General features: G+C 41.6%; 1 protein-coding gene and 1 pseudogene across 8 annotated transcripts; one reads left to right on the plus strand and one right to left on the minus strand.

The window, feature by feature from the left end:
• Nucleotides 1-40,377: 40,377 nt before the first annotated feature.
• On the minus strand, nucleotides 40,378-120,660 carry Cpamd8 (C3 and PZP-like, alpha-2-macroglobulin domain containing 8). 8 transcript variants are annotated; one of them, XM_039107442.2, is made up of 36 exons: nucleotides 120,439-120,643; nucleotides 119,103-119,286; nucleotides 118,204-118,363; nucleotides 118,044-118,096; nucleotides 111,658-111,678; nucleotides 111,223-111,391; nucleotides 110,754-110,838; nucleotides 109,675-109,783; nucleotides 99,946-100,066; nucleotides 99,696-99,805; nucleotides 98,840-99,001; nucleotides 90,412-90,639; nucleotides 90,143-90,206; nucleotides 87,792-87,940; nucleotides 85,282-85,431; nucleotides 77,210-77,371; nucleotides 76,500-76,575; nucleotides 75,001-75,184; nucleotides 74,182-74,410; nucleotides 73,338-73,464; nucleotides 72,955-73,076; nucleotides 52,734-52,785; nucleotides 50,931-51,014; nucleotides 50,490-50,666; nucleotides 50,188-50,275; nucleotides 48,997-49,153; nucleotides 48,702-48,776; nucleotides 47,419-47,602; nucleotides 46,497-46,720; nucleotides 44,927-45,145; nucleotides 44,647-44,774; nucleotides 43,677-43,767; nucleotides 42,973-43,041; nucleotides 42,007-42,109; nucleotides 40,832-40,873; nucleotides 40,378-40,522 (listed from the first exon to the last, which is right to left on the minus strand). In XM_039107442.2, exons 1-36 carry the CDS (start codon nucleotides 120,522-120,524, stop codon nucleotides 40,506-40,508), a joined length of 4,461 nt encoding a protein of 1,486 aa, XP_038963370.1. In that variant the 5' UTR covers nucleotides 120,525-120,643; the 3' UTR covers nucleotides 40,378-40,505. The 8 variants fall into 8 exon arrangements, with proteins under 8 accessions (XP_038963370.1, NP_001258305.1, XP_063141972.1 ...); NM_001271376.1 differs by having other exon boundaries at nucleotides 47,419-47,599; nucleotides 120,439-120,524; XM_039107440.2 differs by lacking the exon at nucleotides 40,378-40,522 and having other exon boundaries at nucleotides 40,779-40,873; nucleotides 120,439-120,644.
• LOC134486840 (thymosin beta-10-like) lies at nucleotides 101,423-101,666 on the plus strand (annotated as a pseudogene).
• Nucleotides 120,661-144,179: the final 23,519 nt, after the last annotated feature.

The raw sequence follows: 144,179 nt of genomic DNA on the forward strand, positions 1-144,179 counted from the left end.
GACAGCTGTGTCATATGATATAGTGCTTCAATTTGTTCTTGGATTAAATCTATTCGTTGATTAGCTAATAGAAAGCCAGATGCCAAGTGGGCATTAAATTCTTCTTGTATCTCTAAGGCCACTGCAGTTCTTTCCACAATCTGATTGATAGTCTCAGCCATCTGTACTTGATTAGTCATAGCAAACGCGGCTGTTGTTGCTGCAGCGGCTGATAGTACAATGGCTGAAATTATACCTGCCGTAATACCAAAATCCCTTTTGGTTCTTAGTAAATGAAGTATAGGAAAGCTATCTGGGTTGGCCTCTACTGGGATTGGCACAAAGGAGGGAATCTTGACCATCACTGCGGTATCATTGGTGCCATTCCAGCATTCAGCTAAATAGCAGACTACATCAGAGTTATTACAATTTAAAGCATCATCACTTACATTAGTGCCTATCAGAAAGAAGAAAGGTGGTCTAACACATACTGAAGCACCAACGGCAGTATCATTTGCTAAAAGGCCATTAATCTTTATATTTACTAAACTGGTTTTGTTATTTGTTCTAGTGGCTGAAATATTATACAATGTAAAGTCTTCACCTAATAATTGGGCAAAAGGAATTAGATGTGTATGCTCCCTGCTCATTTGATAATACCCATTGATACCAAGGCCAAAAATTATGCTTGCCAGTCTTACTATGAACTGGCATGGGTACTGGCCAGGATCTGGTAATACCCACAGAGTGAGTGAATCAACCTGGATTACCATTCCCAGCAATAATAGAGTAAGTAGTTCCATTGTCAGGAGTAGCAGGAGGCAGTTTGCGAGTCAAACGCTCAGGCACCCAAATTGGATTGTCTTGATTCTGTGGAAAAACACAAACAGCTCCCCTCGATCTCAAAATCACGGGATCTGGGCCACACCATTCAACAGTTAAGACTTCCTTCCACTTTACTTCTGCATTAGTTATAGGTGTAGTGGCAGCATGGCGATCCGCAGCAGAGCGGCCATGCGCATCCAAAATTAAGAAATTTAGAGTAAATAAAGCTAAAGAAAGTTGTTCTTTTGGCGTTCGGCCACTGGCAATTCCCTATTTTTGTTTTTGTATAAGCTCTTTTAAGGTATGAAGTGCTCTTTATACAATCCCTTGACCCTGGGAATTGTACGGTAATCCAGTAGTATGCTTGACCTGCATTGTCTGGCAAAATGCCTGAAAGGACTTTGCAGTGTAGGCAGGCCCATTGTCTGTCTTGAGACTATCAGGCTTTCCCCAGGCTTCCCACGCCTCTAAGCAATGACTAATGGAATTACAAGCCTTTTCCCCAGTCATCAGAGTGGCATGTATAATCCTGGAACAGGTATCAACAGAAACATGAGCATATTTTAAATTTCCAAATTGAGATATGTGTGTGACATCCATCTGCCAAATTTTCAGCGGAATCAGACCACGAGGGTTAATTCCCACCTGAGGAGGGTGGTGAAATTGAACACAATTCTGGCAACGTAATACCACATCATGAGCTGCAGCTCTAGAGATTTTAAATTTTTGTTGAAGAGTGAAGGCAGGAACATGAAACTTTTGATGAAATTCTCTAGCGAGATCAACCGGAGCTGCATGAAAAATAAACTCTCTATGAGTACTAGAATCCACCAGGGCGTTATTGCTGGTCATGGGACCAGGCAAATTAGTATGGGCTCGAATATGTTGTATGAAAAATTTATTTTTTCTGGACCAGATCAATTTTTGTAATTCTAAAAGAATTTGACATACAGTACTAGTCGACCTAATTGGTCCTGCAATTTCAAGTGAGCACACAGCATTAACTACATAAGCTTAATCAGAAATTAAATTAAACGAATCATGAAATCTTTTAAAAACTTAAGCTGAGAATCACCTTTCAGGATCTCAGTAGCAGCCCTTTATCAAACTGTCTCAGTGGGCTAAAGGCCCATGGAAAAGAAAACATTAATCTTGACCTTGGCCACAGCCTCCAGTTGGAGTAAGCTGAAAAGCCGGTGCCAAGACTTTCTCCTCTTATCATCCTAGAGTAAAGCCTGTTCTGTCTGGCAAAACAAAGTTACTCACAGTCTGTTGTAGACTTTTTCTGAAACTACTTCAGGGACTCCCCTGTCCCCAAACCTGGGGCATTTTAACCATAGGGGCAGGAACTGGCTGCTGAGGGGATAGGATCAAAGGCACTCTCCATGTTAATGATGACCAACGGGAAAGGTAACTTAATGTTGGAGATCAACTCCTCTCTTGGAATAAGGCCAGCAGATAAGGTAGGCTCCCTTAAAGAATTTCTCTTAATGAACACTCTCCTTCTGTGAGCAAATGTTGAAGGTCAGGCCACTAAAGGCAGCAACTGGAATTTTTTTTTCTGACCCTGTTCTTTGAGGGATGGATAAATTCCTTTCTTGTTCTTGTTTTCCTTAGAGTCCTCCCCCGCCTCGCTCTCAGCCTTTTCAGATCGTACCTCCTATAGCATTTCTAACACAGCCTGTCCCTTTTTTATAGCCTGCTGACAGCATTTCTGATCTTCTAGGCAGCTACGCACTAAGTGCCATACCAGCTGAACCCCCGCCTTCAAGGTTCTTTCCTCCCAGGCAAAATCTAAATTCCTTCTCCAGCTTATCTCAGCTGTCCACTGTGAGATTCCCAGAGACAGCAAACCAAGGTGCAATGGCATCGCACTCACTAAGAAATCTCTCTATAGTGCTTCTTTTCATCCTAAGCCTTTTTCTTTCAAACAGCTCCTGAAGAGCCAGAAAAATTGGGTGAGACTGAGAAGTCTCCATGCTCGCTACAGGGGCTCCGCGGCTAGTTTCGCTTTCCCCTACTGTGTGGGCTGTGAGCACAAGCACAGATAAAACACTATGTTTCAAAAAATTACATCGGCTATCAACCAACACACCGCCACTACAGCGGGGTTCATAAAATTAAATTTCCTATTCACTACACTTGCTCCATACCTGGAGGCCTTATCTGGGGAACTTTTATTTACGAGCGGTTTTATGAGCAAGGTGAGCTGGTGTGTTTGTTTACACACGATCTTGTAGCTCATCATTAGTGGGCTCTTCCCAGCAAATGCACTCATGCCCGGGACGGTGGCAATTCAAACAGTAACAATACCACCACACAAAAAGGGTAAAAGGCAAAAGTGCTAGTTCAACCCACAGAGGATCAATTGGGGAAAACAACATTGCTGTGTTCCACAAATCTTTTTGCCTCTAAACCAAGGCTTTCATCATCTCTGCTTACTCCAGAGAACTTTATTGTCCCTACTTGGGAACTTTATAGTCCCTTTACCTGGGAGCTTTATAGTCCCTCGTCCGGGAACTTTATAGTCCCTCACCCCGGGAGCTTTATTGTCCCATATCCAGGAGCTTTATTGTCCCATCTGGGAACTTACCAACGTCGCCGTCCTGAGTTGTAGAGTTCTGAATCCATGAGGATGTCCTCTGGTCCCCTATAGGCCACCAGTTGCAACGCCCACCTCGTCCAGCAAGGAAGATGGAACACCGTTGGATTCTTCTCAACAGCCTTTATTGCAGGAACACCTCATTGTTGATACGGGAACCCCGAGCAACAAAGGCACCAGCCTTATATACAAAACAGGCTATGGCTATATACTTGTCCTCTAGGGATTGGTGGAGCATGGAATACTTCATTAGCATGAATATCACTCCAGCCTGATAGCTGCCGGAGAAATGCCAGGACATGCGCTTTGTGGGTGTAACCACAATTGACCACCAGATGTCAGCACCATCTTTTATCTATATATGCCGCTCCCTACAAAAGATTTCTTCCAGTATCTTCTTGACAACTACCAAAGCCATCTCTTGCTTGGTGGGGAAAGCTTCTACCCATCCTGAGAAAGTATCTACAAACACTAGGAGGTACTTATAACCATATTTTCCTGGTTTGATTTCAGTAAAGTATACTTCCCAGTAGGCCTCGGGCCGGTCTCCATGAGGCCTCCTACCAGAGTCAACTTTATTCCTGAAAACATTTACCTTTTGTCATGATACACAGTTGTGGACAATTTCCTCCACCAGGTGTTTTAGCCCCATAACATAATATTTAGTCTTTAAGATGGTTTGAATCAATTTGCTCACCCCCATGTGAGTCCATTAATGCGTTTGCTTAATCATTGCTTTAGCTGATTCTCGGGGCAAAATTTTCTTTTCCTCAGGTGTCTACCAAATGCCTGTTTTTTGGCTAAACCAGTTGCCACGGCTTTTTGTTATAAACGCTAGGTCTTCAGCAGTATATTTGAACTTTAGATCTGTCATATAAGGCCCTTTTAATACCATCACAGGGGCTACACCTGAAGCTATAGCCTGAGCTTCTTGATCTGCCTGGTTATTTCCTCAGGCTACTAGAGAGTTTCCTTTCTGATGTCCCAGGCAGTGTATGATACTCATTTTTTCAGGTTTCATCAGGGCTTCAAGCAGTGCTAGGATCTCAGGTTTGTCTTTAATCTCTTTGCCTTCTGAAGTCAGGTAGCCTCGCTGCTGATAGATCGCACCATGTATATGTGCAGTGGCAAAGGCGTAACTGCTGTCAGTATGGATGTTGATCCTCTTGCCCTTGGCCAATTCTAATGCCTTTGTAAGGGTAATAAGTTCAGCTTTTTGTGCGGATGTCCCTTCAGGCAGGGCCTGGGCCCGTATCACATCATGTCCATCAACTACTGCTGCTCCTGCTTTTTTCTGCCCTTCCCTCACAAAGCTGCTGCCATCAGTGAACCAAGTAATTTCTGCATCTGGAAGACGCTGATCTGACAGATCTTGATGCCAACCATGTGCCTCAGCCAGCACCTGCTTATAATCATGGATGGGAGGCGCCAGGTCTGGATCTGGCAACATTGTGGCAGGGTTTAGACTGATAGGTTGGACGAATGTTATTCTATCAGAGTTGAGCAACAGAGTCTGGTAATGAGTCATGCGGCCATTAGTCAGCCATCGATCAGGAGACTGTCAGACCACACTCTCCAGTGCATGTGGTGCCAAAATCACCAAGTCCTGCCCCAGAGTCAGTTTATCTGCATCCTTGACCAATAATGCTACAGCAGCTACTATGCGTAAGCAGGCAGGCCATCCTGCAGCCATGGGGTCTAATTTTTTTGACAGGTATGCCACAGGTCTTTTCCAGGGCCCCAATTTCTGGGTGAGGACCCCCTTGCCAATACCTTTGTTTTCAGCTACAAATAGATGTAAGGGCTTCGTTACATCTGGGAGACCCAATGCTGGGGCTGACATTAAGGCAGTCTTAATGGCATCGAATGCCTGTTATTCTTTGTCTTCCCATAGAAAAGGTTGTTTATCTTTGGTGATGGAATACAGTGGGGATGCCAACTCAGCAAAACCTGGAAACCACAATCTGCAGAAGCCTGAAGAGCCCAGGAACTCTCTAACCTGTTTTAGACTTGTCAGTGGAGGAATATGAAACACAGTTTCTTTCCTAGCTTCAGAGAGCCACTGTTGTCTTCCCTTTATTAAATAGCCCAAGTAACTGAACTGTTGTTTCCAGATCTGTGCTTTCTTAGCCGACGCTCAATATCCCAGTTTCCCAAGTTCAGCAAGTAAATGTCAGGTTCCTTCTAGGCACGATTCTCTATCTCTGTCGCCACCAAGAGGTCATCTACATATTACAGAAGGGTTACCTGATGTTTGGGGTCTCTGAAAGCAACCAGATCTTGGTGTAAGGCTTCGTCAAAGATGGCAGGCAAGTTCTTAAACCCTTGGGGCACACGAGTCCATGTCATTTGTCCAGTTGTCCCTGACTCAGGATCTTTCCATTCGAAGGTGAAGTACTCTTGGCTTGAGTGAGTCAGGGTCAGGCAGAAGAAGGAATCTTTGAGATCTAATACCGTGTACCACACCTGTTATGGTGACAAGGTACTCAAGAGATTATAGGGGTTGGGCACCACTGGGTATAGGTCAGTTACCCATTTGTTCACCTCCCTTAGATCCTGAACTGGGTGATAATCCTTGGTTCCTCTTTTTGTACTGGAAGAAGAGGGGTATTCCAGGAAGAGTGGCAGTTTCTTAGAATACCAAATTTAAGAATGCACTGGATATGAGGTCTTAATCCATCTTGAGCCTCTTTAGACTTGGGGTACTGCTGGACTGCTATGGAAGAAGCATGAGCTTTAAGTTCAACATGGACTGGGGGCCAATATGTAGCCTTGCCCATGCCAGCTGTCTCTGCCCAAGCCTCTGAAAACTCACAGAGCCACCTGTTCATTTTCTTATCTCATGGTTGTGTCTGTTCGAAGAGTCTATATTCATCTTCTAGTTTAACAGTCAGGAGCTACAAGGGCTAGACCCTCTGCCCTTTAACCACAGGCCATTTCGGGGAGGAAATGGATTTGGGCCCCTAATTTGGTGAAAAGCTCCTGTCCCAGCAATGGATATGGGCATTCTGGTACAACAAGGAATGAGTGGGATATCCTGTCCATTCCAGGGTCCACCATTCTTCGTGTAGTCCATGAATATTGCTGACTCCCAATAGCCCCTTGTACCCACGATTTCTTGTGGTACAGAGGCCCATTAGTTTGCAGTAAAACCGAATGTTGTGCTCCCGTATCTACTAAAAAACAAGTGGGCTTCTCCTCCACCTCGAGATTTACCCTGGGTTCAGGGAGGGGCTCCAAACCCTTACCCCTCTATTCACTATCTTCTCCCTGCATAGTCAGTACTCTGGTGTTTGGGAAAATCCTCTTCTTACACTGGTTAGGGCATTCTTTTGTCCAGTGCCCTTTCTCTTTGCAGCACGCACACTGATCCCTAGCCAGGAGCTCTCTTCTGCTGCCAGGTACTGTCCTACTAGACCCCTGCAGTCCTCTAGCCTCTTCTAGCACAGTGGCCAGGATTCTGTGGAGATTTATTTCCTGCCTCTTATGTCTCCTTAACTCTCTACCCTCTTTTTCTTTTTGCCTTTTATCTTCCCTAGCTTCTTGCTCCTTTTTGCTTTCTTCTTTTTCTTCCTCCACTCTCTGATATAAAACACTTTCTCGGCTACTTGTACTAATTCTCTTAGTGTCTTATCCTGCAACCCCCCCTCTAACTTTTGTAGCTTCCTTTTAATGTCTCTGACTGACTGGTCTATAAAGGCACCGTGATTGTAGCCTTAAGTTCCTCTGCTTTGGGGTCATAGAACATGAACTGGTGGAATGCCTCCATCAAGTGTTCTAGGAACGCTGAGGGGGATTCAGTTGGCCCCTTGGCCATTTCCCTTACCTTGGCCAGATTAGTGGGGCATCATGCTGCCCCTCAGAGACACGCCATCAGAGTCTGGCAATAGACCTTCAAGTAATCCCTACTTTCAGGGGAGTTGTAGTTCTATGTAGGCCTAGTAAGGGGAAACCCGGCATCTATCTCATTGATCAGAAGAGGGGGTCTTTCGTCTGCTCCAGGCACATTTTTTCCTAGCCTCTATGAGGATCCGCCTCTATGAGGATCCGCTGCCTCTCCTCAGGTGTAAAGAGAGTTTGTAGTAATTGTTGGCAGTCATCCCAGGTTGGCTGGTAAGAAAACAAGATAGCATCTAGGAGATCAATTAGATCCTTAGGGCTCTTGGAAAAGGAGGGATTATAAGTTTTCCAGTTATACAAGTCAGCTGATGAAAATGGTCAATACTGGAGGGGCTGGTTTCCCTGTTCATCCGGGGGCCCATAGGGGAGGAGGGGCAAGACAGTGGAGTCAGGGGCAGGGGGCAAATCTGGAGTCCCTGCTCATCTACTTCGAGTTCCCACTGCTGGGCCTCCCTCCCTGATTGTGCCTGACACCTGCACCAGTGGAGCTATCAGTACTAAGGGAGCCATAGGTTCTGGGACAACTACCCCTGCCTGTGGGGCTACTTCTGAGGGGCAAAGTAGAGGGTAAAGAGGTGGGGGCTCTAAAAGAAGTAGATCCGCATCCTCAGATGGTTGGATAATCTTCTTTTCCTTTTCAGTTTTCACAGCACAAACTCTTGATAGACTCAAATCTGAAAGTGAAACAAAAGGGTGACCCTACGAAGGGGTAACTGGATCAAATCCTCCCAGACCATGATATAGGGAATCTGGTCAGGGTGCCCCCCCCCCGGGACCAGGAAGATCTTGTCTCTTACCTCCTCTATCTTATCTAAGCAGAAAGAGCCCTGGGGCGGTCATTGGTCTGAAAGGATGGCCTCTCCAAAGTGCATAAAGTCTGCAACTTTCCCTTTTTGACTTCAACAGACAAATTGTGTGCCCTAACTTTAACGTACGTCCAGTGGTCTAGGGTGATAGTCAAGGGGGTGGAAGTCGTCTGTCCCATTGTCTTATCCAAGTAGAGCGCTACTACAGCACCACAGAAAACAAATAAGAAAATAAGACCAAAACAAGTTGTCCTTTTCATGATTTCCACAGATGCCTGATACTTTCAGTACCTGGCTCAGACTGCAGCTGAACCATAGCTGCTTCCGGGTAGAGGTGAACTGTTGCTGATCCCACCTCCCAACCGTATTCTGGATGGTCCTCCAGATTCCCCCCTCCTGGAGCATCCTCCAGGGCCTGTAGCCTGTGACGACCTGGCATGGCTGCCTGGTACGGCCGTAAAACCCTCATGACACTTACAGTAGCCACCCACAAAGGGACACTAACCCCTCACTGAAGGTACTCTGACCCCTCAGAATGAAGCTGGTCTCTCCCGACTTGAGACCTCCCATGAAGGGACTATAACTCCCCTCGAACTCTGAACACAGACAGCAGATGCAGACAACACAAAACAGAAAGTAACATAGAACACAGAACACAGACTTGCTCGAGCTTACCTCCGATCTCTTCACCAATTGCTGGTCTTGGGGGGCATGATTCCCAGCCAGCGCTCCAAAATGTCGTAAGACCCTGTAGTGGCCTTACCTCAGGAGCACAACCCATGGAACACAAATTTGACAAAGGGAACGATGCAGTAGCAAGAGGTTTAATAATCCACATATGTGGGGTTACTCATCCATGCAGGGAGAGGCAACCCCAAAGCCAAAAAGCACACAACTTTCATTCTTTACAGAGGGCAAACTTCAGCAACAGGGTTAGCTGGCCCATTCTCATTGGTGGAACACAGGACAAAGGATCCGGTCAGGTATTGACTGGCCTGCTCAAGGAGCTGTTCTTGGCTCCGTTAGTTACTTTCCTCAACCAGCCCTACACCTGGCCTTGGAAAATTACTGGGAAAGGGCTAAGTTGGAAAGTTCTTCAGAAGCGGGGAGGAACTAGGTGGTCAGGCAAGGTCAGGATGACATCTTGTGGTTGATCTCATAATTTACCACAGGGAGAAGTAGGGAGAACTTTGTTTTTGTTTTGACTGGTTTCCATTAAGCTTGGTTACTCTGACCACCAAGACCTTGCTCCTGTATTCCCAGAACTTCGTTCTTACACCTTTGTTTCTTGTATCTATGAAACTTATTTCTTCACTACCATGCAGAGGGAGGCAGTGTAGTCCTGAGTTCCACACTAGCCCGGGCTTCATCAGGAAGACTGCCTCAACAAAATTCTAAAGGGGATATTGTAATCAAGAGGGTGCATAAGAAAATGTGGCGTGATGGATCCATCATGAGAGAAAGGTTTGCATTGTGAATAAGAGGGAGAATACCCAGAGGCATCTGGGAAAATCCAGTCAGACAGAAAGAAAAGCAGACTGGGCATGGCCACGGCTAGGAAAGCAACAGAGCAGGAGAGAGCATAGTGGGGAAGGGGAGTGGAGTTAGACAGATAGCAAGAAATAGAAAGTAGAGCATGGTGAGAAAGCAAAAGGGTACAAGACAGCGGCAAAGAGGCTTGAAGGAGAGTCAATAGTAAGAGTAGTTGGGTTGTAAAGAGGGCCAGTAACTGAAGGAGGGCAGCCTGGGAACTGGAGGGAGTTTAGGGTTAGGTTAGGATACTAGGATGCAGACTTTGAAATGTATAACTGGTCCTTGTGATACCAAGGGAGCCTGGAGGCCAGCATGGGCTTTGATATACTGAGAGGGGCAGTGGGTATATATCAATTGCAGAGCCATATGTCTGTTCTGCCAGAGTAAGGGAAATGAATGACTCCTCTTGGGGGACAGAAAAATGTTTCACAAGTTCCTAGAGAGTGCTGGCTTTGATCTATCCACGAAACATCCTTCTGTAGTCCACTTTGAGCTCGGTTCTGCTTCAATGAGCTGCCGAGACCTGACAAATAAGAAGTTTCACCATAAAAATGGAAGGTATGTGATTTCGGGCTCTGGTAATCGAAACTTTGCTCTGGGTCATCTGGGTTTTGTGCCTCCAAGGCAATGAGTCATTCATGACCTTTGCACACCAAGTTCTTCTGGCTGTGGAGCCCACCGGGTACTATAGAAGTGACCAGGCAGCATCTAAATGACGTTTTCTCCCGCCAGGGTTCTGACCTGAACAAGAGAGCAGAGAGTGGGCCAATCCAGGCACATAATCCTCCAGAGATTCTTACCAAAGCGGGTGGGACAGGGATCTTCTCAATGCCACTGAAAAAGCAGGTGAATCCCAAAGGTCTGTGCTGGCAGGAGGGCAGGATTCTCTTCAGTATTGCCCCATAAAACCACAGGCAAGTGTGCTAAATCCTATCTCCATGTCATGCCTTCCACCAGAGGGCAAGCTCACTGCCCACCAGTTTCCAGGATCATTATCCTCAGCTCCTGATGCCAACAGATTGGTTTCTCTCAAGATTTTTGTCAGTCACCCTGCAGTATAAGATTAACTCATGAAGCCGCAGTGGTTGTCCATAAATGCCCAAAGATGAACGTACCCTGAGATCTGACACTAGAGCTGTGAGGACCAAGAAGGAAATCTGTCTCTGAGGCTACCAGCCTCCTGTGGAGTCTATGTCCCTTTATTTAGGCTGGATGGCTGTAACATCCAGGCTTCCGTGCCAATCTGAGATGCTCTCTCTTTCATTTTTTCCGTTCGGTGAAGCAAATTCCCTCCTTTGATCATGGCCACAGACTCTCACTACTGAATATGCTACTCTCTGAAATTTGACCACATACCAGTCTCTCCGGGGGCTCACTCCCAGCGAATCGCATCCACATACATCAGCTCCATCCCTCAGAACAGCAGGCAAGCCTTCAGTGGCTGCCTTACTCCATCTTGCCCTCTCTGTGCATGCCTGTTTGGTGTTTTTAAACATGATGAACAGGTGATCAAGACTGTATGAAAAAAAACAGCTGCTCTACAATAAGTACTTTTGAATACCAGTACACTTTAACGTGATTTTAGTCATACACCAATAAGTCTTATTTTTCTTTTTTTGTTTTTTTTTTTTTACAAATTGGTAATTTTAATGTATACAAATAATAACATGATCACATCCTTCTGGACCCTGATAATTACAATATCTAATCACCATTTCTCTGCTGCACACTTTTTGATTTCATCTTAACCCTTAAGGTATTTAATTTTCTTTTTAATGGTTTATCATTATGCATTAATGTTAAGGAATAATGGGTTTCATTATGGCATTTTTTTCTTTTTTTTTCCATCTTTATTAAATTGGGTATTTCTTATTTACACCCCCCCCCCCACGGAGCTGAGTATCAAAGCCAGGGCATTGCTCTTGCTAGGCAAGCACACTACCACCTCACACAATAATAGTAGGAGACTTCAACACCCCACCTTAAATGCTCTAGAACAAAAAGAAGCAAATACACCCAGGAGGAGTAGAAGGCAGGAAATAATCAAACTCAGAGCTGAAATCAACCAAGTAGAAACGAAAAGGACCATAGAAAGAATCCACAGAACCAAAAGTTGGTTCTTTGAGAAAATCAACAAGATAGATAAACCCTTAGCCAGACTAATGAGAGGACACAGAGAGTGTGTCCAAATTAACAAAATCAGAAATGAAAAGGGAGACATAACTACAGATTCAGAGGAAATTCAAAAAATCATCAGATCTTACTATAAAAGCCTATATTCAACAAAACTTGAAAATCTGCAGAAAATGGACAATTTCATAGACAGATACCAGGTACTGAAGTTAAACCAGGAACAGATAAACCTGTTAAACAACCCCATAACTCCTAAGGAAATAGAAGCAATCACTAAAGGTCTCCCAACCAAAAAGAGCCCAGATCCAGACGGCTTTAGTGCAGAATTCTATCAGACCTTCATAGAAGGCCTCATACCAATATTGTCCAACCTATAACACAAATTGAAACAGATGAAGCACTACCGAATTCCTTCTATGAAGCCACAATTACTCTTATACCTAAACCACACAAAGACCCAACAAAGAAAGAGAACTTCAGACCAATTTCCCTTATGAATATCGACGCAAAAATACTCAATAAACTTCTGGCAAACCGAATCCAAGAGCACATCAAAACAATCATCCACCATGATCAAGCAGGCTTCATCCCAGGCATGCAGGGATGGTTTAATATACGGAAAACCATCCATATGATCCATTATATAAACAAACTGAAAGAACAAAACCAAATGATCATTTCATTAGATGCTGAGAAAGCATTTGACAAAATTCAACACCCCTTCATGATAAAAGTCCTGGAAAGAATAGGAATTCAAGGTCCATACCTAAACATAGTAAAAGCCATATACAGCAAACCAGTCGCTAACATAACACTAAATGGATAGAAACTTGAAGCAATCTCACTAAAATCAGGGACTACACAAGGCTGCCCACTCTCTCCCTACTTATTCAATACAGTTCTTGAAGTTCTAGCCAGAGCAATCAGACAACAAAAGGAAATCAAGGGGATTCAGATAGGTAAAGAAGTCAAAATATCACTATTTGCAGATGATGTGATAGTATATTTAAGTGATCCCAACAGTTCCACCAGAGAACTACTAAAGCTGATAAACAACTTCAGCAAAGTGGCTGGGTATAAAATTAACTCAAATAAATCTGCAGCTTTCCTCTACACAAAAGAGAAACAAGCCAAGAAAGAAAGTAGGGAAAGGACACCCTTCATAATAGACCCAAACAATATAAAGTACCTCGGTGTGACTTTAACCAAGCAAATAAGAGATCTGTACAATAAGAATTCCAAGCCTCTGAAGAAGGAAATTGAAGAAGACCTCAGAAGATGGAAAGATCTCCCATGCTCATGGATTGGCAGGATTAATATAGTAAAAATGGCCATTCTACCAAAAGCCATCTACAGATTCAATGCAATCCCCATCAAAATACCAATCCAATTCTTCAGAGACTTAGACAGAACAATTTGCAAATTCATCTGGAAAAACAAAAAACCCAGGATAGCTAAAACTATTCTCAACAATAAAAGGACTTCAGGGGGAATCACTATCCCTGAACTCAAGCAATATTACAGAGAAATAGTGATAAAAACTGCATGGTATTGGTACAGAGACAGACAGATAGACAAATGGAACAGAATTGAAGACCCAGAAATGAACCCACACACCTATGGTCACCTGATTTTTGACAAAGGAGCCAAAACCATTCAATGGAAAAAAGATAGCATTTTCAGCAAATGGTGCTGGTTCAACTAGAGGTCAACATGTAGAAGAATGCAAATCGATCCATGCTTATCACCCTGTACATAGCTTAAGTCCAAGTGGCTCAAGTACCTCCACATCAAACCAGACACACTCAAACTAATAGAAGAAAAACTAGGGAAGCATCTGGAACACATGGGCACTGGAGAAAATTTCCTGAACAAAACACCAATGGCTTATGCTCTAAGATCAAGAATCGACAAATGGGATCTCATAAAACTGCAAAGCTTCTGTAAGGCAAAGGACACTGTGTTTAGGACAAAACGGCAACCAACAGATTGGGAAAAGATCCTTACCAATCCTACAACAGATAGAGGCCTTATATCCAAAATATACAAAGAACTCAAGAAGTTAGACCGCAGGGAGACAAATAACCCTATTAAAAATGGGGTTCAGAACAAAAAAAAGAGTTCACAGCTGAGGAATGCTGAATGGCTGAGAAACACCTAAAGAAATGTTCAACATCTTTAGTCATAAGGGAAATGCAAATCAAAACAACCCTGAGATTTCACCTCACACCAGTGAGAATGGCTAAGATCAAAAACTCAGGTGACAACAAATGCTGGAGAGGATGTGGAGAAAGAGGAACACTCCTCCATTGTTGGTGGGATGGAAGACTGGTACAACCATTCTGGAAATCAGTCTGGAGGTTCCTCAGAAAATTGGACATTGAACTGCCTGAGGATCCAGCTATACCTCTCTTGGGCATATACCCACAAGATGCCCCAACATATAACAAAGACACATGCCCCACTATGTTCATAGCAGCCTTATTTATAATAGCCAGGAGCTGGAAAGAACCCAGATGCCCTTCAGCAGAGGAATGGATACAGAAAATGTGGTACATCTACACAGTGGAATATTATTCAGCTATCAAAAACAATGCCTTTATGAAATTCATAGACAAATGGTTGGAACTGGAAAATATCATCCTGAGTGAGGTAATCCAATCACAGAAAAACACACATGGTATGCACTCATTGATAAGTGGCTATTAGCCCAAATGCTTGAATTACCCTAGATGCAGAGAACACATGAAACTCGAGACGGATGATCAAAATATGAATGCTTCACTCCTTCTTTTAAACGGGAACAAGAATACCCTTAGCAGGGAATAGAGAGGCAAAGATTAAAACAGACACAGAAGGAACACCCATTCAGTGCCTGCCCCACATGTGGCCCATACATATACAGCCACCCAATTAGACTAGATGGATGAAGAAAATAAGTGCAGGCCGACAGGAGCCGGATATAGATCTCTCCTGAGAGACACAGCCAGAATACAGCAAATACAGAGGCGTATGCCAGCAGCAAACCACTGAACTGAGAATAGGACCCCCGTTGAAGGAATCAGAGAAAGGACCGGAAGAGCTTGAAGGGGCTCGAGACCCCTTATTAACAACAATGCCGAGCAACCAGAGCTTCCAGGGACTAAGCCACTACCTACACACTACACATGGACTGACCCTGGACTCTGACCTCATAGGTAGCAATGAATATCCTAGTAAGATCACCAGTGGAAGGGGAAGCCCTTGCTACTGCTAAGACTGAACCCCCAGTGAACGTGATTTTTGGGGGTAGGGCGGCAATGGGGGGAGGATGGGGAGGAGAACACCCATACAGAAGGGCAGGGGGAGGGATTAGGGGGATGTTTGCCCAGAAATCGGGAAAGGGAATAACATTCGAAATGTAAATAAGAAATACTCAAGTTAATAAAAAATAAAATAAAATAAAATAAAAGAAGTAACAAAAAAATCGATTTTATTTGCTATTAGAATTGTATTCAAGCTTGCTTCTTAAGACCATTTACTTGGAAAGTTGTTTTCCAGCCTTTTACTCTGAGGTAGTGTTTGTCTTTGTCTCTGAGCTGTGTTTCCTGTGGCAGCAGAATTCAGGGTCCTCATTGCGTATCCAGTTTGTTAATCTGTGTCTTTTTATTGGGGGAATTGAGTCCACTGATGTTGAGAGATATTAAGGAATAGTGATTATTGTTTCCTATTATCTTTGTATTTGGAGGTGATTTTATGTTTGTGTTCTTGTCTTTTCTTTGTTGCAAAACGATGAGTTTCTTGCTTTTTCTAGGGTGTAGCTTGCCTCCTTGTGTTGGGCTTTACCATTTATTATCCTTTGTAGTGCTGGATTTGTAGAAAGATATTGTGTAAGTATGGTTTTGTCATGGAATATCTTGGTTTCTCTATCTATGTTAATTGAATTTTGCAAGATACAGTAACCTGGGCTGGCATTTATGTTCTCTTAGGGTCTGTATGACATCTGTCCAGGATCTTCTGACTTTCATTGTCTCTGGTGAGAAATCTGGTGTAATTCTGATAGGTCTGGCTTTATATGTTACTTGACCTTTTTCCCTTACGGCTTTTAATATTTTTTCTTTGTTTTGTGCATTTGGTGTCTTGACTATTATGTAATGGGAGGAGTTTCTTTTCTGGTCCAGTCTATTTGGAGTTCTGTAGGCTTCCTGTATGTTTATGGGCATCACTTTCTTTAGGTTAGGGAAGTTTTCTTCTATGATTTTGTTGAAGATATTTACTGGACCTTTTAGTTGGGAGGCTTCACTCTCTTCTATACCTGTTACCCTTAGGTTTGATCTTCTCACTGTGTCCTGCATTTCCTGTATGTTTTGGGTCAGTAGCTTTTTCCATTTTACGTTATCTTTGACAGTTGTGTCAATGATTTCTATGGAATCTTCTTCTCCTGAGAGTGTCTCTTCTATCTCTTGTATTCTGTTGGTGATGCTTGTATCTACAGCTCCTTGTCTCTTCCTTTGGTTTCCTATATCCAGGGTTGTCTCCCTTTGTGCTTTCTTTATTGCTTCTATTTCCATTTTGAATTCCTTCACCTGTTTTATTCTGTTTTCCTGTAATTCTTTCAGGGATTTTTGTGTTTCCTCTCTAAGGGCTTCTACTTGTTTATTTGTATTTTCCTGCATTTCCCTAAGGGAGTTCTTTATGTCTTTCTTGAAGTCCTCCATCATCAAGATCAAATGTGATTTAAAATCTAGATCTTGCTTTTCTTGTGTGTTAGGATATTCAGTGTTTGCTTTGGTGGGAGAATTGGGCTCCAATGATGCCATGTAGTCTTGGTTTCTGTTGCTTGGGTGCCTGCACTTGCCTCTCACCATCTGGTTGTCTCTGGTGTTACCTTGTTCTGCTATTTCTGACAGTGGCTAGACCGTCCTATAGGCCTGTGTGTCAGGAATGCTGTAGACCTGTTTTCCTGTTTTCTTTCCGCCAGTTATGGAAACAGAGTGTTCTGCTTTCAGGCATGTAGTCATTCCTGTCTACTGGTTTTCAGCTTTTCTTGTGGGCCTGTGTCCTGAGTCTACCACACAGGTCACTTGGAGCAGAAATGTTGATCTTACCACTGGTCTAGAGCATGAAGTCGCTCGTCAGGGCTGGTTTCCAGCTCTCTGTGAGGGCAATAACCAGAAGGGCCTGCCCCTACTTCTCCGGGGTCCCTGTGCACAGGGGACCCAGATAGAGCTAGGCGTTTTCCTCTAGAGTCAGAAATGTGGGCAGAGATTAGTCTCCTCTGCCTTCCCAGGTGTGTCTCCCCCTCTGAAGGTCTAGCTCTCCCTTCCATGGGATTTGGGTGCAGGGAGCTGTTTGACTGGATCCCTTCAGATCCGGGCACAGTCTAGACCTTAGGGCTCCTGCAGCTTGAGTGCACTATCTTCCTGTTCCCAGAGGCCCTATACAATTAGTTTCCTCTTGGGCCAGGAATGTGGGCAAAGATGGGCAGTACTGGCGGTCTCTCCTGCCCTGCAGTCTCAGGAGTGCCCACACGTCTGGGCGATCAGATCACTCTCCCACGGGGTTTGGGAGCAGGGAGCTGTGGGCTGGGATCAGCGATATTCTGGCGCCAGCTCTCATTATGGCATTTTTCAAAGTGTATATAATGTATTTCAGCCATAGCCATACAGCCCTGTTACCCTTTCCTGTCCCCATCCCACTCCCATTAATTCCTTCTCCTTTTCTGTCAGTGTGTCCCCCCCACCCCATCCTGGTGTGTGTTTGTCTGTCTGTCTGTCTGTGTGTGTTTCTGTCTGTCTACCTGTGTTTGTGTTTGTGTGTGTGTGTGTCTATGTCTGTGTCTGTGTCTGTGTATACCTGTCTGTGTGTATGTGTGTTTGTCTCTGTGTGTCCGTGTCTTTGTGTCTGTCTGTGTATGTGTATGTGTGTTTGTCTGTCTGTCTGTGTCTCTATGTATGTGTCTATGTCTGTGTTTTTGTGTGTGTGTATCTCTCTGTGTGTGTGTGTGTGTGTGTGTGTGTGTGTGTGTGTATCAGTGAGTTTATTATGGCTCTTTAGAGGCACATGAGTGGAATGTCCCTTCATCCTTGGTGATGGGGTATGGTAGTTTCTGTAGGTCCTTTTAAGACTGAGCCATCACATATTCTCAACACTGTGACCACCTGTGGGTCTCTGCACTAACCACTGTACACTGCAGAAAAACATTTCTCTGGCTAAAGTTGATAGCAACAGAGATATAAACAAATACTTAGAGGGCAGTCTATAACCATGACCATTTAACAAAACAACAGCATGTAAAGAAATTGTAATTCAGACTATGGCAGCTCTACCAAGAGATCATATCCAAAGACCCTTCTAACTCTATGTGGTCTGTTTGGAATACAGACATGCCTTTAATCTCAGGAGATAGAAGCAAGCAAATCCCTGAGTTCAAAACCAGCCTGGTACAGAGCAAGTTTCAGGGAAAAAGAAAAAAGAAAAAAAAACCTTAAATCCAGTCCTTTAATCCTAGCACTCAGGAGAGAGATACCTGAGTATCTCTGAGTTCTAGTCAGTTCTGTTCTGTCAGTTCATGGAATTCAGAGGCAGTTTTACTGGGAGTGTTTTACAGAGAGAGGTTAAAGAGAGAACAAATAGATGCAGGTGAAGATAGAACGAGCCAGAGAATGCGAAGGAGCTAGAAGTTTAGAGCAAATTGCTAGAATTTGTTTGAAGCCAAGCAGAGCAATTCTGTGAGAAGTGGAAAGAAGTCAATTTGGATCAGTCAGCTTGGAGAGGAGTTTGAGACAGAACAGCTGAGTTGAGCCAGCCAGCCAGTTCTCAGAAAGAACTAGAAACGGTGAACTCATTCAGCAGTAAGTTTCAGAGGCTGAAAATATTCTAGACCCAGAGAAGATTGTACAGAGCTAGAAACTTCCAGGACAAGGCCTAGGTTAGCCGATACACACATACACAAATAAATAAATGTAATTTTTAAAATGCAAAGAAACGCATTTCAGATAAAACACATGTGATGATAGGGCTCGATTTGGGGGAAGAGAAAACCAGCTGGAAAGGGGCGGGGCACAGAGTCGAGGTGGAGGAGGAGACTGAATGCAAAAGGTGAATGACCTGTGTAGGTGGCGCTTGCCTAAAACTCCAGCAGAGGCAGGCAGAGTTCCAGGCTCACCTGTTCTACAGGATGAGTTCAGGACAGTCAGAGTTATGCAAAGAAACCATGTCTCACAAAAACAAACAACAAAAAAGCCATGCTGAAATCCATGACTTTATGTGTTAACCTTAAAATGTAATTTTAAAAGAATGAAAAGTAAAAGAACTATATGACAGAGAAATGATGGCACATGTGTAGAAAATGGTTTTACTTCATGTCCTACAGACAAATATTTTCCTGTCCTGCAGACCCCTCCCTCCCAGTCTCCTACTATTGGGGTTTCTTGTCCACTCCTGTCTCTTTCAAGTGCTTAGAATTCTTTTTTCCCCTTCTCTAAACCACCCTGTAAGCGCTGCACCTCCACACTCCACCATCACTACCATCAGACTTGTCCATTGCAACAACCAAGCTGATGGAGGCCACTGCCCAAGGTTGGCCTTTGTGCAGACAGAGACTCTGTCTGCTGCCTCTGCTGGCTGTGACCAGTGACACTGGCTGCAACCTCTGCTCACACCTCTCTGAGCAGATATCTATCTTGTCCTGATCTCGTGTTCCCCACCGCTCCCTCCCTTGTTCTCCATCAGTGGTTTTATCAGTGCTTCCGCTGCGAAGATAAATTCACTAGGCAAGAAGAGTGAGCATTCTCTCTCCAATCATTCAGTCTTCTTCAATGGGAAATTGGATGCTTCCTCTACACAGACCCTCTCCTGAGCTGTCTGTTGGGATTCACAAAGGAAACGTTCTTCCTCTGGCATGTGCTTTTAATCTCCTTTGGACTGAATTTTTCACCTCCAGTCCTAGTTCGTCTTGGTCTTAGACAAGTTTGACCTCACCTGTGACTGCTTAAATATTATCTCTGTCTTTCCTGCCTCGAGCTCTTTCATGAGTCCTCTCTGCTGCCTTACCCCCCTTTCATTTGCCAGGTCACCAAAACACACATCTGTCAGCATCAAACCAATAAAGAGTATTGAACAACCAACGGCTTCCCCAGTGTTACATCCATTGAGTTCTCCTCATCAATCTACTTTACAGCTCAGTAACATTTCATGGGAATGGTTTTCCCATGTGCTCTGAAAACTGCTCCTCCTATGACTTCCTAGGCTTGACTGAACACTCGCATTCAGCGCGAGAGCAAAAGCCTTCTCCATCCTCTTGACTTCTGTCTCCATGTCAGTACTAACATAGAAACACAAACTATCATCATCAAAGCTTTGCTTCAGAGAGATGATTGCCAGCACAAGACTCTCGTTTTAGTCAGGGTTCTCTGGAGTCACAGAACCTATGGAATGCGTGTGTAGGTGTGTATTTCCATTATATTCAATTACATGTCAGCCATTATGCTGTGTGTGTGTTGTGTGTGTGTGTGTGTGTATGCTGCAATCCAGAAGAAGCAGGCTTCAGTGTCAGTGAAGGAATGGATGTGTTAGCAAGGTGAGTGCAAGCAGGAAAAGAGCAAAATTTTCCTTCTTCCGTGTCCCTATATAACTTTTCATCAGAGAGTGTGGCCAAGATTAAAAGTGTCATCCACCTCAAGATCCAGATCACAGGTGTATCTTCCAACCTCAAAGGTCCAGACTAGAAGTGGATTTACTCACCTCAGACTAAGTAGAAAATCTCTCACAAGTGAGCCCTCCATCTCTGGGTCTTAGCTCATTCATTCCAGATACAGTCAAATTGACAATCAGATGAGCGTGAGGAGTCTGTGGCTTTCATTACCCTTGCCTTGTGAGGGTATAAATGGGTGGTTTGATTTACAGCCCTAGGAAGTTTACATTGATAGTAACATTGGAAGATTCTAACAAATCTTCAAGTACACAGTCTCTGATATATTTCTATGGAAAAATTAAAGGATATCTAGCTAAAATCTACAGGAAAGAGTATAGGGCCTAAAACAGCGAAGACATTTTTTTCTTTATTAACTTGAGTATTTCTTATTTACATTTCGATTGTTATTCCCTTTCCCGGTTTCCAGGCCAACATCCCCCTAATCCCTCCCCCTCTCCTTCTACTTGGGTGTTCCCCTCCCCATCCTCCACCCATTAATGCCATCCCCACAACAATCACATTCACTGGGGGTTCAGTCTAGGTAGGACCAAGGGCTTTCCCTTCAACTCCTGCTCTTACTAGGCTATTCATTGCTACCTATGAGGTTGGAGCCCAGAGTCAGTCCATGTATAGTCTTTGAGTAGTGGCTTAGACCCTGGAAGCTCTGGTTGTTGGCATTGTTGTTCATATGGGGTCTCAAGCCCCTTCAAGCTCTTCCAGTTCTTTCTCTGATTCCTTCAACGTGAGTCCTGTTCTCAGTTCAGTGGTTTGCTGCTGTCATTTGCCTCTGTATTTGCTGTATTCTGGGTGTGTCTCTCAGGAGAGATCTACATCTGGTTCCTGTCGGCCTGCACTTCTTTGCTTCATCCATCTTGTCTAATTAGGTGGCTGTATATATATGGGCCACATGTGGGGCAGGCTCTGAATGGGTGTTCCTTCTGCCTCTCTTTTAATCTTTGTCTCCCTATTCCCTGCCAAGGGTATTCTTGTTCCCCTTTTAAAGAAGGAGTAAACCATTGCCATTTTGATCATCTGTCTTGAGTTTCATGTGCTCTGTGCATCTAGGGCAATTCAAGCATTTGGGCTAATAGCCACTTATCAATGAGTGCATACCATGTGTGTTTTTCTGTGATTGGGTTAGCTCACTCAGGATGATATTTTCCAGTTCCATCCATTTGCCTATGAATTTCATAAAATCATTGTTTTTGATAGCTGAGTAGTATTCCATTGTGTAGATGTACAACATTTTCTGTATCCATTCCTCTCTTGAAGGGCATCTGGGTTCTTTCCAGCTCCTGGCTATTATAAATAAGGCTGCTATGAACATAGTGGGGCATGTGTCTTTGTTATATGTTGGGGCATCTTTTGCGTATATGTCCAAGAGAGGTATAGCTGGATCCTCAGGTAGGTCAATGTCCAATTTTCTGCGGAACCTCCAAACTGATTTCCAGAATGGTTGTACCAGTCTGCAATCCCACCAACAATGGAGGAGTGTTCCTCTTTCTCCACATCCTTGCCATGATCTGCTGTCACCTGAGTTTTTGAACTTAGCCATTCTCACTGGTGTGAGGTGGAATCTCATGGTTGTTTTGATTTGCATTTCCCTTATGACTAAAGATGTTGAACATTTCTTTAGGTGTTTCTCAGCCATTCGGCATTGCTCAGCTGTGAATTCTTTGCTTAACTCTGAACCCCATTTTTAATAGGGCTATTTGTCTCCTTGGAGTCTAACTTCATGAGTTCTTTGTATATTTTGGATATAAGCCCTCTATCTGTTGTAGGATTGGTAAAGATGTTTTCCCAATCTGTTGGTTGCCATTTTGTCCTAACCACAGTGTACTTTGCCTTACAGAAGCTTTGCACTTTTATGAGATCCCATGTGTCGATTCTTGATCTTAGAGCATAAGCCATTGGTGTTTTGTTCAGGAAATTTTTTCCAGTGCCCATGTATTCAAGATGCTTCCCTAGTTTTTCTTCTGTTAGTTTCAGTGTATCTGGTTTGATGTGAAGGTCCTTGATCCACTTGGACTTAAGCTCTGTACAGGGTGATAAACATGGATTGATCTGCATTCTTCTACATGTTGACCTCTAGTTGAACCAGCACCATTTGCTGAAAATGCATCTTTTTTCCATTGGATGGTTTTGGCTCCTTTGTCAAAAATCAAGTGACCATAGGTGTTTTGGTTAATTGCTGGGTCTTCAATTCTATTCCACTGGTCAATCTGTCTGTCTCTGTACCAATACCATGCAGTTTTTATCACTATTGCTCTGTAATACTGCTTGAGTTCAGAGATAGTGATTCCCCTAGAAGTCCTTTTATTGTTGAGGATAGATTTAGCAATCCTGAGATTTTTGTTATTCCAGATGAATTTGCAAATTGTTCTGTCTAAGTCTCTGAAGAATTGGATTGGTATTTTGATGGGGATTGCATTAAATCTGTAGATTGATTTTGGTAAAATGGGCATTTTTACTATATTAATCCTGCCAATCCATGAGCATGGGAGATCTTTCCATCTTCTGAAATCTTCTTCAATTTTTTTCTTCAGAGGCTTGAAGTTCTTATTGTACAAATCTCTTACTAGCTTGGTTAAAGTTACACGGAGGTATTTTATATTACTTGGGACTATAATGAAGGGTGTCATTTCCCTAATTTCTTTCTCAGCTTGTTTCTCTTTTGTGTAGAGGAAGGCTATGATTTATTTGAGTTAATGTTAAACCCACCCACTTTGCTGAAGTTGTTTATCAGCTTTAGTAGTTCTCTGGTGGAACTTTTGGGATCACTTAAAAATACTATCACATCATCTGCAAATAGTGATATTTTGACTTCTTCTTTTCCGATCTGTATCCCCTTGATTTCCTTTTGTTGTCTGATTGCTCTGGCTAGAACTTCAAGAACTATACTGATTAAGTAGGGAGAGAGTGGGCAGCATTGTCCCTAATTTTAGTGGGATTGCTTCAAGTTTCTATCCATTTAGCTTAATGTTAGCAACTAGGTTGCTGTACATGGCTTTAACTATGCTGAGGTATGGGCCTTGAATCCTATTCTTTCCAGGACTTTTATCATGAAGGTGTGTTGAATTTTGTCAAATGCTTTCTCAGCATCTAATGAAATGATCATGTGGTTTTGTTCTTCCAGTTTGTTTATATAATGGATCATGTTGATGGTTTTCCATATATTAAACCATCCCTGCATGCCTGGGATGAAGCCTGCTTGATCATGGTGGATGATTGTTTTGATGTGCTTTTGGATTCAGTTTGCCAGAATTTTATTGAGTATTTTTGCGTCAATATTCATAAGGGAAATTTGTCTGAAGTTCTCTTTCTTTGTTGGGTCTTTGTGTGGTTTAGGTATAAGAGTAATTGTGGCTTCATAGAAGGAATTTGGTAGTGTTCCATCTGTTTCAATTTTGTGGAATAGTTTGGATAGTATTGGTATGAGGTCTTCTATGAAGGTCTGATAGAATTCTGCACTAAACCTGTCTGGACCTGGGCTCTTTCTTTGGGAGACCTTTAATGATTGCTTCTATTTCTTTAGGAGTTATGCGGTTGTGTAAATGGTTTATCTGGTCCTTATTTAACATTGGTACCTGGTATCTGTCTAGGAAATTGTCCATTTCCTGCAGATTTTCAAGTTTTGTTGAATATAGGCTTCTGTAGTAGGATCTGATGATTTTTTGAATTTCCTCTGATTCTGTAGTTATGTCTCCCTTTTCATTTCTGACTTTGTTAATTTGGACACACTCTCTGTGTCCTCTCGTTAATCTGGCTAAGGATTTATCTATCTTGTTGATTTTCTCAAAGAACGAACTTTTGGTTCTGTTGATTCTTTCTATGGTCCTTTTTGTTTCTACTTGGTTGATTTCAGCTCTGAGTTTGATTATTTCCTGCCTTCTACTCCTCCTGGGTGTATTTGCTTCTTTTTGTTCTAGAGCTTTTAAGTGTGCTGTCAAGCTCATGACAAATGCTCTCTCCTGTTTCTTTCTGGAGGCACTCAGAGCTATGAGTTTTCCTCTTAGCACAGCTTTCATTGTGTCCCATAAGTTTGGGTACGTTGTACCTTCATTTTCATTAAATTCTAAAAAGTCTTTAATTTCTTTCTTTATTTCCTCCTTGACCAGGTTATCATTGAGTAGAGCATTGTTCAACTTCTATGTATTTGTAGGCGTTCTTCCCTTATTGTTATTGAAGACCAGCTTTAGCCTGTGGTGGGCTAATAGGATGCATGGGATTATTTCTATCATTCTGTTTCTGTTGAGGCCTGTTTTATAACCAATTACATAGTCAGTTTTGGAGAAAGTACCATGAGGTGCTGAGAAGAATGTATATCCTTTTGCTTTAGGATAGAATGTTCTATAAATATCTGTTAAGTCCATTTGGTTCATGACTTCTCTTAGTTTGTCTACATCTCTGTTTAATTTCTGTTTCCATGACCTGTCCATTGATGAGAGTGGGGGGTTGAAATCTCCTACTATTATTGTGTGAGGTGCAGTGTGTGTTTTGAGCGTTGGTAAGGTTTCTTTTATGTATGTAGGTGCCCTTGTATTTGGAGCATAGATATTTAGGATTGAGAGTTCATCTTGGTGGATTTTTCCTTTGATGAATATGAAGTGTCCTTTCTTATCTTTTTTGATGACTTTGGTTGAAAATCGATTTTATTCGATATTATAATGGCCACTCCAGCTTGCTTCTTCAGACCATTTGCTTGGAAAGTTGTTCTCCAGCCTTTCACTCTGGGGTAGTGTCTGTCTTTGTCTCTGAGGTGTGTTTCCTGTAGGCAGCAAAATACAAGGTCCTCGTTGCATATCCAGTTTGTTAATCTATGTCTTTTTATTGGGGAGTTGAGACCATTGATGTTGAGAGATATTAAGGAATAGTGATTGTTGCTTCGTGTTATATTCATATTTGGATGTGAGATTATGTTTGTGTGCTTTTCTTCTCTTTGTTTTCTTGCCAAGACGATTATTTTCTTGCTTTTTCTAGAGTGTACCTTGCCTCCTTTTGTTGGGCTTTACGATTTATTATCCTTTGTAGTGCTGGATTTGTAGAAAGATATTGTGTAAATTTGGTTTTGTCATGGAATATCTTGGTTTCTTCATCTATGTTAATTGAGAGTTTTGCAGGATACAGTAACCTGGGCTGGCATTTATGTTCTCTCTGGGTCTGTATGACATCTGTCTAGGATCATCTGGTTTTCATAGTCTCTGGCGAGAAGTCTGGTGTGATTCTGATAGGTCTGCCTTTATATCTTACTTGATTTTTTTCCGTTACTGCTTTTAATATTCTTTCTTTATTTTGTGCATTCGGTGTTTTGACTATTATGTGACAGGAGGACTTTCTTTTCTGGTCCAATCTATTTGGAGTTCTGTAGGCTTCTTGTATGTTTATGGGCATCTCTTTCTTTAGATTAGGGAAGTTTTCTTCTATGATTTTGTTGAAGATATTTACTGGTCCTTTGAGCTGGGAGTCTTCACTCTCTTCTATACCTATTATCCGTAGGTTTGATCTTCTCATTGAGTCCTGGATTTCCTGTATGTTTTGGAACAGTAGCTTTTTCCGCTTTACATTATCTTTGACAGTTGTGTCGATGATTTCTATGGAATCTTCTGCTCCTGAGATTCTTTCTTCTATCTCTTGTATTCTGTTGGTGATGCTTGTATCTATGGCTCCTTGTCTCTTCCTTTGGTTTTCTATATCCAGGGTTGTTTCCCTGTGTTCTTTCTTGATTGCTTCTATTTCCATTTTTAATTCCTTCTACTGTTTGATTGGGTTTTCCTGGAATTCTTTCAGGGATTTTTGTGATTCCTCTCTATAGGCTTCGACTTGTTTATTTAGATTTTCCTGCGTTTCTCTAAGGGAGTTCTTTATGTCTTTCTTGAAGTCCTCCAGCATTATGATCAAATATGATTTTAAATCTAGATCTTGCTTTTCTGGTGTGTTTGGATATTGAGTGTTTGCTTTGGTGGGAGAATTGGGCTCTGATGATGCCATGTAGTCTTGGTTTCTGTTGCTTAGGTTCCTGTGCTTGCCTCTTGCCATCAGATTATCTCAGGTGTTACTTTGTCCTGCTATTTCTGACAGTGGCTAGACCGTCCTATAGGCCTGTGTGTCAGGAATGCTGTAGACCTGTTTTCCTGTTTTCTTTCAGCCAGTTATGGGAACAGAGTGTTCTGCTTTTGGTTGTGTAGTTTTTCCTTTCTACTGGTCTTCAGCTGTTCTTGTTGGCCTGTGTCCTGAGTTCACCAGGCATGTTGTTTGGAGCAGAAAAGTTGGTCTTACCTGTGGTCTCGTGGCTCAAGTTTGCTCATGAGGTGTTTCTTTTGAGCTCTCTGTGAGGGCGGCAACCAGGAGGGCCTGCGCTGCCTTTTCCGGGAACCACTGTTCACCGGGGTCCCAGATGGTGTTAGGTGTTTTCCTCTAGAGTCAGAAATGTGGGCAGAGTGTAGTCTCCTCTGGCTTCTCAGGCATGTCTGCCTGTCTGAAGGTTTAGCTCTCCCTCCCACGCGATGTAGGTGCAAAGAACTGTTGATCCGGTCCCTTCAGGTCCCTACAGTGTCTGGAGCGCAGGGGACCTGCAGCTCCAGTGTCCCTATCTTCTGGTTCCCAGAGGCTATATACAGTTTCCTCTTGGGCCAGGGATGTGGGCAGGGGTGGGCAGTATTGGTGGTCTCTTCTGCTCTGCAGTCTCAGGAGTGCCCACCTTTCTCCGACATTTTTATTTTTAAAGAAAGTGATAGAGGACCTGATTTGCTGAAACTATTACAAATAATGTTTTTTAAAACCATAAATATCTGATACAAAACAGAAATGCAGACACTGACATTTTTTTTTCACTAATTTTGAATGGAGGCACTAAGGAAAGTCACCAAAAAAGAGTAGCTACTTCAAACTGTGCTGAGGGCTGAGGAGATGGGCATTGGTAAAAGGTCTGATGTAGAAGCATGTGGACCTGAGTTCATTCCTAGAACCCATGGGGAAAGTCATCAGAGTTGAGTGCCTGCAGCTCCAGCAATGGAGGGAGGTAGGCAGAGACAGGAAAATCCTTGAATCTCACTGGCCAGGCAGATTGATGAACCTCACATTCAAGAAAGACCCCGTCTTGGAAAGAAAGCTGGAGAACAGTCAAGAAAAGAAGCCTGATGCCTACCTCTGGACTAAACACACTTGTACACATATGTACATATGCAATCACATCTACACTAACAAGTAGATATGTCATAAGCACAGGACAACACATACAAAATAACGTGTTATTGAGTGATGTGCCATCTACAAGAAAACAAGTTAATTTCAACATATTCTTAAAGAATTTATTTTAATGTATCTGCCTACACTGAAGCAAAAACAGATCACAAATGCAAAACCTAAAACTATTTTTAAAAGTTAGAAGAAAGCATAAGGTGACCTTTGTGATATTAGACCAGGAGCAGACTATAGACACTATAAGAAAAGTACAAGCTACAGTACAAAAGGCCGAGAACAGGACAAAGAGTGTCTCTCTCAAAAGCAAACTTTCGCACACAATGTTTCTGTGATTTAAGTTCAGAAATCCTATAAACTATGCCAAAAAATGGATCATGCAGAAGATTCTTCAGAGACACTAGCTGCATGTTCTCTGATTTGAGTCTGAGATTATCTACCCAGAAACAACAGTTACAGGTTGATGTTCCAATCCCACTAGGCAGTTCCCAGTACTAGATGCCTGTTGACAGTTACAAGCAGATTGTGACCTAAACTTCTGATTAACTGACTTTAATTCAGAGTCCCAGAATCCCCACCTCAGGTTCATATCATTGGCTAATGGCCTACAGAACTTGGGCAATCACTTACACTCTCTCTCTCTCTCTCTCTCTCTCTCTCTCTCTCTCTCTCTCTCTGTGTGTGTGTGTGTGTGTGTGTGTGTGTGTGTGTGTATTCATTGGTTAAAAAAGGATACAGATGAATAGTCAGAGGGGAAAGGTACATAAAACAAGTCACATGGTCCTCTCCTCTTCCATTCCTGTCTCCTCCTCTTCCTTCAAACTTTTCTCCTGCCCATCCTTCCTTCTTGTCCAATGACAGGCCTCCTTTTATCTTGTACCTGCCTCATCTGTGACATCATCTCACACTCAAACACAGACATACACACACACACACAACAGACACACACACATACACACAGACACATACACACATACTCAGACACACATACTCAGACACAGACAGACAGACAGACAGACACATATACACACATAGACACACACAGACACACCCATACACACAGACACACACAGACAGCCGTACATAGACTCAGACACACACACAAACACAGACACACAGACACAAACACAGACACACCCACACACACAAACAGACAGACCGACAGAATGGGATGGGGTGGGAGGAGGACACACTGACAGGAAAGGAGAAGGGATTAATGAGAGTGGGATGGGGACAGGAAAGGGTAACAGGGCTGTTTGGCTATGGCTGAAATACATTATATATACTTATAAAAATGCCATAATGAAACCCATTATTCCTTAACATTAATGCGTAATAATAAACCATCAAAAAAGAAAAGAGAAGGCATTAAAAGTTAAGATAAGATGGAAAAGAGTGCAACAGAGAAATGATGGTTAGATATTATAATTATCAGGGTCCAGAAGGATGCGGAGGACTTCCTGAACATATTGTTATTTATATATATATTAAAACTACCAATTTAAAAAAAAGACTTGTTGGCTTATGACTAAAAGCATGTTAAAGTGTACTCCTACTCTCAAAAAATACCAGCAGCAATCTCAAACACCTGTTCACCATGTTTGAAAATACCAAACAAACACTCGAAATGTATATAAGAAATACTCAAGTTAATAAAAAAAAAAAAGAAAGAAAGAAAATAGCAAACAGGCACCCGCCGATAGGGCAATATGATGGAAAAGTACCACGGAAAGATTGTCTGCTTTTTCCAAGGGATGAAGCAGGTGTGTTGATGCATGTGGACATAAGTCACTGGAAGTGAGCCCTGAAACCTTACCACAGAGACAGTGATATGTGGTCAAATTTTCGAGACTAGGATATTCAGTAGTGAGAGTCTCAGCACATATCACCTATCCGAGGCCAAGGTCAAAGGAGGGAATTCTCTTCACTGAAGGGACGAAGATGAAAGAGAGAGCATCTCAGATTGGCACAGGAGCCTGGATGTTCCAGCCATCCAGCCTAAATAAAGGGACACAGACTCCGCAGGAGGCTGGTAGCCTCAGAGACAGATTTCCTTCTGGGCCCTCACAGCTCTAGTGTCAGATACTAGACAGGGTACGATCCTCTTTGGGTATTGATGGACAACCACTGCGGCTTCATGAGTTAATCTTGGACTGTGAGGTGACTTTGACAAAAGTCTTCAGAGGGTTTGTTGGCATCTAGAGCTGAGGATTTGGCTCCTGGGAACCGGTGGGGAGTGAGCTCGCCCTCTGGTGGGAGTGGAAGGCGTGACATGGAGATAGGATTTAGCACACTTGCCTGTGGTTTTATGGGGCAATACTGAAGAGAATCCTGCCCTCCTGCCAGCACAGACCTTTGGGATTCACCTGCTTTTTCAGTGGCATTGAGAAGATCCCTGTCCCACCCGCTTTGGTAAGAATCTCTGGAGGATTATGTGCCTGGATTGGCCCACTCTCTGCTCTCTTGTTCAGGTCAGAACCCTGGCGGGAGAAAACGTCATTTAGATGCTGCCTGGTCACTTCTATAGTACCCGGTGGGCTCCACAGCCAGAAGAACTTGGTGTGCAAAGGTCATGAATGACTCATTGCCTTGGAGGCACAAAACCCAGATGACCCAGAGCAAAGTTTCGATTACTAGAGCCCGAAATCACATACCTTCCGTCTTTATGGTGAAACTTCTTATTTGTCAGGTCTCAGGCAGCTCATTGAAGCAGAACCGAGCTCAAAGTGGACTACAGAAGGACTTTTCATGGATAGATCAAAGCCAGCACTCTCTAAGAACTTGTGAAACATTTTTCTGTCCCCCAAGAGGAGTCATTCATTTCCCTTACCTCTGGCAGAATGGACATATGGCTCTGCAATTGATATATACCCACTGCCCACCTCAGTATATCAAAGCCCATGCTGGCCTCCAGGCTCCCTGCTCCCTTGGTATCACAAGGACCAGTTATACATTTCAAAGTCTGCATCCTAGCATCCTAACCTAACCCTAAACTCCCTCCAGTTCCCAGGCTGCCCTCCTTCAGTTTATAACCCAACTACTCTTACTATTTACTCTCTTGCTAACCTCTTTACCCTTCTTTATAACCCAAATACTCTTACTATTTACTCTCTTGCTAACCTCTTTACCCCTCCCTTGTACCCTCTTGCTTTCCCACTATGCTCTACTCTCTTCATATTGCTATCTCTTTAACTCCACTCCCCTTCCCCACTATGCTCTCTCCTGCTCTGTTGCTTCCCTAGTCATGGCCATGCCCAGTCTGATTATTTTCTGTCTGACTGGATTCTTCCAGATGCCTCTGGGTATTCTCTCCTCATTCACAATGCAAACCTTTCTCTCATGGTGGATTCATCACACTACATTTTCTTATGCACCCCCTTGATTTAAATATCCCCTTCAAAAATTTTTGGGACATTCTTGCTGATGAAGCCCAGGCGAGTGTGGAACTCAAGACTACACTGCATCCCTCCGCATGGTGACACTACATGCATGCACCAGGACACAATCCCACCCTATCTGATAGACTTCATTTGACTGTATGGGAGGTAGGACTATGTATTTTCCCGGAGAGGCACTGATGGCCAGGGCAGGGGGTGGGGCGGTTAGCCCCTCTGTGTTACCTCCATGGTATAGGAGGTCCAGAGGCCATTCCTCTTACACCATACAGTCCCTCTCCACTCTCCATGAATGATATATTCACGCCTCTTCTCTCTCAGTTCTGCAAGCAGCGAGAAATTACAGCCAATGAACCCCCAAGAGAAAGGCCTTATTGGGATGCTTTTCTTTTCAGATCTCGTGGGTGAAACCTCCATTCTTGAGATTTCTTTGGAATCCTTTTCACAAGATTTTAAAGATCCAGTTGGTGATGAAAATCAAAGTTTCATGGCATATAGCTCAGAATAAGACATCCCTACGCCTTTGCAAGTCCTGGAGAGACTAGTTGTTGTGTCTGCTTTCTGGTCTCAATGGCCTTTGATATCACCTAGAACAATGTGCCCAGGAAGCTGTTCCTTTCTATCTGGGTGTCTAGCAACTATCCAGCCATTCCTAAATTACCCAGATTCACATCTATGCTCAGACAGCAGCACTTTGGCCTCTTCGGTGACTCTGTGGGCTTTCTTTTGTAAAGACAGATAATCATGTCCTCCAGGTATTTCTCTTACAATGGTGGTGATGTGATCCAGAGATCCAGGGCAGAGGCTCCTCCAATCTATTTCATTTTCTGGAACAAACTAGCATCCTTCCGATGGAGTCCATGCTATTTGGCTACACTAAGCTGACCCAGCACAGTGAATTCTTGTGTACTGGTCTCTGTGGTACCTCCAACTTCTTTCAGTTAATATTTTTCCAGTAATTACTTCCCCACCCCCGTTATTGGTGTCCTTGAACATCTTGCCGAAAACCTTCCTCAGTTTTTTTCTAGCCTGGTGAACTATTCCTTGGAGTGTGCTTCAGGTTCCTGTATGACTGGCACACAGCATTCAGAACAGCCATTTCCTGGGCACAGATGGTCTAGCTGTCCCACTCCTCAGTACATAGATCTGAATGGAATGAGGTCACCATGCCAGACCACGTCACATCCAAATTCATTGTAGCACTGTTTTTCTCATTTTTTTTTTTGTTTAAGATTTCTTTATTTTCACCTATAAGAGTGTTTTACCTGCACATATGTATGTGCACCACATGTATGCCTGGGCCCAACAGAGGCCAGAAGAGGGTGCTGGATTCCCTCAAAGTAGAGTTACAGATGGTTCTGAACCTCCATGTGGGTGCTGGGAATTGAATGAACAGAGTCCTTTGCAAGAGGAACAAGTGCTCTTAATTGCTGAGCTATCTCTCCAGCCCATATTGTTACACTACTGTTTTTAAAGATTTATTTATTATATAAGTACACTGTAGCTGTCTTCAGACACACCAGAAGAGGGCATCAGATGTCATTACAGATGGTTGTGAGCTATCATGTGGTTGCTGGGATTTGAACTCAGGACCTCTGGAAGAGCAGACAGTACTCTCAACCACTGAGCTATCTCTCTAGCCCTTATTGTTACACTACTAGTAGCAGCTAAGATAAGCAATTTGCCTGGGTGCCATCACACATAAATACAACACACATGCACACACAGGCACAGGCACAGGCGCAGGCCTGCACATTGACACACCCTACCCCCCAGTGCTGTTCTGACAATAAAGAGGAATGAGGAATCTGGTGACTTGCAGGAAGATGGGGAAAACAGAAGGTCGTGGTGGAGAGTGCAGTAAGCCAGATGCAGAACCACAGTGTGCTGTGATTCTTCTCTCATGTGGAAGAGGAAGAGACATCCACTGTGGGTCAAAAGCAGGAGACAGAGTCTGAGGGCCTGAAAGAGAGGCTATGCAGATGAAGCCCCTTCCCCCAGTCCTTCCCAGATTATATGCTCTAACTCTCCCTGGCCACCAATATCCTGAAAACAAGTGTGCAGTTGGGGCAGACCTAGACACAACTGGTTGGAAGGGATGGCTGGATATGCAAGTGATAGTTCCATGAGTATTCTTGCCCCTTTTTTCTGGGATAGAAGTTATCCAGTCAAGAAAGCTTTCTAGGATCCTCTTTTGAAAGCAGGCACAGTTGACCTCCTGAAGATGGTGGCTATAGTTGTCTGGGAGGACAGTTCGGTATTCTGTGTGTGTGTGTGTGTGTGTGTGTGTGTGTGTGTGTGTGTGTGTGTGCGTGTGTGTGCGCTTGCGTGCGCAGTGCCTCCAGAAGGCAGAAGAGTGCATCAGGTTCCTTGAGTAGGAGTTACAGGTTGTTGTGAGTTTCCTAATGTAGATACTTAGAACTGAACATATGTTCTCTGTAAGAATTGTCTGAGCTCTTAATGGTTGAGACTTTCTCCAGTCCTCCAGAAGGTTGTTTTTTTGTTTTGAGGATTTTTATTAATTCCTCTTGTTTGTAGACAAATCCACACATGACCATTCTCACCTTGCTTTTCCTCATGGCCCCTGATCAACCGACTCCTTCCCAGTGTTCAGTATGTTCATTTTGTTAGCTTTGCTTTGTGACTCACAGAGAATAAAGGGCCATCCATATGACCCTGTGTTTGGAACTATCTGTTGGAGCCTGGTGGCCCACATAATAAACAGTGATACCCCTTCTCCCAGTATCTATTAATAGGAGGTAACTCAGAGGTAAGGAGTAGGCCTCCATGTCCCTTCCCTTCCTTGATTGGTTATTGATAGGACTGGCCTTGTAGGTCAAACAGCAGTTTTTAATCAACTGTTGTATCTTAGCTACAGAAGTAAAAAATGGTTTCTCACCTGGTTTGAATTTGCGTCTCTCTTGTTAAGAATGATATCTTCTTTTCCCACACTGAAGAGTTGTTTGTATTTCTATTTTTGGGAAATCCATAGGCCTTTATCTTTAAAAACAAAACAAAAAACAGCAAAAACAATTCTATGTGAATGATACTTTCCATGGGCTAACCAGTCAGATGGTGTGAGCTTGTGCTCCCAGTTGAGGCTTACGAGTTACTTTAGCTCTTGCATCAAGGAACACTCTGGGACAAGTGAGGCCTGGATTCAAAAAATTGGCAGGATAAAGGTACAAGGTTTCTTGTTATATAGTACAGGCTGGCCCTAACTTGTCATATAGTACAGGCTGGCCCTAACTTGTCATATAGTACAAGCTGGCCCTAACTTGTGGTACCCAACTATCACTGCTAATGGTTAATCAATCTCTCTCTCTCTCTCTCTCTCTCTCTCTCTCTCTCTCTCTCTCTCTCCATCCACCATCTGTCTCTCTGTCTACTTAACTACCTACCTATGTAAGTAAGTCATCTGAGCCTGATGCTAGTTGAACATATCTTATCTAGGTTTGCTCTTCTCCTAATTAGCATAAGTTAGAATTTTCCCTCAGCCATAAGAAATTTTGGTTCTTACATGGCAACTTCATCATTCTGAGTTTTTATAATCCAAACCATTCCTTTCAGCTTTACGAATACAGAAAACACATTTCCCACATATTCTCATAGGGCATTTTTATTTTTCCTGCTTTATATTTTAAATATTTAAAATGTTTGGGTGCAAAATGTGGAATCAGCTGTAACCAGACTATCTCCATCAAGACTGTCTAACTGTCCCTATAACACTGGCAAATTAATACACTTTTTTCTTACAACTAATTTGCAAGAGAAGGAAGTGGACATGAGAGAGGATAGCAGAAGACAAATATGATAAGAGGCTAAATGCATTAAGGAAATATCTAAATAAAACACTACTGCGGGGCTGGAGAGATGGCTTAGTGGTTAAGAGCATTGACTGCTCTTCAAACAGGTCCTGAGTTCAAATCCCAGCAACCACATGGTGACTCACAACCATCTGTAATGAGACCTGATGCCCTTTTCTGGTGGGTCTGAAGACAGCTGCAGTGTACTCATGTACAGAAAATAAATAATTAAAAAAACACACTACTGAAAGCCACAGAAGGTACTAATCATTAACCAAAAGAAATAGCAAGTCAGTATGAAAAATCTACCAATATGATTCTAATGCACACATAGATAAATTAGCGAAGAAGAAGCAGGATTCTGGGTGATTCTGGGCTGGGCTCCTAGCAGCAGCGCTGTGATGATCGAGGATTATTTCTACATGGCTGGTTGACTTTGATTCTTTCAGGCTAAAGAAGTGATGTGCTGGGTAGTTTTATGTTAACTTAATGAGAGCTAGACTCGACTGAGAGGAGGAAACCTCGATGGACAAAATGCCTCCATAAGAGCCAGTCATCGGGCATTTTCCTATGTGGTGATTGATGGGAGAGGGCTTAGTCCATTTTGGGTGGTGTCATTCCTAGGCTGGTGGTCCTGAGGTGTATGAGTAAGCCATGTGGAGCAAGTCAGTCAGCAGCACCCCTCCATAGTCTCTGCATCAGCTCCTGTCTCTAGGTTCCAGCCTCGCTTAAGTCCCTGTTCTGACTTCCTTTGGCTATGAACAGCCATGTGGAATATGTAGAAATGTAAGCTTTCCTCTGCAACTTGCTTTTGCTCATGATTTTCCTCACAGCAACAGAAACCCTACCTAAGAGAAGTGATATTTGTGTATGGTACCATATTCTGCTTTCAAAACTTATTGTCATAGTGACCAGACTAGTTACATACTCACCAACAGCATATTTGAACCCAGGACCTTTGGAAGAGCAGTCAGTGCTCTTAACCATTGATCCATCTCTCCAGCCCCTTCAGTTCTTCTACTATCTTGGTTTGGTTCCATTGCTCATTGTAGCGAATTCCCTGGGGTGACACCATCTTGCCCTGGCCCTGTTTTGTTCCTGCCTCGACACTCCTCAGCTTTCTCCCATCCCCATCCCCCAGTAGACATCTCCCCTTGTCAATGCTTTTTAGACTGTCTATGACCCTGACCATGGTCCAGACCTATTAACCAAAATCATTAGTGTTTGTGCCAGCTAAAACTTAAAACGAAAATAACTAAGAGGAAGTGTAAGCCATAAATAATTGTCACATGGTGTATGGAAAATGCCACTAAGCTCTGACCCCATCAAACACTGATGTAATTGTGGTTTTTGTCTTTAAAAATGTTATCCCTTAGAGCTTTGTCACCAATAAACTTTGAAGTGTGAATCTACTCTTGGTTACCTGTCAGTAAAAGGTTTCACTTATTTTTAATTGGCTTAATTAGTGTGGTTGTCAATAACTATCTCCTGACATCACTAGTTCTCTTTTCACTGTTGATGGTGTCTTGGTCTCTATCTAACATATGTATAGAAATATATATGGCAAGAAACTTATATACTTTATCAGTCACGTACATGATTAGAAGTTTATTATTTCCACTATACTTTCTGGTTACTGGAGTTTAATCTTTTAAAGTAATTCCCATTATCCCTCCAACCCCCTTTGATTAGAGGGCTACAGTGATGTTTTATGTCCACTGGAATCAATGTCGTGATAAGTCAGAGTCCGGTTGTTCTCTAAGGATCTAATTACTGCTTTCTTTTCAGTATACACCTACCCTGAAAAAGTCCAAGGTCCTTTCAGGGAAGAAAGCATGAATGTGTATGTTTGGTGCCATGGAGTGGGGTGGGGGGAGTCTTTTCTTGTAGTAGCCAACCTTCCTTCCATGTAAAGTGGCTCAAGTCTGGGAATCAGCTTTGATGATTTTGTAATTCAGTCCAGAGTTTCAGATATTTGACTTGAAATTTTTCTGTTTATGAAGATCAAGTGAGAGGAGTCAGTAGTCTCATCTGCTTTATTTGTGGCTATGGTCATGAATTAGCCATTTCACTATTGTGGGTCTGTATGAGTCACACTGTTCATTCTGTCACGTTGACCCTGCTGTTGATTATGATAACAGAGCTGTCATGGGCTCAATGGTCCTAACCCTTCAACATCTGCAAGTCCTGATTCCCAATATGGTGCTATTCAGAGACAGGGACCTTTGGGAAATTATTAGATTGTGGGGGTGCACCTTTCACCCACATAATTAGTGTCTTTCTAGGAAAAGCCCAGAGACGTAGCTGAAGATCAATTAGTTTTACACTTCAGCAGATCCACGCATCACCAAAAGCCCTGGGCTGGACCACTACTGCACTCTGGAACCTGGGACTCTGGCTTTGGTGAGTTAAATAGAACGGAACATTGTGCTATTACGTTTCTCTTTTATTTCATCATTTTAATTTTCCACAGTTATTTTCCATTCCCACGTCTCTCTTCCTTTTGTCCATTTTATTTATTCATTCTTTGATCATCTTGCACACCTCAAGTTCCTCTCCCAACTTCATCTTCTTTCTCTTCTTCCTCTTTTGTAATTCACCGACTCCAGTTCTCTCCCAACTTCATCTTCTTTCTCTTCTTCCTCTTTTGTAATTCACCGACTCCAGTTCTCTCCCAACTTCATCTTCTTTCTCTTCCTCCTCTTTTGTAATTCACTGACTCCAGTTAGAGCTGTCTGTCTGCATGTGGTTTTGGGCCGCCCACTGGTGTATGTTCCCAATTTCTAATTTTTAATGAAATGGGCGTACTTATATTCTTAACTTTTGCTGCCACCATGTGGTAATCTAGACACATACATGTCTAGAACTTTATTTAGCTATTATCTAATTATTATCTAAATGCTAATTATATATTTGTCTATTCATATTTGTTATATTTTCATGACAGAACTACATTTACTGTGCTAGATTTTTAACTACAATTTTGAAGTTTACACCTACATCTAACAAAAGCAAAATCCATTGTAAAACTGGGGTCCTTACTGTATATGTGGGGCGGGAGCAGGAGGTTTCAGCTACTTCTGAGTAGAACAGGAGCAAACATAGGGAACACACGGTAAAGAAAAAACAGCAGCACACAGACTATGAGATACACATCCAGCACATGTCACCTGTCTCTCATAATAGTATTTATGCTAGAAAACACTGCTAGTCTGCACCTAACCTAATTTAGATAATCTCCCATTCCTAAATCACTTCAAAATGAGATACACTCCACCTAGGGATCTATCCCATCTTCAGACACCAAACCCCCATGCTACTGCTGATGCCAAGAAACACTTGCTGACAGGAGCCTGATATGGCTGTTTCCTGAGAAGCTCTGCCAGCACCTGACCAACACATATGCAGATACTCACAGCCAAACATCTGACTGAGCCTGAGGACCCCAATGGAAGGACTGAAGGAGTTGAAGGGGCTTGCAACCCCATAGGAAGAATAATACCAACTAACTGGACCATCCAGAGCTCCCAAGGACTGAATCACCAATCAAAGTGTATACATGGAAGGAGCCAGGACTCCAGACACATATGCAGCCTAGGATGGCCATATCTGACATCAGTAGGATGGGAAAGAGGGAGGGAGGCCTGATGCCCCAGCATAGGGGAGGCTAGTGGAGTGAGGTGGGAGTGGGTGAATGGGTGGAGGGGTGCAAAGGGAAGGGGGAGTAGGGGGATGAGATTAAGTGGGAAAGGAGATATCATTTGAAATGGAAATGAACAAAATGATTAATAATTAAAAAAAAAGATACACATTGACTCTGGAAACACATTTTCCATCCTGATTCCTTACCTAAATGGAGTCCAAAAAACTTTTTGCACAAGAAGCTGAGCCTAATCTTCAGAAAAGTTCCACTGTTAAAATCTCTTAGGAGACTTATTGTACTGGCTGAAATAATTTTGGCTATCCCTAAAAGTTAAATAACAAATGTTCTAAAGAGGTTGAAGCTATTTATAACCAGTCTGACACAGTTTCCAGGAGACAGATCTGTTGTACCCTTCCCACCACAGTGCTGTTCTTCATTCGTTGCCCTCCAAAGCCATCCGTGATTACACTACGAGATAAAGACCCTCAGCCTCAACACATTTCTTCAGTCTCACGGTGACATGAATAAACGCTACTGTCTTGCTTCTGCTAGGACAGCCTTTTGTTTACTGGAGCATGCATCTGTCACAATCCGCTTAGAAAGGGGAAGTTTCATCTTGATCCATTGATTATCCCTGCCCCTTTAGGTTCTGTGCTGAGGGGGCAGAGAGGATACAGGACACGTAACCAAAAGCAAAGCTAAATCAAGTACTTACCTCATGGCCCCCACAGCAAAACAGTAAGCCAGTGAGGTGTAGCCAGGTCCCACTAGCCCTGTGGGGACACCATCCAGCTTTTCAAGTCCCCATCACCTCCAAAAAGGTCACATCAACAACTATAGCCTTCATAGCTGGATATTTGTGTTCAAGGTTTGACCCTCAGCCCACGACATGCTGCTTTGCCACAGGCTCCAGAGCAACAGAATAACTATCTGTTAGGGTCTGAATCTCAATAAGTTCCGGAGGCTTGTGTATATAAACACCTGGCCATCAGTTGATGGTTCCCCGCCTGCTCTGGTGGAGAAGCTCAGTGGCTAGGAATGTTTAGGTTCAAGGATGCAAAACTTGTGAATGGATTCCACATACTTCATAGGTCAAGAAGCAAACAGAACTTGGCTGGCCTAGAATTTTTAAGCTTCACCCCTACTTCCAGTTTTGAACCCATATTCCAAAGATTTTACACCCTTGCAGAACAGCACCAGCTTGGGACCAACTGATGACTCAAACAGCTGAGCCTGTCAGGAACATTTCCCATTCGATATCTATGCCCTCCTTTACATAACTGAATAGATTTATCACTGCAATCTTCAACATGGCACCCTGCCCATAAGTCAGTGTAGCCATTTTCCTGCCACCAAAAACCTTTTTTTTTCCTTTGTGATAAGTGATTTTACCTGGATGTATTATATCCCCTGCTTTCTTCCGTGTTAGAAAGTGAATCCATAGATTTGAAAATGGTCAAGTATTTTGCCATCTAATCAAAATCCCTGCCTTTTGATTTTTTGAGTCAACCTTGTCATGAACTCCAGACTCACTTGGCACTTGCAGAAGGAGCCTGGGACAGTCTTGAATTTGTGACTCTCCTGCCTCATCTTCCAGAAATGCTCTGAATCAAGCCAGAGTTACCATTTCTTGCTTAAAGCATAGTCTTGTTTTACTAATATATCCATGGTGATTTTTTTACGGAGGTAAGGTTGCCACAGTGTTAGTTCATGTCCAGAGCTCTGTTTTATTGAAGCAGTTGTAAAGTCTTCCCCATGCTCACAATGCATGCTCCTCTGTTCAGATGTCATTTCTGTTCATGCAAAATGTGGGGTATAGGGGAAAACACTAACTGAGCATGGAGTAAATTTGGATTAAGTGAAGAGATAATCACAGATAAAGACTTGCTAGAATTATGTATTTATTTACCAAGGTTGTTCCATATTTATAATTCAGGGACAAACACAAATCACCTTCTTGAAGGTTTTCTGGACTGGGGATTCCAGCAATGCCTTGTTCGCAGATTAGAGTTTCAAACATTTTGGTTGTCTGTGTATAAGAGGAGAAAACAGCACGTGATGAGCATAATGTCACTGCGTACAGGCAACAAGGTTCTCTGCTAGAACACAAACCAGCCATGGTAGGGAACGGGATGATTTAGATTTTCTACCATAAACTATTATATATGTTGGTAAGGAAGTTAGAGGAGAATCCCAGTGTTAGTAGACAATCCAAAGGTGCACATTTCTGCATTTTTGCTCAGTCAGAATTGTCTGACCTCATGTAACAAAAGTTCAGAGTAGTTTTGAAGGGAAGGAGGTCAGAGGAAGGCATGTGGGAGGAGTGCTAGGTGCTTACCTGAGCTGCAGGGGCTGCTGTATTCAGCAAAAGCCACTTCATCTGAAAGACATGGAGTTAGAACCTGAGAAGGGAGTTTTTGAGAGAGGAGTGTGTGGAGGGAGGGGTGTATGGAGGGAGGGGTGTGTGGAGGGAGGGGTGTGAGGAGGGAGGACAGTATGGAGAGAGGAGTGTGTGGAGGGTAGGTGATATGTTGGAACTGACCACTTTGCTCAATCAAGACCTGAATGATTGCTAAAAAGTCATCTCTCTGGGAATATCAGACAAACTAAAGAAGGGAATTTCTCCCTTTGAAGCCACTGGTTGACATTTTCATACTTTGCTGGCAAAATGGCTCAGTGGGGAAGGTGTTTGCTGCCAAGCCTGGTAACCTTAATGAGTTCCACCTTTAGGATCTGCATAGCAGAAGGAGAGAGCCCATTTCTGTCAAAGGCCAGCTGAGCTCCACAGGCACCTTGATGTGCCCGCCTCTCACAAAATAAACAAACAGAACACTGGGGTCATTTACCCTTTGGAGAAAACCAAACACTTCTCCAGTGTTTGAGCAGAGGACTAGCTGCGATCCTTGCAGACATAGATCCTTTCAGATTCCATTCTATGTTCCTGTTTTCCTTCACTATTTCTTGAGTTCTTCTAGTCTGAAACATTTAGTTTGTATCTCTTCCCTTAACAGAAAGCCCTCCATTTAATTCCCCAGCTCTGGCTGTGTGCTCTTTCTTTGGTCACCACTGAGCACACAGGCTCCAATTCCCTCTCACCTTCAATTCCCACTCTAATTATTTGTACATTTCTTCCTCTTCCTGTTACTACATTTCTAAGATTTGTGTGTCTTTCAACCTATAGACCCAACTTTGTAAAGTGTTTGTGCCCCTGGGTTACTTGGACATGTTTAGTCCAACATGGTTGCCTGGACAAACAGGAACAAATCATGAAATTTCAATAAACTGAAATTTTATAAATGGTTGTCTGGCCTACATAATATGTCAGGGTCTGAAAAACAATTGTCTTTACTAGTGGGTGTGATGGCGTATGTCTGTAATATTAGCATTTGGGAGGCTGAGTCAAGAGGACTGAGAATTTGGGTCAGCCTGGGTTACATAGTGAGAAAGTGTTAAAAAAAAAAAACCCAAAACAACAACCAAAACAAGAAGTTTCTTCAGGGTCATCTCGCTCACCTGTCTCATAGTAGTCATACACTTTCACAATGGCAGGCTGCAGGTTCTTTACTGGGATGTCTTGTTGAATGATGAAGGAGAAGGACAGTGTCTGATTGGTTACCTGGGAAAGAGAGAAAAATGATCCGGACTCACAGAAGGGGCCAGTGTTTTTCCTCAGCCTGACTGACTTATGTGTTGGGTAGCATTTGCTCTCACACTCACTGTGTTCCTTAACTGCCCGCCTACGTGGAGGCTGAGATAGGTTTTAGAGTGGGGGTGGGAGGAACTGAAGTACAGGTTCCTGGGATTATGTGAAGCTTTTCCAGTCTATTAAACCATCCCAAAAATCCATATTCCTCCTTAATGTATGATATTTGGCTTCATCCATTGTGAGAGTTAAACCTTTGGCTTGTTGACTTGGACGCTAAGTCCCAGGAAAGCTAGCAACAAGGAAAGAAGATTTAAAAATTTGTTTTATCACTACTACTGCTACTACTGGTGGTGGTGGTGGTGGTGGTGGTGTGTGTGTGTGTGTGTGTGTGTGTGTGTGTGTGTCTATGTGTGTGTGTGTGTGTGTGTCTGTGTGTGTCTGTGTGTGTGTGTGTCTTTAAGAACGGAGCCCAGAAGAGGGAATCAGATTCCCTGGAACTGGATTTAAAGGGAGTGTGAATTGGGTTGGCTTCAGGGAACTGAATTCTGATCTTCTGCAAGAGCAGTAAGTGCCCTTAACTGCTGAATCAGGTCTCCAGGCCAGACAGAAAGAACTCACAGCATCATCTAGTAAGAGGGAACATGCCTCTAACTCAATTAGAATTGATAAAGCCTTTAGAATTACTTCTCTTCTGCTATGTGCTTCCCACATAGATTCACAAGAAAGATTGCCCACCTGGGCATGTATAGGAAGGCGGGAAGGACCCTCACCTGACCCACATAGATCAAGGACTGCCATCTCGGCAGGTCTAGTGAGGCAGGAAAGAATCGTACCTGGTCCAAATATAACAGGACGTTGTTGGTGGTCACTTCTGTTCTGCTTACATGCTCTAATCTTTCAAGCTGAAAATGAGAGAAAACCCCGAGTTACTGAAAAAGCCTTGGGAGGGGGGGTGAGGAAGATAAATGAACTGTGGGGTGGCAGATGATAAACAGGCGATGTTACTGAATTCACTTAAATAGATGAGAAAAATCTTTTCCAATAAGAATGAAAATATATTTAGAAAATTGTGACTGCTACTCTACTAAAAGCCTGACTGAATATGAACTCACAGAGTAATAGGCTTTTTTGCCTTTTGTTTGAACATTAAAAATAGTCACCCATCTGGCAGTTCTTACCCCATATTGCCTGTGCTCTGTTAATGATCTAAACTTGTTAAATTTCATAGTTCTTAAAACATCTGAAACTACACCTGCAATTTTGCCATTTATCATTTTCCCATGAATCATTATTGACCAGGTTCATAACACTTTAAAAGTTATCGTTAGATAGCTTGTGGACTCAGTGAACTCAGATCTCTTTCTTATGTTTCTTGTGCTGGCTGCTATCACAGTCCATACCTACACCAGCATTTTAACAAACCCAAGTGTGTTAAATTAACGCTACCTGCTTTGACATGGGTTGACATAATCATGATGGTATTGGTAGGCTCCTAGTCTGAGGATACAGGGAACACAAACATCTCGTCTCTGCCTACCTTCTTCACTGTTGGTTTCAATGGGATGAAACCAGAGAGCATCTTCACATCAGCAATCACCATGTTGGAGGCTGGACGGCTCCCCGTGTAACTACAGACCAAAGAAGTGCACAGGAGGAGTCATTTTAATAGTTTGAATCCTGCCTTCTTTGAGTTCCAGCAGTAATTCCTGATATAGCCTGTGTGATATTTTCCATATCTTAAAATACATGACCTTTATCGTCAATATAAATAGTTCTGACAATAGACAGCAGAATAGTATCATGTGCAGAGTACATTAATGGCTGGATCCTCCAGGCATGCTGGTAAGTCAGCAGTCTGCTTAGTTAGTAAGAGACCTAGTTTAAAAAACAAGTATGTATGGAACCTGAGGGCTGACATTGTTGTTTGTTACATGCACACGCGCGTGCACGCACACACACACACACACACACACACACACACACACACACACACACACGAACATAAGGCTGATAAGGTCACACCATGGGAGTATTCTCTGTATATAAGATCCCTTTGGCTTCTACAGTTAGACCCCTTTACAGGTTATATTTCCTATGGAACCTCTGATGAATGTCAGAGGAACTGAATATCTCTTTTCTTATAGAAAATGGAATTTTAAAAGACCAGGAAGTCTATTCCTTGTTGGTGAAGAAGAATAATCCATGTCAAAGTCTCCTGGAAAAGAATGATGTATTATTTTATTATGATAGTGGACTAGAAAGGAACCCTAAAATCAGACTAATTAGAAATTATAAATTTACAATTCCTCATTGTTCACTTTGTTGAAGTCCAGTATTTTTAATCATTTATTTTTACAGGCAAAAAAAAATTTTAATGAAGAGACCCACTTTCGGTATCTTTGTACCCGATCCATGAAGAGTGTAAGGAAGACAGCCCTATAGCAGCTGAGAAGCAGAGACAGAGATAGATGCTCATACAGAGACAGAGACACATGCCTATCTCATACCTGATTTCTAGTGAGATTTGGAAGCTGTTCTGGCCTTTGGGGTTGTTACAAGTCAGGGGTACTGTCTGCACCTTTAGAGCAAACGCAGGCTGCTGCTTCTCCAAGGGCAGGTTGTATCTCAGCATGGTCTGATAAGTAATGAACAGAAATACTTCACCTCCATTGCACTGAGTCCTTGGATCAATCTTCCCCAATGTGAGCATAGTGTGTGCAAAGTCAGACTTTCCATTTTGGGGAAGGAGGCTCACAGCCGCATACCCACAACTTCCCAGCATCTTACCTGAGCATACACACATCCTTCTCCTGACACACTGACGGTGTAGTTCCCAGGAATGTCTGGTAATGAGACCTGCTGCAGTAACAGACGATTACTGTTGTCCACTTGGAACTTTTGGAAAAATGACCCTGAAGATTGGACGGTCACCGAAGGAGTTTTTTGGCTTTTGGAAAAAGTAGCTGCTCCGTATTTGGACAGAGCATCGAGGGCCACCACAGTGTCCTGGCAGGAATGAATGAAAATGTTCAGGATAGCATCCATTTGGAAGGCCTTGAGCTCTTCCCAAAGTTTGCTCTAGCTGTGACAAACTGTCTTGAAACTTCTGTCTCTAATTACTTGAGATCTAGACTTTATTTCAGGCTTTAATATAGAAACATTTGCGGGTCAAAAACTTCCACATGGCTTCCCTACTTAGAGTATCCTGCCATATGCAAATCCTTCCTAGTCAGAGGAAATAGGAATACAGATTAGATTTTCCTCCCAACATTCATTGTTTTTCTCCTTTGTCCCCAGCTCCTATGGTTACCCCCTCCATGTCCCCAAAAAATCACGTCCCTGCTCTCATCGATAAACTTGCTTCTGGACTTACTGTGCACTCAAGGCAGCATGGCCATGTGCCTGTCCTGGTTCAGCCTTATCACATAGAAAAACTACGATCTAGTGTTCTACTTCACTGCATTGCTCCTCAGTGGCATACTCTTGTCACATGTCCTCCATGCTCCAGAAAGGATCTCTCTCACACGATCCTTTCTTATCCTAAGAGAACTTCAGCTGCTAACCTGAGAACAGAGCCCAGCAAGAGAGCAGAAACTTGCAGCAAGGGCTTACGATCGCAACAGGGACTGTCTAGTGAAAGGAAAGAGGAAAAGAAATGAACTGCAGAGCAGGGTGGCTAGTATCACAGAAGTTTTCTTTTCAATACATTGTATTTATCCTTTAGAGGACCCTGCCATCTCACTATTAACTCTGCCATGGTTCCAGAATAACTGGAGCATGAATTATAGTCATTGTGGCAGATGTGTTTTGGAGGTGGAGATGTTATTACCTCAGGACAGCCCTGGTGGTTCCCAAGTATCAAGAGGTAGCAGAACCTCCTGCCAGCTTGGAGAGAAGCCGAGAGTGATCTATCCCACATAAGATTAGGAGAGCCTATCAGGAGAAGGGAAACAGCTGTACCTAAGGTCAGTAGGGCAGCAGACATGTCGGTTTGGTCTTGGGTCTCCGTATGCTGTTCTAGGGTGAAGGAGCTATGTCTAGGGAGAGGGAACTATGCCTTGGATTCTGGATAATCCAGGATTTTGGCCACTGTTTTATATTAACGATTGGATCTGGGTTAGGAAGTTCTCAGAAACATAGGCCTGTTTCATCAATCCTGGTATCAAGAGAACTCCTGTGACTGGGTACAAGAACTAGGGCAATTTATTATAGGATTCTATCATCCCACACTTCCTACAGACACAAAATATCCAAGAGTAACATTTCCTTCTTCTTCTCTTCTCTTCCCTTTTTTATGGTTCCTATGTCTCTAGCAAATCCCCTAACCCCATGTGGACTCTGAAGAAAAACCACCGACCTGTGTGGAGGAGAAGCCACCACGGGAATTCTGCTGCTTTGTGAGCCACTTGATGGTGCCCATTGACAAAGCCAGGTCCTTAGGGGATGGGGCTGACTGGGCAGTGAGGCGAGCTAAGATGACATAGGCATTCATCTCTACTTCAGCAGAGGAAGCTTGGGGTTTGTACAGAGAACGCGCTGATTTCATGGGTTTCTGAGGTCTTTCCCAGTGAATGGAGTTGTCTTAGGGAAAAAATAGAGAGATAATTAAAGGTCTGAGTACATTACAATATGTAGAAAGAAGGAACTGTAAAAGATTGTAGAAGGTTTTAGTTTTCACTCACAATACACCCAGGTTTACTAATTCGCAGTAAAAATCTGCAGTTGCTACAGATGGGTTGTGATTGAGAAAGACCATGGACATATATATTATGTTATTAACTAGATTACGACCTCAATGGTGCTTTAGCAGAGCTGTTGAGGAGACAATAGCAGACACAACTCTTTTATTCATTAACTCCCTCACACCCAACAAAAGGCCACTTGTTCAGCATTCAAACCAAATGACTTAGTAAAGTTTCCCAGTGGGTTCAGAGTTGCAATTGAAATAAAAGAATCTTGAAGCATCTTTCCTCTGTGTGTCCTTCATAGCAGAGAGAAAAGCTAAGCTTTAACTACGTTCACCATTGTAACATAGTTAGACCTGTGTGCATTCTACTGTGATATTACATTTGTTGGTTTTGGTCACCCTATCAGCAAATGCCAAACAGAAGACTTTTGTAGAGAAGGAAGACTCATTTCGAAATAGGGCAGTCAAGGAGAAACTTCAGTGTGCCATAGAGCTGGGACTAAAATGTAATGCTATTTCCACTCTCCATATGCTACCCTGTTTTCCTTCAGGGGGGCTGGATGGAGACAAACTCAAGAACACACATTCTTACCTTCCTTTATAGCTTCCTTATCAAGGGATTTCAGGATTTCGTTTCTCTTCTCCTGATTCCCCGCCAGAGCAAAAGCATAGGCCATCAGTGCCTTGGTGTACACGAAGCTGCCATTTCCTCCTTGCTCTATGTTCTCCCAAGATGACTCTAGGCAGCTCAGGGCTTTGGAGACAACAGGATGCTCCTGGCAGTACAAGGAAAAGTGAGCTACATGTGATTTTAAAAAAAAAGGTCCTAGCAGATCTGGGACAAATATGGAGGCTACAGTGTTTACAATTTTCAAATCAATCCACCCTCCTCTCCCCTTCCCTCCCATCCTCTCCCATTCTTTCTGCTCCCTCCCTTCCAACTCCCAGCTCTTTCTCTGTCCCTCCCTCCCTTTTCCCTCGTTCTTTCCCTCCTTCCCTCTCCCTCTCTTCCTTTGATCTTCCATTCCTTCCTTACTCACTCTTCCCTCTCTCTCTCTCCTCCCTCCCCTTTACTTCCTCCATTCCTCCTCCCCATTCTTTCCTGCTCTCTCTCTCCTTCCCTCTCTCTCCCTCGCTGTATTCCTCCCTCTCCTTCTCCTCCCTTTCTCTCCATTCCTTCCTTTCTCCTGCACTTCCCTTCCTTTCCTTCTTTCCTTCTTCCCTTCTTTCTTTCCCATCATCTTCCTGTCATTGATTGCCTGTCTATCTATCTCTCTGCTATCTTTTGGGAGCCATTCCTTTCCTTTAAGGAATGTTCTATTTAAGACACAGACAAATAGGGACAGTATCCTAGGCTGAGTTTTGGGGTTGATTTTTGGAACATCTCCAGGATTTCATTGAGCAAGTGGATGCTTATTAATGGAATCTGACGAATGCAAAGCATTGTAAAACAGAAGAAGAAGAAGAAGAAGAAGAAGAAGAAGAAGAAGAAGAAGAAGAAGAAGAAGAAGAAGAAGAAGAAGAAGAAGAAGAAGAAAGAAAGAAGAAAGAAGAGGAAGAGGAAGAGGAAGAGGAAGAAGAAGAAGAGGAAGAGGAAGAGGAAGAACAAGAACAAGAAGAACAAGAAGAACAAGAACAAGAAGAACAAGAAGAACAAGAACAAGAACAAGAAGAACAAGAAGAACAAGAAGAACAAGAACAAGAACAAGAACAAGAACAAGAACAAGAACAAGAACAAGAACAAGAACAAGAACAAGAACAAGAACAAGAACAAGAACAAGAACAAGAACAAGAAGGCGGCTGTACCTTGGCTTCAGAAAGGATAGGAAGCCACAGGCTTTACACATGGATGCTGGAAAGCAATGTGGTACTTACAGTGTCTGGGGGTAAACTTTCCAAAAGGGCCACAGTTATATAGGCAGAGAGGGTGATTTCATCATCAACTCCCCCCTGCAAATGACCAAGGAGTGAAGTCAGCAAAATATACAGCAAGCAAGATGTCTTCTCCTCTCATGGCCAATCCACATATTCAGTGGAAGTTCCCGTTCACATCCCCTTATGAAAAAGTACATCCCAACCTAGAGGCTTATTCCTCCCCATGATAAGTAGTAGGACTTAGCCTTGAGGAGTTATTAGGTCACCTGCTTATTAGCACTTCAGAAAAGATCACCTTCATGGCGTTGTTGAACAGTGATCCAGAGCTCCTGAAGCAGCCACTGTCCTTCTGCTGATGGGAGAGCCAGGTGAAGGCATCGGTGATGTGTGATTCGTCAATGAAGATGAAGGCTTGAGCTTGGGAAAAAGACTTGAGCACAAAGGCTGTGAGCCTGATGGTGGAGGGGGAGTGTGGAGATGAAGCCTTTGTTCTGAGGCAGCATCTCCACACATGTGTTTCCAGGGGCCAGGTTCACACTCATGAGAAATCAGTCTAAGAATCTCTGAGTAGAACAGCTGTACAGTTTCTCTGTCTATTCCAAGGTAGTCTAACATTTCTTAGTCGAACTGGATGGGCATGGTGGTTTCAGGTGCTTCCTGCTTTCCTTTCTCGTTGCTTCTATCTTGTGCCTTCTCGTGTTTATCTAACACACCTGCATGCTTATCCTAGGCTTCCCTTCACTCCTCATGATTTCCTTTTGTAGATAAGAAGAATGTCCTTTCCTAAATGTCAAAGCCGTACATTTTCTACCTCAAAAAATTAGGTCCCTCATCTGGTTTATCTCCAGGTTATGCCTGTCACTTTTTCGTTTCTCACCTGTTGGCTGATTGTCTGTGTGTTTTACCTCAATAACACAGACCTTTTTGTTTTGTTTTGTTTTGTTTTCAAGTGAGTAATGTTTAAAAAAAGATTTATTATTTTATGTGTGTATACTGTTGCTGTCTTCAGACACACCAGAAGAGGGCAACAGATCTCATTACAGATGCTTGTGAGCCGCCATGTGGATGCTGGGATTTGAACTCAGGACCTCTAGAAAAGTAGTCAGTGCTCTTAACTGCTAAGCCACCTCTCCAGCTGTGAATAATAAATTCTTATGTAATGAAAGGTCACATGAAGACTGGTAAGAGCTTTTCAAGTCTCAGTTATAAGCAACTTTGAATGTTCACTAAAATGTAGCCAGGTACATACTAATGAATGATCTTGGAGAGAAATGAAAAAGCCAGCTTACCAAAGCCATTAAAGCACATGGTGCAGAGTCAAAGGCTCAAAGGAATCTTAGTTCTTCAATTCATGATTTGCACTACCTCAAATATGTTCCTCTGAGGCCCAGGTATCCGCTAGATTTCAATGAAATTAGATGCATGTAGAGCTGTCGTGAGGAAAAAAGAGTTGAACAAGGCCAGGTACACAGTGGACTCCTCTTACCAAGTGTTTCCTTGACCCTTGCCATCGTGATCCCCAAAGGCACTGTAGGAGCCATCCTTGTGTTTGTAGTTCAGTTCCCTCTGATAACCTGGAAGAGAAGGCTTTGGGTGTTTTCTAAGGAAACGATTACAGCAAAGACTGGCAGGCTGTAAATCTGAAGTAAGAAAGACCCTCACATACCCTGGCTTATAGGACTGACTAAGAATACTGATCAGCTCTCCCCTCCAGTGCTAAGCCCATTTCTAGACATTTCTAGGGAGAATGTTTACAAGAATGAGGCAGAGTTTCTGAGACTTACTGACCAGCTCTGAGGTAGCCAAGGGCCTTGGACTTGATCTTCTCTGTCAGCTGTTGGGTTTCATTCAGATATTTCAGTACATAGATGCTCGGAGCAAAAAGGACCATGTTCTGCTCCCCACAGCCATAGGGCATTTGGATAAGATTTTGTGTGTTTTTTATGGCTGAACTCAAGATATCACCTGGAATTGAGAGGGTGGGACATCAGAATAGCCATTATCTTTAAGAATAAAATAAAGTCTTTAAAAGAAGCACTTCTCAGTGATGTGAAGGAGTTTTATGGGTGACATGTGTTGGATCCCAGAGGGTATTCAAGGGATAAAGTCAGAAGAAGGCTGTGAAAGAGATCAAGGGTAATAGTTTGGAAGCTACATTTAAAATCATGGTGGGGGCAGGGGAGTGGTAGTGAAGATTGATCCAAGTCCCCCAGGGATGGATTGACTCACCCATCACAGAGAAATGTGCTCTGGCTGAATCTTTCACTACTGTTGGTGGAAGCAGCAGAGACAATGTTTCTGATAGCTCAGCATCTTATAAGCAAAACAGATAGTTAGATGATCATCTCGGTTCTCTGCATATCTAAAGTGCCCAAAGATCAGTGGCTTCAGTACTGCACCTTAAGCTTTGATTTCTTTTCTCCCTCTTGAGGTTAAATATCACAAATTCACATTTCCTGGAACCACAGGCTTGTCAAACTCCACCCTCTTCCCCTGTATCACCCACCTCTTTGAAGCACAGCATCTGTCCAAAACAGAATGTCTAAGGCTCTGTGACCTGTGTCCCTCTACTTCTGTCAACACTCTAATTAGTTATTTTAATAAACACCCAAAAATGTGTCATTTATTGAATTTTGGTTTAGGAAAACCCTGCTTTTGTCTGTCTGTCTCTCTCTCTCTGTCTCTCTGTCTCTGTCTCTCTCTGACTTTCTCTCTCTCCTCGTGTGTGTGTGTGTGTGTGTGTGTGTGTGTGTGTGTGTGTGTGTGTGTGAACTTTGACATAAGTTTTGTTTTCTGGGAGTGGGGAACCACAGTCATGAAAATCCTCCATGACACAGGGCTGTAAGCCAGTCTTGAAGCTTTTTTTTTTAATATAAATAATAGATGTGACAGGTCCTGGCCCAGTGCCCACCATCTGTGCTGTATAAGGAAGCAAACTGAACCAGAGCAGAGCAAGCTAGGAAGTTGCATCCCTCCATAGCTTCTACTTCAGTTCCTGCTTCCAGATCCCTGACTGCCTTCACTTCATGATGGACAGTCATCATGTAAGCTGATCAACAGTCCAACTATGTTAGGTCCTAGTGTTGAGGACGGAATCCTACAACAAAGCAATGTGAAGAAGCATCCAACATGTCACAATCAGTGAGTGGATAAATCCTGAGCCAGCTTTTATTCTTCATTGTTCTCTGAGGTGCTTGGGAGGCTCTCTGTTCTCTCCCATGCAGCTGTCATGGACGGCTTCCTAAGGCAGGGATGATGGGTAGATTACATTGTAATCAGTAACTGTGAGGGGAAGCACAATTGACCAGTGGAAAGAATAGGGCTTTTCTTATCCTATCTTTAGATTTCTTTATTCTATTGACAAATGTGTTCTGAGTAGACACTACAAGCACTGGCTAACAGAGGTGCTGGCCTTAGAGCCATTATTCTAAGTGGACAGTACCTGACCTTATGTTTGTCCCTCATATGGGATAGTGAGCTTCCCCTTATGTGAAGCATTGCTATATTTCCTTTGCAATCATTGGCTTCCAGTGAGGAGCAGGGATAAAAGAACAAGGTATCAAAACATCTAGTAGAGAGCAATTTTATGCTAAGTACACACTGTGATTTATCATGGCTTATGTATTTCTTTCAGTCATATAAATCTTTCCTTTATTTGTGATCTAACAAAAAACAAATATGGTGTTTTCCAAGGTATTCTCTATATTTCCATCCCTCCCCCCTTTTTAAAGGAAAATTATAATTGTGACCTCTTCTTAGTCACTCCCTATCTATAAGTTTCTAAGTATTGAGATTGAAGAAGAGGCTTCTGTATTCTAAAAATAAAAAGAGCTACAGTGTAAACAATACTCTTAGGAACTGCATTGCATAAGTGATGATCTTAAGTTACAAGACTCAGTTTTGTTAGTTTTTCTTAGGGGTTATAAGGGGTTATAAGGTATGTAGTATCCTGATTTTCTTCTAGGAATATTGCAAGATCCCTAAGTAGGCAACTTAAGTTATTATTTCATTGTTGTTTTGAAAGGTTCTCACCTGATGCACAGAGCAGTGAGCTGAAAGTATGCTCTCTCTTGATTCCTTCAGGCTTGAACAAAAGATAAGAAATTCAGACATGAGAAATCACTGCGCATGCAAACACTAAGTGGGCAAACACAGAAATGCTGGAGACAATTTTTAGTTCTCTCTTTTTTTGTATTTTGAGAGAAAACTTTACTTGTGAGGCCATGAGGCTGGAATGGCTTCAGCATGTGAGAATTTTGTCATGCCAGGACAAAACAAAGATAATAAAGAAAAAAGTGGTGAAGCATAATCATTAGAAAGAGGTCCACCCTGGAACAACCATTCTGAAAATCAGTCTGGAGGTTCCTGAGAAAATTGGACATTGAACTACCTGAGGACCCAGCTATACCTCTCTTGGGCATATACCCAAAAGATGCCCCAACATATAACAAGGACACATGCTCCACTATGTTCATAGCAGCCCAATTCATAATAGCCAGAAGCTGGAAAGAACCCAAAAGCCCTTCAACAGAGAAATGGATACAGAAAATGTGGAACATCTACACAATGGAATACTATATAGCTATCAAAAACAATGACTTTATGAAATTCATAGGTAAATGGATGGAACCGGAAAATATCATCCTGATTGAGGTAACTCAATCACAGAAAAACACACATGGTATGCACTCATTCATAAGTGGATATTAGCTCAAATGCTCGAAATAACTAGATGCACAGAACACATGAAACTCAAGGAGGATGACTAAAATGTGGATGCCTCACTCCTTCTTTAAAAGGGGAACAAGAATACCCTTGGGAGAGGATAGGGAGGCAAAGTCTAGAACAGAAACTGAAGGAACGCCCATTCAGAGCCTGCTCCACATGTGGCCCATACATATACAGCCACCAAACTAGATAAGATGGATGAAGCAAAGAAGTGCAGGCTGACAAGACTCAGATGTAGATCTCTCCTGAGAAACACACTCAGAATACGGCAAATATATAGGCGAATGCAAGCAGCAAACAACTGAAACCCATTGAAGGAATCTTAGAAAGGTCTGAAAGAGCTTGAAGGGCTTGAGACCCCATGTGAACAACAATGCCAACAACCAGAGCTTCCATGGACTAAGCCACTACCCAAAAACTATACATGGACTGACCCTGGGCTCCAACTGCAGAAGTAGCAATGACTAGCCTAGTAAGGGCACCAGTGGAAGGGAAAGCCCTTGGTCCTGCCAAGACTGAACCCCCAATGAACTGGATTGTTGTTGGGAGGGATGGTAATGGGGGGAGGATGGGGAGGGGAACACACATATAAAAGGAGAGGGGAAGGAGTTAGGGGATGTTGGCCTGCAAACTGGGAAAGGGCATAACAATTAAAATGTGAATAAGAAATACCCAATTTGACTCAAGCAGCAGGTCCCCTGCAGTCCAGACACAGCCTGGATCCGAAGGGACCAGATCAAAAGATCCCTGCACACAAATCATGAGGGAAGGAGAGCTAAACCTTCAAAGGGGCAGACACACCTGGAAAGCCAGAAAAGATTACACTCTGCCCACATTTCTGACTACAGAGGAAAACACCTAATGACATCTAGGACCGTAGTGCATGGCAGTTCAGGCCCTCCTGGTTGCTGCCCTCACGAAGAGCTCAAAAGCAGCCCCCCAGGAGCCACTTCAGCCATGGGACCACAGGTAAGACCAACTTTTCTGCTCCAAGCAACCTAACTGGTCAACTCAGGACACAGGCCCACAGGAACAGCTGAAGACCAGTAGACAGGAAAGACTACACGCCCGAAAGCAGAACACTCTCTTCCCATAACTAGCTGAAAGAAAACAGGAAAACAGGTCTATACCACTCCTGACACACAGGCGTTTAGAACAGTCTAGCCACTGTCAGAAATAGCAGAACAAAGTAACACCAAAGAAAACCTGATGGTGAGAGGCAAGCACAGGAACCCAAGCAACAGAAACGAAGACTACATGGCATCATCGGAGACCAATTATCCCACCAAAACAAACGCTCAATATTCAAACACAACAGAAAAGCAAGATCTAGATTTAAAATCACATTTGATCATGATGATGGAGGAGTTCAAGAAAGACATAAAGAACTCCCCTACAGAAATGTAGGAAAACATGAATAAACAAGTAAAAGTCTATAGAGGGGAATCACAAAAATCCCTGAAAGAATTCCAGAAAAACAGAATCAAAGAGATGAAGGAATAAAAAATGGAAATAGAAGCAATAAAGAAAGCACAAAGGGAAATAACCCTGGATATAGAAAACCAAAGGAAGAGGCAAGGAGCCATAGATACAAGCTTCACCAACAGAATACAAGAGATAGAAGAGAGAATCTCAGGAGCAGAAGATTCCATAGAAAACACAGACACAACTGTCAAAGATAATGTAAAACGGAAAAAGCTACTGGTGCAAAACATACAGGAAATCCAGGACACAGTGAGCGGATCAAACATAAGGATAATAGGTATAGAAGAGAGTAAAGACTCCCAGCTCAAAGGACCAGTAAATATCTTCAACAAAATCATAGAAGAAAACTTCCCTAACATAAAGGAAGAGATACCCATAGACATACAAGAAGCCTACAGAACTCCAAATAGATTGGACCAGAAAAAGAAACTCCTCCCATCACATAATAGTCAAAACACCAAACGCACAAAACAAAGAAAGAATATTAAAAGCAGTAAGGGGAAAAGATCAAGTAACATAAAAAGGCAGAGCTAACAGAATTACACCAGACTTCTCACCAGAGACAATGAAAGCCAGAAGATCCTGGACAGATGTCATACAGACCCTAAGAGAACACAAATGCCAGCCCAGGTTACTGTATCCTGCAAAACTCTCAATTAACATAGATGAAGAAACCAAGATATTCCATGACAAAACCAAATTTACACAATATCTTTCTACAAATCCAGCGGTACAAAGGATAATAAATGGTAAACCCCAACATAAGGAGGAAGCTACACGCTAGAAAAAGCAAGAAACTAATCATCTTGGCAACAAAACAAAGAGAAGAAAAGCACACAAAAATAATCTCACATCCAAATATGAATGTAACAGAAAGCAACAATCACTATTCCTTAATGTCTCTCAACATCAATGGACTCAATTCCCCAATAAAAAGACAGATTAACAAACTGGATACGAAATGAGGACCCTGCATGCTGCTGCCTACAGGAAATACACCTCAGAGACAAGGACAAACACTACCTCAGAGTGAAAGGCTATAAAACAACTTCCCAAGCAAATGGTGTGAAGAAGCAAGCTGAAGTAGCCATTCTAATATCGAATAAAATCTATTTTCAACCAAAAGTCATCAAAAAAGATGAGGAAGGACACTTCATATTCATCAAAGGAAAAATCCACCAAGATGAACTCTCAATCCTAAATATCTATGCTCCAAATACAAAAGAAACTACATACATAAAAGAAACCTTATTGAAATTGAAAGCACACATTGCACATCACAAAATAGTAGTAGGAGATTTCAACACCCCACTCTCATCAATGGACAGATCATGGAAACACAAATTAAACACAGACATAGACAGACTAAGAGAAGTCATGAACCAAATGGACTTTACAAATATTTATAGAACATTCTATCCTAAAACAAAAGAATAGAAATTCTTCTCACAACCTCATGATACATTCTCAAAAACTGACCACATAATTGGTCATAAACAGGCCTCAACAGATACAGAAAGATAGAAATAATCCGAAGCATCCTATCAGACCAACATGGGCTAAACCTGGTCTTCAATAACAAAAAGGGCAGAACGCCCAGATATATGTAGAAGTTGAACAATGCTCTACTCAATGATAACCTGGACAAGGAAGAAATAAAGAAAGAAATTAAAGACTTCTTAGAATTTAATGAAAATGAAGGTACAACATACCCAAACTTACGGGACACAATGAAAGCTGTGCTAAGAGGAAAACTCATAGTGCTGAGTGCCTGCAGAAAAAAACAGGAGAGAGCATATGTCACTAGCTTGACAGCACACCTAAAAGCTCTAGAACAAAAAGAAGCAAATACACCCAGGAGGAGTAGAAGGCAGGAAATAATCAAACTCAGAGCTGAAATCAACCAAGTAGAAACAAAAAGGACCATAGAAAGAATCAACAGAACCAAAAGTTGGTTCTTTGAGAAAATCAACAAGATAGATAAACCCTTAGCCAGACTAACGAGAGGACACAGAGAGTGTATCCAAATTAACAAAATCTGAAGTGAAAAGGGAGACATAACTACAGAAACAGAGGAAATTCAAAAAATCATCAGATCTTACTATAAAAGCCTATATTCAACAAAACTTGAAAACCTGCAGGAAATGGACAATTTCCTAGACAGATACCAGGTACCGAAGTTAAATCAGGAACAGATAAACCAGTTAAACAACCCCATAACTCCTAAGGAAATAGAAGCAGTCGTTAAAGGTCTCCCAACCAAAAAAAGCCCAGGTCCAGATGGGTTTAGTGCAGAATTCTATCAGACCTTCATAGAAGACCTCGTACCAATATTATCCAAACTATTCCACAAAATTGAAACAGATGGAGCACTACTGAATTCCTCCTATGAAGCCAAAATTACTTTTCTACCTAAACAACACAAAGACGCAACAAAGAAAGAGTACTTCTGACCAATTCCCCTTATGATTATCAACGCAAAAATACTCAATAAAATTCTGGCAAACCGAATCCAAGAGCACATCAAAACAATCATCCACCATGATCAAGTAGGCTTCATCCCAGGCATGCAGGGATGATTTAATATACGGAAAACCATCAACATAATCCATTATATAAACAAACAGAAAGATAAAAACCACATGATCATTTCATTAGATGCTGAGAAAGCATTTGACAAAATTCAACACCCCTTCATGATAAAAGTCCTGGAAAGAACAGGAATTCAAGGCCCATGTGTAAACGTACTAAAAGCCATGTAAAGCAAACCAGTAGCTAACATTAAACTAAATGGAGAGAAACTTGAAGCAATCCCACTAAAATCAGGGACTACTAGACAAGGCTGCCCACTCTCTCCCTACTTATTCAATATACTTCCTGAAGTTCTAGCCAGAACAACCAGAAAACAAAAAGGTGATCAAAGGGATACAGATTGGAAAAGAAGAAGTCAAAATATCACTATTTGCAGATGATATGATAGTATATTTAAGTGATCCCAAAAGTTCCACCAGAGAACTAATAAAGCTGATAAACACCTTCAGCAAAGTGGCTGGGTATAAAATTAACTCAAATAAATCAGTAGCCTTCCTCTACACAAAAGAGAAACAAGCTAAGAAAGAAATTAGGATACGATACCTTTCATAATAATCCCAAATAATATAAAATATCTCGGTGTGACTTTAACCAAGCAAGTGAAAGATCTGTATGATAAGAACTTCAAGCCTCTGAAGAAAGAAATTGAAGATCTCAGAAGATGGAAAGATCTCCCATGCTCATGGATTGGCAGGATTAATATAGTAAAAATTGCCATTTTACCAAAAGCAATCTACAGATTCAATGCAATCCCCATCAAAATACCAATCCAATTCTTCAGAGAGTTAGACAGAACAATTTTCAAATTCATCTGGAATAACAAAAAACCCAGGATAGCTAAAACTATCCTCACCAATAAAAGGACTTTCGGGGGAATCACTATCCCTGAACTCAAGCAGTATTACAGAGCAATAGTGATAAAAAAAACTGCATGGTATTGGTACAGAGACAGACAGATAGAACAGTGGAATAGAATTGAAAACCCAGAAATGAACCCACACATCTATGGTCACTTGATTTTTGACAAAGGAGGAAAACCATCCAATGGAAAAAAAATAGCATTTTCAGCAAATGGTGCTGGTTTAACTGAGGTCAGCATGTAGAAGAATGCAGATCGATCCATGCTCATCAACCTGTACAAAGCTTAAGTCCAAGTGGATCAAGGACCTCCACATCAAACCAGATACACTCAAACTAATAGAAGAAAAAGTGGGGAAGAGTCTCGAACACATAGGCACTGGAGAAAATTTCCTGAACAAAACAACAATGGCTTATACTCTAAGAACAAGAGTCGACAAATGGGATCTCATAAAACTGCAATGCTGCTGTAAGGCAAAGGACACTGTGGTTAGGACAAAACGGCAAGCAACAGATTGGGAAAACATCTTTACTAATCCTACAACTGATAAAGGGCTTATATCCAAAATATACAAAGAACTCAAGAAGTTAGACTGCAGGGAGACAAATAACCCTGTTAAAAATTGGAGTTCAGAGCTAAACAAAGAATTCACAACTGAGGAATGACAAATGGCTGAGAAACACCTAAAGAAATGTTCAACATCTTTAGTCATAAGGGAAATGCATATCAAAACAACTCTGAGATTTCACCTCACACCACTGAGAATGGCTAAGATCAAACTCAGGTGACAGCAGATACTGGCGAGGATAGGGAGAAAGAGGAACACTCCTCCATTGTTGATGGGATTGCAAACTGGTACGACCATTCTGGGAATCAGTCTGGAGGTTCCTCAGAAAATTGGACATTGAACAACCTGAGGACCCAGCTATAACACTCTTGGGCATATATCCAAAAGATTCCCCAACATATAAAAAAAAACACGTGCTCCACTATGTTCATAGCAGCCTTATTTATAATAGCCAAAAGCTGGAAAGAACCCACATGCCCTTCAACAGAGGAATGGATACAGAAAGTGTGGTACATCTACACAATGGAATATTACTCAGCTATCAAAAACAATGACTTTATGAGATTCATAGGCAAATGGTTGGAACTGGAAAATATCATCCTGAGTGAGGTAACCTGATCACAGAAAAACACACAGGGTATGCACTCATTGATAAGTGGCTATTAGCCCAAATGCTTGAATTACCCTAGATGCACAGAACACATGAAACTCAAGAAGGATAACCAAAGTGCGAATGCTTCACTCCTTCTTTAAAAGGGGAACAAGGATACCCTTGGCAGGGAATAGGGAGGCAAAGTTTAGAACAGGGGCAGAAGGAACACCCATTCAGAGCCTGCTCCACATGTGGCCCATACATATACAGCCACCAAACTAGATAAGATGGATGAAGCAAAGAAGTGCAGGCCACCAGGAATGGGATGTAGATCTCTCCTGAGAAACACTCTCAGAATACAGCAAATACATAGGCAAATGCCAGCAGCAGTCCACTGAACTGAGAACAGGACCCCCGTTGAAAGAATCAGAAAAAGGACTGGAAGAGCTTGAAGGGGCTCGAGACCCCATATGAACAACTATGCCAAGCAACTAGAGCTTCCAGGGACTAAGCCACTACCCAAAGCCTATACATGGACTGACCCTGGGCTCCAACCTCATAGGTAGCAACGAATAGCCTAGTAAGAGCACTAGTGGAAGGGGAAGCCCTTGGTCCTGCCAAGACTGAACCCCCAGTGAATGTGATTGTGGGGGAAGGGCGGTAATGGGGGGAGGATGGGGAGGGGAACACCCATAGAGAAGGGGAGGGGGAGGGTAAGGGGGATGTTGGCCCAGAAACCGGGAAGGGGAATAACAATCGAAATGTAAATAAGAAAAAAAAAGAAATACTCAAGTTAATAAAGATGAAAAATAAAGAAATCTAACTACAAAGAACAAATAGGGTAAATGTTTTGTAGACCAACTCATAGTATAATCAGAATTCAAAAGAGGTAAGAATATATAGCTAGAGTATTACATAAAATATTTTCTGCAAATCACTTTTCTGTACAGAATCATGGAAAAACATTTTTAAAATTATTTATAAATTTCAATGTACTAGATGTATGACTAATACCTACAGAAGCCAGAGGAAGGTGGCAAGATCCCTGGTATCAGAATGAATGAAGATTGTTGCAAACCATGTATGTTCTGTGTATGAAAATATCCAGTGTAATCAAACAGCAAACTATCTTTCTTGCCACCATGGGGACACATTTAATATCTAATGTATTCTGGATCTATGACACACTCTTATGTCAATCTAGAACATAAGGAATCACACTCCTGACTCTACTCAATGCCCTGTATTAGAATAAATGAAGATTGTTGTAAAAAAAATACCCAGTTTGATAAAAATGGATATATATATATATATATAGATATATATATATAGATATATATAGATATATATAAAATCAAACACAGACAAAAAAAAGGAAGAAGTCTAGCTTTAAGAAGATAAACCGGGTTGGGGATTTAGCTCAGCGGTAGAGCGCTTGCCTAGCAAGCACAAGGCCCTGGGTTCAGTCCCCAGCTCCGGAAAAAAAAAAAAAGAAGAAGATAAACCAGCTTAGATCATCTTCCCTTCCCCTTCCGCCCATACTTCAATTAAAAGACTATGAAGGGAAAAGAAGACAGAACACATATGGATTTAAAAGCATGGGCTTGACCGCCGGACCCTGAAGGAAACAGACCGGATAAACAGTTCTCTGCACCCAAATCCCGTGGGAGGGAGAGCTAAACCTTCAGAGAGGCGGACAAGCCTGGGAAACCAGAAGAGACTGCTCCCTGCACACACATCTCGGACGCCAGAGGAAAAAGCCAAAGACCATCTGGAACCCTGGTGCACTGAAGCTCCCGGAAGGGGCGGCACAGGTCTTCCTGGTTGCTGCCGCTGCAGAGAGCCCCTGGGCAGCACCCCACGAGCGAACCTGAGCCTCGGGACCACAGGTAAGACCAAATTTTCTGCTGCAAGAAAGCTGCCTGGTGAGCTTGGGACACACGGAAGCAGAATTTCTCTAGGACCGGGCACGTTCTGTGTTTACCGGAAGTCCCACACCCGCGGATCCCGGCCCGCAGCAGCTCTCTGCTCCCAGACCCGGTGAGAGAGAGACCCAACCGCCTGGTCAGGTGGGCACTCCTGAGGCTGCAGAGCGGAAGAGACCACCAACACTGCTCACCCCTGCCCACATCCCTGGCCCAAGAGGAAACTGTATAAGGCCTCTGGGCTCCCGTGGGGGAGCGGCAGGACCCCTGCCAGAGACACCGCCTGACCCTGAAGGAAACAGACCGGATAAACAGTTCTCTGCACCCAAATCCCGTGGGAGGGAGAGCTAAACCTTCAGAGAGGCAGACAAGCCTGGGAAACCAGAAGAGACTGCTCCCTGCACACAAATCTCGGACGCCAGAGGAAAAAGCCAAAGACCATCTGGAACCCTGGTGCACTGAAGCTCCCGGAAGGGGCGACACAGGTCTTCCTGGTTGCTGCCGCTGCAGAGAGCCCCTGGGCAGCACCCCACGAGCGAACCTGAGCCTCGGGACCACAGGTAAGACCAAATTTTCTGCTGCAAGAAAGCTGCCTGGTGAACTCAAGACACAGGCCCACAGGAACAGCTGAAGACCTGTACAGAGGAAAAACTACACGCCCGAAAGCAGAACACTCTGTCCCCATAACTGACTGAAAGAAAACAGGAAAACAGGTCTACAGCACTCCTGACACACAGGTTATAGGACAGTCTAGCCACTGTCAGAAATAGCAGAACAAAGTAACACTAGAGATAATCTGATGGCGAGAGGCAAGCGCAGGAACCCAAGCAACAGAAACCAAGACTACATGGCATCATCGGAGCCCAATTCTCCCACCAAAGCAAACACGGAATATCCAAACACACCAGAAAAGCAAGACCTAGTTTCAAAATCATATTTGATCATGATGCTGGAGGACTTCAAGAAAGACATAAAGAACTCCCTTAGAGAACAAGTAGAAGCCTACAGAGAGGAATCGCAAAAATCCCTGAAAGAATTCCAGGAAAACACAATCAAACAGTTGAAGGAATTAAAAATGGAAATAGAAGCAATCAAGAAAGAACACATGGAAACAACCCTGGACATAGAAAATCAAAAGAAAAGACAAGGAGCTGTAGATACAAGCTTCACCAACAGAATTCAAGAGATGGAAGAGAGAATCTCGGGAGCAGAAGATTCCATAGAAATCATTGACTCAACTGTCAAAGATAATGTAAAGCGGAAAAAGCTACTGGTCCAAAACATACAGGAAATCCAGGATTCAATGAGAAGATCAAACCTAAGGATAATAGGTATAGAAGAGAGTGAAGACTCCCAGCTCAAAGGACCAGTAAATATCTTCAACAAAATCATAGAAGAAAACTTCCCTAACCTAAAAAAAGAGATACCCATAGGCATACAAGAAGCCTACAGAACCCCAAATAGATTGGACCAGAAAAGAAACACCTCCCGTCACATAATTGTCAAAACACCAAACGCACAAAATAAAGAAAGAATATTAAAAGCAGTAAGGGAAAAAGGTCAAGTAACATATAAATGCAGACCTATCAGAATCACACCAGACTTTTCGCCAGAAACTATGAAGGCCAGAAGATCCTGGACAGATGTCATACAGACCCTAAGAGAACACAAATGCCAGCCCAGGTTACTGTATCCTGCAAAACTCTCAATTAACATAGATGGAGAAACCAAGATATTCCATGACAAAACCAAATTTACACAATATCTTTCTACAAGTCCAGCACTACAAAGGATAATAAAGGGTAAAGCCCAACATAAGGAGGCAAGCTATACCCTAGAAGCAAGAAACTAATCATCTTGGCAACAAAACAAAGAGAATGAAAGCACACAAACATAACCTCACTTCCAAATATGAATATAACGGGAAGCAATAATCACTATTCCTTAATATCTCTCAATATCAATGGCCTCAACTCCCCAATAAAAAGACATAGATTAACAAACTGGATACGCAACGAGGACCCTGCATTCTGCTGCCTACAGGAAACACACCTCAGAGACAAAGACAGACATTACCTCAGAGTGAAAGGCTGGAAAACAATTTTCCAAGCAAATGGTCAGAAGAAGCAAGCTGGAGTAGCCATTCTAATATCAAATAAAATCAATTTTCAACTAAAAGTCATCAAAAAAGATAAGGAAGGACACTTCATATTCATCAAAGGAAAAATCCACCAAGATGAACTCTCAATCCTAAATATCTATGCCCCAAATACAAGGGCACCTACATATGTAAAAGAAACCTTACTAAAGCTCAAAACACACATTGAACCTCACACAATAATAGTGGGAGATTTCAACACCCCACTCTCATCAATGGACAGATCATGGAAACAGAAATTAAACAGAGATGTAGACAGACTAAGAGAAGTCATGAGCCAAATGGACTTAACGGATATTTATAGAACATTCTATCCTAAAGCAAAAGGATATACCTTCTTCTCAGCTCCTCATGGTACTTTCTCCAAAATTGACCATATAATTGGTCAAAAAACGGGCCTCAACAGGTACAGAAAGATAGAAATAATCCCATGCGTGCTATCGGACCACCACGGCCTAAAACTGGTCTTCAATAACAATAAGGGAAGAATGCCCACATATACGTGGAAATTGAACAATGCTCTACTCAATGATAACCTGGTCAAGGAAGAAATAAAGAAAGAAATTAAAAACTTTTTAGAATTTAATGAAAATGAAGGTACAACATACCCAAACTTATGGGACACAATGAAAGCTGTGCTAAGAGGAAAACTCATAGCGCTGAGTGCCTGCAGAAAGAAACAGGAAAGAGCATATGTCAGCAGCTTGACAGCACACCTAAAAGCTCTAGAACAAAAAGAAGCAAATACACCCAGGAGGAGTAGAAGGCAGGAAATAATCAAACTCAGAGCTGAAATCAACCAAGTAGAAACAAAAAGGACCATAGAAAGAATCAACAGAACCAAAAGTTGGTTCTTTGAGAAAATCAACAAGATAGATAAACCCTTAGCCAGACTAACGAGAGGACACAGAGAGTGTGTCCAAATTAACAAAATCAGAAATGAAAAGGGAGACATAACTACAGATTCGGAGGAAATTCAAAAAATCATCAGATCTTACTATAAAAACCTATATTCAACAAAATTTGAAAATCTTCAGGAAATGGACAATTTCCTAGACAGATACCAGGTATCGAAGTTAAATCAGGAACAGATAAACCAGTTAAACAACCCCATAACTCCTAAGGAAATAGAAGCAGTCATTAAAGGTCTCCCAACCAAAAAGAGCCCAGGTCCAGACGGGTTTAGTGCAGAATTCTATCAAACCTTCATAGAAGACCTCATACCAATATTATCCAAAGTATTCCACAAAATTGAAACAGATGGAGCCCTACCGAATTCCTTCTACGAAGCCACAATTACTCTTATACCTAAACCACACAAAGACACAACAAAGAAAGAGAACTTCAGACCAATTTCCCTTATGAATATCGACGCAAAAATACTCAATAAAATTCTGGCAAACCGAATTCAAGAGCACATCAAAACAATCATCCACCATGATCAAGTAGGCTTCATCCCAGGCATGCAGGGATGGTTTAATATACGGAAAACCATCAACGTAATTCATTATATAAACAAACTGAAAGAACAGAACCACATGATCATTTCATTAGATGCTGAGAAAGCATTTGACAAAATTCAACACCCCTTCATGATAAAAGTCCTGGAAAGAATAGGAATTCAAGGCCCATACCTAAACATAGTAAAAGCCATATACAGCAAACCAGTTGCTAACATTAAACTAAATGGAGAGAAACTTGAAGCAATCCCACTAAAATCAGGGACTAGACAAGGCTGCCCACTCTCTCCCTACTTATTCAATATAGTTCTTGAAGTTCTAGCCAGAGCAATCAGACAACAAAAGGAGATCAAAGGGATACAGGTCGGAAAAGAAGAGGTCAAAATATCACTATTTGCAGATGATATGATAGTATATTTAAGTGATCCCAAAAGTTCCACCAGAGAACTACTAAAGCTGATAAACAACTTCAGCAAAGTGGCTGGGTATAAAATTAACTCAAATAAATCAGTTGCCTTCCTCTATACAAAAGAGAAACAAGCCGAGAAAGAAATTAGGGAAACGACACCCTTCATAATAGACCCAAATAATATAAAGTACCTCGATGTGACTTTAACCAAGCAAGTAAAAGATCTGTACAATAAGAACTTCAAGACACTGAGGAAAGAAATTGAAGAAGACCTCAGAAGATGGAAAGATCTCCCATGCTCATGGATTGGCAGGATTAATATAGTAAAAATGGGACCGGCGGATCCCGGACCGCAGCAGCTCTCTGCTCCCAAACCCCGTGGGAGAGAGACCTCATCGCCTGATCAGGTGGGCACTCCTGAGGCTGCAGAGCGGAGGAGACCACCAACACTGCCCACCCCTGCCCACATCCCTGGCCCAAGAGGCAACTGTATAAGGCCTCTGGGTTCCCGTAGGGGAGGGCCCGGGAGCGGCAGGACCCCTGCGCCTGAGACACTGCCGGAACCTGAAGGAAACAGACCGGATAAACAGTTCTCTGCACCCAAATCCCGTGGGAGGGAGAGCTGAACCTTCAGAGAGGCAGACACGCCTGGGAAACCAGAAGAGACTGCACTCTGTGCACATCCAGGCGCCAGAGGAAAACACCAAACGCCATCTGGAACCCTGGTGCACAGAGGCTCCCGGAAAGAGCGGCGCAGATCTTCCCGGTTGCTGCCACAGCGGAGAGGACTTAGGCAGTACCCCACGAGCAAACTTGAGCCTTGGAACTGCAGGTAGGACCAACTTTTCCCCTGCAAGAAACCTGCCTGGTGAACTCAGGACACACAGAGGCAAAATTCCTCTAAGGCCGGGCACTTCCTGTGTTTACCGGAAGTCCCACACCGGCGGATCCCGGAACGCAGCAGCTCTCTGCTCCCAAACCCCATGGGAGAGAGACCTCACCGCCTGATCAAGTGGGCACTCCTGAGGCTGCAGAGCGGAGGAGACCACCAACACTGCCCACCCCTGCCCACATCCCTGGCCCAAGAGGCAACTGTATAAGGCCTCTGGGTTCCCATAGGGGAGGGCCCGGGAGCGGCAGGACCCCTGCGCCTGAGACACTGCCGGAACCTGAAGGAAACAGACCGGATAAACAGTTCTCTGCACCCAAATCCCGTGGGAGGGAGAGCTGAACCTTCAGAGAGGCGGACACGCCTGGGAAACCAGAAGAGACTGCACTCTGTGCACATGCAGGCGCCAGAGGAAAACACCAAACGTCATCTGAAACCCTGGTGCACGGAGGCTCCCGGAAGGAGCAGCACAGATTTTCCCGGTTGCTGCCACAGCGGAGAGGACTTAGGCAGTACCCCACGAGCAAACTTGAGCCTTGGAACCACAGGTAGGACCAACTTTTCCCCTGCAAGAAACCTGCCTGGTGAACTCAAGACACAGGCCCACAGGAACAGCTGAAGACCTGTAGAGAGGAAAAACTACACGCCCGAAAGCAGAACACTCTGTCCCCATAACTGGCTGAAAGAAAACAGGAAAACAGGTCTACAGCACTCCTGACACACAGGTTATAGGACAGTCTAGCCACTGTCAGAAATAGCAGAACAAAGTAACACTAGAGATAATCTGATGGCGAGAGGCAAGCGCAGGAACCCAAGCAACAGAAACCAAGACTACATGGCATCATCGGAGCCCAATTCTCCCACCAAAGCAAACACGGAATATCCAAACACACCAGAAAAGCAAGACCTAGTTTCAAAATCATATTTGATCATGATGCTGGAGGACTTCAAGAAAGACATAAAGAACTCCCTTAGAGAACAAGTAGAAGCCTACAGAGAGGAATCGCAAAAATCCCTGAAAGAATTCCAGGAAAACACAATCAAACAGTTGAAGGAATTAAAAATGGAAATAGAAGCAATCAAGAAAGAACACATGGAAACAACCCTGGACATAGAAAATCAAAAGAAAAGACAAGGAGCTGTAGATACAAGCTTCACCAACAGAATTCAAGAGATGGAAGAGAGAATCTCGGGAGCAGAAGATTCCATAGAAATCATTGACTCAACTGTCAAAGATAATGTAAAGCGGAAAAAGCTACTGGTCCAAAACATACAGGAAATCCAGGATTCAATGAGAAGATCAAACCTAAGGATAATAGGTATAGAAGAGAGTGAAGACTCCCAGCTCAAAGGACCAGTAAATATCTTCAACAAAATCATAGAAGAAAACTTCCCTAACCTAAAAAAAGAGATACCCATAGGCATACAAGAAGCCTACAGAACCCCAAATAGATTGGACCAGAAAAGAAACACCTCCCGTCACATAATTGTCAAAACACCAAACGCACAAAATAAAGAAAGAATATTAAAAGCAGTAAGGGAAAAAGGTCAAGTAACATATAAATGCAGACCTATCAGAATCACACCAGACTTTTCGCCAGAAACTATGAAGGCCAGAAGATCCTGGACAGATGTCATACAGACCCTAAGAGAACACAAATGCCAGCCCAGGTTACTGTATCCTGCAAAACTCTCAATTAACATAGATGGAGAAACCAAGATATTCCATGACAAAACCAAATTTACACAATATCTTTCTACAAGTCCAGCACTACAAAGGATAATAAAGGGTAAAGCCCAACATAAGGAGGCAAGCTATACCCTAGAAGCAAGAAACTAATCATCTTGGCAACAAAACAAAGAGAATGAAAGCACACAAACATAACCTCACTTCCAAATATGAATATAACGGGAAGCAATAATCACTATTCCTTAATATCTCTCAATATCAATGGCCTCAACTCCCCAATAAAAAGACATAGATTAACAAACTGGATACGCAATCAGGACCCTGCATTCTGCTGCCTACAGGAAACACACCTCAGAGACAAAGACAGACATTACCTCAGAGTGAAAGGCTGGAAAACAATTTTCCAAGCAAATGGTCAGAAGAAGCAAGCTGGAGTAGCCATTCTAATATCAAATAAAATCAATTTTCAACTAAAAGTCATCAAAAAAGATAAGGAAGGACACTTCATATTCATCAAAGGAAAAATCCACCAAGATGAACTCTCAATCCTAAATATCTATGCCCCAAATACAAGGGCACCTACATATGTAAAAGAAACCTTACTAAAGCTCAAAACACACATTGAACCTCACACAATAATAGTGGGAGATTTCAACACCCCACTCTCATCAATGGACAGATCATGGAAACAGAAATTAAACAGAGATGTAGACAGACTAAGAGAAGTCATGAGCCAAATGGACTTAACGGATATTTATAGAACATTCTATCCTAAAGCAAAAGGATATACCTTCTTCTCAGCTCCTCATGGTACTTTCTCCAAAATTGACCATATAATTGGTCAAAAAACGGGCCTCAACAGGTACAGAAAGATAGAAATAATCCCATGCGTGCTATCGGACCACCACGGCCTAAAACTGGTCTTCAATAACAATAAGGGAAGAATGCCCACATATACGTGGAAATTGAACAATGCTCTACTCAATGATAACCTGGTCAAGGAAGAAATAAAGAAAGAAATTAAAAACTTTTTAGAATTTAATGAAAATGAAGGTACAACATACCCAAACTTATGGGACACAATGAAAGCTGTGCTAAGAGGAAAACTCATAGCGCTGAGTGCCTGCAGAAAGAAACAGGAAAGAGCATATGTCAGCAGCTTGACAGCACACCTAAAAGCTCTAGAACAAAAAGAAGCAAATACACCCAGGAGGAGTAGAAGGCAGGAAATAATCAAACTCAGAGCTGAAATCAACCAAGTAGAAACAAAAAGGACCATAGAAAGAATCAACAGAACCAAAAGTTGGTTCTTTGAGAAAATCAACAAGATAGATAAACCCTTAGCCAGACTAACGAGAGGACACAGAGAGTGTGTCCAAATTAACAAAATCAGAAATGAAAAGGGAGACATAACTACAGATTCGGAGGAAATTCAAAAAATCATCAGATCTTACTATAAAAACCTATATTCAACAAAACTTGAAAATCTTCAGGAAATGGACAATTTCCTAGACAGATACCAGGTATCGAAGTTAAATCAGGAACAGATAAACCAGTTAAACAACCCCATAACTCCTAAGGAAATAGAAGCAGCCATTAAAGGTCTCCCAACCAAAAAGAGCCCAGGTCCAGACGGGTTTAGTGCAGAATTCTATCAAACCTTCATAGAAGACCTTATACCAATATTATCCAAACTATTCCACAAAATTGAAACAGATGGAGCCCTACCGAATTCCTTCTATGAAGCCACAATTACTCTTATACCTAAACCACACAAAGACCCAACAAAGAAAGAGAACTTCAGACCAATTTCCCTTATGAATATCGACGCAAAAATACTCAATAAAATTCTGGCAAACCGAATTCAAGAGCACATCAAAACAATCATCCACCATGATCAAGTAGGCTTCATCCCAGGCATGCAGGGATGGTTTAATATAAGGAAAACCATCAACGTGATCCATTATACAAACAAACTGAAAGAACAGAACCACATGATCATTTCATTAGATGCTGAGAAAGCATTTGACAAAATTCAACACCCCTTCATGATAAAAGTCCTGGAAAGAATAGGTATTCAAGACCCATACCTAAACATAGTAAAAGCCATATACAGCAAACCAGTTGCTAACATTAAACTAAATGGAGAGAAACTTGAAGCAATCCCACTAAAATCAGGGACTAGACAAGGCTGCCCACTCTCTCCCTACTTATTCAATATAGTTCTTGAAGTTCTAGCCAGAGCAATCAGACAACAAAAGGAGATCAAGGGGATACAGATCGGAAAAGAAGAGGTCAAAATATCACTATTTGCAGATGATATGATAGTATATTTAAGTGATCCCAAAAGTTCCACCAGAGAACTAGTAAAGCTGATAAACAACTTCCACAAAGTGGCTGGGTATAAAATTAACTCAAATAAATCAGTAGCCTTCCTCTACACAAAAGAAAAAGAAGCCGAGAAAGAAATTAGGGAAACGACACCCTTCATAATAGACCCAAATAATATAAAGTACCTCGGTGTGACTTTAACCAAGCAAGTAAAAGATCTGTACAATAAGAACTTCAAGACACTGAGGAAAGAAATTGAAGAAGACCTCAGAAGATGGAAAGATCTCCCATGCTCATGGATTGGCAGGATTAATATAGTAAAAATGGCCATTTTACCAAAAGCAATCTACAGATTAAATGCAATCCCCATCAAAATACCAATCCAATTCTTCAAAGAGTTAGACAGAACAATTTGCAAATTCATCTGGAATAACAAAAAACCCAGGATAGCTAAAGCTATCCTCAACAATAAAAGGACTTCAGGGGGAATCACTATCCCTGAACTCAAGCAGTATTACAGAGCAATAGTGATAAAAACTGCATGGTATTGGTACAGAGACAGACAGATAGACCAATGGAATAGAATTGAAGACCCAGAAATGAACCCACATACCTATGGTCACTTGATTTTTGACAAAGGAGCCAAAACCATCCAATGGAAAAAAAATGGCATTTTCAGCAAATGGTGCTGGTTCAACTGGAGGGCAACATGTAGAAGAATGCAGATCGATCCATGCTTATCACCCTGTACAAAGCTTAAGTCCAAGTGGATCAAGGACCTCCACATCAAACCAGACACACTCAAACTAATAGAAGAAAAACTAGGGAAGCATCTGGAACACATGGGCACTGGAAAAAATTTCCTGAACAAAACACCAATGGCTTATGCTCTAAGATCAAGAATTGACAAATGGGATCTCATAAAACTGCAAAGCTTCTGTAAGGCAAAGGACACTGTGGTTAGGACAAAACGGCAACCAACAGATTGGGAAAAGATCTTTACCAATCCTACCTCAGATAGAGGCCTTATATCCAAAATATACAAAGAACTCAAGAAGTTAGACCGCAGGGAAACAAATAACCCTATTATAAAATGGGGTTCAGAGCTCAACAAAGAATTCACAGCTGAGGAATGCCGAATGGCTGAGAAACACCTAAAGAAATGTTCAACACCTTTAGTCATAAGGGAAATGCAAATCAAAACAACCCTGAGATTTCACCTCACACCACTGAGAATGGCTAAGATCAAAAACTCAGGTGACAGCAGATGCTGGCGAGGATGTGGAGAAAGAGGAACACTCCTCCATTGTTGGTGGGATTGCAGACTGGTAAAACCATTCTGGAAATCAGTCTGGAGGTTCCTCAGAAAATTGGACATTGAACTGCCTGAGGATCCAGCTATACCTCTCTTGGGCATATACCCAAAAGATGCCTCAACATATAAAAGAGACACGTGCTCCACTATGTTCATCGCAGCCTTATTTATAATAGCCAGAAAATGGAAAGAACCCAGATGCCCTTCAACAGAGGAATGGATACAGAAAATGTGGTACATCTACACAATGGAATATTACTCAGCTATCAAAAACAACGAGTTTATGAAATTCGTAGGCAAATGGTTGGAACTGGAAAATATCATCCTGAGTGAGCTAACCCAATCACAGAAAGACATACATGGTATGCACTCATTGATAAGTGGCTATTAGCCCAAATGCTTGAATTACCCTAGATCCCTAGAACAAACGAAACTCAAGACGGATGATCAAAATGTGAATGCTTCACTCCTTCTTTAAATGAGGAAAAAGAATACCCTTGGCAGGGAAGGGAGAGGCAAAGATTAAAACAGAGACTTAAGGAACACCCATTCAGAGCCTGCCCCACATGTGGCCCATACATATACAGCCACCCAATTAGACAAGATGGATGAAGCAAAGAAGTGCAGACCGACAGGAGCCGGATGTAGATCGCTCCTGAGAGACACAGCCAGAATACAGCAAATACAGAGGCGAATGCCAGCAGCAAACCACTGAACTGAGAATAGGTCCCCTATTGAAGGAATCAGAGAAAGAACTGGAAGAGCTTGAAGGGGCTCGAGACCCCAAAAGTACAACAATGCCCAGCAACCAGAGCTTCCAGGGACTACGCCACTACCTAAAGACTATACATGGACTGACCCTGGACTCTGACCCCATAGGTAGCAATGAATATCCTAGTAAGAGCACCAGTGGAAGGGGAAGCCCTGGGTCCTGCTAAGACTGAACCCCCAGTGAACTAGTCTATGGGGGGAGGGCGGCAATGGGGGGAGGGTTGGGAGGGGAACACCCATAAGGAAGGGGAGGGGGAAGGGGGATGTTTGCCCGGAAACCGGGAAAGGGAATAACACTCGAAATGTATATAAGAAATACTCAAGTTAATAAAAATAAATAAATAAATAAATAAAAGCATGGGCTTGCTGGCTATGAACTATGCCAAGGTCATATGTTATTATCTTTTTTTTCATCTAAATATAGTCAACATTGTTCCATTTTCTGGACTAAGCACACTGCTCACTGAGCAGGTTTACTCACCTCAACTATCAAGACTTTGACGACTGTGTCCTTTCTCCCGGTTTCAGGCACTGTGGCCACCTCAGAACCACAAGGCTCTGGGGACTGTTGTGCTTCCGCAGACACAGAGAAATTCACATTCCCTGAAACACATGGTCCAAAGAGCTGAGCTCAGATCTGCCAGGACCCTGGCATCCACCGAAGTTTCCAAGATCTGCCATTTGTCCTCAGTTCTGTGAGTGGGTCAAGAGCTTGTCTTGTATTGAATAAGGTGGTAAACATTGGCCAGAAGCAGCAACGACTGAGAGCTTCCTCTTGGGGACCCAGTAAGAAGAAAGTAACTGAAGAAACCTTGCTACCTTCACCTCTTCTAGGTAGAGCCCCCTTACAAAATGTTCACTCACCTAAAGATTTGGGAGTTACCAACCAGGATGAGGTGTGCCTTCCATTGGCACCAAGGCAGTAAGAATCTTGGTCGTTTCCCACTGGGACAGCTGTGAAATCAGGAGAAGCTTCCAGCTGCACTGCCATCTGTGGCCCCACAAGGACAAGAAAGAGCAAATTAATAAATGAAAACCAATGTTGCCACAGAAGGACAACACATTATGCATGGAGGTAGATAGGCAAAGAGTCCAGGAGGAGACAGAGGACATGCCTAAAATGTCATGTAAGTTACACAGGCTTGCCTAGATTTCATCTGCAGATACATGTCTAGAACTTTATTTAGCTATCATCTATGTATTATCTACACAAGCCATTGAGGAGATAATTACATATGTGTCAATTTATATGTGCTTTATTTTGATGGCAGTACTACATTTACTATACTAGATTTTTAGCTACTATTTTGAGTATACACCTACCTTGAACAAAAGCAAACTCCACTCTAAAACAATATGCCATTTTATCTTGACAGCAACCTCATATATCTATGTGAACCATGTCCTTTGATGGTATACAGAGGCTACATGGAATATCCTATCTCTGTCAGTACAGTATGTGCTGTTTAAATACTGGCCAACTCACCTAATTATATGTAGTGTACATATTGGTGAACAACACTTTGCTATATATATGTAGCTAGACTCTGGAAGTTGTTTAAGCATTTAAAACCACTTGCTGACTGGTCCAATACAATCTCTTCCCTCCTTTCTTTCTTCTTTTCATTTAAGTCTTAGTTATAATATATATACGCACACTAATTGCTCTCTTACCCTCTGGTTACACTTAGTTTGGAAAGGTGTTTACCGGCAAGCTTGTAGGGAGGTAGTTCATCACAGTGGCCTTGAGCGTGAAGGCTTCTCCACGGATCACAGAGTAGGGCATTGTGAGCTCCACAAAGAAAGGTTGGAAGGCTTGGAGAGTTGCCACAGAAGAGAGGCCAAGACCAGTGTCATTGGACAGGCAGAGGGCTCCGGCCTTCCATTCAGTGATGGTGTCAGGGACTGTCATTTCCAATTCAGCTGCTCCTGAGGAGCTGGGAGAACAGCATTGTGAAGCAGAGAGAGGGAACACATGAGTTAGTTCTCTCTGAGGTGATAACTGAGTGTGACAAGGCAGCATCCCATGAGCCATTCAAAGGAGTGGTAGGAAGTGAACAGGGTAAATGCGGCTCCAGATGGAAGAATGAAATCTTGTTTCTCCAACTCAAGTCGTAGTCCCACAACATCTCCAAGTTCATATGTTAGTGGAAAGCTGAACATAGATTTGAGGTTTTCTCTGAATTCCCATTTTCTCTGAATTCAAAATATTCAACAGTTTTATGATGTATATGGTCTACTCCATGCAGCAATCTCATGGTCTGCCCCATGTAAGATGGGCTCACCTACTTTTCAACATGGTGATCCTGAATGGTTTTAACTATCAGAAAGGTACATGACACATTTTATGTGCATTTTCTGGGAGTGATGGGAATACATGTATTTCATAATTGATGGGTTGATATGCTATGGTTTTCTAAATGACTAATTTCCTTTGCTTATGATAAAAATCAGTAACTAGAGGAAAACAAGAAAATAAAGAAAAATTTTATACCCAGCCCAAATCATACAAATGGAAATCACTTACTTTACTGTGACTAAATCCCAGACCCAGGTTTCAGGAAAATAATTCCTAATGGTCTCAATAACTGGATCTTTAGGTGGTGGATCTTTATGTGGTGCCTTTTTAGGAGGTAGACTTTTTACTCTTGCTGAGCGCCAACTTCCATAACCGTCGCTGTTAAATAAATCACTAGATCGGGCAGCAGGTACTATGAAGTTACAATGGAAGAAATGAACACACAGTGAGACACAATGGTACAGTGTAAATGCACCTTAATCTTCAGTTTCTTCCTGACTGTTAGACACTATTATGGCTACACTGGAAATGATGCCCTGAATCACTCATTTTGGAGGAGACTAAGCAACATCTTTTCAACAAGGTGAAACCTCATCTGGAGAAGTTGGAGTTGGAAGGAACTATGAAGTATATTTTCCTGGGTTGATATTGGATGTTTAGTGAATGCTTACAGATCTACTGTGCCCCGTAGGAGGAGTGAATAACTGTAATGCGATCCTAGGTAACAGATCTCGTGGCTACAATGAGAATCACTCCAGACAAGAGCTGAATGATGTCTACATTGTCGTCAGAGATACACTTGCCATCTTTTTTCTTTCTGAAGATCTGTAGGATTGACCCAATATTTTCATAGGTTTTAAATTTATATAAAAATGGAAATAGGTATGAGTGCAAACTCTTGGGTTGGAAACAGAAAGTTTATTACCCGAGAATCATATCATTGACTTGGGTTTGGACTGGCAAGAAATGTAGGATTTAAAGCTGGTGATTGAGGGTCTATACTCTGCTTTTTTTCCAAGAACAAGTATACATACAGATTTAATTATGGCATCACCTAAGTGTTTCCCATTGACTTCTAAGCATGGAGTATCTCTCCCAAATTTTTTTAATCCATACGAACACGAAGCTACATTTCAGGTCCTTCCCTGTGATCACCACAACCTGTAACCCGACCTCAGTCTTTATATTTGCCTTCAAGAAAAAGGTCAAAAAAATAACTGACAACAAGTGTTGGAGAAGATATGGGGAAAGGGAGCCCTCATTCACTGTTGGTGGGGATGCAAATGGTACAGTCACTCTGAAAGGAACTCAAATGAGAGGAAGAGGGGAAGACTAAGTGGTTAGTTGGTTAGTATATGAGTGTGCTTTTTTTCTTCCTGTCCTCTCCTTTATTTGCAATGCCTGACTTTTCTGTCCCTTTCCTCTCTAATGCTTGGGAACCCTTTTCACCTCTCATGACCCATGGACAGAAGTCCTTCCCACTTCACACAATGATCCTGTACCACAATAACTATTATGTTTTTGTCTTATTTTAACGTTGAAGGAAGGATGTCCAGCCTTTAACTTCCTTGAAGTAGCAGCGTATTATCTGGGCACATTTTGTTCTGCTAAGGTTGGGCGCTTTTCCTCTACTCAGATGCTCTACATGTGCACCACAATTTCATTTTACCAGCTTTGATAAACAATTCACATTTGTTTTATTCTGAAAATACAAATTTTTATTTTACCTGCTAATGGAACCATGTCATAGTCAAAACAAAATGTACGAAGTTTCAAGTTGGTGAGTGCCGTTAAACCCGTGTCCTAGAAAGAAAAGTATTGATCAAGCAAAATATCTCAAAATTCTGAAAAAAAAGTATATAAAAATCTCAGTAACTATTTCACATATAGTTTTACATGTTCAAGTAGAATTCCTACACAAATTGTGTGTCTCATACTCATGGAGTGCAGTGAGGAACAGAGTTTATAGAGAGGCTCATGTGCAGGCCTTCTTTCTGATACACTGCTGCTATTTTTAGAAGTCGCTCACAGCCATGCATGGTAGCCCATGCCTTTAATCCCAGCACTTGAGAAGCAGACAGATCTCTGTGACTTTGAGAGCAGCCTGGTCTACAGAGTGACAGCCAGGACAACCAGAGCTACATAATGAGAGCCTGTCTGTAAAACCATTAATAATAATGATAATAGTTAATGATAATGATGATGATGATGATGATGATAATAAAATAATAATAATAATAAAGTCAGTCCCCCTCTCTGTGCCAGTTTCCTCCATAGAGAGAAAACAGTAGTCTAGACTGTTTACTTTCCAAGATACAGATTTTTGGAAAGCTTAGGAGTGAACCCTGAGCCTAAGCCTAAAATTCTTTCCTAATATAGGGTTTCATTAAACCTAAATAATTCACATAGCAGCAGGTCAATAGACAGCATGGCTCACCCTCATGTATCTGAAGACATCCTTCTCTCGTCCATATGGTACTGAGTATGTGAGCTTTCCAATGACTCTTGGTCGGTATATCACACAACCATCTTCGTCTTCAAATGGATAGTGGGAACGTGGAATGAACTTGCTCTCTTGCATACCTGGTAGATCATATATCTGTAAGAGACAGGAGATGAGGGGGCTTGTGAGGAGCACTCCCCGAATTAACTTTGGCTGACATTGTGGTTCCTGAGTTGACTGACTGGTTGGCTTTGGCAGGGTCCTCTTTCTTGGGCTTTCTTCTAGGATTCTCAAAAAAAAAATCACTGTGATCAGCACAAATACCTGTATGTTCAAGAAAATAGCTGTCCTCATCAAAAGTATGGGTACCCAGAGCATGGAGAGGGCAGGGTGGACAGAGCGAGGAAGCCCCACCCCCCTTTTCTTTTTGAGGTTTGGAAGAATGATTATTGATGCTCCAACAGATCCTTGGGATACAACCTATCATTCAAGAACAAGCTGCTCAGATGAACTGGGAAAACATACCTTTTAAATTATCTTGCTACATTCTGTATTCCTACATCTGTGAGTAGGACACAAGCTGCATCTACCCACCACGTTTACATCAATCACTAGCCAATACTTTTTCTATGTGACACTATTTCTTAATCCATCACCAAGCACCTTCACCATAAACCAGGATAATGTATAACATAACTGTACTTACATTTTCCTACCCATGTAGTATCTTATATCATGTCTACACATCTCTAAATAAACCCTTTAAGAAAGAACACTCAAATTAAAGTATTTTGGCATTTTTTTAGGTTTTTTTTTAATTAACTTGAGTATTTCTTATTTACATTTCGAATGTTATTCCCTTTCCCGTTTTCCAGGCCAACATCACCCAAACCTCTACCCTTCCCCTTCTTTATGGGTGATCCCCTCCCCATCCTCCGCACATTGCAGCCCTGCCCCCAACAATCATGTTCACTGGGGGTTCAGTCTTGGCAGGACCAAGGGCTTCCCCTTCCACTGGTGATCTTACTAGAATATTCATTGCTACCTATGAGGTTGGAGCCCATGTTCAGATCATGTATAGGCTTTGGTAGTGGCTTAGTCCCTGGAAGCTCTGGTTGCTTGACACTAATGTTCACATGGGATCTCGAGCCCCTTCAAACTCTTCTACTCCTTTCTCTGATTCGTTCAACGGGGGTCCTATTCTCAGTTCAGTGGTTTGCTGCTGGCATTCGCCTCTGTATTTGCTGTATTCTGGCTGTGTCTCTCAGGAGAGATGTACATCCGGTTCCTGTCAGCCTGCACTTCTTTGCTTCATCCATCTTGTCCAATTGGGTGGCTGTATATGTATGGGCCACATGTGGGGCAGGCTCTGAATGGGTGTTCCTTCAGTCTCTGTTTTAATCTTTACCTCTCTCTTCCCTGCCAAGGGTATTCTTCTTCCCCTTTTAAAGAAGGAGTGAACCATTCGCATTTTGATCATCTGTCTTGAGTTCCATGTGTTCTGTGCATCTAGGGTAATTCAAGCATTTGGGCTAATAGCCACTTATCAATGAGTGCATACCATGTGTGTTTTTCTGTGATTGGGTTACCTCACTCAGGATGATATTTTCCAGTTCCAACCATTTGCCTATGAATTTCATAAAGTCATTGTTTTTGATAGCTGAGTAATATTCAACTGTGTAGATGTACCACATTTTCTGTATCCATTCCTCTGTTGAAGGGCATCTGGGTTCTTTCCATTTTCTGGCTATTATAAATAAGGCTGCGATGAACATAGTGGAGCACGTGTCTTTTTTATATGTTGGGGCATCTTTTGGGTATATGCCCAAGAGAGATATAGCGGGATCCTCAGGCAGTTCAATGTCCAATTTTCTGAGGAACCTCCAGACTAATTTCCAGAATGGTTGTACCAGTCTGCAATCCCACCAACAATGGAGGAGTGTTCCTCTTTCTCCACATCCTCTCCAGCATTTGTTGTCACCTGAGTTTTTGATCTTAGCCATTCTCACTGGTGTGAGGTGAAATCTCACGGTTGTTTTGATTTGCATTTCCCTTATGACTAAAGTTGTTGAACATTTCTTTAGGTGTTTCTCAGCCATTCATCATTCCTCAACTGTGAATTCTTTGATTAGCTCTGAACCCCATTTTTAAATAGGGTTATTTGTCTCCCTGCGGTCTAACTTCTTGAGTTCTTTGTATATTTTGGATATAAGCCCTCTATCAGTTGTAGGATTGGTAAAGATCTATTCCCAATCTGTTGGTTGCCCTTTTGTCCTAACCACAGTGTCCTTTGCCTTACAGAAGCTTTGCAGTTTTATGAGATCACATTTGTCGATTCTTGATCTTAGAGCATAAGCCATTGGTGTTTTGTTCAGGAAATTTTTTCCAGTGCCTATGTGTTCGAGATGCTGCCCTAGTTTTTCTTCTATTAGTTTGAGTGTAGCTGGTTTGATGTGGAGGTCCTTAATCCACTTGGACTTAAGCTTTGTATAGGATGATAAGCATGGATCGATTTGCACTCTTCTACATGTTGCCCTCCAGTTGAACCAGCACCATTTGCTGAAAATGCTATTTTTTTTCCATTTGGTGGTTTTGGCTCCTTTGTCAAAAATCAAGTGCCCATAGGTGTGTGGGTTCATTTCTGGGTCTTCAATTCTGTTCCATTGGTCTATCTGTCTGTCTCTGTACCAATACCATGCAGTTTTTATCACTATTGCTCTGTAATACTGCTTGAGTTCAGGGATAGTGATTCCCCTGATGTCCTTTTATTGTTGAGGATAGTTTTAGCTATCCTGGGTTTTTTGTTATTCCAGATGAATTTGCAAATTGTTCTGTCTAACTCTTTGAAGAATTGGATTGGTATTTTGATGGGGATTGCATTGAATCTGTAGATCGCTTTTGGTAAAATGGCCATTTTTACTATATTAATCCTGCCAATCCATGAGCATGGGAGATCTTTCCATCTTCTGAGGTCTTCTTCAATTTCTTTCTTCAGAGTCTTGAAGTTCTTATTGTACAAATCTTTTACTTGCTTGGATAAAGTCACACCGAGGTACTTTATATTATTTGGGTTTATTATGAAGGGTGTCGTTTCCCTAATTTCTTTCTCGGCTTCTTTTTCTTTTGTGTAGAGGAAGGCTACTGATTTATTTGAGTTAATTTTATACCCAGCCACTTTGTGGAAGTTGTTTATCAGCTTTAGTAGTTCTCTGGTGGAACTTTTGGGATCACTTAAATATACTATCATATCATCTGCAAATAGTGATATTTTGACTTCTTCTTTTCCGATCGGTATCCCCTTGACCTCCTTTTGTTGTCTGATTGCTCTGGCTAGAACTTCAAGAACTATATTGAATAAGTAGGGAGAGAGTGGGCAGCCTTGTCTAGTCCCTGATTTTAGTGGGATTGCTTCAAGTTTCTCTCCATTCAGTTTAATGTTAGCAACTGGTTTGCTGTATATGGCTTTTACTATGTTTAGGTATGGGCCTTGAATTCCTATTCTTTCCAGGACTTTTATCATGAAGGGGTGTTGAATTTTGTCAAATGCTTTCTCAGCATCTAATGAAATGATCATGTGGTTTTGCTCTTTCAGTTTGTTTATATAATGGATCACGTTGATGCTTTTCCATACATTAAACCATCCCTCCATGCCTGGGATGAAGCCTTCTTGATCATGGTGGATGATTGTTTTGATGTGCTCTTGGATTCGGTTTGCCAGAATTTTATTGAGTATTTTTGCATCAATATTCATAAGGGAAATTGGTCTGAAGTTCTCTTTCTTTGTTGGGTCTTTGTGTGGTTTAGGTATAAGAGTAATTGTGGCTTCATAGGAGGAATTCAGTAGTGCTCCATCTGTTTCAATTTTGTGGAATAGTTTGGATAATATTCGTACGAGGTCTTCTATGAAGGTCTGATAGAATTCTGCACTAAACCCGTCTGGACCTGGGCTCTTTTTGATTGGGAGACCTTTAATTACTGCTTCTATTTCCTGAGGAGTTATGGGGTTGTTTAACTGGTTTATCTGTTCCTGATTTAACTTCGGTATCTGGTATCTGTCTAGGAAATTGTCCATTTCCTGCAGATTTTCAAGTTTTGTTGAATATAGGCTTTTATAGTAAGATCTGATGATTTTTTGAATTTCCTCTGATTCTGTAGTTACGTCTCCCTTTTCATTTCTGATTTTGTCAATTTGGACACACTCTCTGTGTCCTCTCGTTAGTCTGGCTAAGGGTTTATCTATCTTGTGGATTTTCTCAAAGAACCAACTTTTGGTTCTGTTGATTCTTTCTATGGTCCTTTTTCTTTCTACTTTGTTGATTTCAGATCTGAGTTTGATTATTTCCTGCCTTCTACTCCTCCTGGGTGTATCTGCTTCTTTTTCTTCTAGAGCTTTTAGGTGTACTGTCAAGCTGCTGACATATGCTCTCTCCTGTTTCTTTCTGGAGGCACTCAGAGCTATGAGTTTTCCTCTTAGCACAGCTTTCATTGTGTCCCTTAAGTTTGGGTATGTTGTACCTTCATTTTCATTAAATTCTAAGAAGTCTTTAATTTCTTTCTTTATTTCTTCCTTGACCAGGTTATCATTGAGTAGAGCATTGTTCAACTTCCACGTATATGTGGGCGTTCTTCCCTTATTGTTATTGAAGACCAGTTTTAGGTCGTGGTGGTCTGATTGCACACATGGGATTATTTCTATCTTTCTGTACCTGTTGAGGCCCGTTTTTTGACCAATTATATGGTCAATTTTGGAGAAAGCACCATGAGGAGTTGAGAAAAATGCATATCCTTTTGCTTTAGGATAGAATGTTCTATAAATATCTGTTAAGTCCATTTGGTTCATGACTTCTCTTAGTCTGTCTAAGTCTCTGTTTAATTTCTGTTTCCATGATCTGTCCATTGACGAGACTGGGGTGTTGAAATCTCCTACTATTATTGTGTGAGGTTCAATGTGTGTTTTGAGCTTTAGTAAGGTTTCTTTTACGTATGTAGGTGCCCTTGTATTTGGGGCATAGATATTTAGGTTTGAGAGTTCATCTTGGTGGATTTTTCCTTTGATGAATATGAAGTGTCCTTCCTTATCTTTTTTGATGACTTTTAGTTGAAAATTGAATGTATTTGATATTAGAATGGCTACTCCAGCTTGCTTCTTCTGAACATTTGCTTGGAAAGTTGTTTTCCAGCCTTTCACTCTGAGTTAGTGTCTGTCTTTGTCTCTGAGGTGTGTTTCCTGTAGGCAGCAGAATCCAGGGTCCTGATTGCGTATCCAGTTTGTTAATCTATGTCTTTTTATTGGGGAGTTGAGACCATTGATGTTGAGAGATATTAAGGAATAGTGATTATTGCTTCCTTTTATATTCATATTTGGATGTGAGAGTATGTTTGTGTGCTTTTCTTCTCTTTGTATTGTTGCCAAGACGATTAGTTTCTCGCTTTTTCTAGGGTGTAGCTTGCCTCCTTATGTTGGGCTTTACCATATATTATCCTTTGTAGGATGGATTTGTAGAAAGATATTGTGTAAATTTGGTTTTGTAATGGACTATCTTGGTTTCTCTATCTATGTTAATTGAGAGTTTTGCAGGATACAGTAACCTGGGCTGGCCTTTGTTTTCTCTTAGAGTCTGTATGACATCTGTCCAGGATCTTCTGGCTTTCATAGTCTCTGGCGAAAAGTCTGGTGTAATTCTGATAGGTCTGCCTTCATGTGTTACTTGACCTTTTTCCCTTACTGCTTTTAATATTCTTTCTTTATTTTGTGCATTTGGTGTTTTGACTATTATGTGATGGGAGGAGTTTCTTTTCTGGTCCAATTTATTTGGAGTTCTGTAGGCTTCTTGTATACTTATGGGCATGTCTTTCTTTAGGTTAGGGAAGTTTTCTTCTATGATTTTGTTGAAGATATTTACTGGTCTTTGAGCTGGGAGTCTTCACTTTCTTTTATACCTATTATCCTTAGGTTTGATCTTCTCATTGAGTCCTGGATTTCTTGTATGTTTTGGACCAGTAGCTTTTTCCGCTTCACATTATCATTGACAGGTGTGTCAATGATTTCTATGGAATCTTCTGCTCCTGAGATTCTCTCTTTTATCTCTTGTATTCTGTTGGTGATGCTTGTATCTTCAACTCCTTGTCTCTTCCTTTGGTTTTCTATATCCATGGTTGTTTACCTGTGTTCTTTCTTGATTGCTTTTTTAATTCCTTCAAATATTTGATTGTGTTTTCCTGGAAGTCTTTCAGGGATTTTTGTGATTCCTCTCTATAGGCTTCTACTTGTTTATTTATGTTTTCCTGCATTTCTCTAAGGGAGTTCTTCATGTCTTTCTTGAAGTCCTCCAGCATCATGATCAAATATGATTTTGAATCTAGATCTTGTTTTTCTGGTGTGTTTGGCTATTCAGTGTTTGCTTTGGTGGGAGAATTGGGCTCCGATGATGCCATGTAGTCTTGGTTTCTGTTGCTTGGGTTCCTGTGCTTGCCTCTCGCCATGAGATTATCTCTGGTTTTACTTTGACATCTCTGTTACTTTGATTATCTCTGGTGTCTATTTTTGACAGTGGCTAGACCGTGCTATAGGCCTGTGTGTCAGGAGTGCTGTAGACCTGTTTTCCTGTTTTCTTTCAGCCAGTTATGGGAAGAGAGTGTTCTGCTTTTGGGCGTGTAGTTTTTCCTCTCTACAGGTCTTCAGCTGTTCCTGTGGGCCTGTGTCCTGAGTTGACCAGTCAGGTTGCTTGGAGCAGAAAAGTTGGTCTTACCTGTGGTCCCGAGGCTCAAGTTTGCTTGTGGGGTGTTGCTTATGAGCTCTCCGTGAGGGCAGCAACCAGGAGGACCTGCCCTGCCCTTTCTGGGAGGCCCCGTGCACCAGGGTTCCAGATGGCGTTTGATGTTTTCCTCTGGAGTCAGAAATGTGGGCAGAGTGTAGTCTCTTCTGGCTTCCCAGGCGTGTCTGCCTCTCTGAAGATTTAGCTCTCCCTCCCATGGGATTTGGGTGCAGAGAACTGTTTATCCGGTCGGCCCCTTCAGATTCCAGCAGTGTCTCGGGCGCAGGGGACCTGCTGCTCCAGTGCCCTTATCTAAGGGATCCCAGAGGCCATATTTCCCCACCCCTTTTAAACAAACCTTGCGTTTTCAAACTAATTCCCCATATTTGTCAGCTAAAAACACCTGATCAAAAAATCTTTTGTTTAAAAGATTTGGGGAAAGTAAAAATCAAAAAGAGAAACATTATAGCAGGATTCTTTCCAAAGCATTTTCTGCACGTGCATCACAAAATCTCATCATTAAACTAATTAAATACTGGTTTTTATGTGTCAGTTTAGGACTGGTAAGATCCCAGCCTTATTGGGACTAAAGAGTTCTGTTTTTAAATTTACATATCTACCTTACAGTCTAAAACATGCTATTAGCCAATGTCATTAATAATTTTTACACTATTAGTGATCACAAAATTATTCCTAATCAGTCCTGTTTTTAATTCAATATAAAGAAGAGGTTTTTTTTTTTCATTATTTTGGGTGAGACTCTTGTAAATAGTGCATGGTTCATTTGTGCTCTGAGAATTTTCAAAACAAGGTGAGAACCTTGCATTTTAAAATTTTAAATTTTAAACCACTATATACCGTTTTGGTTTTTTTTGTTTTGTTTTGTTTTGTTGTTGTTTTTTGTTTTTTCCTTATTCTGGAGAACTCTTGAGATGTGCACGATTCTATTTGTACAAATGGTTTCGTTTGGCTCCCACATGCAGTGCGAGTCTGAAAAGCTCCGTCATGAACATCCAAAGAGGACAAGCCACGTCTGGGGTAGGATAGATACAGTAAGAGCACAGAAGGCTTTGCAACTCAGAGAGCCTCATTTCCTTCTCTGTCTTCAGTTTATTGGCTAAAGTTTTCTAATCTGTTCTCTGGGATTTTACATTGAAGAGCTCCCTTACAGACACTGTCAGCATGAAATGCAGTATTTTTGTGTTCAAGAGCTCTCGTGGCCGAACAAGCAATTTCATGAAAACTAGGGCCACTTGCGGCCCAGAGCCCACTCTGTTGATCTTTTTTGAACAGAAGCTAAAGGGGACTCACCAAGGAAGGGGAGAGCTCAGCCTCAGGCTTCAGCAGCAGCACGCTTTGGTCCACAGCTCTCAGGCCACAGAGGGACTGAGGAGAAGCTGTAACCCGCATATGGGTTTGTGAGGCTGGAAGACTTTGGGATGGGCTGAAACTCAGGTGCACCTGAAGGAAGGAAAATCAAGCTTTAGCAGGGGTTGGGTTCCTGCCTTGCAGCCCTGAAACCTGCCACATGGAGTCACTCGGGAACTCAGCAGATACATGTGTTTTTCCAGATTATGAATACTGTCAGAAGCATAACTGAGCTTCGTTGTTTCCCCTTTCTCCCCTGGGATTGATTTACGAAAACAGGAAATGTATCAGTCAAACTCCAAAGCAACAAATGCCAATTTCAGCTCCCTAAAATCGTGCGAATGGATCATTTTCGGTGTGCTTGCACGTGTATGTGACTGAGATGCAATGCACACACGTGTGCAGGTGTATGTACCCATGCACCAAGCGGAGGCCAGAGGAGGGTGTGGGTGCCCTGCTGCCACACAGTACCTTATTCTCTTGAGAATGTCCCTGGAACTAAACTGGTAGCAGGCAAGTCCCAGCAATTCTCCGGCCTCTAACCTCCACATCACTGGGGTTATAGAACCCTGTGGTCACGCCTGGCTTTTACATGAGTGCTGGAATCAGAATTCAGTGCCAGCAGTGCTATTACCCACTGAGCCATCTCTGCTGCCCTGAAGTTACACTTCCTCCCTCTCTCTCCACCTCCCCTTCTTTTTCCTCTCCCCTCCCCATCTTCCCCTCCCTATCTGACCCCCTCCATCTCTGACTCTCTGTCTCTGTCCCTATCCCTGTCCCTGTCCTTGTCCCTGCCCCTCTCTTCCTCCCACCCTTCTTTCCTCCCTCCCTCCCCCGGCCCCCATCTTTCTGTGTATCTCTCTCTGGTGAGGTTTTTTTGAGACAATGAGGTTTTTCTTTTGTTTTGGTTTGGTTTGGTTTTTGTTTCTGTGGGGTGTGTGTGTGTGTGTGTGTGTGTGTGTGTGTGTGTGTGTGTGTGTTTTGTTAGGTGTGCAGTCCTGCCTATCTTGGAACTCACTCTGTTGAACAGGTTGGCTTCAAACTTAGAGATCTGCCTGCCTCCTGTATGCTGGAAGAAAAGGGTTACAACACTAACACCTAACAAGTTTACTCATTTTAAAGGACTTTTTCATGAAGAAATGTATACATGGGGTAGAAAAATCAATATTCTAATTGGAAATATGTCTACTTCTGCCTTTCTGTCTGGCTATTGATCATCTATCATTCATCTTCATCTCTCAATGCTTCCTATTTCATTTCAGTGAGTGAAACAAATTGGTTTGCAGTGAAAGGGGCCGAGAAAGCAGATCAGAGGCAAAGTTAAGTACTCTGGACCAAGCAAAGCATAGATGCTCACCAGCAGACATAGTTTCAATGGCCTAATGTGAAGAGGTACTGAAGGTCTATGATGCTACACACAGTTAATAGCAAGCATCTTAGGTTCTGATCACACACATAGAAAATAATAATGAAAAACTGGAGGGAAATAAAGGCACCAACAATTGATAGGCCTGGATCACCTGACTGGATTACATGACTGAGATCATGGGACATTAAAAATCTATGAGATGACTCAGTGGGTAAAGGCACCTGCTGGCAAGTCTGTGGACCTGAGCTTGACCTCTCAGACTCAAGAAGGAGAGTACATGTGAGATGATGTCACAGGGGAGGCAGGTACAAGTTAGAATGAGGCTTGTCATTGGATGAGAAGGAAGGATGGGTGGGAGAAAAGTTTGAGAGAAGGGGAGGAGACTGGAATGTAAAGGAGGAAGAGACAGAGGAAGGAGAAGAATCTGCAACAGAAAGAGAATATAGAGGCTGATGTTAAGATTCCACTCTGTGTATTTACAGGTTGTTATGAATATTCTCAAGGGATGGATGTGTACAGGGATCTTTATGTTTAGGTGGACAATTATATCTTTTCCGTTGGATCAGAGGTTATTGTGTCGTGTATTCTTTCATGTGCAGATTTAAGTGTAAGGGAGCGTAAGGCAGCTAGTCTAGGCTGCCAGAGTTGGGATGTGTGCTTCTGGCAAGATTTCTAGCAGATATCTTGGGGCACAGCGGTGCTGGATCTAGCAGGGTAAAAGACAGCATTTTATTTTGTATATTTTTACAACAACAAGTATGGGTTTCTAAAACTCTTTCTGCCACATGTGTTCATTCACATGTGCATGTGCATATGCAGGTAAATACAGCACAACGTAAGCTCCACAAGGTGAAAGTCGTTCCTAAGGATTTGGTTCTCCTCTCTCGCTCTCCACCTCCTTGCTTCCTTTCTCTTAAACCTCTGACCATGTGTGTGGTTTGTGAACTCAAATGTGGCACTCTGGTACTGTTCGCGTCTTTGCCACTGAGGCACACACCAGTGACTGGGTTTAGCATATTGATCTGAAATCTGTGTCTTTAAGACTCCCCCCTTTTTAAAGAAATTTAGGAAATAAATCCCTTACTTCATGACGAAGACATTTTTCAACTTGAAACTTTACAGAATCTGCAATCACTTCTCCATCAGGCAAGATGGTGTAGATGAGCATTTTAGCCATGGGAACCATGCTGAACTCCACAGGGATCTCCAAGGCGAAGTTGCCTTGTACTGGAGCTGGAGGGAATGGGAAGAGATGGTTGTGGGTCAGAATACTGACAGGAAAACACAAATAACTGGACACAGGGATTTGGAAGACTGTCTAGATGTGGGAGGCGTCTTCCTGTCCTGCGGTTAGTTGTTTGCTAATGATCTCAGGAGGGTATCTCAAAGGAAATCTCCCACCAGGATGTTAACTGTCAAAGTTATATTGGTTATTGATAGCCAATCATATACTAACCTCATATCTCTTTTATACCTCGGCATCCCAAACACGATGTTAGATCTTCCCGTTATAAACAGGATGAGAGAAACTTGGCTTATGTCCCTTTTATTATTCAGATAAAAGAAAGAATGATAAGAGGAAATCCTGGTACTCGGGGAGCTGAAAATTAATAATCACCTAGAGGAGCCAGACACGTTTGCTAGAACAGGCATTGCTTTGTACTGAACTGGTTTTCAATGCAATGTTCACACTATTTACTTCTCTTCAGAGAACTTTGTGCGTTTTGAAGTCTCACTTATTGTTTCTGGTGACCCTGAGGGGACTCATAAAACTTCTCACGATCGATGCTCTGATTCCCTCTTAGTGTTTGTTGAAGAACTGACTGCATATCTTATTGAACAGCTGAATAGTTTTTATAACTGATCAATGACAAGGAAGCCCCCTTTCGGTGAATTTGTTGAGTATCCACTGAGTATCAACCACTTCTAGAAATTACTTGAAAGTTATCTCTGACTGCATGGAGCACACAGGTTTACATCTAGAACATGCTATTAGTCAGTGTCAATAATAATTTTGAAGCTATTAGAGTGATCATATAACTATTCCTAACCAGTCCTGGTTTTAATTCAATATGAAGAAGAGTTTTACTGTCCTTATCTTGGGTGAGACGCCTGTAAACAGTGCATGGTTTCAATTGTGCTCCCTGCAGCTGACATGGCCATGAAGGGAGATGAATAATAGAAGGTAAATTATAGAAAATGTGTTTGCATGTGGTAAGTGCTCTTTGGGAAGGGAAGGATGACCAGAACAGAGCATCGAGGTTACCAGGATTCAGTGGAGACTTGGGATTTTAAGGAGTGGGTGGAAGAGGCCCGATTAAGGGAGTGACAAGTGAGTCAAGTTTCAGTAGAACTGAGCAAATATCAGGAGATGACAGGGTGACTTGACTCAGAAGTCACAGCAGCTATGGTTTCCTGCCCAAGACCTTCACAACAGCCAGCCCATCAATATTCCAGCATGGAAGGGGAGGGGTTTGTGAAGACCCACTCTTAACTAAGGAGCTAACACAGTTGATGGCTGCTGAGAGGAGGAAGAGTCAGATCTCTTCAATGATGCAGCTCATGGTAGACTGCCCATGTTTCAGGGACTTGCCCAATACTACGTCATGTATGGGTAGCACTCACTGAATTCAATAGGGTAGGGGGAAAAAGACATAAAATAGCACAGGGGCCTGGTGAGGAAGGCAGGGAGGAGTCAGAGAGGGGAGATTAGTGGAGAGAGGTTATAATTAAAGTACATTGGAAAAATGAATGTAAGTTTCAAAGAATACATAAATTATCTTTAAGAGTAAAAATAAAGGGCTGGAGAGAGAGTTCAGAAGTTAAGATCACTTAATGTTCTTCAAGTTTGAATCCCAGCACCCACACCAGGGTGCTCAGATCTCTGTAATTCTGGCTCTGGCTGCAGGATGCCAGGGGACCTGATGCCTCTAGCTTTCAGAGCACCTATATTGACATGCCAATAGTTACCCAAAGCACTTCACACATAATTTAAAAATAATAGAAATGAATCAAAATACATGAAAAATATTGTATCCAGAATGGGAAGGACAAAGTCTACAGATTATTACTACTTTTTTGGATAGACACTAAGATAACTCCTTTGCCATGTTGAGGATAATCTGCATGTGAGTGCACAGTTTCTGCACATGGGTCATATCTCTCAGTACATTGTGTACTCAGGTGTTACTTATTCACAATAGATATTTCACCAAGTGGAAGGATACTCAGTTTGGGACTCTGGGACTTTTCCCCTGAAGGTCATGGTATGAGTAATAACTCACATTAGAGGGCAGAGCCATGAGATCCTACTGTGGAGAATGTTTACGGAGACACACAAACATGATGGCACTGCTAGTTGCTCAGTCATAAGGTTCCATGGTGAGTATGTGGACACTCAGTTGGAGAAATGTTTCAGTGTGAGGAAACACTTACATTCTCCTGGCTCCACTTGATGAGTGTGGTTTCCAGTCTGGAGGATGCTGCCCTGGGCCATGACCTACAATGGAAAGTAATTTCCAAACTTACATCTGTGTTTTGCAAGGCTTTCTTCTAACTGTGCTAGAAGAAATAGATGAATTTATTGTATTCCAGGCAGAAATACCCAGCCTAGATCTCAATGAGTCAGGAGAGACATAGTCTTTTCTTTTCTCTTTTTCTTTCTTTTCTTTTCTTTTTTTTTCCAACTTGGACCCAGAACTCACCAGGTAGTGGAAAACAATCTGTGGCAGCACTCCCAAGACCTGCCCCTTCAGAATAAAATGTGCCTGAACTGTGTGGCTCTGGTTGCAGGGCAAGACGCCAGCTTCTGTGTCAAGGTAGATGTAGCTCTTGCTGAGGGAGTAAACAGCATAGGCCGTATGATGTGCCTCTGCGTGTCTCTCTGCTGTGCAAGAGGAATGGATGCATGAATTTTCCTCCTTGTGGTAGACCTGGAGAAACAAGAAAATACTATGCCGTAGACTGCCTCGGCAGAATCTCTCTTCTGTGATGAATCAGCAGATTTTCCCATCTCTTTTAATGACTGAATATTTTGTATACCTTAATAAAAAGGGAGGGGAATTTCATCAAATGAATTGATGTCTAACACCCTAAATTTTCAGAATTGAGGCAAATATTTACACCAGGGAAGAGTGAAAAGGGAAATGAATTTTTTTATAAGACAAAGGAAGCATTTTTGTGTATCTAACACATAATGAAAAATGTTTTATGTATATGAATTTTAGTGCATAATGAATGTATGAATTAATGGGCTGATGAGAACCTTTTCATATATTAATATAAAGTATTCTGAGTATACTCATCTACTTTACTACCCAATCCTATGTTTCGTGCTGGCTTCCTTCTTCTTTAGTAGAACCTTTCTCCTTCCACTGTGTTCTTTCCCTACATTCTGCATATGGGGGAAATTTCTCCTGGCTTATACTTTTCTCTTAAATTGACAGTTTCTAAATCCAAGCATCTCTCTATAGACAAGATAATCTTCTTATAATTATCTGAGTAAAATCATGAGTAAATGTGCATGTATTTCCAATTTTCTCTATTCACCCATGTAAGGTGGGCTTTTCCACCCGTGCCCAAGTTCATGAAATAATGATTCTAAGACTGGATTATTATGAATAATTGTCTAGTCCAAAACCTTGGCTCCTCCCGTTAGGTCAAAATTTAATTGTCCTGTTTATTCTATTCTGTTGGTTACCTCTCCTCAGTTTGGGGTGAATCTCCCATGCCTGACTTTATCCCAGAAATCTTCTCTGTGCCAGAATTTCGACCTCCCTGTTTCCTTCCTAAGGTAATAGGCCAACAGCATTTTATTGACAGGTAATGCTTCTATACATTGCATAAGAGAGTCTCTGTAAACACTCATCCATCACTAGGCATTAAAGTTGGCTCCATTGCTCAAATTGTGTTGAGAACTGCTGAGATTGCCATGGGGATGTAGGTCTCTATCATATGTTAGCTTTGATTCGTATGGGCATGCATATGTCTGTGGCATGCCTGCACTATACACTGCTTTCATTTTGGGTTTTTGTAGAAGCTCTGAGTTTCATGGTCATACTAATTTACCTTCTGACCAACTGTGCATATAAGTTCCCTTGTTCTCATAACTTTGCCAATATTTGCTTTCCTGATGATAGCCATTTTGATGGGTGAGATGAACTTTCAACATAGTGTTAGCCTGCATTTTATTGGGACCCAAGTGTGGTGAGCATCTTTGCATGTGTTTCCTGACCATTTGTATTTAGTGTCTTGAAAATAGATGATTTGTTGGATCTACTGAGATGACCATGTGATTTTTAACTCTTAACTCTGTTTATATGCTATTTCAGAGTTATCAGCTTACAAATGTGAAACCACCCATGCATTCTTAGTATGAAATTAGTTTGATCATGGTACATAATTTGTTTAATGTGTGGTTGAATTTGGCATGAAAGAATTTCAATGCAGACTTTCCTTTAAAGTCCATTGACTAAATTAGTCTGAAGGTTTCTTGTCACTGTTTGCTCACCTAGTTGTGGTCTCTGGGTTATTCTAGATTCATAGAATGGCTTAGGAGGCATTCCTTATTTTGAGTCTTTATACAATAATATTTCTTTTTTGAAGTTTGGTTCAGTTCAGCAATGAGTTCTTCCCAGTCTCAGATCTTGTTTTTCTGGGTCCTTTTAGTTATTTCTTCAGTTCTGTTTCTCATTGCTGTTCCATTTAGGTTTTTTTTTAACATCCTTTTGGCTCACTTTTGGTACAATATAAATATACAATAATTCATTTGTCTCTACTGGATTTTCTAATTTATTGGAATGAAAGCTTTCAGATTATTCTCAAAGAACCCCATGGATTTTATAATATGTTCTATGATACTTACTCTAATTTGCTAATTTGGGTTTTAACTCTCTTTGGGTTTAGATAAAGGTTAATCAATTTCATTTATATTTGTGTTTTCAGAATCATCACTGGACCTTGTTACTGATCCCTTTCGTCCCCATCATTACTTTCAGCAATATTTATTACTTCCTTCCTTTCACTAATTTGCATTTTTACTGCTCTAGGTAACACTTTGAGGTGCAGCATAAGGCTATTTATTTGATAGCTATCTTATTATTTAGTGTAGGGGTTTACTATACATACACCTCTTAGAATTTCATTCCCTGAAGACTGTAAAAATTCTGGTGTGTTTTATTGAACCTAGAAATTAAAAAACCAGACTTCTGATACTGCCAACGTTTCAGTGATCACTGTCAAGAATATTATTTGGTATAAATACATGTGTATGCTCTCTAGTTTGTCTCATTATTTATTTGTAATTATAGTGTTTTTATCATGATAACATGATTTAAATTATTTGAACTGGTTAACATTTATGACCTAAAATGAGATCTATCTTAAAGAAGTCCCCATCAGTTGCTGATGGGAATGTGTATCTCATTACTGTTGGATATCGCATTCTGTAGGTGCATGTTAAGGCAGTGTGACTCAAGGTGCAATTTAACCTGAGATTTCTTGGTACGAATGATACATCTATCAATGCACACTATATGTGAAGTTACTTATACAATAATTTGCATTTATACCTATTTGTCCTTTTACTCTAGTTGTGTTTGTTTTTTATGAAAATCTTTGAACCAACTTTTGGGGGATACACATTTACATGTGTATGTTCTTGATGAATTATTTACTTTTTAGAATGCAGTGGTGTTATCTTATATTGGCTTGAAATCCTATTGTCAGATATGGGCGTAGTAATTAATTCTTATTTTAGAGGTTCATTTAGTTGAACTATAATTTTTCTTTCATTCAGTTCAGTCTCTGTGCTATCTTTTTTATTTGGTGAGTTTCTTGTAAACAGCAAATAGTTGGATGTCATTTTAAAATCTATTCTGCTCATTTTTGTTTTGAATGCAGAGATGTACATTGGTATTTATTTACACTTAGTATTGAATGCTAGAGTACTACATTTAATTTTTTTTATTGACTTGAGTATTTCTTATATACATTTCGAGTGTTATTCCCTTTCCTGGTTTCCAGGCAAACATCCCCCTAATCCTTCCCCCCCTCCCCTTCTTCATGGGTGTTCCCCTCCCCACCCTCCCCCCTTGCCGCCCTCCCCCCAACAGTCTAGTTCACTGGGGATTCAGTCTTAGCAGGACCCAGGGCTTCCCCTTCCACTGGTGCTCTTACTAGGATATTCATTGCTACCTATGAGGTCAGAGTCCAGGGTCAGTCCATGTATAGTCTTTAGGTAGTGGCTTAGTCCCTGGAAGCTCTGGTTGCTTGGTGTTGTTGTACATGTGGGGTCTCGAGCCCCTTCAAGCTCTTCCAGTTCTTTCTCTGATTCCTTCAACGGGGGTCCTATTCTCAGGTCAGTGGTTTGCTGCTGGCATTTGCCTCTGTATTTGCTGTATTCTGGCTGTTTCTCTCAGGAGCGATCTACATCCGGCTCCTGTCGGCCTGCACTTCTTTGCTTCATCCATCTTGTCTAATTGGATGGCTGTATATGTATGGGCCACATGTGGGGCAGGCTCTGAATGGGTGTTCCTTCTGTGTCTGTTTTAATCTTTGCCTCTCTATTCCCTGCCAAGGGTATTCTTGTTCCCCTTTTAAAGAAGGAGTGAAGCATTCACATTTTGATCATCCGTCTTGAGTTTCATTTGTTCTAGGCATCTAGGGTAATTCAAGCGTTTGGGCTAATAGCCACTTATCAATGAGTGCATACCATGTATGTCTTTCTGTGATTGGGATACCTCACTCAGAATGATGTTTTCCAGTTCCAACCATTTGCCTACGAATTTCATAAAGTCATTGTTTTTGATAGCTGAGTAATATTCCATTGTGTAGATGTACCACATTTTCTGTATCCATTCCTCTGTTGAAGGGCATCTGGGATCTTTCCAGCTTCTGGCTATTATAAATAAGGCTGCGATGAACATAGTGGAGCACATGTCTTTTTTATATCTTGGGGCATCTTTTGGGTATATTCCCAAGAGAGGTATAGCTGGATCCTCAGGCAGTTCAATGTCCAATTTTCTGAGGAACCTCCAGACTGATTTCCAGAATGGTTGTACCAGTCTGCAATCCCACCAACAATGGAGGAGTGTTCCTCTTTCTCTGCATCCTCGCCAGCATCTGCTGTCACCTGAGCTTTTGATCTTAGCCATTCTCAGTGGTGTGAGGTGAAATCTCAGGGTTGTTTTGATTTGCATTTCCCTTATGACTAAAGATGTTGAACATTTCTTTAGGTTTTTCTCAGCCATTTGTCATTCCTCAGCTGTGAATTCTTTGTTTAGCTCTGAACACCATTTTTAAATAGGGTTATTTGTCTCCCTGCGGTCTAACTTCTTGAGTTCTTTGTATATTTTGGATATAAGGCCTCTATCTGTTGTAGGATTGGTAAAGATCTTTTCCCAATCTGTTGGTTGCCGTTTTGTCCTAACCACAGTGTCCTTTGCCTTACAGAAGCTTTGCAGTTTTATGAGATCCCATTTGTCGATTCTTGATCTTAGAGCATAAGCCATTGGTGTTTACATTTAATTTTTTGATGGTTACATTAAGTTTATCTAGAAGAACGGAGCTGACAGAATGAAGATATACTAGTCTTTATACTTAAATTAACCCATGAATTTATTCACAGCATGACTAGAGGCTGACCTAAATCTCTCCATCAGAGCCTTGTTGCAGAGGTGATTCTACATCTTGCCAAGTTGAAGTTAATATTACCATCATACTGGTTTTGAATAGTCTCTGTTATTTTCTTCCTCCTTTGTTCATCTTGAAATTTCTTAGCTTAATAAACTGATAATTTTTTCTTATTTACCTTTCTGTGATAGATTTATTCTTTCTAAGCTCTGACAATTGTATATTTTCTCATTTTTCTGTGAGTACTATTTCTTGAACTATTTTCTACGATGCTGGTATGATAGTCATGAGTGGCTTTAATTTACTCAACTTATTTTAAAGTATTATTTATTTTATTTTAGCTTGAATGAATGCTTCTTCAGCATGCATGTATGTGCACCATTTATATACCAGATGCCTGAAGAGGTCAGAAGAGGACATTGTACCCCTGAAACTGGAGTGATGGATGGTTATAAGCTACCACGTGGGTTCTGAGAACTGAGCCTAGGGCCTCTCAAGGTTATCAAGAGCTTAGCACCTTTTTACTACTTCTTCAGGTCTGTATTGGGTCTCATCTCATCAATTACCCTTCAATTTTACAGGACAACTTCATCTGAATAGTAAAGTTGGTTGCCAGCTTTTGTTTTGTTTTATCCATTTATTTACTTATTTTCAACTTTTATTGCATCATCCCAGGGTACTGGCCTTTAAAGCTTCTGTGGCTAGGACTGTTGTTACTTTAATAGTTTGTCTTTGTAAGTGAGCTGGACCTTCTCTCTTGCCGCATTTAGTAATCTTTTTATTGTTGTTTCTGTATTCTTGGCATTTTAATTGAGGAGTTCTTTTCTACTTGTCTGTCATTCTAAATGTGTCCTGTACTGTCATGTCTGTATCTTTTCTCAGGTTGGGGAATGTTCTGTTCGTCCACTGAGTGGGTTTTCCATGACACTTGCTTGCATGTTACACTCTGTGCAATGCCCACACCTTCATACCTTGTCTCTTAACTGAGTTCTAGAGGCCTTGAGAGTTGGGGCCATGATTTTTTAGTTTTTTGTTGCCACTCATTAAGTGTTATAATAATTTTTCATTATCTGTAACTCCTGATATTTTTCTTCTATTATATCTAGTCCATAAGTGAAACCTTCTACTTTGTTTTATTTACCTTATTTTTTATATTTCCATTTTTTAAAAAAATTTATAAAAATTGTGGGGGCAATATCTGTAGTCTCTTCTTTACTCCACTTGGCAGTCTATGTGACTGTGTGTGTATGTCTGTGTGTGTGTGTATCTGTGTGTGTGTTAGGTGTTGTATATGTATCCAATTTTGTTATTAATAATTTTAAAAATTAGAACTATGAAATTATTTGTGTAACATTTCATGTGCTTCTATAGCTTTGAGTGCAGTTATTGAAAAAATAAGAGTTTGGGATAAGTTATGTTTTTTCATATTTCTTCTATTTTGATGCTGCAATTTATACATCTCTAGTGATGGCTATAGAACACCTGCTATTATAAGGACATTTTTATCATGAGTGGCCCTTTTTCAAAGGCTTTAACTCCAAAAAAAACCCCAAGAACATCGAGATTTCAATATATCCATCAACAACAAAGCAAATCACATGTATGGATGTAATTAAAAAACAATTAAAAATAGCCACTCGACCCCAATTTCCAATGCATAGAGAGTGGAAAACACAATGTATGTTAAATGTTAAGTCAAAAAATAGAGGTAAACGTTATTACTCAAGCAGCAGTAAAGGAAGTCTGAGAAAAAGATAAAAAAGGATTAAGGTCAGAGAGAAAGGAAACAAGGATGAAGAAGGAGAAAGAAAATCAGGGAAGAACACAAGAGGAGTCTGCACTCCGTTATGTGGATGTGGAAGGAAGACTCTTGGGAGCTGAAGTATAAGAGTAGGGGAGTAGCAATTTGGGGGATGGAGGGATCACTGGGAGAGGAGGATTAAATGACAAAATGTATGAAATGCCATAATGAAGCCTGATAGTTTCTACCCTAAGTAAAGAACAAAACAAAACATTGACATGTCAAATTCAAAGGAAGAGAAAGAGAAGATTGGAAAATCTGAAATAGGATCATGAAGAAAAAAAAAGAAAACAAATTTTCATCACTTAGGAAGACATGGCTCTTTCCCTAAGGATCCATTTCTAGGGTCACCAGGAATCCGAGGAGAAGACTAGACAGTAGTGAGTGAGCCTTGTGCAATCTGGGACGCAGTGAAGCCGCTCAAGGCAGATGGGCAATCAGAGGGATGAGCTCACCTGCCTAAGCCATTAACTGAGCTAAGACAATGTCTGCTGTCCTGCAGGACTGACTTCTGGTCACTGAGTCTATGTATGTGTTTCTGTGGGGAAGATGTTAAATAATGACAAAGTGAGCTACATGTGATTGAATGGAGCCAAATTAACCAATTCTGATGGAGTTTCTCCTTACAAGAGAAGAACCCTCTCAGTCGACGTGTGCATGTGTGACTGCATGGACAGGTGTTGTGGTGGAGGACTGGAGATAATAATGTTTGGTATCTTATCCTGTATGTGACTCCGAACCAAAACTATCTGAGTAATGTGACACTGGCTGGCCTCCAAATGAGTGCCACACTGCTCTTTCCCTCCTCCATCGAAATGCACACTCCACCCTATCTCTAGGGTCCATCTGCTGTTTGCAAAGGGACATGTTTTTCAGCTTCTTTCTATAAGATAGATTACGAGTTCCACCATTTCAATTTGCAGCCAGAGATGTGTGAGTCACAGCTGGAATTCCTGTCCCCACAGGGGTTCTCAGAGAGGTACATGCTGAGACAGCTAGGGAAAAGGCTATTGGGACTTAGAGATGTAAGGCCTCAGGGTCTTCAGAGACCTCTCCTGGAAAGTCAGATAGTGAGCTTCTCTTCGAATGGCTCCCCTTTGTGACATAACTGACTAAGCTATGATATACAGGGGGAACTCTGTCTAGTTCCTCCTGACAGCAGATTGCAGATCTGTAGAGTTTTCTGATTTCCAAATTGCATTTCTAGAAATTGTTGAGTCTCTCTCTCTCTCTCTCTCTCTCTCTCTCTCTCTCTCTCTCTCTCTCTCTCTCTCTCCTCTCCGCCCCGAACCCCCTTTCTGTGCATCTAAAGCAGGAACTAGCGTAATGTCAGTCACATTCAGTTACACAACAAGTATCTCTTGTTTGTGAAAAGGGGCACAACATATTTGGGTAATGAATTTGAGAATACACAACAAATATCCTTGACTAGGTAGAAAAAAATGGACTTTTAATCATTTTTGCTTGAAGGTCCCAACTTGACTTATTTAAAACACACAGTAAAAGAGACTATGAAAAATGCTGTGTTTAAAATGTGTTCACAATATATGCTCATACTTTTATAAATGGTCAGCAACTTTTTATGTTTTGCCTTAAAATAAGGGTTTGGCATAGAATTTTATTCATTACTAAACATTATTAATTTCAAACTATTGCAAAGTCTCACCTTGTATCTTATGTCCTCCTCATTTCTGACTTACTTTGATATTCAGGATATATCGTGAGATGCCGCTGGTATCTATGGAGAACTTGGCCAAGCCATGCTGATCAGTGGTAGTAGCATTGGTGAAGCCAGCTCCTTGTGCTTTGATGAAGACCTGCTGATTTGGGATAGGATCTCCCTTGATATTCACTAGGCGGACCTAAATTGAACAAGGAAGAAAAGTATAGTCTAGGCATGGGTATATGACACGGTAGAGAAACCCCTGTTTCAGTATTATACAAAGACTCCAAAGATGCAGCCACTAATTCAGTCTGCAAAAATTAGTTTCTGAAAATCTATACCTGCAGAAGTAGCTATGCTGTGAAAGTACAGAGAATGAAGGTATCATACTCTTAATTTCATAACAGATGCTTTTAGATGCTTCCTATTTTCCTATTATTCACAAGGGACCATCAATGAGCCCATCCTGTAAAACACTGCAAGTATATGCTCTGACACAACAAGTACTTGCAGTGTTTTACAGGATGAAAAGAACAACGCGTGAGGGAGCAGAGGCTACCAGTGAGCATGGGTGTGTTATGAATATGTAGCTCATGTTGCTTCACCATTGAAACACGGTGATACTCTGGGGTTTAAGGTTTTCAGGCACAGCAGTTATAAACGAAAACTCTGCTGCATAGGTTTTAAATTTGGAGCCTCTTGATAAACTTTCCTAGTCTTCACTTTACTTCTGGAAATTGAACTCATGTGCTTGGCCATGTGAAATACAAACTCCACCACTAAGCTGCGCTTCTAGTCTTGCAACCCATGATGTCAGAAACGCTGGACATCGGCAGAACAGCCTTGAAGCACCTTTTACAGCTCTGCCACCTATGAACCACAAAGCACCTTACCTTCACAAAGAATGGGATCCCATGTCTGAAGTGGGAATCTGCTTTCAGAAATAGGAATTTGTTTCTGGTTCTTTTGACTTCAATTCTTCCAGATCCACTGAACTCTGACCCTGAGGAAGAAATTAGTGATGACATTGAAGGCCCAAGCTGGCTAGAGAGTTGCTTGCTTTCTGCATTCTCAGAACTACCATCTCGATGTGAAAAGGTATCAGTTTTCACAGCGCCATCTTCTATATTCTTACTCACATACCTGTCCCTTCTTCTGTAACAGTTGCATTCACATGGAAAGCCTGGCGCACTTTGAGGTAATTTTCCTTCAATCGGAACTCAGTGATGTTCACTTCTTGTGTGCTGCAGCCGTTGTTGTCTAGCTGATATTTAAGATAAAAGCAAGGTGACATGGCACACTGGTCATGTTGATGGTCTACTGAAACCCACACACAAGGGCTGCTATCAGAAAGAGAGTGCTAGTGCATGGTCTTCTGGTTCTAAGCCTGGGACTCAGCTTAAACACTGTGGTGCTGTGTGATCATGACCAGTCACAATACTGCCTTGGCTTGGTCATCCATAAACACAGTGATTGTATTCTAAGTATCCACTTACTACTTAATACATCTATTAAGGAATATTAAGTATAATACAATATCACAATTATAACATGCAGAACACTTAACTTACATGCCATTAGAACTTAATAATTACTTTCTATTATTAAAATAGCAACCACAGGCACGGATGTAGCTCAATGGTACTTTTTACTAGCGGACATGAACCAGATGGCTTGATACCTAGTGGCAGCAAGTAAAGGGAAATCCATTTCCAGAATGAAATGGTGCTTAGAAGCTGCCGTTCTGTGGTTCGGTGAATGAGAAAAGCCATCATAAGTAAGAATTGACATCATTCTGAACTGTGAAAGATAAGAGTCGCCAGGATCATTATTTTGTTCTTAATTAAAGTTTAGTTTCGCAGCTTATTTTTTGTACCATTTTCATTGTTACAATTATTGTTGACATACTAGTATACTTTACTTCATTTAAATTGCATTGCTCTAACAACTTTGGTTTTCTGCTGTTGTGGCAGTTTGTCTGGATCCCTTTCTCCTTTCTGGGCTGCCTTGTCTGTCCAGCCTCAATAGAAGATGTGCCTAGTCTTACTGAAACTTGGTATGCCAAGGCTGGTTGATATGCATGGGAAGCCATCCCTTTTCTGAGGAGAAAGGGAGTACGGGTGAGAGGAGGTGAGGAGGAGGGACTGGAAGGTGAGGAAGGAGGGGAAGCTGTGAACAGGATATAGAATAAATAAATAATTTAATAGAAAAATGAAATACAGTAAACACGAACAAGCAGGGAAACATGACATGTACAAAGGGGCACAGCTCTTCACTAACTGAATCCTAGGATATGCAAATTGTCCTAATGCTGGATAAATAATAGTGTAGTCTTGGAAATGACTGATGATCTCACAGAGGATTTAAGCATGCAGAGAAAGATCTGAGTGCTATCAATTCAGAACAAGACTGAGAAAATCAGCAACAGACATGATGTTTAATAAAATATAAATATCATCCAATAGTCATTGGAATGAACACTTAATTATCAACAGTAACTCTAAGTATAAATGATTTTAAGTCTTTAATTAAGAGACACAGGCTAGATCCTTTGCTGCAGAAATGTGAGTGGAAGCAACTGGAGCACGAGCTTAGAGCGAGATACCAAGAGTTATAAAAAATGGCAGGCAAGCCATCCATGGGGGAAATTGCCAGCTTCAATAAGGCCAAGCTGGAGAAAACCGAAGAGCATGAGAAGAACACCAGCCAACCAAAGAGACCATTCAACAGGAAAAGAGGAGTAAAATTTCCTAGAAGCCTAGGAGGATTTCTCCACCTCACCTCATCATTTCTGAGACCCCTTTCTGATGGGGAAGATGGACAGACACAAGCCACAAGCTGCACTGTGAACCCACCCAGGCACTCAGTTTGCCCTGTGATGTAAAAAATTATCTATATGATTGATGAAAATAAAACACACCTTGTGGCAAAAAAAATAAAAGGCTAGCTAATTAGACTCCAAAGAACACACACACATCAAAAATGAAAGGGTAGGAAGGGAAGGATCAAGAAAATCCAAGTTGAGAAGAAACAGAAATATCAATACTTATATCCGATAGAATTGACTAGTCCAAATAGTTACAAGAAATAAAATAGTCACTACCTATCAGTGAAAGGAATACCTCCCCCCAATTACTGAGTAAACATGTCAGTGCATCACATTTCATAATAGAAACACTACTAAGCAAAGATAGATGGGCCCTGGTACAATAATAATGGGTGATCTTACTACTACACACTCATTAAACTGATCATCTTGCCAAATAATAATAATTGTTAGGGTGTTGTGTAGAAATTTCATCTGAATTTAATCTTTCCGTCTGGAAGGAGGCTACTGAGACTCAGGACATAAACAAGACTTATAAAGCTCAGGACATAGACAACTGAGAAGGTTCAAGAAGTTCCTACACTGAAAAAATTGTAAAGCTATAAACATGATAACCAAATTCACTTCCACCAAACCAGCTCTACTGAGAATATTGAAAGGACAGGAACATTGAAAGAAGAGGGGAAGAAGCAAAGCTAACAGACTACAGAAAGAAAACAAATGAAACTATAATTACGGAAACATAAAATAGGATTAAACACAAATAGCACCAAAAGTAAAATGACAGCAATCAACACGCACCTTTCGGTGATAACTTTAAATATTAATGGCCTCAATTCTCCAATCAAAAGGCATAGGATACTTGAATGGTTTAAGAAACAAAATTAGTCTTTTTGTTGTTTCAAGAAACTCACTTTATCTTCAAAGATAAACACCACTTTGAGTGAAGGGATTGGAAAATTATTCAAAGCAAATAACTAGAAAGCAGGCAGGCATTGCTATTACAATATCTGAACAAACTGATTTCAAGGAAAAATTAATTAGATGAGATAAAGAGGGACACTTTATTCTGATAAAGTGAAAAATTAACTGAAAGACACTACAATTCTAAACATAGATGAACCAAGGTCTAGCACACACACTTGCATAAAAAGCAAACCACGTGAATTCAAGACACAGATGAAACACAATTCAGTGGTTATAGTTGATTTCTGCACCCTAATTTCTCCAATAGGGCATCTGGACAAAAAAATAAAGGCAGAATCATCAGAATTAAATAGAATCAATTTATCATTTGGCTCTAACAGATATTTATAGAACATTTCACTGAAACACTAAAGTATAATTATTCTGTGAAGTAGTGAAAGGAATTTTCTCTACAATAGATGATGAAGTGAGAAAGAAACCAAATCTGAAAAATACAGGAAAATTAAAAAATCCCTGTGAACCCTATTTGACCACAATGCAACAGAGCTTAAAATCAACAGCACAAGGAGTTAAAAAATCACATGCATTCATGAAAATCAAACAACACACTACCTAATAATGAGTGAATCAAAGAACTCAAGAAAAAAATTTAAATCCAGGAATTAAATGAAAATAAAAACATGACACAAAAGTCTATTGAATGTATTCAAAGCAAGAGATACATAACTAGCTCTGAGTGCTGCTTAAAAGAAGGAAAAGATTTAACACAAATAAATGGCTTGATATACATCAAGGATTCAGAAAAAAAGAAAGATCAATCAAATTCTGTATTGGCAGATAGTAAGAAATAATAAAAACCAGAGCAGAAACTAGTGGAGCAGAAAGAAAGAATACAAAGAAGGAGACAGTTATTTAAGAAGATAAGATCAAGACTAATCTTGGGAACAATTAACCAAACGAAAGAAAGAAAATTACCCAAATCAATAGAATCAGAAATGTGCAGGGTAATATTACACAGACATTATAAAGATTTGGACTATTGTAAGGGAATACTTCAAAACCTATACTGAATTAATTTAGAAAACTTAAAAGTGGACAGATTTCTACATTCATCCAAAATACAAATGTTAAACTAAGAAGAAATGGATAACTTCAACAGTCACATGGACTCTGTAGAGAGCAGCCTACCACTGCCATTTTCCTTAACCAATGTAGTCCTTTACTGTATCTAAAATCTTGTCCTTACAGATGCATGTGGGTCTCACCTCATCAAAGAACCTTATTTTTCAAGAGATGGAGACCTTTATAGAGATGCACAACCCATCAGAATGCAGAATTGCCTAGGATTACCCATCCCCAACAATGCATCTCCAACATAACCCTACATTGAAGGATCAGGGAAAATCATGGAACGAGAGTCAGAAGATTGTAAAAGACCAGAATGCCTGTTGCAAAAATAGTGTCTTTCAGATACAACAGGGAGAGACACCCATAAAAATCTCAACAATGTGGTTGCCCAAAGAAGATATAAATAATGGTAAAACAAGTTAACCTGCCAATGTGGTGGAAAGGGGAAATTTCACAAACCCCACTCCTAGATCGAGAGCTACAGGTAACTAATAGCTGCTGAGAATGACTAAGATAAAGGTAAAAGTCTGTGGGAGTCAGGAGTCGCTTGGCTCTACAGACAACATTTGGGTAAAATACAAATGGCATCTCCCAAAACAATGGGTTTTATTGACCTGACCAAGAAACTGCTCAGGATAAAAGTCTAGAAAGGAAGAATCTGTAATAGTTCAGGTGTGGCATTGTGTCCTCTGTTGAGGAGAGAAACTTATGTGTTTAACATTCCTGTTTTCTCTAATGGTTATCGGTGAGCACAAGAGTCTCATGCCCTACCTATCTTGTACATTGTGGGTGAGGCTACAACCTAGTACAGCCACTACCCAAGTCAATCTAGAAGATCCTCCGAAAACGAGAGGTCAAGGGACCATATGATCCACTGTCAGGAATCTGCAAAAGGAGTCTATGTCAGCATACTAAAATGTGTTCCCATGCATGACGTGCCATTTGCATGAATCATAGGCAAGAGAGTCCACCAGATAAACTGATAATCAAAACCAAATAGAATGTTAGGGATAAGCAACACCCCACGAGCAAACTTGAGCCTCGAGACTACAGGTAAGACCAACTTTTCTGCTGCAAGTGACCTGATTGGTGGCCTCGGAACACACAGAGGCAAAATTCCTCTAGGACCAGACACTTGCGGTTTTTAGCGGGAGCCCCAATCCCGTGCTCCCTGCCTCCAGCTCACTGCTCCCAAACCCTGTGGGAAAGAGAGCTCACGGCCGGGACAGGTGGGCACTCCTGACACTGCAGAGCGGAAGAGATCACCAACACTGCCAACCCCTGCCCACATCCCTGGCTCAAGAGGAAACTGTATATGGCCTCTGGGTTACCTTGGATAAGGGCACAGCAGCAGCAAGTCCACTGCATCTGAGACACCACCAGAATCTGAAGGGACAGACCAAATAAACAGTTCTCTGCAACCAAATCCCATGGGAGGGAGAGCTAAATCTTCAGAGAGGCAGACACGCCTGGGAAACCAGAAGAGACTACACTCTGCCCACATCTCTGACTCCAGAGAAAAACACCAAACGCCATCTGGGACCCTGGTGCACGGAAGCTCCCGGAAAGGGCGGGTCAGGACCTCGTGGTTGGCACCCTCACAGACAGCTCATAAGCAACACCCCACGAGCAAACTTGAGCCTCGGGACCACAGGTAAAACAAACCTTCCTGCTCCAAGCGACCTGCCTGGTGAACTCAAGACACAGGCCCACAGGAACAGCTGAAGAACTGTAGATAGGAAAAACTACACGCCCGAAAGCAGAACACTCTGTTCACATAACTGGCTGAAAGAAAACAGGAAAAGAGGTCTACAGCACTCCTGACACACAGGCTTATAGGACAGTCTAGCCACTGTCAGAAATAGCAGAACAAAGTAACACCAGAGATAATCTGATGGCAAGAGGCAAGCACAGGAACCCAAGCAACAGAAACCAAGACTACGTGGCATCATCGGAGCCCAATTCTCACACCAAAGCAAACACGGAATATCCAAACACACCAGAAAAGCAAGATCTAGTTTCAAAATCATTTTTGATCATGATGCTGGAGGACTTCAAGAAAGACATGAAGAACTCCCTTAGAGAAACACAGGAAAACATAAATAAACAAGTAGAAGCCTACAGAGAGGTATCACAAAAATCCCTGAAAGAATTCCAGGAAAAGATAAATAAACAAGTAGAAGCCTATACAGAGGAATCACAAAAATCCCTGAAAGAATTCCAGGAAACACAATCAAACAATTGAAGGAATTAAAAATGGAAATAGAAGCAATCAAGAAAGAACACATGGAAACAACCCTGGATATAGAGAACCAAAGGAAGAGACAAGGAGCCATAGATACAAGGATCACCAACAGAATACAAGAGATAGAAGAGAGAAACTCAGGAGCAGAAGATTCCATAATAATCATCGACTCAACTGTCAAAGATAATGTAAAGCGGAAAAGGCTACTGATCCAAAACATATTGGAAATCCAGGACTCAATGAGAAGACCAAACCTAAGGATAATAGGTATAGAAGAGTGAAGACTCCCAGCTCAAAGGACCAGTAAATATCTTCAACAAAATCATAGAAGAACTTCCCTAACCTAAAAAAAGAGATACCCATAGGCATACAAGAAGCCTACAGAACTCCAAATAGATTAGACCAGAAAAGAAACGCCTCCCGACACATAATAGTCAAAACACCAAATGCACAAAACAAAGAAAGAATACTAAAAGTAGTAAGGGAAAAAGGTCAAGTAACATATAAAGGCAGACCTATCAGAATCATACCAGACTTTTCGCCAGAGACTATGAAAGCCAGAAGATCCTGGACAGATGTCATACAGACCCTAAGAGAACACAAAGGCCAGCCCAGGTTGCTGTATTCTGCAAAACTCTCAATTAACATATATGGAGAAACCAAGATATTCCAAGGCAAAACCAAATTTACACACTATCTTTCTACAAATCCAGCACTACAAAGGATAATAAATGATAAAGCCCAACATAAGGAGGCAAGCTACACCCTAGAAAAAGCAAGAAACTAATCGTCTTGGCAACAAAACAAAGAGAAGAAAAGCACACAAACATAACCTCACATCCAAATATGAATATAAAAGGAAGCAATAATCACTATTCCTTAATATCTCTCAACATCAATGGTCTCAACTCCCCAATAAAAAGACATAGATTAAAAAACTGGATACGCAATGAGGACCCTGCATTCTGCTGCCGACAGGAAACACACCTCAGAGACAAAGACAGACACTACCTCAGAGTGAAAGGCTGGAAAACAACTTTCCAAGCAAATGGTCTGAAGAAGCAAGCTGGAGTAGCCATTCTAATATCAAATACATTCAATTTTCAACTAAAAGTCATGAAAAACGACAAGGAAAGACACTTCATATTCATCAAAGGAAAAATCCACCAAGATGAACTCTCAATCCTAAATATCTATGCCCCAATTACAAGGGCACCTACATATGTTAAAAAAAAAAACCTTACTAAAGCTCAAAACACACATTGAACCTCACACAATAATAGTAGGAGACTTCAACACCACACTCTCATCAATGGACAGATCATGGAAACAGAAATTAAACAGAGACGTAGACAGACTAAGTGAAGTCATGAACCAAATAGACTTAACAAATATTGATAGAACATTCTATCCTAAAACAAAAGGGTATAAATTCTTCTCAGCTCCCATAGTACTTTCTCCAAAATTGACCATATAATTGGTCAAAAAACGGGTCTCAACAGGTACAGAAAGATAGAAATAATCCCATGCGTGCTATCGGACCACCACGGCCTAAAACTGGTCTTCAATAACAATAAGGGAAGAATGCCCACATATACATAGAAATTGAACAATGCTCTACTCAATGATAACCTGGTCAAGGAAGAAGATAGACTGCAGGGAAACAAATAACCCTATTAAAAATGGGGTTCAGAGCTAAACAAAGAATTCACAGCTGAGGAATGACGAATGGCTGAGAAACACCTAAAGAAATGTTCAACATCTTTAGTCATAAGGGAAATGCAAATCAAAACAACCCTGAGATTTCACCTCACACCACTGAGAATGGCTAAGATCAAAAGCACAGGTGACAGTAGATGCTGGCGAGGATGCAGAGAAAGCGGAACACTCCTCCATTGTTGGTGGGATTGCAGACTGGTACAACCATTCTGAAAATCAGTCTGGAGGTTCCTCAGAAAATTGGACATTGAACTGCCTGAGGATCCAGCTATACTTCTCTTGGGCATATACCCAAAAGATGCCCCAACATATAAAAAAGACACGTGCTCCACTATGTTCATCGCAGCCTTATTTATAATAGACAGAAGCTGGAAAGAACCCAGATGCCCTTCAACAGAGGAATGGATACAGAAAATGTGGTACATCTACACAATGGAATATTACTCAGCTATCAAAAACAATGACTTTATGAAATTCATAGGCAAATGGTTGGAACTGGAAAATATCATCCTGAGTGAGGTAACCCAATCACAGAAAAACACACATGGTATGCACTCATTGATAAGTGGCTATTAGCCCAAATGCTTGAATTACCCTAGATGCCTAGAACAAATGAAACTCAAGACGGATGATCAAAATGTGAATGCTTCACTCCTTCTTTAAAGGGGGAACAAGAATACCCTTGGCAGGGAATAGAGAGGCAAAGATTAAAACAGACACAGAAGGAACACCCATTCAGAGCCTGCCCCACATGTGACCCATACATATACAGCCATCCAATTAGACAAGATGGATGAAGCAAAGTAGTGCAGACCGACAGGAGCCGGATGTAGATCGCTCCTGAGAGACACAGCCAGAATACAGCAAACACAGAGGCGAATGCCAGCAGCAAATCACTGAACTGAGAATAGGACCCCCGTTGAAGGAATCAGAGAAAGAACTGGAAGAGCTTGAAGGGGCTCGAGACCCCTTATGAACAACAATGCCAAGCAACCAGAGCTCCAGGGACTAAGCCACTACCTAAAGACTATACATGGACTGACCCTGGACTCTGACCTCATGGGTAGCAATGAATATCCTAGTAAGAGCACCAGTGGCAGGGGAAGCCCTTGGTCCTGCTAAGACTGAACCCCCAGTGATCGTGATTGTTGGAGGGAAGGCAGCAATGGGGGGAGGATGGGGAGGCAAACACCCATAAAGAAGGGGAGGGGAAGGGGTTAGGGGGGATGTTTGCCCGGAAACCGGAAAAGGGAATAACACTCGAAATGTAAATAAGAAATACTCACGTTAATAAAAAAATTTAAAAAAAGAATGTTAGGGGTATGGAGATGACCACATTTTACAAAATATACCAGACTCTGACACACAACAGTGCATGTTTTCTGTCCTATGGGAGGTAAAACAAAACAGAACCAAAAGACAGCAAAACAATTGTTCCATTTGGGAGGAGCAAGGGTCTGGCGGGAGAAAGGATTGAGAGAATGGGGTCAGGATTGAGGGAGGTAATCAAATACATGATGTGTGTAAATGAATATATTCTGATCAACTATTTATAATTTATGTGTGCTAATTAAAGTGCACCTTCTAAGAATAGTCTACAAGGCACAAAAGTACTGGAGGTTACCTAGGAAGAGAAGAGGCCACATAAGAATGAGATCCCAAGAAAACAGAGGTGGCAATAGGACAGAGGAATATAGTTGAAATACATGACACTCATGTATGGAAATGTTGTAAACCTACTATTTCATACAATGAATATACGCTCAAAATACATTTGGTGGCCAAGTAAAGTTGTTGAAATGTGTCTTTAAAAGTAGTGGGTCTGAGGATTGTCACTTCTGTCAGTGGGGTCTTCTGGGCATTGCATACATGCCTGGGCTACTGTTCCATCCCTGCGCTACAGCTCAAGGTCCCAGAACATCCTCTGTCAATATCTGGGTAAGTGTTATCTCTCATCTTTGCTGTCTGCTTTTCTGATGGTTAACCTTAGATATTTTTTAAAAGGCCTTTGAACTGATGCACTTACCTCCGAGTCCTCTTCTTTGCATGCAGACTTTGTCTGAGATCTAAAGGAAGGATTTCCATGGCAAAGACTTATCTTTACACGTCCCGGGACAGGTTTCCCATAGGTATATCTGTCTCAAGATAAAGTCACAGAGACCCAGGGTCTTTCTAAAGCAGAGACCCACTGTCTTCTCACTGAGACTGTATAGTTTCATAATGGGCACAAAAACGGACCACCATTGCCTCCTGACACATTCTAAGTGTATATGCTAAGAATTAGCAGTGTAAATAAATGTATTAATAAACAATAAAACATAGGTTCTTGGCTCTATTAAGAACCTAGGAAGACCTGGTTTTCTACTTTTTGTGGTTTGAAAAGATTAAGTCACCAAACCAGGATCCTCAGCTACTAGATGATGGGGCTGAAATGAGTGGGGAGGATGGGAAATGACTCAAAACCTAATGCACCTCCTCAGTCCTTGGCCTTTGTCCTATGGTTTAGTTTTTGAGCTGGTTCACTGGAATGACAAGACAATGTAGGCTGGGGTGTGTGTCTTCTGTTTGATTCAGGTACATACTGCAAGTTCCTTCTTTATGGTTCTAGACTTAAATAGAACTTTTATTGGTTGTAGTGCAAGGCCCTCATTTATCAGGTCCAGAAATGCAAGCAGAAGGCTGAGATGTCCAAGGTTAAACTTGGGTGGCAATGGTTTGAGCTGGAAGCAGACAGGAAGGTCTTGTCTCTCTGCTCTTTCTGTCAGACCATAAGAGGGTAGGGAGATGCCTTGACTTGGTGCTTATGTTCTCTTCACATGGGTGGGTGGATCTTATTAGGTCCCTTCCTGTCTCCAAAGGCAGGAGCTCTTTACTGCCTCAAACAATTGATTTTATCCATTGATATCAGCAATGCATGCAGCCAATGATTGCACAGCGATTGATGCAGAGCAGTAAAGGACACATGAACACCACAGGGGAAATGTTCTAGTGGGGGAAGGACACAACTGTAGCATTTCTACATATTCTAAAATGAGGCATTATTCCAGGGATCTTCTGTGTCTGAGTTCATTCTTAAGGAAAGAAGGACAGAAGCAGGTAACTCACGTCGCACAGGCAGTCACACTGATTATCTCATCATACACAGAGATGGCGTTTGGGACCTTCACATCGACACCAAATCTGGGAAGCACTAATGTGGGAGAGAGAGAGGAGATGCTCAGAGAGGAGATGTGAAATGTGTTGTCTCGTTGCCTAAACGATCATTCTCTGTCCAGAAATGGAGATTTCACATTATTAAGGCAATGTCCTCACCCTCAATAAAGTTAGAATGTTGAATGGTTATGTGCTATATCACTTCTTGCAAACCACAGGGGTATCTACTTGATTAAACAAACAAACAAAGAAGAACACAACTAATTTGCTTCTGAAAAATCCCAGAAATTTCTGGAAGTTGGAGATGGACAGCCTTAGCTAGAGTCAGAAGAAACACAGCATAAAACCCAAAATAGTTCATTCTATGATAACCAGAAACCTATGACACCCACTTTCTCCTTTTGGTTTTCCCAATCCATACCGAATTCCATGACGGTGAAGGAATGCTCTTCCTTCACTCCTGACTGTTTGAGAATGACTATCTTGTAGGGGCCCTGAATGGGCTCTGCTGACAGGCTGAAGGACAATTGCTTAAGCCCATTCTCTGTCTTAATGTCCTGCCACTGCATAATTCGGTTGATTTTGGGATCCTGTGAAAGAGGGTGGAAATTTTCCAAGTCAGTATAGTGTTAAGTATAACAGCGCTTCTAGGATCACTGTGCTGGTGATGGAAGCACTTGGGGACTCAGTTATATTCCTTTGGGGAAAGAAGAAATAAAGGTGAAGTGGAAATAGCAAACTCATTATATCGAATGGCAGAGGGCTGCTGACCCATAGAAGTTCAACAACATTACAACATCAGGTTACTTTCATCAGATTGATTTCTCTCTGATTATGAAACATTTAAATTTCTTACCTCAATGTAAGCCAGAGGAAACTGAAACACAAGGAAAACAACGTTAGTTTAGAACAGCAGGTCACAACCCCTTTGGCAAAACTGTTTTCAAAAATATTTACATTACTATCCATAAATGGATCAAAATTGTGTTTACAAAGTAGCAATAAAAATAACAAAAAAATGGGTTTTGGGTTCCCACAACATGAGGAACTGCATAAAAGTTGGCAGTATTAGGATGGATAAGAATCACTGATTTAAAAATGTCACACACAGCAAATCTAATAGATTTATAGAATAGGCCCTAGGATGGGGTTTTCAGCCAAAATTTGATGAACATAATATCCAGTTAGAAAGTCAATTGTAAGCCTATTCACCACCATAGAGAACTTTTCAATATATTTTCTAGAACTCTCTGAGTCATATGAATCACTCACTAAATAGGAACTCACAATCAGAAATTTGAGGGACATCATCCGTTAGATTTCTCTGATGTTCTGGGAGACCCACCCTGAGCATTTATGGTATGGAGATTACAAAATGTATGTCCAAAGGAGGAATATTTTGAGGGGAGAGGGGAGGGCTTGAGACGGGAGAAGGGAGGGTGTGAGAAGGGAGAGAGGAGAGTTAACCAATACTAAGGATCTGTGAAAAAGCCATGTGGAAATTCACTGCTGTATACAGGAATTAAGAAACATAAGTTAGTATGCCCCAAATACAAGGGTACCTACATATGTAAAAGAAACCTTACTGAAGCTCAAAACACACATTGCACCTCACACAATAATAGTAGGAGATTTCAACACCCCACTCTCATCAATGGACAGATCATGGAAACAGAAATTAAACAGAGACGTAGACAGACTAAGAGAAGTCATGAGCCAAATGGACTTAACAGATATTTATAGAACATTCTATCCTAAAGCAAAAGGATATACCTTCTTCTCAGCTCCTCATGGTACTTTCTCCAAAATTGACCATATACTTGGTCAAAAAACGGGCCTCAACAGGTACACAAAGATAGAAATAATCCCATGCGTGCTATCGGACCACCACGGCCTAAAACTGGTCTTCAAAAACAATGAGGGAAGAATGCCAACATATACATGGAATTGAACAATGCTCTACTCAATGATAACCTCGTCAAGGAAGAAATAAAGAAAGAAATAAAGACTTTTTAGAATTTAATGAAAATGAAGGTACAACATACCCAAACTTATGGGACACAATGAAAGCTGTGCTAAGAGGAAAACTCATAGCGCTGAGTGCCTGCAGAAAGAAACAGGAAAGAGCATATGTCAGCAGCTTGACAGCACACCTAAAAGCTCTAGAACAAAAAGAAGCAAATACACCCAGGAGGAGTAGAAGGCAGGAAATAATCAAACTCAGATCTGAAATCAACCAAGTAGAAACAAAAAGGACCATAGAAAGAATCAACAGAACCAAAAGTTGGTTCTTTGAGAAAATCAACAAGATAGATAAATCCTTAGCCAGACTAACGAGAGGACAAAGAGAGTGTATCCAAATTAACAAAATCAGAAAGGAAAAGGGAGACATAACTACAGATTCAGAGGAAATTCAAAAAATGATCAGATCTTACTATAAAAGCCTATATTCAACAAAACTTGAAAATCTGCAGGAAATGGACAATTTCCTAGACAGATACCAGATACCAAAGTTAAATCAGGAACAGATAAACCAGTTAAACAACCCCATAACTCATAAGGAAATAGAAGCAGTCATTAAAGGTCTCCCAACCAAAAAGAGCCCAGGTCCAGATGGGTTTAGTGCAGAATTCTATCAGACCTTCATAGAAGACTTCATACCAATATTATCCAAACTATTCCACAAAATTGAAACAGATGGAGCACTACCGAATTCCTTCTATGAAGCCACAATTACTCTTATGCCTAAACCACACAAAGACCCAACAAAGAAAGAGAACTTCAGACCAATTTCCCTTATGAATATCGACGCAAAAATACTCAATAAAATTCTGGCAAACCGAATCCAAGAGCACATCAAAACAATCATCCACCATGATCAAGTAGGCTTCATCCCAGGCATGCAGGGATGGTTTAATATATGGAAAACCATCAACGTGATCCATTCTAGAAACAAACTGAAAGAACAAAACCACATGATCATTTCATTAGATGCTGAGGAAGCATTTGACAAAATTCAACACCGCTTCATGATAAAAGTCCTCGAAAGAATATGAATTTAAGGCCCATACCTAAACATAGTAAACGCCATATACAGCAAACCAGTTGCTAACATTAAACTAAATGGAGAGAAACTTGAAGCAATCCCACTAAAATCAGGGACTAGACAAGGCTGCCCACTCTCTCCCTACTTATTCAATATAGTTCTTGAAGTTCTAGCCAGAGCAATCAGACAACAAAAGGAGGTCAAGGGGATACCGATCGGAAAAGAAGAAGTCAAAATATCACTATTTGCAGATGATATGATAGTATATTTAAGTGATCCCAAAAGTTCCACCAGAGAACTACTAAAGCTGATAAACAACTTCAGCAAAGTGGCTGGGTATAAAATTAACTCAAATAAATCAGTAGCCTTCCTCTACACAAAAGAGAAACAAGCTGAGAAAGAAATTAGGATACGATACCTTTCATAATAATCCCAAATAATATAAAATATGTCGGTGTTACTTTAACCAAGCAAGTGAAAGATCTGTATGATAAGAACTTCAAGCCTCTGAAGAAAGAAATTGAAGAAGACCTCAGAAGATGGAAAGATCTCCCATGCTCATGGATTGGCAGGATTAATATAGTAAAAATGGCCATTCTACCAAAAGTGATCTACAGATTCAATGCAATCCCCATCAAAATGCCAATTCAATTCTTCAAAGAGTTAGACAGAACAATTTGCAAATTCATCTGGAATAACAAAAAGCCCAGGATAGCTAAAACTATCCTCAACAATAAAAGGACTTCAGGGGGAATCACTATCCCTGAACTCAAGCAGTATTACAGAGCAATAGTGATAAAAAGTGCATGGTATTGGTACAGAGACAGACAGACAGACCAGTGGAACAGAATTGAAGACCCAGAAATGAACCCACACACCTATGGGCACTTGATTTTTGACAAAGGAGCCAAAACCATCTAATGGAAAAAAGATAGCATTTTCAGCAAATGGTGCTGGTTCAACTGGAGGGCAACATGTAGAAGAATGCAGATCGATCCATGCTTATCACCCTGTACAAAGCTTAAGTCCAAGTGGATCAAGGACCTCCACATCAAAGTAGATACATTCAAACTAATAGAAGAAAAACTAGGGAAGCATCTCGAACACATGGGCACTGGAAAAAATTTCCTGAACAAAACACCAATGGCTTATGCTCTAAGATCAAGAATCGACAAATGAGATCTCATAAAACTGCAAAGATTCTGTTAGGCAAAGGACACTGTGGTTAGGACAAAACGGCAACCAACAGATTGGGAAAAGATCTTTACCAATCCTACAACATATAGAGACCTTATATCCAAAATATACAAAGAACTCAAGAAGTTAGACCGCAGGGAGACAAATAACCCTATTAAAAAATGGGGTTCAGAGCTAAGCAAAGAAATCACAGTTAAGGAATGACGAATGGCTGAGAAACACCTAAAGAAATGTTCAACATCTTTAGTCATAAGGGAAATGCAAATCAAAACAACCCAGAGGTTTCACCTCACACCACTGAGAATGGCTAAGATCAAAAGCTCAGGTGACAGCAGATGCTGGCGAGGATGTGGAGAAAGAGGAGCACGTCTCCATTGTTGGTGGGATTGCAGACTGGTACAACCATTCTGGAAATCAGTCTGGAGGTTCCTCAGAAAATTGGACATTGAACTGCCTGAGGATCCAGCTATACCTCTCTTGAGCATACACCCAAAAGATGCCCCAACATATAAAAAAGACACGTGCTCCACTATGTTCATCGCAGCCTTATTTATAATAGACAGAAGCTGGAAAGGACCCAGACGCCCTTCAACAGAGGAATGGATACAGAAAATGTGGTACATCTACACAATGGAATATTACTCAGCTATCAAAAACAATGACTCTATGAAATTCATAGGCAAATGGTTGGAACTGGAAAATATCATCCTGAGTAAGGTAACCCAATCACAGAAAAACACACATGGTATGCACTCATTGATAAGTGGCTATTAGCCCAAATGCTTGAATTACCCTAGATGCATAGAACACATGAAACTCAAGACGGATGATCAAAATGTGAATGCTTCACTCCTTCTTTAAAAGGGGAACAAGAATACCCTTGGCAGGGAATAGAGAGGCAAAGATTAAAACAGACACAGAAGGAACACCCATTCAGAGCCTGCCCTACATGTGACCCATACATATACAGCCATCCAATTAGACAAGATGGATGAAGCAAAGAAGTGCAGGCCGACAGAAGCCGGATGTAGATCGCTCCTGAGAGACACAGCCAGAATACAGCAAATACAGAGGTGAATGCCAGCAGCAAACCACTGAACTGAGAAGAGGACCCCCGTTGAAGGAATCAGAGAAAGAACTGGAAGAGTTTGAAGGGGCTCGAGACCCCATATGTACAACAATGCCAAGCAACCAGAGCTTCCAGGGACTAAGCCACTACCTAAAGACTATACATGGACTGACCCTGGACTCTGACCTCATAGGAAGCAATGAATATCCTAGTAAGAGCACCAGTGGAAGGGGAAGCCCTGGGTCCTGCTAAGACTGAACCCCCAGTGAACTAGATTGCTAGGGGGAGGGTGGCAAGGGGGAGGATGGGGAGGGGAACACCCATAAAGAAGGGGAGGGGGAGGGATTAGGGGGATGTTTGCCCGGAAACCAGGAAAGGGAATAACACTCGAAGTGTATATAAGAAATGCTCAAGTTAATAAAAAAAATTATACAACAGATTATTGGGATAAGTAGAATTTTTAGAATCTCCAAAAAATGATGTCTATTGTAATTTGCTATTTGTAAAGGAGAAAGTAAGTAAAAGTGGATTGACATTTTGTTTAATTTTTAAGTATTTCTTTGAGACTTTTTACAGTATTTTCTGATGATATTCACCCCTTCCAGATCTACCGCCCTTCCCTATGTACCTGATTAGTGTTCTCTCCTTTTTCTCTATCCATTAAGTCCAATTTGTGCTGCATGCACATTTATTCTTGGACATGTGGACTTCCACTGAAGGATGGTTGACTTAGCAGGGTCTATCCTAGTAAAGATAACTGACTTTCTCCCAGTAGCTGTCCTAACAAGAACTCCTCAGCTAGGGGTTGGACTTCGTGTCCATCTCCCCTCTCCATGGCAGTGTTCTGCATATGCTTGTGTATGCTAATGCAACTGTAAGTTCATATGTGCAGCCGCCAGGCTGTGTTAGGGATTGTTCCCTTGCATGCATTCTGGATCTAACAGGATTCACCTCTGCCTCTTACGGTTTTACTTTCCTCATGACACAAATAATCCCGGTGTCTTGGGAGGTGAGGAGGGGATTTATATGTCCAATTTAGGATATCATACCCTACATAAAGCTGGTACAGACGGGATTCATCACCCCTATGGTGATGAATGCAGTGGGAAGGTGTGATGCATAGTATCAGAGGGGGAAGATAACAAGCAGCCTCATACAGTTATGAAGCCTATAAACTATGAGAACCACTGTCCAGGTAAGACATACCCACTGGTGCAATAGTAGCACAAATGTCAAGGAAGTAACCAACTTCTAGACTTAAGTCCCACTATGCAAGATGAAACCCACACACTTGGAATCATGAGCTTGATGTATCATAGGCCCCAAGGGAGAACACACTATCATTGTGCTGCTAGAGGATGCAGTATTAAGCCAACTGTTGCTGATTTATCTTTATGTTTCTAGATTAAAGCATCCCTCATCCCTCATCAGAGACCCTTCTATTCATAGGAGAGAGTATTTAACACAGATACACACAACTTGCCTAAGCACAGAGCACAAGAGACTGAAATGCAATTTTATTCTTAGAAGAGTCCATCTAGGGAAGACCCAAAGTGTTAAATACGAGGTTATAAAAATAATGGAGACTGTGTGGGAAATATCCCTATTACACTAGGAATGGATTTCTGAGGGATGGCACAAAGTAACAGAATCTGCAAAAGAAATGACTGAAAAACCTAAAAGGTTCTATACAGTATAAGTCTCCACAGAGTATGAAGAAAACCCAGAGATACTTATCCAGTAATGGAGTCCAAAGAAGAACAGTCACATATAAGGAAGCCAAAGGTAAAAGAGTAAGGGGTATAAATAGGCAAAAGAACAGAATAGAAAAAAAAGGCTAACTCATGTCCCAGAAGGAACTGGAAATTAGAATATTGCTCTGACATTTTGTCTTGAAGAACCAACCAATACCCACGTGTAAAAAACTCACCAACTCATTCAGGGGGTGTAGATTTTTATCCATAGAGACAATCCGAAATTTAACTGGAAAAAGTGAAAGAATTTTCTAGTGAGGTCCACAGACCCAGGCCTTCTTCACACCATGTTTAGGTTGGTGTATTAATTCCTTTGCCCACCGTGGAGCTTCATACCTGACTGTCCTGGCTTGTACACGGGCTTATCAGTCTGGACAAAGACAACACTTTCTTTGTTCTTCACAAGCACCACACGCCTTTTGCTGAATTTATGCTTTGCCCCTTCTATGTTGATGTCGAGTGACTCCTCCTCTTCAGAAGAGGGCAATCTAGGGATCTGAGAACGACAGGAACACAGACCCTTCACCATCTCCCTCTGCCTTTCTTACATTACCTCATTAACCTTTTCTCCTTCCACCTCCCAGGAAAGAGGTGGAGGCTCCATCAGTTTCTCTTTAAGTATTACATGGAGGGAAAAATTGTCAGGAAAAGAAAGGGATGAAAAGAAAAAGCATTTTCTGTATGTCAGTGGGAGTTTATGTGAACAACAAAAACACAGTCATCTTTACAGAGTAAATATAATCTTCATTGAAAATTAACTCTAAGACATGAGAGAAACTTAGCTCTAACTCTCAAACTGAGGTAGAGAGAATGGTAATGTTTTAATGGTGATAGGAATTATGTCTTGAAGAGAGGTCCTGAAGAAGAAACCCAGCCCTTATTCAGGATCTCAGGATTATGCATAGGAGCTGTGGTCCTAATTTTATCAGTGCTGTTTGAAAGTTTACTAACTCAGCACCAGGAAGTGCTATGAACTGGAGAACCCTTTCTTTCTCTGGGATGTGGGCTTTTTTGAGGGAATTGAATGGGACAAGTATTGAACCTTCTCAGTTCGGGGTGAGATGATGTATTCTATTTGTTTTTTGGATAAATGCTCTAAATTCCTATTGTCCTGAGTTCACAGATATATTTTTAGATTAACCTTTTTTTGGAAACATGTATGGGTATTGTATGTACATACTCACACGCATGTGCATAAGTATGTAAACAAATCAGGACGGGTACTTAGTACTCACAGTGAAGGAAAGACAGTGGAACAAGTCCTTGTCAACCACAAGCTCATCGAACAGTTTTCTCGTTCCCCTTTGAGATATCAAGGAAGCTGTCACAGTCACTGTCTCATTCAGATGGTATAGATGCAGGCAGATTTTCTCAGGGGTGTCGGTGTAGAGCTGGGACGGGACCAGCACCATATACTTCCTGGAAAGGAAGGGGTTCCGCACAGCTGACGACAGATGTCATTGTCTATAACTGGAGTTTCATCACAGTCACCATTACCATTCATGTTTCAACAGTCTGAGATGTCAGGTTGACAGTGTGGCAGTGTCACAGTTTGCCACACAGCAGAGTGGAAAGACAACTATTAGCTTGTCAATCATCGGCTGCAGCAGTGATACCTGCCAGGGCAGGTTTGAATGGCGTGTACTCCCTTCACTAAGCAACCAGCATGCAAGTTCTAGAAAGTTTCTATTTTTTTAAATGGAAATCCGGGAGGAATAATTGTTATTTTCATAGAAATTTATCATGATTTTTTTCATTAACATTTTTAGTCCATAAAAATAACTCAATACCCGGTTTTTATTTTGGAGTACTTTTTAACTGATGATTTATAATGTGACTGTGAAATTCAAACTTGTATAATTCACCTATGTTACACTTGAGCAAGTGCCAAAGGCTATCTTTAGGAATCATTCTCTACCTTTTCCTATAATTAGAGATTTTTGCCCCCCAAAACCTAGCCAGTCATTGCTATATCACAGTATACAAAAAATATCACTAGCTTGCTTTTTATTTTTACCACCTTAAATTTATTTTTCTGATCAAATAAGTCACTCAGCAATATAATCCTAATTATATGGTTATTTTGGCCATCAAATAAGAAGTTCTACTGGTAGTTTAATCCAAAGTCTTTGATCCTAACAAGAGTATTGTTTTAGGACACAAACATCCACAGGGTTCTGATGTGCCAGTCAGGTAAATCTATCTCAAGGTTAAACCATAGGCTACACATTTCCAACCAAGGATACCACCCATTTAAATGCTTATTTTCAAAGTGCTTAAATAGTTTCAACCCCTGAGAATGTCACTGACGATTAGGATTTGAGATACTAACAGTTCAGTAATAAGAGGAATACTATTCTAAATGACAGCACACCTCAGTTTAGTAACAGTGGTTGCTTTACAGTTGGAAAAAAGATCACCTAGAATCATGTAATGATAAAATATATATAATTGTTAATTAAAAAGCAAAAAGAATTTCAGGAGGTTTTTAGGGGAAGGGACTGTGAATGGAAATGGATAGTTCTTGATTAGAGGAGGGATGATGTGGAAGAGGGCCTTGGTGGTACTCACGAGTTTCCATTGAACGAGGAAGCAGAAGGCAGGAGGGCAAGAAGAACTGAAAAAAGGCACAGGTGAGCCTCTCTGTTCTTCCACATCGTGGAAGGACAGGAGGATAGGACAACAGGAAGACAAGCGGACAGGGCTTATGCTATCCTCTTCCTTAACACCGTTTCCAGAGTCCTCCAATCCACAGTGGCTTATTTATAAGTCCTCTCTCTAAACAGAACACTCTGCCCAAGGTGTTCAAATAGCAAAACAGAATGTTTGTTCTCTGTGAATGTCACTGTGTTCAGTGGTGGCCAGAGCACAACTCAAATAAATTACAACAGTCGCAGGAAAGGTGCCAGGGAATCTGTGGACAGTGTTGGTAAAGGGTCAAGGCCACAGAATTTGCTTAGTCTGAATTAGAGCAGACTTTCTCTTCTTAATGACCAGTAAGTCTTCTCCATGGGTGGCTCTGCTATGATTGTGTGACATTTGCCACCTCACTCTCTTCTACTCACTTAGAATCTAGTAGCACGCTCTGGGATGTGTCATCTCCATTTCTGTCCTTTCTCATTTGAGAGTCACTAGAGTGGTCCAGGTTGGAGAGATTTAAGTTCTACTGGCTCTGGTCATTCAAGTATCTACTTTTCTGGGTCCTGTGTATAAAAAGGGGACTGTGGATACTGGGCAAGCTCAAAAACTCCCCTGTTACAAGTCACTGTTCCTAAATCTTTGTTAGAACAGAAGTCAACAAACCTGATCTTCTATCTCTGCGGTTTAGTAGGAGGCCAAGTATAACCTGTGCAACTACAGGTGATTGTGTCAATTGTTGAAGTTTCAGTATTTCTGACGAAGCTTGGTTCCTTTGGAAGGTTATTAAGGTAGGAGTTGGAATCCACATTAGAATATCCAGTCTAGGTCACAGGGCTGTTTATTTTTGCAAAGATCTCATGACACTGGCTTGAGAGGGAGGCATAGCATAAGCTGAATCAACTTTAATGTTGAGACACTGAGTAGAAAGAAAGAACATGCTAGAAGGGAATGTAATGGAAGCATGTAAGGGATGAAAAAAGTTGGGCCTGGCAGGCTGGTGCACGCCTTTAGCCCCAAAACTCAGGAGGCAGAAGCAGGAATATCTATATGAGTTCCAGAGGAGAGCCTGGTCTACAAAGCCAGTCCAGGACATCTAGAGCTTTCACAGAGATATGGAAAGGAAAAGCAACACAAAACTTATGTATTTCATTGATGGTCCTCTGAACGAAAATTAATCAATAGGAAACTGGTGCTAGATGCAGGCTTGCTGGTTAACTTGAGTTCAACCTTAGGCCAGGTTCTCTAAGAAGAAGCCTGAACCCAAGCCGGAGTTGGTCTGGTCTCTCACACTTACTATGAGAGTCAGATACACCCAGGTATGGGAGAAAGACGACATTCATTAAGACTTATTGTACATTTTAGTGCTTCAAGTTATATGTGAAGATCCTAATACAAGAAACAAAAACAAAAATGGGAAAAATACATGAGGTAGCTTTGTATATTAACTTAAAAATATCGGTTATGTCTAAGGTATGTTGATCAAGAGACACATATTTCCTAGACATACTGAAGACAAACAAAAACTATCAGAAAAAAATAGAATACTGTGCGATTGTGAATATTATGTTTAAAAGTTTAAAATTACTACAAAAAAATTGCCTCTAACCTGTGAGCCCACTTGCCCAAGGACAGATGACTTTCCAAGAAGGCTGAGAATTATACTTCGAATTACCTGATTTGTTTGTGTAAGATAACAAACCACGTGTTTTCACTCCTGTAAACAAACTTGCTTGCCTCTGACAGCACTTATATGGGACAGAGGCCTTGTGTCATTTTTACCTTGCTTATTGAGACACTTTTCTTGATGCTGAAAGTTATAAATTATCTTAGACCATCTTACACAGGAATCCCAAGGGATCTGTCTCCTTCTAACTCCATAGAAGGGGGATTATAGGCACAACACTGCCATGCAAGGCTTTTAAATCATTACTACTTCTAAGTTCATGTCCTTAAGTTTGCAGCAGCTTTTCTGTAGTGAGCTCTCATCCATAACACAAGGACAGTTTTGTTGGCTAGATTCTTAATGCATGTCTTCTCTCATGAGCCTAAATTAATCCACAGAGTATTTGGCTCATAAACTCAGTGCTATGGCCAGTGTTCTTTGCAGCTCTGTACAAGATGCAGGACAAGCTAGTGGTAGAACATGGTTTCTGCATTGTCTAGAGTGTATGACTAATGAATGTCTGCAAACTAAGGAGCACCATGGGTTATCAATTTCTAGTCAATTTAGAATACAGGGAAATGAGGGAGACAAGCATTAAAAGTTGTGTCTTTAGTATCTAGGGTGGATATTCTGTCTGAAATGGACACAGGGATGAACATATCGAGGGTGAAGTGATGGCATCATAGCATAAGAAACTTTGTGCCCGGGAGGTGTTCAAGAGAAGTAACCTAGTTAAATGGACAGCATTCATAGTTGCTCTTGTGACCTCATTTATCAGGGATTAATTTCTCTCATATTTCATAAAACTAGGTAAACTTTGTCTTGAGGAGGTGTGATGGTTTACATATGCTCAGTCCAGGGAAAGGCACTATTAGAAGGTATGGCCCTGTTGGAGTAGATGTGTAACTGTGGGCATGGGCCCACTTCCTACCTGCCTGGAAGTCAGTCTTCTCTTAGAGATGAGCTCTCAGCACTCTTTTAGACTCATACCTGTCGGCTTGTTGCCATGTTCTCCTCAGTAAGGATTGCAGACTCTAATTTTCTTGATTGAGAGACTCAAAATTTAATGATTTCTCTTACAAATTCCCTTGATCATGATATTTTGACATGGCAATAGATTATAATGACAGAAGGAATGGACCTCATCAATAAGTGGAAAGTGTAAGGGTATCGCAGGGTCCAGGGTATCACAGAACCAAGATTCAAACCTGTATTATGATGACCTACTGCACTATGACTGTAATGAGGGCTGAGTGGAGCAGACAGCTATATCGACTTGGTCATGGCTATAGGTGTAAGATGTAACCAAGGATGTAAATTCCACACGAACTGATAATCTGACACAAATGACCATATTCCCATTGACCACATCATGCTCTCTGAAGAAAAAGCTCAAATATGTTGGAGTTACATTAAGTCTAGTCTTCAGAAACTCATCTTCTACCACAAGAAGACTGAAACAGAAGGAGGTTGAGTGATTTGCACAGATTATGCCCCTGCATTTCCTGTCAACTAGGCTGCCTTTCCTCAGAATGCTGCTCCATGTCTAAAAGTTAGTAAGGTAAACACAACAGACTCCTAATCTGAAAGACTCCACATGACACCACTTGCTGATATTCAGAGTTGCAGCAGCCAGTTAGTAGTCAACGAGAAATCCAGGACTGGGCAAATAAGGATGATTATAAGAAAATCAGAAAGAAGTTGTAAGAGACAGCATTGGGAGGGCCATTTGTTAATACTATGCCAGGGAGCAAGTACACTTTCTCAGTGTCTTTTAAAGGGAAACAACACAAATCATGACCAATTCTAGGAAGATAAACAATGGCCTCATCATTACATGATGAGTTTATGACACATAGTATGTATGATTCACTAAGGCCATTTCCTTCAGGCAAAGACAATTTCTCAAGGATGTTTGCCTAAATGAAGGAACTTGGCAGGGCATAATTTATGCATGTCTTAATTTAAAACAAAGGCAGATGTCTGTAGACTCGTTTATGATTATTATGAGCAAGTCAGTCAAAGCTAACTCCGGAAGTGTTCCTCACATACCCCCCCTTTTTAATCTATGCAAGTCAAAACTGTCTCAGCTATTGGCACAGAAAGTCTGTGCCTGTCTTAGGCATTCCCTCAAGAGATATGGACCTTAACTGTCATTGGTACATGAATTCTAGCATTCATGCCCTGTCTTAGGTTGATCCATCTCTGAGAGAATCTTAGCCATATTTTTTATAAATAAGAGGCACTTTATCAGTCCTGGAGCAGAAATTTGTGCCTGTCTTAGGTTGCCATCTGGAAACACAGCCCTTACCTGTCATTGGGATACGAATAATCTTGTATTCCTGGCCTGTCTTACGTTGAGGAAGTTTCTAAGATGATCTTACCTGTCTTTGACTACCAACTTCTGCTAGGGAAGATATTGGAGCTTTAATTTATGTAATTCTTCTTTGACATCTGTAAAAGCTCTGATGATTCCTCTCCAAAGACCAGGACACAAAACAAAGCCTGTTACACCCAATAAGAGATGTAAACAAGGACCATGAAGGAAAAATGGCCTGTAATTCTTTCAGAATATCATCTGCGACTCTAACAGCATCAAAAGGCAAAGACTTAAACTTGCAACCTCATTATGCAGGGCTAACAAAACTAAAGAACTATTAGTGTTATGCCAAATACCCTGAGTGTGTCTTTTTACTCTTGTCTGGTTATGCTACCTGTCATTATACATTTGTGGAGTTATACAAATCCAGAGATATTGAGTATGACATTCCAAATGGCTTCTGAATTTCATTCCTTATACCTCATCTCCCATGATCTGAATTATATCATATACTATGTCAATTCTTTGTTCTAACCATCTATCCAAATCCTCTTGTATGCTCAGGGCATTGGTTACATTTTTGGCAAGATGATTAACCAAAGTAGATGTTTGTACCTCTTAGCATCACTAGCTATCAGTGTTATGAGAAAAACAATACTGGCAATGATCATTGCAATCATATGTTTGCTCCTTGCCATAGCATGATCTAATTCTTATAAAACTGTAAGCCTTTTTCAAAATACCAAGATAAAGATTGCCAGGAATCATAATAAAAGCTGGTTTTACCATTACAGATTGACAGTCATACAGGACAGAAAGACAATTAGACAAAAGACAATTAAAACAAGAAATATTTAATTCATTATCAGAGCCTACAGCCAAGGTAACAATTAATAAAAGTAGGTGAGGGTGATGGAGGATGTTACATTTACATCAATCCACAAACCTGTTCCATTTTTATCCACAGCAAACATAACATCATACAAGGCAGCTATCTATGAAAATATCCAGAACCAGCCCTCCAAATGCCCACTGTCATTTCCTTTTGTCCAGTATTGTGTTGATTTCTAGACCAGTCCATGCTTGAGTCACAATAACTGGTCACATTAAAGGATAGAGGAGGGTCATTTTACCAACTTCTCCCTTTGATTTTTCAGAGGCTGGTTCCACAGTCTCTGTGTTTTCTGTCCTACGATGTCTAAAAGCCCGAGGCAAGACAGCTTGTCCAGTCTGAGATATAGGCATTCCCATCTTAATGGTTTGCACTGTAGTCTTCTTCTAAGTCTTAGGGTACACAGAGACACATCCAGCAGTGATACTATTTCTAGTAAAACAAATAGGGAGCCCCTGACCCACAGCAGTATCATTCATTAATTTGAAATGCATTTTACTCTCAGACCAAGGAAACCCTAACAGCTGAGTATTATTAGATAGCACAAGCACGCCTGGCCTTGATCACACAGAAGGATGTAGCAAGGGTGGGTCAGGAACATTTGTCCAATACACCTTCCCTGTCGCCATCTTCAGGGCACCCAGCAAAATCAAGGCCACCCTCCTTCTCTGTGCCAGCGTCAACATGTCTCACCAATCACTATGCACTACTGCTCCTTCAGCATCCTGTGAAGAAAGACCAATATGTCCACTTCCATATCAACGCCATATCAGGACCATGCCACATGCTAGCAGGTGGATACGTCCATTTCACCTGGGCATGAGTGTGCCAGCTGCAGGGCGACCATTGACACAGAGCAGCGGGGATTCCCTTGGTATCCAAGGTCAGGAAATTCAAAATAAAATTTTGTGGTGAAGGAATATACAACTTCCTCTTTTATATTTATTCATAACTGATTTTTAGAGCTCCACAGGCATGATCAATAATTCCCTGTCCCGGAGGACATGTGAAATTATGTACATTATATAGATATTAACTTACACATTTAACACATATTTTAACATATATGAAATGTATTTAATAAATGTATTTTTCGTTTAAAGTATATAATTAAAATTTAATGCAAATAATCTACATTTACTATATATAGTAACATGCACAATGCTAAATATATCATTCATATTTAACTTGTATAATTTATATTTAATGTTGATAATTTACATAAATACATGCATGCTTCAATGTATATAATTTCTAACTTGTGTGATACATGCTAGTTTATATGAATTATATATGGGGCCACCTACTGGGTTGGATCAGAGCAGGCAGTGTACTTATCTGGAGTCCATTTGGTCTGTGACAGGTGGTACAAGTCTTAGGACATTGATTCTCTGAAGCTTATGGGAACTTTAGTTTACAAAAGGATATACATTAGTATTTACCATTGTATTGAGTCCATATTTTAGAAATATAGTTAACAGGCATTCATTAAACAACAGGAGTAGACTCATGCCTTTGAAACTTAGTAAAAGCTATAGGCTTGGGTTAAAAAGTACAGAAGACCTTTTTGTCTTTCCAGAGGGCTAGATACACAGATTAAAGAGAGTTTTTACCATGATGAGAAGCTATATCTTTAAGTTATATTTAGAAAACAACCCAAGGGAAATTAAAACCCCGAGCTTGTGGCTGAATTGCAAATTGCCAGTGTTCCATTAGCTTATCAGAACTCCACTGATCAATGCTAAAACTTTAAACTCTGAAATAACAATAGCACGGAGGAGCAATATGAAAAGTTTCCCATTTTTTATTAAATCATTTCTTACATCTCAATAATTTGCATTTATATACATTTAAACATCTTCTTAGACTTTGTAACACCTTTAACTTGCATTCGCCAACTTTATACATTTTAACTTTATAGATCTTTACCAACTTTAAAACATCTTTGCATCTCAAACATTTCTCATAAATTTATTTTCTTAGACATTGACCTCCTAGATGGATCATAACTCACCTATGCCAGAGCACAGGCACACCTATGCCTCTGCAGTGGCCCAACAAGGGAGGGATGAGAGTGAGCTCCAGCTGCTGCTGTGGGACTGCTTTCCTATATTAGTACATGTTCTCTCACTGAACTGTAGGTCAGTTTCATTCATGTCTCCAGTTGTGTGGATGATATCAGTCACATCAATACCATCCTGTGTTTCTGGGATTGCATGGCACTTAGTGCTCCCACTCTCCTCAGTCTCAACTTCCACACTCTTTTCATGTGGGGTTTAGTTCAGATCAGGAGTGCTGTCCTCCAGGTAGGAGAGGGGGTCTTTGGATGTGTCACTATATGAGATAAATGCTGTATGCATCCACAAGATTCTCCTGTGGGTCAGAATTCCAAGGTGAGCTGATATCTAGTGTGTTATATAAATAAGGTGATCTGGACCTATAGGAACCCTTGCTACTTTTTGGCTTCATTTACCTCCTGTCCTTTGTTATTCTCAGAAGCCATGAATGTGGGCAGGGAAGGCTAACTCCATCTCCCCATTAAGGGAAAGAGGGAGGGTTAGGAGACATGCAAAACCATGTTTGAATGGATCTTTTGAAAAATCCTATTACCCCAAGAATGTAACGACTACTTTTTTCTGGTAGAAGATATCTTTTTTAACAATTGCCAGGGCATCATTAAGTTTATTTATTCTTCCCATTATTGTGTATCCATTGGCGTATAGCTCAAGAAACACATAGCATTCAAAATGGTGGACATGGACCACCTTGAATGTCTTTCTTTGAATTCTGGTGGCGAATTTGCATCACAGAAATCCAGGCATGGAAATTCCACCTCCGTTATCCTCCACCAATATGTGGGGAATTACACCACTACAAGATGCTAGAAGTAAAAAACAAAAACAAAAACAAAAACAAAAACAAAAAGCATAGCAGGCCTAAAGACAAGTTTATGGCTCTCAGTTTCTGTGCAGTTAGGCTTCTTTTCTTTTCAAACATTTATTTAATATATATAGGTACACTGTGGCTGTCATCAGACACGCAAGAAGAGGTTGTGAGCCACCATGTGGTTGCTGGAAATGGAACTAAGTGCTCAGTGTCTATATCATGAACATCACACATATCTCAAGCATCCTAATGATGCACCTTGTGTTCAGAGATTAAGAACAACAAAAACCCAACCCAAGCCCCAAAGCAGTTATGCAAAGCATAAGAAATATCAGAGCTGGAAACAAGCAAACACATAGAAGGTGAAACAAAGGTCACAGAAACAAAAACCTGCAAATTTGATAGGACAAACACTTGCCATTAATCACTCAGAAGACATAAATTATTAAAATGTGAGACACAGAAGAGACAAGTTAGAATCCATTGGAACCCTAAGGGCTATGAGGCAAACTTGATCTCCAGAGTGCTCACAATCCTGAAAGAAGTTTTTCTCAGACATCAGAATTGATAGGAGGTTATCAAATATGAAGCACTTGCTGCCTTCCCACTGCTAATCTGTTGGCGTGATGGATACAAGCTGACTCTTTGGATGTCAAATCAGATCAACAATGTCTGTTTTCAAGAGATCAATAACACCAAAGTCTACAGGAACCAATCTGTGAGTCCAACCTCTCTGCAGCCAACCAAACAATAGGTTCTGTGTAGTATGTGGACAAGATCCAGCGTCTCCCTGCCCCCACTTCCAGCCTTCAATGGGAGGGGTCTGCACTTTGTCACAATGGCACCAATGAGGTCATAGCAAGAAATGAGACAATCATCATGGCTCTTCATAACCAAAAAAGAAGTTTTTCACTTGCTGTCTCTATTACTTTCACTGCCACGACTACATTCCTGAGAAGAAACATACAGTACACGGGTTCTATTTTGGCCCAGGCTCTCAGACAGCAGGGAAGGCATGGCTGGAGACTTGGGAAGATGTGTCTGAATCAGCTGCTTACATGGATTTAGCAAATCCCCTTGCTTCTAGTGACCCAGTTCCTCCTGTTGGGGTCCACTGTCCTAGTGTTAACTTCTCCAAACACACCCCTGCAAGAGACCAGCAATTCAGAGACAGGAGGCAGTGTGACCTCTCATAGACTACCCTTAAGGAGGACATTTTTTACCTTGATGAGAGCAGCAGTAACAAGAAGGATGAGCTTTGTGCTGACTTGGAATCAAGATGTGGCTGGAGAGTGAACACAGGGGCTTCTTTAAGGCGCTTTTCTCTAGTGCATTTCAAGAGAGGCAGAGGTCATTTTGGCTCAGACCCTTAAATTCTCTACTGACTAACTACTGCAGACCTTCTATTCTCTACCTACAGGCATGAGACCTACTTCCTTTTTCTTAAACTCATAGTTATAGCCATCAAAAAGATGGTAGCCTGTTGGTGACAATGTGATGCCATAAGGGAATGCGTCATCCCTCAAGATTCCCCAGGATATGTTTTGTCTCCTGAGTGACAGGGTGGTAGGGTAGGACTCTTAACATAATAGAGTGATTTCTTACGACAGGGAAAGGCTTGAGAAGTGGGGTGACTGGATGGAGAAAATAAAAAGCTGGTGGTTATGATCCAAGTATAATTGAAGTCATTTTTTACAGCTAATACATAATAACAAGAGCTTTTACAGTAAAGAAACAAGTCTACATACAAAATGTCAAAAATAAATAAAGAGAAAACAGGTGATACTAGTAATTAAAAAAAAAACACCTGAAGCAAATGCACAAACTAAACCCAAAACAATAAACCATAACTCAAAATCCAGGCACAGAAAACAAAACAACAAGAAACCCCAACTGATCAGGAAGCAAACTCATTATGTTCAGGTCAGTGGGGATCACAGATGTTCAATTCCAAAGAGGGACAATAAAAAATAAAATTCTCTGAGAACCAAAATCTGAGTCCAGCTGCTCTCCAGCCAACCAACTGCCTTTCTGCAGTGTGTGCACAAGATCCAGTTCCAGCTGGTACCTTCTGTGGGCGGGCTATTACAATTTCTCTACCATTGGGAAGTCATGGAATAAACGTGCCAATCACAGCTCACTAAATACCGTTATCATCCTCTAGTTCTTTTCAAGACAGGTGGAGACCACTTTGTCTTAGTCAGGGTTTCTATTCCTGTGACAAAACAAGAAAGACTAAAAAGCAAGTTGGGGAGGAAAGGGTTATTTGTGTTACACTTCCACATCATAGTCCATTGTTGGAGGAAGTCAGGATGGGAACTAAATCTGGAGGCAAGAGGTGATGCAGAGGCCATGGAGGGTGAGGGTGCTACAAACTGGCTTGCTCCTCATGGCTTTCTCAGGCAGCTTTATTGTAAAACCCAGGACCACCAGATCAGGGATGGTTCCTCCCACCATGGACTGGGCCCTCCCTCATTGATCACTAATTGAGAAAATGCCCCACAGCTGGATCTCATGGAGTCATTTTCTCAACTGAGGCTCCTTCCTCTCTGGTGGCTCTAACTTGTGTCAAGGTGATACACAAAGCTATGCTGTACCAGCTTTCAGAGGACTAGGCCCAGCGTGGGGGTGGGCTCAGCTGCTTCACTGGCAGCAGGGTCTGAGGCAACTGGTTTCACTGTGCTGACAATCTCCCAGGTTTCTTAAAGATCCGTTCTACCTCCAGCCAGGCCACATATCTAAAGGTTTCCTAACTTCTCAAACAATGCCTGCCTAAGAGGACAAAAGGTGCAAACATCAGATAGCACAGGTCATATCACATGTAAAAAAACCTTTCACCCTTAACAGTAATGATTAATAAAGACCCAGATAACGATAGACACTGGAAGCATTGTGCTTCCCTGGTGAGGGAAACTGGTTTGTACTACTTGGGAAGTTAGAAAGAGTTCTTTAACGGCTTTGTGACTTGGCTTTTATAGACTCATCATCTCTGCATGCAGCCATTCAACTGCCTTTACCATAAACTTAGATAGGTTTAAAACAGTGCTCCTTCATGGAGATGCTGTAAAAAAGTGCTCAGAAAAAAAAGAATAAAAATAAAGTCCTCTAAAAGTCAAAAAAAAAGGGGGTTGGGGATTTAGCTCAGCGGTAGAGTGCTTGCCTAGCGAGCGCAAGGCCCTGGGTTCGGTCCCCAGCTCCGGAAAAAAAAAAAGTCAAAAAAAAAGTGCTCTGTTTCCAAGGCACCCCAGGACACATGAGGAACATCTATGGGTTCATCCCAACTACCCTATCTGACTTCTCATGAGAAACTCTAGATCTCAAAAGACAGTGGTTGATGGGTTCAGTATCATTGAGAAAGCCATCGTTGCAGAGTAATATGCTCAAAAAGGATTTATTTTTATGGCCATGGAAGGTGGTGTCATGTTGCCCTCCAACAAATCATTCAGCTTGGGTTAATATTAAAGTGTGGAAATAAATTTCTTGTTTAATTGGCAATTGTGAAGTCAAGGCCAACCCACACGAAGATGGACGGTGGGAGGAGGGCTGCTTTTTCTGTTACTGTTTTTGTCCCTCAATGAGCTTAGTTCTTTATTCTACATCCTGTTCATTCATTCTGTCACATGTGTTTTCGTCCAAAGCATCAACCCTGATCTGCCTCTCTGCCCTGCACGAAGACAAAACGGTCTAAATTGCAGGAAGATTGTAGTGTTGCCCCCTGGGAGATTTCCTGCAAAGATTTTACCTTGTCTTTCAGTGTATTTTGAAGATGGACAGATGGAGAACTCCTGACTCTCCAAGGGCTTCATCTTGGTTTAATCCCTGCCATTGACAAAGGAAGTGGCATCTGCCTGTATTCCCCTTCATGGGACCTGCTGTCTATCCATCTATCCTTTCTCCTGTCCTTTCTCTTCGGACTCAAGTCTGTACCTCTGACCTCAGACCCAGGATGTGTCTTCAGCTTCCCTGCAGCTTCTGTTTCTTCTGTTAACACTGCTGACTCCTTCGTGTTTCTGTTATCTGGCTTCTGAAACCTCAAGGCTTCTGTGGCCTCTTAGTCCCTTAAAGTGATTATAAAACCTATGTATAGCTAGCAATCAAAGAAGCCCAAATGATAAGGAATAAAGTAAGAGAGAGAGAGAGAGAGAGAGAGAGAGAGAGAGAAGAAAGGATAGAAGAAAGTTGATAGATGTAGTATGTACATCGAGTGCTAAAATTCCTAATTAAAACTGTATGATTACACAAAGCTGCTCACCTCAGGAAAGTAGGAATGTCTGACCATTTCCTGCCTTTTGCACCTCCACACCTTGTTACTTTGTTATTTCAGTAAGTTCAGATATTGTGGAAAGACATAAATGCTCTCTTGTATTCGGGACACAGTGTGCTCAGAACACGCCCTCTTTTGGGGAGCGTGTAACTGCACCTTCCACACACCTTGGTAGACATCTGCCTGCTACCCTTTGTCTTCACATGGTCTTTCACAGGGGATTTGAGCTAATTGCTTAAGACACCATTACATTTAAAACTGAACTTTCCCCAGCATTGATCCATTCACAGAGGCTCAGCCCTTATGATCGATCTAATTATCTCAGTTAAATCTAGCTTGCTTTATTTCTTAGCTTTCTATTTATTTAGACTTTTCTTCCCTTCAGGGCTTTTGACTGTGATTCTCATGAGTCTGCTGTTGTACCAACAGATTCTGTGCTGTGGTGAGTGCTAACTTCACCTCCAAATTAACCTTTCCCTTTATATTATAAAGCAAGACGACTGTTAGTGGCAGGGTTTTACAGACTCTAGTAGAGCATTCATAGGATTCAGCCACACTCTGCACTTTGTATTCAGGCCCTAACTTTCAGCAGAGAAACGCCCAGGAAGGTGGAAGTTTTCTGATCCAGGCTGATTTTGCCACAGTTGTCTGGAAAAGGCATGAGGCCACCAAATGCAATTTGACACCTCAGTCTGAAGACTTCAACCCTGGTGCCATGCTCACTTACACAGCCTTCCCTCAGTGAGACTCAGGAAGCTTTTCCTAACTTCCAGTTACCAATCTAGTATATGTACATGTACGACAGTTGTTCATGTATGTACGTGTGTCCTTTGGTGGGATGACTTATGGTGATTTTATGCAAATGAGTCTCGTGGAAGGAAAAACCCCAATCATGAAAACTTATTTGAAGTCCTGAGATGTTTACACAATGGCCACACATTTCAAGCACTTTAAAGGAAGGAGGATTGTATTTTCTAGAGGAAAATGTGCTTTTCTGTCAGAAAAAAAATTATGTTTAAGTAGTGACTTTGGCTGAAGATGATTTTTTTTCTAATTTCTATTGGTTCCAGAGATGACATCTGTTGGCTCTTTCTGGCTGGCCTCCTTTTCCTGTACACCTCATGCATGCTGTCTTGAGGCTGGATGTCCTGAAAGGTTCTGAACACGTGAATTCATGAACTCCGTGAACTCACTGGGGCTATATAGACAGCACAGAGACATGTACCATGACAGCCCATGCATCCGTTATGCGCTGTGTGTGTATCACATGGATACAGATCATTTTCAGTGTATATGTGCTCCACAGGCTGAGCAGACATTTGGTCAGAATCCATGCCTGCCTAGTGGAAAGTACTTCAGAGTGATGAGTTGGACATGGTGAACCATTCAGTATTTGACAAGGGGAAGGGCAAGGTAGACACTGGAGAGGCCATGTTCTCCTGTATCTCCTTTTTACTTTCCAGGATCATTTGGTCCACAAAGATGCGAACTGCATCCTCTTTCCTTCTAGGCTCCAAGGGCTTTATGTGTTCCCAGTGCTCCAGGTGCCCCAACCTCTGGATGAGGAACGGGAGCCACTGTTACTACTTCTCAATGGAGAAAAGGGACTGGAACTCTAGTCTGAAGTTCTGTGCAGACAAAGGCTCGCATCTCCTTACATTTCCAGACAACCAGGGAGTGGTAAATGAAAACATATAGAAAATATAGAGCTATTTTCCCTCCCTCTTTCTTTTTTTTTCTTTTTTTTCGTAGCTTGGGACCAAACCACTCTTTCTTCCTCTCACCTCCTCTATTCCTTCCCTCCTTTGAGATGACGTCTTCCTACGTAGTCCTGGCTGGCTATGAACTTGTGGTTTTCCTGCCTCAGCCTTCAAACTTTGTATGCGTGTCTGTGTTTAAATATTCATTTATCTAATTTGTGTATGTGTTTAATTTTTAATGATTGTTTATTTATGTGTGAATTTGCACATATATTTATTTATGTGTGCACATGTATGCACACACATGCCATAGTGTGCTTGTGGTGTGTATATGTGCATGTTCCTGTGCTTGTACTTGCCTGTGTGTGTGTGTGTGTGTGTGTGTGTGTGTGTGTGTGTGTGTGTGACAGAGGGGAGATGATGCAGAGAAACTAGATGTAGAACACAAGCTTAGTTAAATGAGGGATGAGGTCCTGAAATACAAAGGTCCAGTTCTGTGAGGAAGTGGGTGGAACTTGGCAAGGACAGGCTCAGGGACAAAGGGACTACAGATAAGCACTTAAATGTCCTCTGCTGAGTGTTTTTTCATTCATCGGATTTCAGTAAGTTCCAGATTGGAAACAATGTCTAGAAAGTTCAATTAGAAGAAGGGGTGGGTTTGGTGGTGGGGCTGGGGGGATAGTGGGGGATGGGGTGGGAATGGAGCTCTGTTTCCTACAGCCCCCTCAGCTCCTGTGCACCCAGAGTCTCTCCAAGCCCTAAGATGAGCTGACATCCTGAACAAATTGACCAACCTCGGATACAATTCACACATAAGAAAGTAAGAAATCTTAGATGATTTTTGGTTTTGATATTGCAGGGTTTTTTTTTAATTTGATGGAGGAATAAAATCAAACCACAGAGAGTAGTTCATTAATAATTGAGAGCTAGGGGTTTTGTAGCATGGGCTGGTTTCAAACTCACGATGTCCTGGGCTCAGCTATCCATTCAGACTAATCTCCTGGGATTCAAGTAGTTCACCACAGTTCTGGATTGACACTGCCTATTTTGAGTAAAGATGAGCTATTTAGTTTATTTTCTCTCAAAAGAACACTTATGCGCTTGAAATTCAGGAAGGATCTAAATTCCAAATCCTTCAGAGATGTGCTTTTCCTTTATCCTTTCTCTAAGCCAAGTGGCAAGATATACTACATAGCCTTGTTTTCTGGAACTTTGAGCACCTGACTGAAGTCATTAGCAAAAGTGAGGAACTAGCTGGAAACATTTGCCCCTAAACTCTGACAGAGCAGCAGTGAGTCACAACACGAGACAGTGCAACAGAGAATCAACTACAGCAGCGCCATAAACTACCTCATGTGCACAGGAGACATGCGCCCAGGACAGCCAGAAGAGCTAAGACAAGGAGTATCTGGGAGTCGGGCTGTCTTTGTGCCCGGAGGATTCTTGAAGGATTTTGTGTTTTCTTTCTTTATGTTTCCTGGATCATGTGCCCACTGTGGAGAGTACTCTGTTGAGTTAAGTCCACTACTTTTCCAAAGTCAAGACTTTTTTGTTTGTTTTTTAAACCCAGAACGCTTGGTTCCAGTCAGAGTTGGAGGGTGCCAAGTGCCCCTGCTACATTTATTTAATAAACCCCTGCTACATTTAATAAAGCTACTGATAAGTAATTTCCCACATTCCTGTGAATTCTTACTTGATTTTTTTTCTTTTTTTTTCACTTTTTGTCAATGTCTCTCAAATAAAAACGACGTGTACAGATTGGTAGAGTCCATTGCCCCTGTGTACTCTTTTGTTCTCAAGGCAAGACTTATTTGATCATGGTATGAGCAGTACACCTAGCTTCATGTGTGTCTGGAAAGACCATATTTAAAAACAAAATTCTGGATGTGGTGACCCATACTGGCAATTCCTCCACTCTGCAGCCTGAAGTCAGAGAAGCTTATGCTCTGGGACAACACAGCCTACAGACCGAGATTCTGACCACCAAAACAAGTCTATAAAAACTGAAAAAATTCAGGTCACAAAATAGTTCAGTGAGGAAAGGTGCTTGCCACCAAACCAGACAGCCTGAGTTCAATCCTGGAACCTCCACACATGCGAGCTGTGGTGAGCCCCACTTAATCTAACATTTTTTTGGTTCATTTTGGTTTTTGCGGTGTTCCCCTTTTCTGGAATCCAAGCAAACATTGCCTACTCCAGAAGTGTCAATCTCTTTGGGAGATAAAGAGTTCTGAGCTAACACCTTTAGGCATACATTTATGTTTCTTCTATTTGACACATGTACATGTGCCCACATACCCTAATAAACCAATCAGGAGGAGAGAGAAAAATAATATTATTTGTGTTTGAAGGCCTTGTTCATGTGGGATGATATTCAAGAGAAATTTTTGAACATCTGGGTTCACCTTGAGTAGGAGGACTAGTCATGTGGCTTAGCATCGTATGGGACTTGAGCATAATAAACCAGCACAAGAAGAGGTGCTCTTTCCTGCCCTGCAAGATGCCTTCCCACTTCAGTGCCTTATTAGCTCTGGTCCTCCTTTGGAGAGGATGAGAAAACGCAATGAAGATGTTCCTTCTCTCTTGTGGTTATGGAGACAGTACCACAGCCTCGTATGTACTAGGTAATCAATCGCTTCACCACTGAACTTCACAGCTCCAGCCCAAGAAGTGAAAGGTTTTCTTAAAAAGCCAGGAGAGGCACCTACATGTCTCCTTCAATATAAGCAACCATTTTAGACAGTGGGCCCACAAATGCCAACTTGAGCACTGGCCTATCACTTTGTCCAATCTCTTCTTTCTCCTTCATTCTCCCATGCTACTCAGTGTGCACAGTCAGTACTTACAAGAGGCAAAAGGTATGGAGATTTGTACTTAGGATAGCATGAGCCTGATGCCAAAGTTTATTCTTCCACAAATACTACATATGAGTAAGGTATTTCCTATATTTCTTCAAGGTGTTGAGACTCTTGTAAGCAAGAGTTCTTGCCATTATAGTGGGAAATTTTAGATGAGACAGCCAACTAAAGTCATAAATAAATATGGTAATTCATGCTTTGGAGAAAATGCACAGTTTGATGGGACAGTGACTGGACATTGCTCTACATGGACCCTTCAGAAGCAAGGCCAACGCCTATAGGATGACGGTCATCAAAAATCCAGGGCGCAGTACAGGCTGTGCAAAGTCCTAATGCAAGAATGCTCTTGGCCTGTTACAAAAATGAGAAAAGAAGGCAGATGGGGCTAGAAGTTGGTGAACAAGTGATTGGCAGTGCCCAGATTATGCAAGCCTTTGTACGTGTAGATTTTTAGATTTTAAAACCTGAAACCTAGTGAAGAGAGGATAGAGGTGCTTCTGGCCTTAGTAGAGAGCACAGAAGAGTTTCCAACTGTCTGCTGTCCCTGGACATGCAGAGAGAACTTAGGCCTTTGACTCTCTTCGTGCTGGGAAGAATGCACTCAGACACCTGAAAGGTGTCTACAGCAGAAACCATACATTCTTTCTCCTCAGGTGACCTCTTCCAGAATCAGAGTAAAAATGACCCCCAATTGAGACATTTAGGAGCATCATAATAATAGAGTTGGTATTTCACTGGGCCTTCATGATTTCTGAATAAAAGACAATTTCCTCTGAAGGAAATGGTTCAACAAACACTAATCTATGATACCATAAAAAGGTCATTCAAATCCAAAAGGTAATTCAGTCCAAATTCAATCAATTAAGCTGTCATTGGAAGATATTGAAAATGTAATTATTCATTACATGAATGTACAACCTTAACAACAAAAATCCATCTTTGTGGATTTATTCTTTGTTCTGGTTAATGCGGTGGGTAGCTCCCTGAGGGCATAAACATCTTCACTGGATTGTACTACTACTGTACAGAGCAAAGCATCGTTCATCCCATCCCAAGGGGTACACACAGGGGTACACTTAGTTTAAGTCGGCCTAAAGGCCCATTGAAAATGAGAGCCTTATGGGGGACACAGAGCATATCACTGAGTGAGTGTAACTGCAGCTGGTGGTGTGGATAATGAGTGAGGTGAATGCTCCTGCAGCAGGGTCGAGCTTCTTTCTGCTGAGTACCTATCAGGCTCCATCTAATCAGAAAGGAATTGGCAGTCCAGACAGATCTGACCCAATATCTTATCTGTTATAGTGTGAGGTGTACTTATAAACTAAAGGTCAGTTCTGCGAGGCAGCTCCTTTGTTAGTACCAGGAGCCCCATTAGAATTATGAGGGAAAGAGGGCTTAGTTAACTGAAGTGGTTGTTTGCCTCAACTTCCTTCATTTCAATAAGAACCCCTAGAGTGAATGGCTTTAACAGCAGGCACAGTTTTGGAGACTGGGATGTCTAAAGTCAAGGTTGCTACTTAGAGCCTCTTTCAGCTCATCTGAGTGTCTTGCCTTGGGTCCTCACTGTAGAGAGAGCCGCAACTCTGGTCCCTTCTTATTTTAAGTCCTTAGCATCAAATCATGGGGTACCATCTATGACTTCATTTAAGCCTAATCAACTCGAAGCTATCTAATTTCAGGTGCCATCAGGAGTTAGGGTTTCAACAGATGAATTGTAGGGTACAAAAACATCCAATGCTCACCTGGATCTGAGAGAGACAGACAGACAGACAGAGACACAGAGAGAGAAAAGATAAGGATAATATGTGAGTCACTCAAGGGGTCCTGGTGTCTTTGTTATCTTTATTCACTGTCTTCAATCTTTCTCTTAGAACGTGTTGCAGAAGTACCTGGGAAAGGACTTTTACTGGATTGGCTTGAGGAACAAGAATAACTGGAGGAGGGAAGATGGCCCAGCTCTCAGCTTAAGGTAAAGTGTTTGAGGAGTGAGGCAGTGAAAGAAGAGGAAGAAGGAAGGAAAAACCCAGGGAAACAGAAGGAAAAGGACAGACAGCAAAGAGTGAAAAAGAGAGATTGCAATGTAGGTGTGGGTAGGGTGGGTAGGGGTATGGAGATGCTTCCCCAGAACGTGAGGAGGGTCCTTCCTGATTGGGGGCCCCCAGGAGGGCAGAGGGCTGCCTGTATGGCTTTGACTAGCAATCAGGCCATTTCTGCAAGCAGGTTCTTTATTTATACAAGGTTCACGGAACAGACAGACCAATGATTATCCAAGTGGAAGAGAATACGTTTGACTTTTCATTACACTTCCAGGGTTACAGTTCAGTTACAATTCGAATATACAAACAGAATAGATTATCATCATCATCATCCTCCAACTCCTCCTCCTCTAACTCCTCCTCCTCCTCCTCCGACTCCTTCAACCCCTCGTCCTCCTTCTCCAACTCCTCCTTCTCCTGCCTCTCCATCCATTCCAATGTAGAGAATCTAAAGGAAACACATTTCATAAATGGCCTCCTGCTTACAGGATGGAGGATTTGAAAGCCCTTCAAACAAACAGAAACGATATGAAGTGGTCTTTTTGTGAGTAGCAAATACTAATACCTAACTTCTATTGCTATCTCATCATGTACTCTATAAAGTAGTTATTTTAGTCAAACTATCTTACTTTCTGAGTTTTATTCCTTCAGGGGTGTACCCAGTATGACCATTATCTTTACATTTATAAAGATCTCGAAGTCTATAATAAGAAGAGATCTTGAACCTGTAGCCCATCCCCTGGTCAGTCAGAGTTAGTTGATTGCCTCTGTTTACCCTGCATCAATGATGCTGTGTGCATTAGCGCAGGGACAGATACCCCTCGCAGACCCCTGGAGAAATGGCCTCCTCTGTGCTAATCGGTGCTTAAGAATCTCCAAGGCATAAAGAAGGCCCCAGTAGTGCCAGATAAAGTGAATTTTAGCATTTTCCTAAAAAGACTCAGACATAATTTTCTCTGGAAAAGACATAAACTGAATCACAATGCCAAAATCCCCCAAGAGTACAACACTCAGAGACCAAAAGCCAAAATTAGAGACAGGACAGCAATGTGAGCAAGCCACCCTCTCAGCTTTCCTGGAACTGTGCTGGCATCAGGACCCTCTGTTTCTAGTGGGTTTGGCTGTGCCACAGAAGATAAAGGAACAAAGACAGGAAAGAAAACCGGTGATCATAGGAAAGGACAAAAATGTGGCGACATGTTCGAGGGGACAATAAACAGCTTATTCTCTGACTGCTTTGGTGCAGGGGGGATCTGAGGAGACTAGATTCATTCTACTTCTTTTCGTTCATGCCTTTTAAGTCTTCTACCTCAAAGGTTACCGAAAGTGACCAATGCCTCTGCTTTCTTACAGCATTCTTTCTAACAGCATGGTACAGAAGTGTGGCACCATCCACAGGTGTGGCCTCCACGCCTCCAGTTGTGAGGTTGCTTTGCAGTGGATCTGTGAGAAGGTCCTGCCCTGAAGGATTCCACTGTGTCCCAAGCCTCAGATCTGCCACATGTCTTCAAAAAGAGGGAACTGGCATGGGGAACCTCTGTTCACAAAGGTGTGTTTAGCAAATGCCCAACCTGTTATGATACGGCATTACACAGGCGTTAGCATTCCTTCCTGGGAGCTGGCATTTTTCAACTGGGCTTTCTCAGTCATGTTAGCCATTTAAAGCCTAAATCTGGGCAAATGAAATAGATAAAATTTATTTTGATGGCTCTTACTGCACAAACTCACCCTAGCTCTCTCATCCCATATTCTGCCATCTCTATCAAAGATATGTGCAAAACTATTCATCTGCAGAAGAACCCCCACCACGGTCAATAACACGTTACATAGACATCGGGTAGAGACAGAAAAGCAAACACCTCCTGTTCTCACCCCTGCTTGGAAGCTGAAGTAGCTCAAGCTTGAGGTGTAGGGAGAAGTGCAGTGGTTACCAGAGTCCAGGAGACTGATGGGATGGTAGAGGTTGGTTAATGGTTTGGCTGGTGTGGGGTGACCATCATGATCAATGATTGTTGTATGTTTGCCAATATGTTGTGAACTTCCGGATAGCGAGGTGGAAGGACTGTGGGTGTTACCAAATGCCTGCAGGAGAGATGTGCTGAGAACCCTGACTGGATGATTTCCACACACATTGAAATATCACACTGTGCCCCATAAATGTGTACAATCATTATCTATCCCTAATTTCCCTAAAAATTAAAGAAGTCCCAATTAAAATAAAAAATACCTTTCTGCTACATGTCTATTTTATATCCTGAATTAATCTGAAGAAGTGTGTGCATGTAGCATTGGTGAGACCCTTTCCTGTGCACTGTTATGAAGAACATAAACTATGCCAGCTAATGGTACCTGCCTCCCCCCACCCCACTGCGTATCGTGTGCTAACAGTGGCTTGTGGTGTGTGGAGTTTTATGCTGAAACACTGCTTGCTGCGAGAAGGCATGGCTCTACAGTGTGGGAAGCAGATGACGACAGGATGAAGCTTTCTACTGATTCAGCTGTTCACACTTACCCAGTGACCTGCCCTTAATGAAGTTTCTTCAGATACTCCTGCCTGGGTGTGGTTGAAGGAGCCAGTGTGTGACAACAGATTCTGTTCTACTGGGTGAGTGTGTGATTGTCTTTAGTCTGAGACTGGGCTTCTACAGAGGAAACTTTACAGAGGTCATTTATGGGGCTGACTCCTGCCCCGATGCCTCAGAAGTGAGGAGAGACCTCACTATTTCTTCTTAGTAGACTTTGGGCACAGGCGAGGAGAGAGCGTATCCTTTGGGTCTACACACAACACAACAGAAGGAAATCTCTGTCTTTTGAGGATGCTGACTGCCATGTTACCCTTCACAGTCATTCTTCTACCTGTCTATCTCAGCATCTAAGAAAATGCTGACACTTAGCAAACGCTTAATAGACAGACTGGTGAATAAAATAAGAGGAGTTATTTTATTTTATATACATAAAATTTACCATATGTTTAAGTGATATAAATATATAAATTAATTTATATTATATTAAATTAATTTTATATCAATATATCAAATCAGCTATACATTCAATCAAATATATACTAGACATTTATATAAATAAATATAACTGTAAAATGAGACTGCTCCCAAACCCCTTGGGAGAGAGAGCTCACCGCCCAGACAGGTGGGCACTCCTGAGACTGCAGAGTGGGATAGACCACCAATGCTATACACCCCTGCCCACATCCCTGGCCCAAGAGAAAACTGTATACAGCCTCTGGGAACTGGAAGATAGAGGCACTGGAGCTGCAGGTCCCCTGTGTTCTAGACACCGCCGGGACCTGAAGGGACTGGATCAACAGTTCTCTGCACCCAAATCCCATGAGAGGGAGAGCTAAACCTTCAGGGAGGCAGACATGCCTGGGAAGCCAGAAGAGACTACACTCTGCCCACATTTCTGACTCCAGAGGAAAACCCCTAAAGCCATCTGGGACCCCGGTGCACTGGGGCTCCCGGAAAAGGCGGCCCAGGCCCTCCTGCTTGCCACCATCACGGAGAGCTCAAAAGCAACACCCCATGAGCAAACCTGAGCCGCGGGACCACAGGTAAGACCAACTTTGTTGCTCCAAGCAACCTGCCTGATGAACTCAGGACACAGGCCCACAGGAACAGCTGAAGACCAGTAGAAGGAAAAAACTGCACGCCAAAATGGAGAACACTCTGTTCCCATAACTGGCTAAAAGAAAACAGGAAAACAGGTCTACAGCACTCCTGACACACAGGCTTATAAGACAGTCTAGCCACTGTCAGAAATAGCAGAAGAAAGTAACACCAGAGATTATCTGATGGCAAGAGGCAAACACAGGAACCCAAGCAACAGAAAACAAGACTACGTGGCATCATCAGAGCCCAATTCTCCCATCAAAGCAAACACTGAATATCCAAACACACCAGAAAAGCAGGATCTAGATCTAAAATCATATTTGATCATGATGCTGAAGGACTTCAAGAAAGACATGAAGAACTCCCTTAGAGAAACGCAGGAAAACATGAATAAACAAGTAGAAGCCTATAGAGAGGAATCACAAAAACCACTGAAAGAATTCCAGGAAAACACAATCAAACAATTGAAGGAATTAAAAATGGAAATAGAAGCAATAAAAAAGAACACAGGGAAACAACCCTGGATATAGAAAACCAAAGGAAGAGACAAGGAGCCATAGATACAAGCATCACCAACAGAATACAAGAGATAGAACAGAGAATCTCAGGAGCAGAAGATTCCATAGAAATCATTGACTCAACTGTCAAAGATAATGTAAAACGGAAAAAGCTACTGGTCCAAAACATACAGGAAATCCAGGACTCAATGAGAAGATCAAACCTAAGGATAATAGGTATAGAAGAGAGTGAAGACTCCCAGCTCAAAGGACCAGTAAATATCTTCAACAAAATCATAGAAGAAAATTTCCCTAACCTAAAAAAAGAGATACCCCTAGGCATACAAGAAGCCTACAGAACTCCAAGTAGATTGGACCAGAAAAGAAACTCCTCCCGTCACATAATAGTCAAAACACCAAATGCACAAAATAAAGAGAGAATATTAAAAGCAGTAAGGGAAAAAGGTCAAGTAACATATAAAGGAAGACCCACCAGAATCATACCAGACTTCTCGCCAGAGATTATGAAAACCAGAAGATCCTGGACAGATAACATACAGACCGTAAGAGAACAAAAATGCCAGCCAGGGTTACAGTATCTAGCAAAACTCTCAATTAACATAGATGGAGAAACCAAGATATTCCATGACAAAACCAAATTTACACAATATCTTTCTACAAATTCAGCCCTACAAAGGATAATAAATGGTAAAGCCCAACATAAGGAGGCAAGCTAAACCCTAGAAAAAGCAAGAAACTAATCGTCTTGGCAACAAAACAAAGAGAAGAAAAGCACACAAAAATAATCTCACATCCAAATACAAATGTAACAGAAAGCAACAATCACTATTCTTTAATATCTCTCAACATCAATGGACTCAATTACCAAATAAAAAGACATAGATTAACAAACTGGATACGCAACGAGGA

Source organism: Rattus norvegicus, chromosome 4, assembly GCF_036323735.1.
Source record: "Rattus norvegicus strain BN/NHsdMcwi chromosome 4, GRCr8, whole genome shotgun sequence".
NCBI lineage: Eukaryota > Metazoa > Chordata > Mammalia > Rodentia > Muridae > Rattus > Rattus norvegicus.

Bases quoted from the DNA above. Each gene is read 5' to 3' on its own strand.
- Cpamd8 (XM_039107440.2), bottom strand. From the start codon at position 120,524: ATGTGGAAGAACAGAGAGGCTCACCTGTGCCTTTTTTCAGTTCTTCTT. The intron at 76,576-77,209 runs GTGAGCCATGCT...TTTTCTTTCTAG, and splicing joins ATGTCTTCAGATACATGAGG to GACACGGGTTTAACGGCACT. The intron at 73,077-73,337 runs GTGAGTGAACAT...CATGTGTTTCAG, and splicing joins GGTAACTCCCAAATCTTTAG to GGAATGTGAATTTCTCTGTG.